This window comes from Dicentrarchus labrax, unplaced genomic scaffold, assembly GCF_905237075.1.
Source record: "Dicentrarchus labrax unplaced genomic scaffold, dlabrax2021, whole genome shotgun sequence".
In the NCBI taxonomy this organism is placed as follows: domain Eukaryota; kingdom Metazoa; phylum Chordata; class Actinopteri; family Moronidae; genus Dicentrarchus; species Dicentrarchus labrax.
In genome coordinates, this window is record NW_026136719.1 from 4,968,277 (window position 1) to 5,095,038 (window position 126,762).

The following is a 126,762-nucleotide window of genomic DNA, read 5'->3' on the forward strand; positions in this document are numbered from 1 at the left end:
GTCCCCTAAAGAATAAGGTTGGGAACCTCTGGGTTTAGGTTCCTACTTCAGTCTTACATTGGAGACTCTGAGGAGAAGGCGAGGGGTTAAAAGGGGATATATGTATTCTGTGTATAACAGACACTCTTTCAATATGAACTCCACCTATAGACAGTCAAACGATGGATCATATTTTATCAGCTCATTATAGGTTTTGTTTGTTAAATGTAGAGCTGTTATAGAAATGTAGTGGAGTAGAAGTATAAAGTATCATAAAATGGAAGTACAACCTCGTTAACAACAGTACTTTAAGCACTTCCATCATGTTATTCCTCAGAGTAAAGTATTTGTATTGAACGTTTAGAAATGGTACCCAGCCCTGTTATATACTGGAATAAATGAACTTGGTTATTTTCCACCGCTGAAGAAAAGGGAAACAAACACATCTGTTGTTCCTACTGTTCTCCACCCTGATCATGTGACTCGGGAGGTGATGTCATTGCAGCATCCATTCAGCAGCCTCTCACAGCGGGGATTGTCCTCCAGCGTCCGGCCGTCTCCTTCCTCCAACAACAGTATCAGCTTCACAAAGACCAAACAGTGTCTCCAACTGACAACAAAAACAGGGAGCTGATGCTGCACCACTCACTGCCGTCTCTGTTCAGCTTGCTTTGCATAACAAACAGCTCATATCAGCGCTGCGGGGCCTCGGCGCTTCCACCCTGCAGATGATTGGACTCTCAGACGGTTGAAAAAAAGGGTTTAACAGAGTCAGAACAAAGCCCACACTGTTCCTCTGTCTGGACCTCTCCGTGGGGTTCAACCCACACTGGATTACATCATCCTTACACTCTGAGGCAGTGAGGAAGGAAAACTGGTGGTTACAAGGCTAGATTATTGGTTCCCAACCTGCAGGTCGGGACACCAAAATGGGTCGGGAGTGAAATCAGAGGGTTGAACAAGACAGGAGGGTGATAGGAATTATTTCTGTTTCCAAAAACCTGTTTTATCTGCTTGTTTGTTGCCATTTTTTACACTGCAAAAACAGCCCTTTTAGAAACAAGCCAAATATTCTTAAATATAATGACATTTTCGGGGTAAGCCAAAACTAGAATTCTTAAAACTAGCATAAAAACCTGCCACTGAAAGAACGTAATGGGCCTTAAAACTAGAATAAATGCCTAAAATGTAAACAAGTTGTACTTATTACAAGCAATGACAACTCAGTTCTTTAAGATAGACTGTATTAGTGAGTATTTTGGTCACTTTATTGAGCTGAATTTAAGTATTTGTACCTTAATCTGAGATTGATAATTAATTGGTGAGTTTTTCTGCAACAGCACGATGAGATTGACATTTTGGCTTGTTAGTGAAACATGTCAATAGTTGTGTGATGGAATAACATGAAACTTGGTACGGACATTAAATCAGCCCAGAGGATGAATCCTAATGACTTTTCCTCTAGTGCAGGGGGGCCAGACTTTCCCCCGTGGAGAGCCAAGACTGAAACTTAATGGTGGGTCACAGGTCAAAAGCAAACACTTTTTACATTACAAACAATGCTCTGTATCTTATTGTTAAGATACAAAATGGTACTAGGATCCCAAGTTCCCAAGCTTTAAAAGCACAGGTGTAATCAATAGCATTAATGGTGACTGCAGCTCTACTAGGTAAGTTCACTCACTGACTTACTGGGACACTTAATGGACTGGAGCCATAATCATCATAATTTACACCTGGGTTGAGCTCTTCAGGCCTCTAAAAACCATAAAATAAGTCAAACTACACACAGACATGAGGAGGGTTTGCTAGCAGGCATTGCTTTGCTATAAAAGGTCACAAGCTAAAATGTTTGGGAACCAGTGAACTCAGAATTAAACCTTCCGATCAGTTAGATAAAAAAAAAAAAAAGCTCAAACTAATCATTTACATCAGTTTACAAAACAAAAACATTTTCAGTATGTGATGTGAAGATACTAAAGGAAAAGAAGAGGGAGACAATTTTCTTTCAGTAAATGATATTTTTATTGGTCTTCACCACACTTTTTCCCTTTTAACAATAAATCTGTTTTCTATTTTTACCTTTTAAGCATTTAAAGAGAGATAAAGAGAATATTGCACTTAAAACAAGAGATGAAAGTAGAACCATGAAGCGGAAAGGAAGGGGAAATAAAACGATCACGAGGCTTTCTTTACAGCACAGCCAGGTTACATGTGCCTCCTCAGTACCGGACAGCTTAGCTTCTTGAATATACATCTTTTAAAATAGCATTTCTATGTTAAGTCAGTTTTTTTCTTCAGCTATTACAATACAGGAGAACTCAAAAGGTACACATGCACGTACAAGCAGGGCTCACTGAAAACCAACAGTCTTTATGATGATTTGTTTCACGGCAGATGAGTCTGATGCCACAGATATTTTTTATTTAGTTTTTTTTTTTTGCACGATACGAAAATGCAGCGGTTATGTGTGTGTGTGTTTGTATATTAAGCTTTGTCTGGAAAAAGTGTGATTAATAGGAAATCCTCTATAGATAAAAATGTACTGACAAGAGTGAACTGAGTCCCTTGTGTCTGGCAGTCTGGGTTTTGAGTGTGAGTATTAGGTTTTGTTATGATAAGTCTTTACGGTGACGCAGTATTAAATAGGAATGCAGGTTACACTGTTATAACTGACTGGGCAGCACAGTGGGTTAACAGGAAAACACTTAAGTCACAGTTAACCCTGCTTCATCAAAGAAGCTGTTAATGGATCTTTTTAGTTCAGCAGAACATCAACTTCACTGTCTCCTCCAAGTGGCAGACACTGTCTCACGTTTATTACGCTGACAACATTTTAATCTGCACACAGAAATCTGAACTGTTTCCTGTTTAATCTGCACACAAAGTTTGTCTTCCCTGCGCAGTTGGGATGTATTGCAGGCTACAGTAAGGTTGTTAGTGCCAGTGTGACCGATGATTCAGATGTACCATATGATGCACAGTAACCAAGGCAACCAGGAGATCGAAGTCCTCCACGGAGAACGTAAAGGTAATCTGCATCGTCACATTCAACTGAGGTTTTGGGGCTTCGCTCCCTGCAGCCCTCGGGTTTTTAAAAAGCCATCGCCTTTATGAACATGCGTCTGTTGTACATGCATCAGTAGAAGAGTTGAGGGAATAAAATATCATACAGAGGAATATCTGGATTTTTTTTTTTTTTTACTGTGGATCATAAAATAGCAACCCTGGTGAGGCGTGTTGGTCCTGTCATTTGCTGGATAGTTGGTTTTGTTCCTGGTTAAAATCTATTAAATTACTCAAAACTTATCAAAATATAAAATCATCAATATCAAATTAAAACACATAATACACATAATATTAAGTTAATAAAGTGTTACTTAAAAACATCCACTGATTTACCACTGCAATGCTTGTTAAATGATACGATTTAAAATCATGAAGTTGAGATGATTGTGGCTAAAAACAATTCTGCAAACTGAAGACAAACTGCAATAATTAAAGGAAACAAATAACACAGGTTTCAGTGTAAATGCTGTAATTATACATTTTATGTTGCTAAATTTGAAAAAAGCAAAAACTGCTTTAAGTTTTGCACACTGGTTACTATTTGTGCTTCTTCGAGTGGCAGCTCCAGGAAATCTAAAACGCAGCGGCTCAAATACTGAGTTGGTGCTTTAAAAGTGCCGTTTTATGCTCAATATGTACAACTCGGACCTGTGTGTGCTCTCACCGACAAAAACTCACAACAACAGAGGAGACCAGCTCGCCGAAGCCTCTGCCACAGAGACATGGACGCACCGCACACTGAAATACCTTACATTTCTACCACGAAAACACATTTCATTTCCCTTCCAGCACAGCAGGACAGAAAGGCACATGTGGGTGACAGTCTAACCTCTACCATCAATCGAACCGGCCCACATCTTTGTTCACCAGGCAAACACAATCTCTCCTCGCAAACCACATGTTCCTATTGTTGTAATGGAATACATTCTACATTCTTTAACACAGCTTTTGTATAAAGACCTTTTAGACGCAGCAACTGATATGAGGTTTGTCTTCGTTCCTCGGATGAGCTTTGAACACAGATTGCCGTTCTGTATGTAAAGATATAAACAGGTAGAATCCAAAGATCAGGATAATGATTTCTATTTTTTTTTTTTTGTACTGGTATCACCGCCTCTGCCTTCAGTTGTCCTCATGATCCTCTGCAACGATATGTTAACTGGAAATACACTGAAAAAAATACATCAAAGACTACAGAAACAGTTATAGAGAGAAACTTATTTGTCAAACTCACTGTAAGAAAGAACAGCCACTAAGAAATTCTTACTGTAACGATTGATTTTCACCGTAGAAATATCATAATTCACTACAATACAGATTGTTGAATATGGTCTTCCCTATGCTACGGCAAATATACTCAAAAGACAGATTGAAAGGACCGTTGGGGTCTATTTTCTATCTCACTATGTCAGTAGGTAGGAGGTTCAACACCGGGACTGTCATTGTTTTAGAAGAAAGACAGAAAGGGAAAATACAGGAAGGGAACTGATCACAATTAGCCTGTAATGATGACTTTCTATCAGCAAATGTATTAAATTGGTCACCTGCATTGTGAATGTCTGGGATTCAGTGGAAGAAAATCTTTTTGTAGTTTGTTGCTGGCTTTAAGGTGCGCAAGCTTGTGCTTTGATTTAGGCCAATTAGAAGACAAGCAACCAAACAACCAAATTTTATATGGTTTCCTATATGACATGCTTCTTTTTTTTACAATACAATGGACATTTTGTCTTGGCCAATAAAGAACGACTCCATTGTCTCACAGGGTTTGGGAAAAAAACAAATTAAGGAACAGAAAATTCTCCCTTTCACAGGGCTGAGTAATAATAATGTAGTGGAGGACATAGTTGTCAGAAAACTACCTTTGTAATACAAATGGTGATAGCCACGACAAGCTTAGAAATGAATAAAAATCTAGAAAAAAATAGACAGTTAGTCAGATCTGTTTCTGCTTTTGGTTAAGGCGCCCAAAGCAGAGACAGATTTACATGTCAGACTACAGAGAAGAGCAATTAAAAACAGATATACACTGGGGAGAGGCCAGGAGGAGGGAGAGAGGAAACGAGGATCTTAAAACTCGATCTTGCAGGCGGGGAAAGACTCGTCCTGCATGACCACGGTGCTGCTGGAGGCCAGGACCATGATGTTGAGCTCTTGCTGCTTCTCATGTGTCTGCTGGTACCAGTCACGGGTCACCTCTGTGTCGTGCGTGGGGATCAGCGTCACCTGAGAGGGAGGCGAGAGAGCAGGAAATGTCACGACTGACACAGCTGAGAGGATAAGTGCAGGGAAGGGTGTGACATAGATAATAGAAGAAAACATTTTGTTTAACTTATCAAGAACTGGTAGAATCGAGTAAAATGTTAGTTTATAATCAAGATAATTAATGTTTTAGATTAGATTAAATGTTTTTGTCATTGCACAAGTGTAAGAAGGGAGACAATGACATGCAGTTTAATTTACAGAAGTAAAATTAACACCTGCATTAGTTCAGATACTTGCATGTAAATCTGCCAATGGAGAGATTTTTTGAGCCTTAATGGGAAAGAAAGAGTGCTCACTCACGCCTACCTCCATCCTCAGGGAAATTTAAAATATCAGGATTCGCCCACTTAGTTTTTACTTTGCTGTCAACGGGAGGGTCTCAGTCTCAATCTAATATCTCTTTCCACACAGGGCCCCCACTTATCTGACTGAAATACAGCATAACCCAGGGTTGTATCCAGCTGTTGATGTTATTATTATGCACAGCCGTCTGTTCAATTTTGTGAAATTTAAAAGCCATGGTGAGATGTGGTTGACAACTTTGGCTGTCACCAGCCTGTGATTAATTTAACAATTATATTCCACTACCTTAGCCAGCTAAATTCATACACTGTGTCCATGATTTACTTATGTTTAGTGTTAGTTTTGCTGCTAACTTCAAGAATGTTTATTTCTTCCTTTTACATGACTATCAACTTTACTAAGTAGAGTTGTAAATGTTACCTGCAGGTTCGATCCCCACTGAGATTTGCCATCCAACAGCGCATCAAGGACTCCTCGGCTTGGTTCCCCACTTGCTGCATCATTACCGCTCACCACATAGTACGCTGAGCGAATGCGTTTGAAAAACTCTTGGTCCACGTTCTTGGCACTGCAGTGGTTGGGAATGTAGGCCAAGTCCACATAAATAGGAAGGCCAGGAGCACCTGCAGAGCCAGACTTCTGAGAACCTGAATGGGACAACAAAACCAAACAATGTATGAAATCATTTGTCTTACAAAATCTGTGCGTGTGGAATTAAATATCATTTATGAGAATTATTTTTCATAAATTAATTTTGCTCACCTGAACTGCTCTTGACACCATTAGTCAGCCCCTTGCCAGGGTTGTAGCTCGACCTGGAGAGGTCATCGTCTTTGGAGCCCTGTCCGTCTGATAGACGAGACATACGTGAGCTCTTATCTGCCTCCTTCTTCTTCAGTGAGGCACTGCGAGGGGACGGCGTCTGTTTGACAGGCATGGGAGACCTCTTGCGCCTGGCTGGGGATGCTGTTTTGGTTTTCCCTGAAGTCTTCTTAATGCTCTTGGCTTTTGGCTCCTTCTTAACTGAGCCATTATTCTCAGACTCAGGATCCACCATGCAAACATCTGGGCGTGGGGGGTGAGGGTAGGGGTCCATGAGGGGAGCAGGAGGAGGGTCATGGCTCCTCCTAGAGGAATGATGGCTACCTCCTCCGGTGGCAGTTAATTTATCAACAGGCATATAGTCTGCATCCTCATCTGAGTCCATGTTGGCTTCACCAGTGGCTGAGGGGTATTCCTCTGTGCCTGGAGGCACATCAGAGTCTGACTGAGAGGCTAGAGATTCGCTGACAGACGTGGGTGGTGTGTCCTCTGTAGCCAGACCCAGTCCTGCCGACATGCCACCGGCTTGGTGCAGAGAGCTGCTGTCCCTGCTGTGAGACTGGGGATGATGGGGCTGTTTGTGAGCCCTTCTCTTGACTGACAGATCTTGCTCATCGCCCTGCGATTGGTCACTTCTGCGGCCTTGCTCCTCATCATCCTCATCGCTGGATAACTGCCGCATGCATGGGTTGATGAAGGAAGGTGAGAGGTCCTCTTTGCGCTGCCTGCACTCGGAGGAGGAATATCCAGGTGAGGTGCGGCTGGTATAAGAGGAGGTGGCCCCCATGGGCAGATTGCCAGCAAGATCCTGATCGCTGTCATCATCGTCATCATCGTGCCCTCCTCGGCTGCACTCTTCAGCATAGAACGGTGAGTGAAATGGCTTATCGGTTGAAGAAAGAGAAAGTGGGCGGGCAGGATGCTCTGGCTCCATCTCACACTCTTCTTCAAACTCATCGTCGTGACGGTAATGGGGAGGGGAGTCTCCGGGTACCATACCCATCTGAGGCTTTGACATCTCCCACTCATAAGAGCTCCTGTAACCTGTGGCTCCTTCTCTGGGCTCCACCTTGGCTGGGCCTGAAGATGCACCACTAGCTGCTGCTCCAGTAATGAGGGCAGAGCTTGAGCTGACCTCTGTGGGACCGTTGGTTTTGTCTGGCTTGCTGACCTGGAGCGGTGAGGGCATGTAAGAGCCAAGAACATCTGGGAGTGCTCCACTTGCCTTTTCACTGGCAGCTGGAGCAACAGGTTTGTCAGAAAATGAGAGGCTACCAGCCAGGCCACTGGAAGGTGACCTCCGAGTCACCTCACGCATGTAAGCCTCTTCATCCTCTTCGTCACTGCTGTCCGTCTCCTCAAAGTAATGCTTGCCTTCTATGTCTGGGCGTGGTGAGGAAGTGACACCAAACAGAGCAGCGCTGGCTGCCTCTTTGTCCTTGGAGAGCTCTGTAGACTGACAGAATGGTCCTGCTGAGGCGCCATATCCAACAGCTGAATCCAGCTTGGACCCCTTAGACCATTCAGGCTTATAGAAGCAGTCCGACTGAGGACCTTTGTCCGTAACCCCACCTAATGAAGTTGTATGCTCCTTCTTGTCTTCAGCAAAGGCAGAGGACGAGAGCGAGGGGAATGATTTGACCTCCTCGAATGGGCTGAGGGGTGAGAAGCGGGCTAAACTTGAGGTGGACTCAGCCATGGTTGTAGCGGTGATCTGTTTTTCAGACACTTCTAGATAGTCGTCTTTAGTGGCAGCGGAGCTGGAAAAGGGAGAATCCATGACCAGTGAATGTTCATCTTTAAAGGAGGAGTACTCAAAGAGGGGCTCGGCAGGCGTCTCCAGCTCCTCTCCGAACTGACGGCTGGTGGAAAGGGAGCCTGAGGTGGAGGAGGAGTAGCTGTAGGCTGACGAGGAGGAGTACGCAGGGGCAGCAGTGGTTGTATACTGAAAGCTTGTGTCCAGTGATCTTTTACTTAGAAGATCTGGTGTCTTCTGTTTCTCAAAATCAGAGTCAGCTCTGTCATCCTGGTAATAACTGTCCTCTGTTGATTTCAAAGTGAAATCCTCTTTACCTTTGTCTGTGGTCTGACTTGAGTCTTTCTCACTACTTCCGTATGAGTACTCAAACCCAGAGGAGTAGCCAGAGAAACCTGTAGCCCCTAAATCCATTGGCTTTCCACTGAAGGACACAGAGTCAGTCTTAGCCTTGTCTTCAGCCTTTGTGAGTGAGCTAGAACTGGTTTCTTTCATACTCGGCTTCCCCTGACTGTTGTAGCCGTATCCAGCCATAGAAACCATAAATTCAGGCCTATTTGAGCCAAACATTTCGCTGATTGGACTTTTTACTTCCTTCTCAGACTTCTCTTTGGCACCTTTCTCCATATCAGAATCAACAGCACCTTTGTCATCTTCCTCCTCCTCCTCCTCTTCATCTTCCTCCTCATCATCATCTTCATCGACAACTTCATCATCATCGTAGTCCTCCTCATCCCTTGCTGTTAGTTTTCTCATATCAATCTCCAAACAGGCTCCTTTGTCGCTGTAGCCTGTGGCAGCAGGTTTGTTGACATCAAATGCTGCCATTGAGGAGTATGTCTGGGGCTTTGTGCCGTCAGTCTGGCTTTTATAAGAGGAGTCTTTTTCTGATGATAAAGAAGTGGACGAGGCCTCGGGTCTGTCAGTCACCGAAGGGAAACGGCTACTTGTGCTGTATTCAAATGTCACCTTTTCTTTGTCCTGTTTTTCAAATGAAGGTGTAGAAGAAGTGCCCTTGGTGTCAAGCCACGATGAGGTGGAGGACTCTTTTTCATAAGAGACGGTAAATCCCTCCTTCTCTGACATCTTGTCTGTGGCTGTTACCGGAGACGAGGCCTCGTGTTTCTGCAAATCTCCTTCCCCCTTTGCAATGTCCTTCTCCGTCTTATCTAAGGACTCCTGACTATAAGAATCAGAGTCCACTGAGCTTGTTTTGCTGTCATAAACGTCACCGTAAGAGAACGTTTTACCGTGCACATAGGGTGTGTCTTGTCTTATATATATAGCCTTTTCTTTGCTCTCCTTCTCTGGAAAATCATATAGACCGAAATGAACACTTTTCTCAGGCTCTTTAAAAGCAACATCTGTTTTCTCCGTGTTTTCATTTTTAAAGTCTACTTTACTTTGATCTGTTGGTGAGGGCTTTGACCCTACCCCACCTGGGAAATCATCATCTTGCTCTTCTTCATCCTCATCTTCATCTGAGAACATCACTTGAGGTTTTGGTTTCTCCGCTGTGCTAATAGACACCTGTGTCTTGTCTGAGCCCTTGACTTCAGTTTCTATCTTTGCTGATTTTGACTCAAAAGTAAAGTCGTCATCCAAGAAGCATCCCTCTTTTGCCTCCATAAGCTTGGCCTTTACAGTAGGCTGTAGATCCTTTTTGGCGTAACAGTCATCTTCATCCTCATTGTCTTCAGTGGATTCTTCCGACTCTTCAAGCTCTGTCTTGTCACCTTGCAGACCGATAAAGGAGGTATTGTCTAAGATAGTGACTGATTTATCTGTTTTCTGGGAGTCAGCTTTGACATCGGCCACTTCCTCATCTTTGTCTTCTGTCTTAAAGGGTTTCTCTTCTGTCGGAGAGTAGCCACTGCTTGTGGGCACAGACTGTGTGGGTGAGGCCAGTCTCATAGTGCTGTCATCTGGACTTAGACATCTTTCCTCACTCTCCTGCCTGGAGTGGGACTCTAACCCTGGGGAGAAAGATGGAGGGGGTGAAACAGGCTTTATATCAGCAGCAGTCTTAAATCCCACTGTGCTAAAGAGAGCCTGGTTTTCTTTGACAGCCTGTGTGGGAGAGTACTGAGTGGTAGAGAAGGGAGGAGGAGAGAAAGTGGCAGAGGGAGATTTCTCCTTCTCCTGAAGCAACATGGAGGCTGCATGTTCATAGCCCTCTTGGAGTTTACCCAGAGGGATGTCAACGTTCGGAGTCTGGTCCTCGTCCTCGTCTTCCTCATCATCTTCTTCCTCGTGGTGGACTGATTTGATCTTTGCATCACCCTCCATCTCAGGAATGTTCGGCTGGTACTCATCAGAGGAAGGAGACTTAAAGCACTTGTCATCCTCCAGAGAGGAGGTGGGTGAGATGGTTCCTGCTGAGTGAAGATAGTCCTTCCCGTGGATGGCCTCAGCACGTGAGGGGATACTGTTGATGGTGTCAAGCAGGAGAGAGTTCCTCCCAGCTTCCTCGGTCTGAGGTGCTGTCACAGAGGCTATCGATTGGTCCTCAGCTACAGACGTGGCAAAGGATGACAGTTTGTCATATTCTGTGATGGATGTTGCTGAGGAGATGTGCTCCTCCTCTGCAAGAGGGGCAGCAATGATGGCAGGATAAGGTGCAAGCTCAGGCTCGTGACCTCCCATGAAGGCTTTGTGTTTGACATTTGCAACATCAGATACAGCGGAGCTCTTCATCTCCTTTATACCATGCATGGAGTCAAAGGTACCAGGGACGTCAGGGACAGAGATGTCGTAGGAGCCCACATCGTAGCGCAGCTGTGGGATTTTATCTTCTGTTTCCTCATGGATCTCCTCATCAGAGATGGTCTGTTCAGTCTCGGAGTAACCAGGGATGGTCTCGTCTTGGATGAAGGAGAACTGCTCTGAGGCACTGGCTGCTACTTGCCCAGACAGGGCTGTGGTTGATAAAGGTTTTTGCTCAGTTGGCTTGGTGTCCCACTCCTTTCCAGTTTTTTCCTTTTTCGCCTCCTCTGTTTTATATTTCAGGACCTCGTCATCTTCTGTTCCTTCAAACTCGGCTTTTTCAATTACATCACCCTCCTCCTCTGAGCTGTCACTCTTCTTTGATCTGTCTTTTATGTTGTCCTTTACAGGGTATTTGTCATATTTCTCCTCTTTATACTTCTTGTCAAAGCCATCACTTGCTTCCTTCTTTTCAGTGGTTGCAACCTGTTGTGATGTGCCCTTGTCTTTGTTGTCTTCTTCTTGTTTGACAGGGGATTTGGGTGAAGCAGATTTTATCTCAGTGACTGTCGATGTGACTTTCTCATCAGGGAAAACTAAGGAAGAAACTTTAGTATCTGGGTACAATGAATGCCCAAACATCACATCATTCTGGATAGGCACGGACTTAACTTTGGACAACTCTTCTTGCTTCAGAGCCTCAAAGTCCTCAGTGAGGTCCTCTGGGGAGGACACTATGGACCTGTCAGCCAGAGCTGCTGCTGCGACCTCTTCAGGGATGTTCTTTGGGACTGGCTTTTTCTCATTTGCTTCCTGTTTAACTGCTTTATTCTTGTCAGTCTTGGGCTTAGTCTGAGTCTTAGCCTTGTGCAGAGTTTTTCTCACTTCAGGGGTGAGCGGCGGTTTAGTGATTTTTCTCAGCTCTGGTTTACTTGCCTCCTTCTTTTTATCCTCCTTGGCTTTACTTTCTTTTTTCTCTTCTTTTCTTATATTTTCATCTTTCTTTACTTCACGTTTCTCTTTCTTAATTTCTTTTTTCTCTTTGTCTTTCTTTTCATCCATCTTGGATGCTTTCTCTTGCTTGGCAGTTTTTTCCTTGGATATTTTCTTTTTCTCTGACTTTTTCTCTGCCACAGGGGCCACCTCACTGTTCTTCTGCTGTTTGGTGGCTTTTAGACTTTCACTTTTGAGTTTCTTCTCCTCTTTCTTTTCTACTTTATTCTCTTTAGTCATGTCACTCTTCGACTCTTCCTCCTGTCCACTTGATTCTTTCTTTGTTTTAGAGTGTGGTTTGGGTGAAGATTTGAGACTCTCTTTGCTGTCAGTTCTTGATCTTATTTTTGTCTGTTTGATGATAGGAGGAGGAGCGCCAGATGATATGTCTTTTTGGGTAGCTACTGGGTATCGCAGGAAGTCCAGGTGTTTCAGTTTTTCAAGGCCCTCGAAGATTTTATTCTGCGGTGCATTTCCAGGGAAAAGCACCCTGACTATCTTTTCTGTTGGACGGTGAGGAATCCAAACAATGAGAGCGGTAACGGATGTCAAATATGGTACAGATATTTCTCCTTCTTTTCCATTGGGCATCGTAATGCCTGTCTTGGCTTTGCTGTTTCCAGCCCATTTCTGCATTAGAAACTGCATCTCTTTGCTCTCTTTTACAGGGTTTAAGACATACATGTCTAACTTTCCCACTCCCAGTTTGTGGAATAATGTGATAGGTTCAATAGTGTTGCTGACTACCCTGTGAAGAGGCTCTGGTGTGATACCAAGCTTGTTGAGGTACTGCAATGTAAGAGATGCTTCCTCAATGCTTCGCTTCACTTTCAGCGTGGACTCTGGCATCCGTAGTTTCTCTGGGACATTGAAAAACACAATCCCAAGCTCAGGAGAGATCAGGTTCTTTGTCCAGTCACCGTTGCTGTTGGAGCCAGATCCTTGGTTATGCTCCTCCTCTTGCTCTGCAATCTTCCTCTGGAACAACCCATTGATGCCAGGGAGGTTGTCTGCACCAATATGGGTGAGCAGAACAGAGTCGATGCGGTCCAGGTGGCGAACCAGCTTCCAGAAGCAAGACTTCCGATCAGATCCTCCATCCACAAGGATGTTGAATCCGTTGACAGCAAACAGAGCAGAGTCTCCCCTGCCTCCAGGGAAGATGTAGCAGCAGGGTTTGGACAGCTTCAGAAAACCTCCAGAGGTTGGGGGCTCCAGAAGGTCAAAGGACGATGGCACATCCACTGTCTCTGAGACATACTCGGTGAACTCTGTGACTCCGTCCATGTTGGGGAGGTGGGGTTCAGGGTTCAGGCGGTATTCCAGAAGATTTTGGAGTGACTGCTGCTCCTGGCTTTGGCCTAGGGAGCTCCAGCCCCTGTCTCCCTGACAGGAAACTGTAAGCCTTGACGGCTGCTCTGAAGTGGCCCTGGACAGGAGTTCAATCACCTGGGAACACAGTAACAGTGAAAAACAACCTAAATTATGTCAAAAATAATGTCTGTAGGCTTTATAATTGCAAATTGATCCGTACGTGTACACTGTAAAGACATATTTGAAGAGAAAGCACATTCAGCTTACTTGAGGGTTGGAAATGATGTCGGAGAAGTGTTGCCAAGTGAAGGCTCCACCTTGCAGTAGGATGTCACCACCCTGCTCAGAGCTCTGGCCGCTCAGTATCAGCAACTTATTCCCAGAAAGGTCAGTGATCAGAGAGCGAATCTGGGTAAAGTAAAGAATAACCATTATAAGAACCACTAAAATGAATGCTTTTAAAAATAAATCATTAAGCTCAAAACAAAAATGTTAATTGTTACTGTTCTGAAAAGATGAAAAATCCTTTTGGAGTGACCAAATGCAAATAATTTAGCTGGTTAATAGTATGATTCCCCAAAGAGCAAAGACATCATCTCGCATGCATCATTAAGTGATTTGAGTGCTATTGAGTTTGAGAGCTGCTCAATCTTTCCCCTAACTGATGTCATCCAGGCAGCACCGAGCCACTGAGTGATAATAACACTTGTGAGGGATGATTGGCAAGCTAAAGAAGACATATTTAAGGTATTCGAAGTAGATATTGCAACAATGAATGTGAGTGTGTCACAAAAGGTCAAACATGCATTTTGAGGAACCGCTCATATACCAAATATAAATGTAAAATTACTCCTAATTGTTGAAAAGTTGCAATCACTACCACTCCATACCAAGTAAGAGTGTTTGGAAAAGGCAAAGTTTCTTCTAATATCAGCCAACAAAAGGTGCAATAGAGTAGCCATTTATTTTAGACATACATTTTTGTGTCTCCCTGAGTAGCTGAAGTTGCTCCAGAAGAATAAAGGTTAAATACAGTACAGGTACAGGTTCAGGGATCAGGTGTATTACAGGTTCCATTACTTGCCTTTCCATCATAATACACTAGACAAAGATAACAATAAAAACTATGAGGTTAATTCACGTTTTACATTTCACCAGCAGTCAAAGGATAAGCTGACATCTATGGCATCTGAGTGGGTTTATTTATAGTCAAAGTAAAAAAAAAGTCAAAGTCAGCTTTATTGTCAAATATGCTATACATGCACGACAAACAGCACAGATAGGCAGTGCAAGAGTCTGTGTCTCACAGTTTGCGGCTATAGCTGAGAGTGACAGTGACTGAGAGTGTTTTCCTGTTAATCAACAAAGTAATGATGTCTAGCAGGACAGACATGGACCTCCCATTGGGGGTGAATTGTGAACAGTAGGTGCTGCTGTGTATATAAGTGAACCCAAGTTCAACCCAGACCTAAACTTATCAGTGTGATTTAAATAAAAAATGTTTTATACGTGTTGTCTGGGTGTGACTCACCTCTGAGGCAGCGGTCTCCTCTGATGGGTTCACCAACACCACTGTCTCGAGGACATCACTCTGATACTGGAGAATCCGCTGGCCTAAACAGAGAGTAAAAAACACACCTTAAGACTACAAAAATGACAAGAAAGGAATAATAAGTAAAACATCCCAGAGTTACAGAAGGCTTTGTCTAAAGAGGTGAATAGCTGCTGGTTGTTCCTAAGAGAAAATTCCCAACACTTAAACACTGTTAAGAGTCATTGGTTGGATACAATCACACAATCCCTAACCTACTGCTCACACAGCATGCATGAGCAGTGCGTGACGGTTGCCTCGCTGAACTCCTGCAGTTTGCACGGCTGTGGTGTCCAATACAGAGAGTTTGCCTCTGATAAATACAATAAAAGCCTTGTTAACAAATTAATGAATATTGTCCGCACAGAAACAGAGAGAACTTTTAATGTGAAACAGATACAGGAGGTAATATATATATATTTATATATATATATATATATATATATATATATATATTCTACAAATATAGACATTGAAACTGTAGTGAAGGGTGTATATGTTGCTGGTTTAATGTCAGTATGACATCTTTTTTCGCTGGGAATCACTCACGGCTCGTGAACTGGTTGTTGTGTGAACTGGGCTTAACAGCAGAGAAACACATTTTGAAGGAATAGTTTTTGGGAAATACACTTAATCTTCTTGATGAAAGTTAGAATGTTTACGTTCTCAGCTTAGCGTGTTAGAATGCTAACATTTGCTAATCAGCACTAACACAAAGTACAGCTGAGGCTGATGGAAAGATCGTTAGTTTTGCAGATATTGGATTATAAACCAATGTATTGGACAAATAGAGATTTTGACATAGATGAAAGGTTAAAATTCATCCTATGGTGAACAAGAATGTCTGCCTGTACTCAATTTCAAGGCAATCCATCCAATATTGGTGGAGACCCTGAATCAAAGTAGTGGACCCACCGATTGAACAACATTTAGATCCATTGCCACCACAATGGCTAAAAAGAGGAAATCCATATGTAATGAGGTTAAACACAACATTCTGCATTAAAAAAACACTAAAGGATGTCTGACAAACTCTAAAGCAGAATAGCTGTAAACAATGTCGGTAGGTTCAATTAGAAGAAAAACAATATTTCCCTGTATGAAAATACTGTATGACCAGGATTATTTGCTGTCTTCCAACATCTGCCAACACAATTACTCTGCACACATGTCTGTACGTAAGCAACCTCAACCCCGCCCCATCTCCTCTTTTGCTCACTTGCCATATTATTTCTCCACTGGCACCAACTAAAGCCCCCCGACGAGTTTAATCCCGGAAATACGCTCATTTTATCAACAACAATGCAAAAAAAAATAATCCGTCAGCCACGAGCCTCATTGGCTGTTGCTATGGGGACGCTTCTCTGGCTTTTCCTGCTAGCTAAGTTACACTGACCCAGTCTTGGCTGAGGGAGACGCATTGCAGCATTTCTGGGAGAGGGAGGGGAGGTACGTACTGCATGAGAGTATGCACGCAGCATCACATAGTACAGGAGGTGAAGGCGAGTGCCAAAGCAGCAGTAGCAGCAGCAGCAGCAGCATTACAGGCATGCAGGCGATTCATCAGGGGATCTATATTTAGAATGAAAGATGTTGCTGGCTCTTCCTCCACCTCAAAAATGTGAAGGAGCTGTCACAGGCTGTTTATCTCTCCTTGCCCTGCTGAAGGAGCAAGCCAAGGGCAATGGGGGGGGGGAGCACTTGGAGAGAAAATGACATACCTTAATAAGGGGTTATATGTTAGGTCGGAGAACCTTACATTCATAAACAAGCCACAGATACACGAGACACTGGCAACGGTGTCCCTGTGCAATGTTTTACCAGCATCAGTCTCAGCCGACGAGTCTGAATTACGAGCCAATTTGTGCAAACTAACAACCAACATCAGATCAGCAGCATGTTTAGTGAGTAAACACACTGTGGCCCAGTTTATAGACGCTGTTTACTGTCACATTCTCCTCTGAAATAAGTTCACAATCTGAATTTGCACAGCTGCCCAGGAGACTATTTGAGTGTAAAAATAACAACACCAGCACATCTATGCAGCATGAACATTGTACTTTGAATATATTAACTGGTGCTGGGAGAAGACCAATATTGACATTCAGGTTTTTTTATGTTCTTCTCAATATGTTAATGAAGGCTGGAAGCTCGTTAAATGCAATGAGGTTCTGGACTGTGCACATGCTTTATTGATGTAAATGAAAATGACCAGCAGTTGGTGCTTTCCTCTTGCCAACTACCAAAGATGTTTAACATTTAGCTCCACATTTTAGCGCTTTATTCTTGAATTTCATGTCCTCACTCCAATCAACAGAGATGTCCTAAAACCTAACCTGCCAGCTAATTGCCCTTTCCAAGCAACAATGGATAGAGCAATCATTTGGATAATTAAATAGCTGAGGGTGGTCCGCCTAAATTAAACAAATGGACGACTTAAATGTTGAACCCTTGTGATTAATTTGGACACAAAGTTTTCAGGGATTTATCACATAGTTGGACTTTCCAGGCCGTTCTGACTAACATGGGAACCAGATGAATGGGTTTTATTTTCTCTGGCAGACCCACAGATTTCCACCCATCCTGGATCTTAATATGGGGCGGGTTTTATACGGTGGCTGTACAGACGAACACAACCTTATTGGTCATCGAGGCATTTTCGTATATGGCTGCTGCTAATGTGGAACTTTTGAATCTGATATTGTGATTGAAGCTTTTGATGATAAGAAAGTTGTGTTTCAAGATTTGGTAAGCTACGTTACATCACAGTAACCGCTGGAGTTCTGGTGGGAGACATTCCTGCAAACCCCGAGAGAACACCAATTGTTCCGCGTTCTTCTTGTAGCAACACAAACATGGATGCCAACCATTTGTGCTCACCATTTCTCTTCTTTTGTTTATTTACCGGTATGTTTCCCTCAAGAGACAAGTTTAACAAATCTGTATGAGTAACTCGCAGCGACTGGATCTGAAGACTTTGCATTAATCTCTACATTTCAAACCCCATATGATTGTATCTGCTGACTGTCGACACCAACTGACCCAGACTGCATTAGACCTGGTCCAACTCACTCCCATCAGTCGTCACGCCCAAATAATGTGCATTATCTATTCTCTTAGTTGGGAACACTAATGGAAGGACCATTACATTTTCTAATAACATTTGGATATAAAAAGTAATCTCAGTGTCAGCTCAGGGAGGGCCAGATGATGTGTTTTACATTAACAGCATTTCAGCCTTTAGCTCTTATGGTATCACATTAATCTGAGCACTGACACCAGAGGAGTTATCTGAAGGACAACGTGCTGGAGAGAAGATATAACAGTCTCTACAACCTTGACATCGTACTGCGAGAACGGAGGAACACTTCCTCTCTGTTAGACTCACTGCTGACCACCAGAGACACAAAAGAAACAAATCATTTCATGAAGTATAAGTCATGAACGGAATGAAAGAGCTTGTTAGTGTCTTGTCTAAAACGCTCTGTACTTTTCTTTGTATTATAGTTCTGAAGTGTGGCTATTGTTCTTTTCTTACAGTCTTCTCTGCAAACAAAGCTGTCTCACACGACATAAAACATCTGCTGTTACCTGAGACAAACTGTGCAAGGAAGATTAAAACTATAGGCTCCGTTTTACCTGCTCTGGCTATTGTCTGACTAAAAACAACACTTTTTCCATACCTTAGTTTGAGTCAACGAGGCAGTGTTTCATAATATCTAAAGCCATTCACAACTTTATCTACATGTAGCACAGTCTACAATAGTTTTCTGTAACTAATTACTGTTACTTGTTAACACATGCTGTTTGCTGTAAACAATGTTTAGACTATAAAACTGCTATCACAACTTCCAAAAACCCTCATTAATCTTTTCAGACTACTTGTTTTGTCGTGTCAAAAGGTTTTGTTCAAAACCCAAAGATATATCATTTAAAGCATAGAGAAAGCAGTAAATCCTTACAGTTGGAGCTACGTAACGATTAGCATTGTTACTTGAAAAATGACTTGGCTGAAGCACCTGCAGCTGATTGTCTAATCGACGCCTCAGACCTGCAGCATTTAACCCCGGCTCCTTCCTCCTGACTCCCCGAGATCATTCAGTCTCCTCTGTGTTACGAGCGATATGGCGTATCAACGTTTCAGCCTGCCAGTAGTTTTTCTGTGCTTTGCCTTGCTTCGTGTTACTAACTCGGTTAAAAAACATCCCTCCCTGGCTCCTGGTCTCTGTTTGTTATAATGAAAGGATTATCAGAAATGCTTCCAATTAATTTTCTATTGCTCAACTAATTATTTAATGAACTGAAATTGTAGCGCTATTCCAGATTTGGGTCAGGCAACATCTGATCAAAGTAATCTAACTTCTTCTTAATGTCAGTTGTACTTTATACCTTTTTATAATTTTGTAATCGTGTTTTGTAACAAACTTGGAGTTTGATCTAATTTTGTCTTGATATTTATTTTATATTGATATTGTCTTGGTCAAGTTTTCTTGTGTAATTATGAACCCTCTGTTGTTGAGGACCTCCTTAAAAACGATATGGTACATTTAAGGGGGATATTCTTAATAAAGAATTTCCAATTAAAGTACAACGAAAGAAAAATCTGAAGAAAGAATTTGATACAAATTTTTTTTTAAGACACATATTTGTCAATATTCAAAAAGTATTGAAGCTCTTCAACTTCTGCTCTAGAAATAAACTGCTCTCCCTCCACAGCTTTTAAAGAGTCAGGGGCTTCAAGGGGGGCTTTTTGGTGCCTCCTCTGCTCGTGGCCTGCTGCTGCCCTGTGTTGTGACAAAACGCTGCCACTCCAACTAACGAATGTAAATGCGCTGCATGTCTGAGGAGCCTATTAACTGCCTCGCTCTCCCTCATTCCTATTTCAAGTTATTAACATGTCCAAGGACAATCTCCTGTAAAGCCACTTAGGAGCCCACACATCATTCAGACTGTTATCATGGAAACAAATGCTCGACAAATGTCGTCTGGGCCTCTGTGGCTCGTGCCTCTCATCGGGCTGAATACCACAGACTAATAATGGGAGAGTAACCGAGGGAGGATGGATGCTGCCGTAGTAGAACTGTGACCCTCTGTCAGCTGTTGGCCCTGAGGGATAAAGTGATTCCAGCACCATACATGAGATTACAGTGAGTGCATTAGACCAATCCTGTTCCTTTAAAAACAGTTTGACAAAATACTCCCGACTCAATGTCTACTTACTAAGCTTTCCCCAGAGCTTTCAGCTGCATTGTCATTATCAGCAGTTCTGTGCTAAGTTGTCATGGAGATAGATCTGACATGCAAGCTCAGTAGCTGTTAGGACTCGATGAAAAGACTTTAAAGGTCCAGTGTGTAACATTTAGGAGGCTCTATTGGCAGAAGTGGAATATAATATTCATAACACATTTCATTACATTAGAATGAGCCTTTTTATATGTGCAGACACTGCAGGTTTAATATAATATTAAGAGTTTAATCAAGTCTTCATCATCATAATGAAGAGCTTCAAAAGCCTTTGTAACTAATTCTGCAAATGCTGCATCTTAATGTTTTATGTGTTTAACCAGCATGAGCTACAAACTAATGTGATTTCTATGGAAGCATACTGGATTCAAAGAAAAAAAGACTTTGAAGGATTATGACTTCCATATCTCATAATTATAACTTAATATCTCATAATTATGACTTAATATCTCATATTTATGATACTTCTAAAGATCTCATCAAGATAACAGGTTTGACTAACTAAAAAGTTCTAGCAGCCAAGGGCTACTTTTGAATACATCTGTCAGCACCTTTCCACAAGACACTCACGGCAAGAGATGAGATGAGTGATTTGACAGTTCAGGCCGCGGTGCAAAAAAACTGATGTCAGATGAATCGTCTGATTCAGGACACACAGGAGAGGGGGTCAAATCAGAATCGATAATATTAGATTCTATGTGATTTATGTTGTGTACACTTTTCTTTTGAGTCACATACAAGCACAAAAATCTTGATTTGGGCCACTTGTGCCTGCAGTCTGAATGTAACCTTAGTGTCTAATACACAAACTCTCGGACGATGACATGCAGGCGTCTATTGCTTTATTTCACGTCAGTCAACATAGTAACCTCATCAGGACGCTTACTTACTCAAGGCACAGATTACCACACTAATAATACTATCCACATTAATTAGTCACTATACTATCTGCCACTGTATCAGACCAAGGAAAGTATAAAAGCCAGTTAAATCTTTTCTCAAATAGTGATAATTGATAACCATCTAACCTTTTCTCGTAATTATGAGATATGGAAGTCATAAATTAATTAATCTTTCTTTTCTTTGCTGAATGCAATGCATTTATGCAGGTTTTGCTATTCCGTGAATTATAATGTTTGTATCTCAATCAAAAGCTTCAGCTACTAAATGGGCCATGTGCTAAGATCTTATATTAGTGTATACACACACACACACACACACACACACACACACACACACACACACACACAGTCCTTACACCTTTTTGTTTCACTGAGCTTTACAAAATAAGATGGTGCAGAAGAAAAGCTTTCCCTCTACACTTCTAAGTGAGATGTCTAATAGTGAGTGGGTGTTCACAGCATTAAGGAATAAATCAAAAGCAGAGGGAGCCCACACACTCGTGCCTCTGGTGCATGATGGGATGCGGTTCGCAGCCGCTACTGTCCGAGCCGGCAGGGACACATTTTCTGCCCACTCATTAGAGGCCAAGAGGGATGTCAGCTGTGTGTTTATTTGTGAATCTCGTGGTAAAAGTAGACCATGTCCCATATATGTCACTCTGTGTGACTCCACGTGGCATGATTCTGCTACTGCTTCCCCACAGTGGTTAAAAATACAACAGGAAAATGTGGCCTGCGGTGTTTCAGCATTTCCACTGCTAAGACAATACTGACTCTCACACAACACTGCTCATTGTTTTGACCTTACACTCACTTTATACACATATTTGACAGTTTGTCCAGTGAGGCCTGCAGGGCGAAGTCTGCCTTCTAGGACTATTTCACTGCCACCCAGCTAAGATCAGTGGTCTGCCAATACAATCCAGACTATTCAGCCAAATAAAAAGATTTGGAAAGTCCAGTATGTAACATTTAGGACAATTTACTGGCAAAAATAGGATTTTAATATTCATAAGTATGTTTTCATGAGTGTATAATCATCTGGCAATAATAATCGTTCAGTGAAGGCTGCCATGTTGAACCGTCATGTTTCTACAGCAGCCCAGAACAAACACACCAAACACTGGCTCTAGGGCTGGAGATTCACATCTTTTTTCACAGCCACCATAGTTTCTGCTTCGCACTTGGAAAATAAGGGTGATGCAAGGGTGTTGCAATCTGCAACTATACCTCTAGATGCCACTAAATCCTATAAACTGGTCCTTTAATGCAGTTCAGTCTATATTAGGTAATTATCAACACCAGGACTCTTATCTGGATGAACCAAACCAGCGAGTGAAGGTTTAAAGCCTGCAAAAGATTTCACCTTGAGACACGTACAAGAATGTTGAAATGGGTGCCACACGATTCAGTGTTTAATCTGGTCTTGGTATGCGATGTAGGCAGTGGGCAATGGTCTAACAGCTTACTGCACGTGCATACAACCTTTTTGTTCTGCTGGAAGAACATAATATTTTGTGAATCTGAAAATATAGCAAATTTGGACATATATTTTCATTTTGAAGTTACAGTACAGGACTCGAAAACAACTTTTTCACCACCTTCCCTCGAGGGGAGCGCTAACGTTGTAACAAAAAAGCCATCCCACAGAGACAAGACAATAATTTGAACAATACATAAAATAAAAAATGTACCCTGATCTGTACTATTGTGTACCTACACCAACCCTTGTTCTTTTCATTCAACCTGTAAACACCAACAGAAAAGCAGACCTGCAGCAGCAAATGGAGTCGAGCTATCAAAGATCTTTTTGGCCACAGAAGCTCTTAAGAACAAACTAATTACATGTCACCTATTCTGTTTGGCAGCTTGCTGCTCATTAGCTTTCCAGCTGGCAGACGCTTTTGTTTATAACTTATAAGCTAGTTCATTTTGAGTGGCAGCGTGATAAATGATACCGTTCCTTAATAACAAAAGCAATAAGCTGCCCTCGTTATGACTGGTCAGAATCATTGAGAGGGTTATTAGTCATGGCAGGGAAAGCTTGATGTGAAGATAATGAGTGGAGTTATGGCACTCTTTGGCCATGCTGTAATTATTGCCACATAAAAGTGTTAATAATTGCTATTTGTCATAAGAATGCTCTGACACAGGGGTTAAGATAATTTATTCTGGACTAAAGTATGTTTGGTTGGGAGGTGACATGGGAGTTCACAGAGTTACAGATTTATAATGAGCTTGACTACAGAAGTTATTATTTTGTACCAAGTAGGTTTGCCAATGCTAGACGGTGTTTGAGCATACAGTGATTACTTGCCCTCTGCCCCCAACGTTGTTTTTCTTTGAGTATTATTTACTTGTACAGCAGCAGCATAGAGTAGCAGGAGTCAAACAGGAATTATATTTTCTGTGCCAGCTAGAGTCTGAGTGGCGTACATTTCGTCATCAGAGGTTGGCTTTGTGCGAACATCTGCATACCACCAATTTGTTGTCTCAGACTCTACCCGGAAGTCCACGTACGCGTCGATTTGGGAGTATATTCGAGCCTTCAGATTTCACTTATCACATGACGAGAGTAAGGAGAGTTGACCGACAAGACGAGGGCGGAGGATTCGTGGTCAAAGTGAAAAGCAAAAGCACCTATTTGAACCCAATGCTATTAGGGAACGTTAACTTAACTGAGTTCATCTGTAAATTTTAATGAAGGTGACAGCATCTGGAGACAACACCTCTAATCTACACACACCTTCAAACACACCACAAGAGTGAGGCAGCCAGAACGAGATCAAAGTATCAGCGTTGGTTTTTAGATGGACTACATTAATAAATGACTCTTGTTGGGAAGCTTTTATTGCACTTACAGTAACATAACATGTTGTCAACTCGAGTCCGCTCTGCTCAGTGTGTGTTTAGGTCAATAACTGGCATCCCAGGTACGATACAGATAGCGCTCTTTCTCCAACAATGCTAACTGAAGTAGAGGTGATGTTTCTCCCTTAAGGTGGACCATGATTGATTGGTACATTGGTAAATCCCTGTTCTGTCTTGATTCATCAATTAATTCCTCGTTCATCAGACCGCAGGCTGCAGAACACATAAACTAAACAGAACACATAAACGATCGCAGTGCACTGAAGCACTACTCGAACTGCGGGAAATGAAACATTAAAGTGACTCATGACTCAACAGGGACAGGGTTATATAAAAAAAAGAAGCATTCCAGTGTACATTTCCTCAGAGGGACGTAACTGTGACATGCAGGTGATTTGTACCTGCTGCTTTCACGTCACATGTATTAACACCGATGCAGCTTTCAGGTGAGTCTTGAGGGAAATAATGAAAGCGCTGAATGAGAGCCTGTGGTGTAGCAGCAGCCTTCACCATATTAGAAGCAACCTGACAGCGTGGATGCTGCAACTGGCTCACATAAAGCTCCATTATTGTAGCAAACACGCTGTGTATAATTATAATCTATGTAGATATAACCAAAGACATTGCTCAATCCTGATTTTTATTTGAGTGCCGTAACACATCGTTAATTCGAAGTTGTTTCATAACGCCAGTAAAAGGCATAAAGGCTAAACTGGTTCAGTAGGTAGAAGTCATATTCAGTTTGTCCATGACTGTCTATTGAAGCTTTTTTAACAATTTATTAGGTCTGGAACTTTCTTCTTTGTTTTAGTTTCACTGAAAAGAAATAAGTCATTGTGGTCGTAACCGCTCAAAAAATGAATTTGAATTTAGATTTTTAGTAGTAAATGAAATGTTAGTTCTGTTTGTGGATTTTAGTTAAAAAGAGGTAGTTTTATATCGTAATTCAGGTTATGATTAATAATGTGATAATGATTTATTGGATCAACTCTGCAATTTGAATCAATTCATTTCTGGATTTTGGATTCAGAACAGAATAGAGTTGCAGCGGTATACCGACACCACGGTATACTGTTGAAGCATTTCATATTGTGTACATTTGCTTAGCTATGACACAATGGTGTGTTAGTAAATAAATATTGAATTCTAACTGAAATAGCATCTTCTGTTTCCATTAATTTAATTGTACAAATGATAGTAAAATAATAATAATAATAATTGTGTAATATATGATATTAACCATGATACTTTCTGAGACGGTTATTGTACCCTGAAAATCTCAAACCATTGCAAACCTAATAAAGAAGTCCAGCTTCATGCAGAGGTCATTGATGTTCAACGTTGCTGTAATTTCTGTGCTGTTAGATATTCCAAACTCAACAAAGTATAACATTTTTTAACATAAAAAGGAAGTTTGAACATAACTAATGAACGGTGTTCTTAATCTGACATTCAGTTTAATCAGCAAAACAACCCCTGTTGCTCTGTGCTGTCTACTGTAGCATTCGGGCAAATTTTTCCCACTGTTTTACTCAATTTAACCAATTTAACTTTTAATTATTGTATCCATATCTGCACAACATCATAATTAAAAGAGCACTGTTCTCAACAAACATGCCTAATTAAATGAGCATTTAAGCTGTGCTCTGTTAAAAGGGTGCACTCACACATTTTAAAGGTGATCAATCAAAAGATGGTGCATGAGATGGGAACTTGGAAAGCTCCAGTGTGAACAGATGCAGGTAGAGTGTAATTACAGCTCACAGCAGGAGAAAGCACAAACTGAGCTGAGCTACCTTCACCCCAAAAATGGCAGCAAACATCCGGACCGGCCTGGATTCTAATAAATGTCATGAATATCTCAACCTTATCTTGAAACGTTGTGGTGTCACATCTCAAAATGTCTCACCATTTCACTTCTTCCATCTATCAGCTGCTGCAAAACAAACTTCCCTCAGGTAGAGACGGAGCTGGTTAGCAGCGGCAGAAACCAATCAGCACTGCCGACACTGAATCTTCAGTTAAGATGACACCATGTGTGGTTTACATTTACTGTTACTTATTGTGCTGGATGGATCAGCTTCAAGAGGCTGACCAAAGCAACAATGTGTTAGTCCGCCTCTCAGTACTTTCTGACTGCCATAACCTATGAGGTACACAGCCCGAAGTCCAATGGTTCCTAACAAAGGCACAAATCTTTAAAAACAGCTCATAAATAAAACGTTTCTTTCTTTAAAAGGGTTATAAAAGACAGCTGCTCAGTATAGTTTTTATCTAATGTTACTCAAGCAGGGGGAAACAGTCCATATGTTGGGGAGTATTTTCAGCGGTGGATTAATCCACATTTGCAACTCTAGGGAGTATTTTAGACAGCAGGGCGGTGTATGTGTGATTGAGTCAGAATAAACTACAGCATGTGTGTTCAACCCGTTCTCACTCCCAAGTCGTCAGTTACTGCAGGTTGGTCAGTGGCCCTCCGCTCCAAAATATGGCGCTGTAAGTATCCCTGCAGCGTTATTTCTGGACTCAGCCACTGTCAGAGTCAGGTGATGTAGTATAAAGAGCGAGAAAGGCCGCATGTGGAGGTGGTGGTATGGATGGATGGCTCACACAAACACAGGACTCGAAACCCAGGAGAGCGTTGATTGTGTCCCGTGTGAAACCAAACAGAAGTACATGAATAAAATGTAACGTACCTAACATAACACATGTACATCACTTCAAATTCTGTTTAAGTTACATCAGGTATGTAACGTAACTTATAAATTTTTTCTAATTCTAACGTAGTTGTTTTGTGCCTAAATGTATTAATTATTGCTAACTTAATGATGATACCAGAGGGTTACCTACAGCGTCACATGTTGAAGCTCACCAAGCAGCAGTATTAGTTATGTAGTTGGGAATGAGAACGTGTTGGTGTGTTCGTGGTAATGAAGGACGATGTCACTCAGTGCAACAGTCTGGCTCACTGATGAGTTTTTAATAGTTTATGGGCACAAATTGAGCTCTTTGGCACAGAGGAATAAGATATATCAGGCTTTGATACACACATTTGTTAGCAGATACATTCACTGTTGGTTTTGGCCTTTTCATTAGATTTGTTAACAATAATATCACCAGCTTTAAACATGGGACAGTCCTTCTAAATGTCAAAACAGCCCAGTTAAAGTTGACAGATTATTATCATTTTGGTATGAATTAATCTTTTGATTATTCTGAAGAATCAATTAAATTTATATTATAATAAATTATCAGGATACTTAAATTACAGCCGATAAATTGAAATTAAATCGGTTGAATTTATTTTGAATTCTTATGCAAAACGATTGATAGACTTTAACTTTACTATAAAAAAATGAATGCATTAATTTAAACATTTATAGAGTCAGAATCATTGTTGTTGTTGTTAACAACAGTGACGTCAGTTAGATTTAGTTAGAACAGAGCAATTAAATATAAAATCCTCCATCTCTGCTCACTACTTCTTACACATTCTTAACCTCAGGTGTGTAAAAACTACAGGTTATGTCCTTCTTTTTAAAATAAATGTGAAACTATCAATTTGTTTCAGTGGCCTCGGGTCTTTTCCTCTAAGAATCAGCAGTTCTGTGCTGATTTCCAGTATCACACTGGTGGAGTGAATGTAACACCAGTCGGTTGGGGGGCCACACCTCTGATGAACCAGAAAAAAAACCGACTATCCTTGTTGCTGGGCTTCCAGTCTCTCCACGCTCCACCCTGCCTGATCCCGCTGAGCTCAGCACTCTGCCTCACCCACCCTGAGGCATTATGGGAGTTCACAGAGCACACTACAGGGGGGTGTGGGGAGGGGGTTCTGAAGGGAAGCAGGCTTCATTGATGGGTTTGTCTCCAGGAGAATTTAATAATACAGAGGATACAAACTGATCTCGTTCACTCGGCTTTATTATGAAACAAGGTTCCTCGCAGAACCTAAAATATGATTACAGATGACCTGAGCTGCTCTGCTCCGTCCTCCTGCTCAGCCTGCACATTGAGAGGCTTCAGTCTGCGTGAAAGACGGCTCAAGGACATCTCATAGACAGCTTCCAGTTAGTAATAATAGAGCTCTGGTTGGTTAACTGATCTAGTTACAGCATAAATATAGCTGCAACTAACGATTCTTTCTATTTTTATCAATGGATTTGTTCCATAGATGAAAATTGCTTGTTCTGTCCAACGATTAAAGCTAAAAAGAGGATTAGCCAGGCAAAAATGTCCAACATTCTCTGATTCAGCTCCTCAAATGTGAAGATTCGCTGCTTTTTTTGTCTTATGTGAAAGTAAAAAGAGAACGACCGTTATATCGTTCAGCCGATATTGGAAATATATCGCAGAAATATCAGTATCGTATCGGTGTAGATGTCGTCCAGTATATAAAGCAAAAATTTAGTTTTTACAGTGCTGATGTTTAACATGTTAAAGAATATTTACGTGAATATATATTTTTTTAAATTTGTTTAAGAAAGCAGCCGTCTGAGTACGTCTGCATCGTCACATCGGTATTCACTGTATCAGCTGCCATATCGTTCTTCTGAAATCGGTTTCGGTCTCGAAAACCTCGTACTGGTCAGGCTCTAAAAGTAAACTAAATGTCTTTGGGTTTTCGCCTTTTGTTTTCAACTTGGGCCCAATTGTAATGACACAATAATTAACTGAGAAAATAATCATCAGATTATTTAATAATGAATATAAATGGTAGTCGTCAGCAGTCCAAATCTCAAAGATTCAGTTTACGATCAAATATTCACATTAGAGAAGCTGTTGCCTTAAAAACGATATTAAAGATTAATCGACTGTCAAAAGGTTTGCCGAATAACTTCTTTGTCAGGCAGCTGGTCGATTAATTGATTAATTGTTTTGGCTCTACTGGAGACATCACCATGGGTTTCTGAAACATTTTAATGAGCATTTTTTACTATTTAATGGACCAAAAGATCAATTCTGCAACCAAAGTCAAAAACCCCAAAATTATATACAGATAAACAGATAAATTACTTAAACGATAACTCTACAATCAAATGTGCATAGATTATTTTAATCTACAACAACAAATGTGTCAACCAGCAACATCTGCTTTACGTGTTTCCGGATTAAAGCAGCTGTCAGTTGCCTGTGTGTATCTCTCTATTTTTAGACATTTTTGTCTAGTCGGTTGCATAAATTTGAGGTTATTCGGAGAGTGAAGCCTAATCCACATCCCTACACAGTTTCCACACCATCAAATGAGCTGCTGCGGCCTCCCCACACCAGCGACTCGCCTTCACACTCACTGAGTCTCATCTGTTGCCTTCAGGTCAGAAGATGTTTTTTTTTTCTTCCCACCTTTAAAAAATCAGGTCACCTAAATTTACTCAGCTGATTTGAGAGCAGCTGACAAATGAGCATAAACTGTGGGTTAATATGTGAGCATGAGTCAGAGAGGCTGTTTACACTGCGCAGTAAACTGCATTATCATCCTATATGACAATCAGAGAAATAAACAATGGCTAAAAGGGTCATAACCTCAGTATTATTGTTGGTTTTATCAACCTGAGGAGGAGTTTATATTCTATAATTGTACATACATGGCATATGTAAGGTTTTTTTTGCCTGTTTTCAGGCCAAACAAATAACAATTTCTTATTTCTCCATGAGAATTACATCCCTGATATTGGGAAAAAGACTTTAAAACATAATTTAAACCTTCATATAGGGAGATAACATTTACAGAAAATACATTTTTACATTATAATCTCAAAAAAGGTCAAATTGCTGTGTCTTTCTGTGGTTGAGGTTGTGCTCATGCCCTCTGTAGGCCTGTTTCTAACATCTTGCCCTTTAGCCAAAAAGTCCATTCTGTGACTGAAATGCACCATATGCAGGAATATATGCTCCTACTGGAAAAATCCTAGCAGTGAATCAGATCGGATGGGCTCCTCGTTTTGCAGTAACAGTATATGTAAACAACTCTGCAGTGAAATGGATTATCATGAGCCATAATCTTACTCACATTCATTCTCGTCCACAGCCTCTGAAAACCCGGTGAACGCTCACATCTAGTTACTGTCAGTATGAATGTCCTTCATGCAGTCAGATTCCTTCAGTGACTGCGACCATCTGCATGCATCCACATTAACGATGCGGTGTTATAAAACAGGCAGCCTGATCAGACCACCGGTGCAGCCCGGTCTCCAGATCTCTCTGCGCCTGCTTTTACGCGTCTAGAACATCACAGCGGATATTGGCTGCAGAGAGCCCGAAAAGGAGCAGATATGCACCGGCTTGTCTGCAGCCTGTCAGCGGGTCTGAACCGAGAACAAACGGCGGGAGTCTTACCGTCCTTCAGCGGTGTGGATGGAGCCGAGGGAGGGGCGGTGATGCTGATGCTGCTGCTGCTGCTGCTGCTGGGCTGCGGATGAGGATGAAGGCAGGATCGGCCTGGTACAGCTCAACACCTACACCCTGCTATCTGCTGCCTCGTGCTGCGTTCAGGGACCCGTCGTACACTCCCGTTTCAGAGGGAGCGGAGTGGATCCAGCCGCATTCACGTGAATCAGAACAGACCGAATAAAAGGACGAGTCTCTGAGTGCAGCGAGGATCTTTAATCCAGGGCCGTAGATAAGATTTTACACATAGCCTACTAACTAATGAGTCCCCCAACACACCCTCACCACATGCTGACCAGAAACAATGGATCTTTTATATTTGATTTATGAAATGTGGATTAATGTGCATTTCCATCCGACCTAAGTCTATAGGCAGACATTTAATATTATATTCACAGGTATGTTTTCATTAGTGTATAAAATGCATATTAATATTAAATATTCCACCTCATAAAAACATGTCAGAAACTTCAAGGTTTGTTTTTGTTTTTTCTGTGTCTTTAGTTTCTGCTAATGTTTTTTTAATGTGCAAATTGAATTAGCTAATTTGAATTTAATACAGTTTTATTTTCAGCTTGGACTGAGATATTCACTGTTAAAGCTTGATTACAGTGATAATTAGTTGCAGGGTTTTTTTATCCCTAGGGGGCAGAATAACTATAAAACAACCTAAAAGATGGCGTCTATTCAACTCAATGAGAATTGCTCTAGTGGTGCATAGATATGTCAAAAAGGTTTTGTAGCTTCCAGGTTTACTTCCTGGGTACACGGTCCACTGAATATGCACAGTGGTATTTCTCCTACAGGTCCCGCCCATGAGTTCTCACTCTGCCCATAGACTTCACATTGTTATGATGTCGAAGATTTTTAAGGAAGGAAAGTTTTACAGACATAAAACCTTCATGGACCAAAAATGTATAATAGAAAGAATGATGATCAACAATGTCTGGAGTCTGGAGTTGTCTTATCTCTTTTAGAATAGTGGTCAATGGGAGAAATCCTTTTGGGAGTGTTGGGTAATTTATCACGAGTGGCCGCTTCTTATAACACTTTGGTCCTGATGCATTATCACTTAAGTTGCTATGGGTAACATGTTAGCAAACAACTGCTTGTATACGCCACCAGCAGACACAGAGCAACATTATCACCCCATTCAAGTTGTGTTTGTGTCCACCTGGTGAATGCAGTCCAATGTCTGTATTAACTTAGCTTTATTATTATAAAAAAAAGAGACACACTTGGTGACCACTTGACCTTTCCTCTAGCGCCACCATCAGGCCATTTTGTTTCCATTTTATTTTCTATTTCCACTTTTCCAGCTGCTCATTTTCTAATAAGGTAAAAAAAATGCTGATTTTATTTTTCTTGTTATTTGGTCATAGATTTATGTATTTTTATAGTATTTTTATTGAATACGTTAATGTATATTTAAGTGTTGCATGCAGCGTTACATTTTCACAGCTCACTGTCAGTAAGTATTGTACAGTAAGTATTGAACTACAAGAGTTAATTAATGTACTCGATTTGTATCTGGAGGAGTGTTTGCAGCAATTGTGCAAAGTTGGTTTAACACCTGTTTTTCCAAATCCGAAGTACAGTGGAGGTGGATGATGTGCAAATATAGTTTATGTGGGCCAATAAAGTTAGATATTATTATTACGTGGGAAGCAAGTGGATTTTCTGTTCTGGGAAGGGGATTTTTCCCACAGCTGTGACTCAACCAGCAGCTGCTGGGTGGGACACAGACAAACTAAAATAGACTGTTAACTGTGCCAACCGGACCCAATAGAAACCATGAATCATAGAATTTGACTAACCGACAGAGAGACTGATGTTTATCCACAGAGATGGATGTCATTGCCTCGGCTAGCTCCCCTATCAAAAGTAGTCTAGACATTTCCACTTTGTCCCTTAGATTACCTTTTTTGGATCACACAAAAAATATTTTCTTTGATACAGAAATAGCTCACAAACGTGGGCAGAAAAAACAACCTTCAGAGGCTTTATGGACTTTAAGAATTCTGTGCAGGAGAGAAAAGTTTCACCTTTGAGGGCCCCCTTTGATTATAAATTGGCAACAGCAATGCTGGCGGTTGCTATGGTATTACAAATGCCTCTGTAAAAAAGCCTCTTAGTGAAACTCAAGTGCATTATATCCACTCTGTTGAGGCAGCACTGATGCAGAATCATCTCAGATGACCGGCAGTCTCCTCTAAATGTCAGACAGCTGTTAGCCGTACAGCTCGGATGCCCGGCCTGCCGCGCCCTTCTCTCCAGACGTGCTGTTTTTCTCTCCCCTGAATGTCTCAGCTATTCCAGCCCTCCTCTCCTCCCTCCTCCATTACATCACTCTCAGTTCTCTCACACATGGAAGGACACACACACACACAGCAGCCGGTCAAGGTCACATGGTTTTTTCAGTATTTGTAGACTTATGTGTTTCGGAGTATTAGGACCGTGACTGGGTGCTTTCAATGTGTCTATTCTCTGTGACCTGAGCAGTTCATCTAAAAGGCAGAAGCACTTAGCCTGAGCTGTTAATATATATTTCTGAGCAAGTGTGGTATTGTAACCCAAGGTCAAACAAATCATGTAAATACAGTATGTCACACACATTTATAGTAAAGGCACTCAGTGACAAGAGGAACCATCCCTTGCAAGGGTCGTTAGTCAAGTCGGATTGATGCAAGCTAAACATCACTCCAACCAAAAACTGCACCAGCTGACGCTCAGATTTTCCACCACTTTGGTTCAGACTGACATATGTCAACATGTACTGAGTGGATTGTTCCCAGAGGATGACTCCCACTGACTATAGTAGTTATCCCCTGACTCTTGCTACCATGAAATTGACCTTTGTTGTTCTTCGTGAAAGGTCTCAACAATATTGGATGGATTCAGGATGATCAGGATGATCTGTAATTACTTCTTACCTTCTTTCTGACTTTATCGCACCAAAATTTCAATTTGTCAGATACTTTGGTTTATAACCAAATATCTGTAAAACAAACAACCATCAGCTTCAGCCTTGTTGTTTAGTAGAACTCAGCTAATGTTAACATGCTAACACGCTAAATTAAGATGATTACACATTATACCTCCTAAACATTAGGTTTGAATTTTAATTTTGAGCATTAATGCATTAGTTTTAGCATTTAGCTGAAAGTACAGCCTATGTACAGCCTCACAGAGCGGCTAGCGTACCTGTAGACCTGTAGTTCTGTATCGTCGTGAAACCAGGGACATGCACAATATGAACAAAGCGGGAAAACATCCATCGCGCCAATATAAATCACAGCATTGCATCCAAATCAATTAGTTGCAATCTCTTTAATTTCTACTACTCTCACCCTTTTTCTGTCCCTTCCTACTATGAAACAAATCCTCCACTCTAGCGTCAGAGAAGGCCTATTAAAATGCATGTGAAAATGTCAATGGTTTTCTTAAAGGTTAAAGGTACCCTGAGCTTCCTTCAGGCCAATTAGTGTAAGTTATTGTTTCCTCAGATTGATGGATTAAAGATCAAAGAAACTGCACACAAAAAGTAGTTCTGAAACAAAGAGTCAACTAATTGACAGAAAAGTAATGAACAGATGTTCTAATGATGAAGTAATCATTCAGTTATTTGTTAGCGTGTAGTGTTTGCAGCTTTTCTTTTATATATTATTGTCAATTCAATAATTCAATAGTTTGGTCTTTTTGTTGGACAAAACAAGCAATTTGAAGACATCACCTTGGGCAACTGTTTTATAACATTTTATAGAGCAATTGATTGATAATTTAGATAAAAAGTTGTTGCCACCCAGATGCAATGACACATATATCTATAGTTTACTCACCATCATGTTCTGTACAGTGTGTAAACAGTGTGAACAGAATCTTATACCTTTTAACATAATACAATCCAACAGAACGCTACAGCAACTACAAACTCAGAAAAACGCCTCTGTCAGCACATTTTTCGTCAACGTAAACTGAACATTATAAGCTTCTAAATGATACTTTTACTGCAGTGCTGCTGTACTGGAGTAGATTGGATAGATGTACCTAACGAACTGGTAACAGTGTATTTGTCCTCCACCCCAAAGACATTACAAACATCCCCCCAGACTCTCCTCTTTCACACTGCAGCTAACATTACAGTAATTTTACTGTATGTCGGATCTTTTACTCACACACGTGCACATGTGGGTGTGTGTTGACCAGATGAAAAGGACTCTCCCTGTTGATGTACAGCCCTGACTGCAGAGAAGCTGAGGGACAGATCAATAATGACTGCTGAATTATTAATCAGCACACGTTCTCTTGAACCGCGCCCCGAACAAATGCTGGAAATTTTTAAGGCATGCCGTTAAAATCTTTAACTACTCATTAGATAACCGACAAGGACACAGATTGTACGTCGTCCCCGCAGGTTATTCCCTCAACCATATCAATCAATTTCCTTCTCAAAGCACGTCTCTGTGATTTGTCGTATATTTTTGAGACATTCTCAGGCTGAAATCGATGGAGAAACAGATTACTGTAAGCCAAGCATGTGCAGTGTGGGAGAGAAACTCCTAACCAGCCCTTCTGTTGGTTCAGCATCGTTACTGAAATCCCCAAGCGAGGGGAAAAACTTTTAAAGAGAAAAAATGACATTACATGAGTTGTAAATGTCGTTAATAATGTAGTAATGCAGTTGTCCCACACAGGAACTACACTTGCTGACACTGCAACATTATATTACTGCCCACTCATGATGCATCTGCCTCCCTTACTGTGGATATTGTTTGCTCTGCCCTTTTTCCTTTTTGTCTCCCTGCCAGCATATCTGTTGTGTGTGTGTGTGTGTGTGTGTGTGTGTGTGTACATGAAGAGAATATAAGTGGTTAACATTATACCTGTGTGTGTCCAATGCATGTGTGTGAGTGTGAGTGTGTGAAGGGTCTTTAATATTGCTGCTCAGCTTCCTGACAGCCTCTTTTCTGTTGCAGCCATCACTCATCTCTGTCTGTGCCTGTCAGCTTCAGCCTGCTGTTACGTCCATCATGCTCTGTGAACACCCACCCAGCCTCTAGGTGTGTGTTTGTGGGGGATATCAAGTAGTTTGTCACACGCTCTGTGGACACTCCCTTTATTCATAAACTGCTGGAAGGCATAAATGCATTTTCTATGTGTTTTAGGGATGCTAGTGGCATGGATCTATAGATGTCAGTCTGTCTAATAGAGGCTGAAATATCTCAACAGTTATTGGGTGGATTGCCACGAAATGTGGTGCCTACCTGGGTCCAGACCTTTGAATCCGCCCACTCCACCATTGGGACATGAAGCAGTGGTTTCTGGGTTTAAGAAGTATTAAGCTAATCAGCGTCACTGGCAGGACCAACACTGTTGTCAAGCCGTGCGCCAGAACCAAGAAAGAGTGGTAACAGCAATGGCTGCTATAGACAAGATAGACTCCACTGTCGAGGCTATTGGCATGTCTTCACAGTATCATCTGAGATTGTAGTTTGTTTTCAATCCTGTTGGCATGGCTACGCATCAGTGTTCATATCAAGCAAATGTGGTGATATGCAAGAAAATAAATCTTAAAGCAACAAAAAGGAGCTTTTTTTTGTTGATTCTGGCATTGAGTCTGAACTATGTTGAAATAATCGAATTAAACTGGTGCTCAGGCTGATAAATAGTGTCTGACTTGAATGTATTACAGTCAACTCATTTTATCAGTTTAAATTAGAAATTGCTTGGAATCATTCATTTGAGTAAAAGTATTGTGTAAAGTGACAACATGATCATCTCATAATATGATTCCAGTGCAAGACAATAAACAATAATATTGAATTATTGCCTGAGCTCTACTGCCCACTATCGACTACATTTCCCCAGAGGGCTTTCTGATGTGGCCAGGTTTTTGTTTATCTGCTATCAGTCTCCAGCGTAGGTCCACTGAGTCTTTATTAATTGCACCGTGTGGGCGACAGCTGCATTCATGGAAACCATTACTGCCACCCTCCTCCTCCTCTCCTGGGACGAAACGTGATCTTTCATGTTGCCAGACTGTCCGTGCACCTCATCAGTCAATCAGAAAATGGTCTGCTGTGAGCAGGAGAGATGCTGAGGACTAAGACACTAATGGACATACAGTGATGGATGCATTGATTACCTATGTGTCATACTGTATCCATTTCATCATGACGCAACAGACACAAGAGTACGTCAACGTGCGCGGCTCCTCTGGGAATCTGCAAGCGTCTTAAGGGAGCTAAAAAGAGGCCACGGAGGGTTTTAAATTGATGAGGAAAGAGGTCGAGATTTTAGGTGATTCTTTCTCATTTAATTACTGAATTAATTAATTTTGTGACTATAAAGCAATTTTGATCAGCTACCAAATGACACATTTTAAAAATTGTTTCATTATATCCAGCCCAATTTCTAAGACCATTCATTCATATCTTGTTATAATATGAAACACATCAACATCAACAAACTTTTCATGTTATAACGTGATAGTGATCCATTTTTCTTTTTCTGGTGTGGCAGCAATACGCCTCCGTACTTTCTAATAAAATTAGTGAGTACCTACAGTACATTTCCCAGAAAGCCCTTCAACCTTACTCATTGAAGGGATGTAATGTACAATGGATAACGCCACTGTAGAAAGAGAGTTTTACTAGTTGAGAAACTAAGATGTCCAACATAGCTTGCGGCTGCATTTCAATCTGGTCTATTTCATGCTGATTTAACTTCGTCTCCCTGTATGATCGCTGAACAGGTTTAAAATGGCATCTTTAGAAATAAGCCTCTGAGCTTTGATTCTGAGGAAATAACACAGAAAATGGCCTTTATTGTTGAAACATTTTCTGCCACATTTACAGTACTGGGTGGGATTTTTCTTTAACTGCTCCCCTGTTCTCCTCACACTTCCCCACAGGCCTCAGTCAGACAACCCTGTCTCAACTCCTTAACCCCCCCGTCTAACATGCCTTGCCTAACTGTCTTGCCTCCGTTGGGTATCTTGCTATCTGTGCTGTGCCTGTGTGTTAAGGCAGATTAGTGTATGTATGTACACACTAGCTCCAGGGAGGTAGAGCAAGGCCTTCAGGAAGGCTGTGAGACTCGAGGGCACTGGCTGTCCTTCAGCACATATGCCACCCATCAGGGAGGTCACTCGCAGCCATTTTGGCTGCCTGAGCTCTTCCACTGGCATCAGAGGGCTCGAGTCTAGAAATTCTAGCATCGGATGGTGTTATTTTCCTGCAACACACTTTTTTTTTTTTTACTCTAGTGAGTTGTTGAATTCTCCTGTGGTTTAAAAAATAATTCCACTTGAATACAGTATGGCTGATCCAAGACAGCTTTCTCAGTATGACATAAAGACTCTGATCTGTGTTTCTCTCCCGATGAGCTGGATAACCTCAGCTATTTCTATTTTAAAACCTACATACAAATTTAAATTGATAATGTGAAAGCTAAGAAAATTGCAGTCAGAATATAAAAACAGCATCTATGTTAGAGTATTCCTAAACCATTTAGTAATGCTGATAAACCAACCTTTCATCTGATTACATTCTCCACTGTAAGTGGAAGCTGTTGGTCCTGTTTGATCACAAAAGCCACCCTGCCTTCTTGGCTATATGTGCTGCCTTCTTGGCTGTATGTGTGTTTTTTCTCTGTGTTCTGTGTCTGAGCCTGTCAGCCATGATGACTGTGCACTCCTCCACTGACTGCATATTAGTATTCAAGGCACAGACAAGGAGGAGCCACAGTATTACAGGCAGGCGAGCCAATCCTGCAGGACTGTGAGAGGTTTTCCTGAAAGGTAAATAGGAATCTGGAGTGATTCTCTAAACCCCCTCTGAGCATTACTGGTATGAAAAGAGCCACTGGAGGACGGCTCAAAAGGACTGACCTTCCATTTCAGGGTGCACCCACTTCTGAATGGACATTTTTACTGCCTGGATCTGATCAATTTTCCAATGTGACCTTTGCATGCCAGCAAACTACACAGAACACAGTTGTTTCATCCTCCAGCAGCTGAACTGTGAACTCCTGTTTCCTGTGGGCTCAGTCGAGATCCCGTCAGGCTTAATATGGAATTTTAAAACCAGTAAATAATAAAAACGTATTATTTCTTGGAAGAGTTGGAGGAAGCATCTTTTTATTGGCCTTATAGTATCTCACACATCCTCTAATGGCGCCTTCACGTCCACAATTTCTGAGCTTCTACCCTCTCCACATCCGACGCAGCTTCTCCCCCGCCTCCTGGCGCAAATGAAATTGATCACTTTCTCGGTTCACTCGTTTTCTTTCAAACCACTGACGTCAATAAAAGCCTGCTCAGTGTAATTCTGTAAACACAGCCCAAGGAAAGCAGCACTGCAAATCAATATATCGCCAAATTCTTGAAGATCCTTTATTTTCCTCTTACTTTAGAAGATAAAACTGGTGATGGTGTGTGTTTTGTGCTGGTGTTATGATAGATCTTTATGTGATGTAGCCTACTAACAAGTATTGTATGTGTATCACAAAGCCTGATGTATCCTCTTCCTCTGTGCCACAAAGCTCCATTATTGTCCAGAAACTATTAAACAACATCAGTGAGCCACACTGTTGCACTGGGTGACCGTCCTGCTGCCCCAAATACTCACTGGAGCTCCAAATGTGCATTAATCCGCTGCTGAAAATAGTTCCCAATAAATGCACTATTTCCTCCTGTGAATTCTGTTAAAAACAGCAGCTGCTACAGGAACATATTGAACCTTTTTTAAAAATGAAACTGTATATTTGTGAGCTGTTTTTAAAGATTTATGTCTTCAGAAGGAATAAATGGGCCTCAGACAGCGCCACAGAGAGGTGGTTAACACAGTTTTTGGTCTTTTCATAGGATTTAGTGACAATAAGATAAATATAGAAGAGCCTTGTCCTTTCAAATCAGAATCAGAAAACCAGACTTCAGTGAGAAGCCAGTTTGTCTGGGGCTGTTTCTTGATGTCAGTTAGCCTGTTTGAAGTCTGAGCCTCAGGCAACGAGGGCTTTTGAATCTGCTCATTGTCGGGGGTTCAGTGAATTGAGTGACAACCTGAAAGTTCATAACCGCATGTCACACACACTTCAGTGGCCCTTCTTCTGTGTATTTTATTTTTACATAAAGACATTTTTCTTGTTCCTGTGTGTGTGCTTGCTGCTGTCAAAGCATCCCTGTTTTTAGAGATAAAATAAGTAGACTGATTTATAAACCTGTGTTCACTCAGGGGAAATTGCACGCCAGTTTTTCAATCTTTGGCTCAAATTCATTCACAGCTGAGACTAGTAGATTAAACTGAAGTGTTACTTTACCTCTTGTGTGAACATGATTTGTACCAGTATCCCTAAAGGCACAAACAATCTTCTGTTACCACTAATGTAACTATGTATTATATTCTTGCCCTTTTAGCTATTCACAAGATCATTTTAGTCAAATAAAAAAATCAGGTGTAGTTGAGACAAGGTCAGCTCCAAAGAGGATTGAGAGCAGAGTAGAATAGGTCAGATTCAAGACTACTTTATGCAAGTATTAGTATGCTATTGGTGATCCCCTGACTTTTACTCTAATGCCGTGGTTCTCAAACTTTCTCTGGCATGCCCCCAGAAGAAAAGTTTAAAAAAAGTTCTTGCCCCTCCACCCAACATTTTTTAGCAATCATTAACAATAATAGTGAAAACAAAAAAGGATCCAAGTTGAATTTTTAGAGAAAGAAAGGTCAGTACAATAGCATCAGCAAACTTTTGTTTATTTTGCCTACAGAAATCATTTTAATTCAACTTTATTCCACTCCATATTTTCTCCCTCATCCACACCCCCCTGCAGTGGCTCTATACCCCAGCAATGGGGCCCGTCCCATAGAACCACTGCTCTATAGTGCCATCATCAGGCCAACATTTCAATGTGTCCAATACTTTGGTTTATAACTGAACACCTACAAAACCAGTGACTCATCCCCACTAGCATTGGCTGTACTTTGTGTTTAGTGCTAATAAGCAATGTTAACACGCTTAATTAAGATGGTGAACGATAGAAAGTAAAGGACGTGGACTCCTTTCCAGAGCTGGTAATAAAACACCACGTAGGCAGGAATTAGTTGAAGATAATTGTTATCATAACATGATAAGAATTCCTATGAAATAAATGAATGGGTGAATACCAGTGCAGAGTGGATTCCATAATGTGTTATAATGCCATTTTCTGGAACACTGCAATGCATGGATTAGCTCTTATATTATATTCAATTACTTAAATGGGAAAATCTGGTTGATATTCTCTCAGCTCTTCTGCAGCATCCACAGTGTCTAGACAAATCCTGCAAATTACTGAAAGACAATCCTGTAGCTGTGTGTGTGTGTATGTGTGTGTGTGTGTGTGTGTGTGTGTGTGTGTGTGTGTGTGTGTGTGTGTGTGTGTGTGTGTGTGTGTGTGTGTGTGTGTGTGTGTGTGTGTGTGTGTGTGTGTATTGCCTCAGCAGGCAGATGACTGCAGCAGTCTGTTGGTGATCCTGAGGGACATGCTGTATTTGCTTTAGGCTGCTTCACACATTTCTGTATGTTCATGTGATGCTTCCATCTCTGCTTACCCGTATAGTTTACTGCAGTGGGTTTCAGGACTGTAGCTGTATAAGATTTCAGTCTGTGTGAGCAGCGAGGCAGAGTGAACAGATTTCAACCAGCAATCAAAGACAATGAGAAAGGGAGCAATCAATAGCATCAATAGCTTCTGTGTGGTTTGACTGTGATCAAGCACCACATGGTCCATCTTGTACAAATTGCAGCTGTGCTGCAGAGTTTCTCACTTTCTGCAGATGAAAGAGTTTCATTTCTGACAAGTTTATTTCTGATTTATGATAATGCTGCCTGAAGCGGCTTAGAGTTTAGAAGTTTTTAGGTTTTAGGATCTTAGGCTCAAGTATTATAGTTTTCATTACTGTGCAAATGGGTCTGAATTTTACCAACAGCGTTATATACAGCTGTAAACTGTAAACTGGCCTATTTAGCTCATTTTGCATTGGATACAGAGACGTCCCATGAGTAAAGATTATTCTTCTCATTCTGCCACTCTGCTGTCACAGCGACACTTTTCTCTAATCTCTTTGTCATGCAAATGCATGCATGCAAAATTCTATTACCAACCCTGCTACCCCTGCTACCTGTTCCTGTCCATGAAATCCAGCCTGTCTGCAGAATCCAGGTTTCTCTTACAGTAATCTCTCACTCGCATTACAGATATCAGGCATATCATTTATATGCCATTAAATAATTTGTGTTACTGCAAAAAGCCAACAGTAATCAGATTACTTGAACATTTTGAATGTTATTTTTGTAGTAAGTAAAATAGAAAACAATTCCTTAGCTGCATAAGAACCTCCATAGCACATGCATCGTATAAATGAAAATATAATTAAATAAATTTTTTTTTTTGTCTTTGTCAGAGTCAGATTCTTGTGATGGCAAGATGAAAAACTTCATAACGGCCAATAATAATAATATAGCTTCTACATGTCTACATGAATATTGCTCTGGATTAAGGTACAAACAGGTGACTGTACCGCTAGAAATAAGATTTGTCCCGGCACTGGCAGAGTTAACTCCACCAACAGGAGAAATATTCTGCCTTTCAGCATGTCTGCTCAGGCTGGAGATGACGCTCTCTGTCAGTTATCTCTGAGTCTCTAGCAGCACTGAGCAGCACTCAGCCAGCCTCCTTCTGTGCTCCAGTAAAAATCACCACATCAGGAGGGAGAGAAATGGACCAGGACGAGGAGAGAGAAAGGGGGGGAGAAGAGGGAGTGCTGAGTGAGGGGGGGGTCAGACAGCAGAGAACAATGTGTGACAAAGGTGAGACGGAAGAAAAGAAAGAAAATGTTGGTGATAGTGTAAAGATGGTAAAAGGTGATAAAGCTGTTATATTGTGTATTCAAGCTGAAATATTCACACACAGAGAAAACATGTTGGCGTGTGGTGTTAACATAAATGTGAGATCCAGGGGAGGCTGTGAATTTGTGCATCCTGAGCGGATGTGTGATAGTGAGACAATGACGTAATGTGAAATTATGCAGAGCTGGGTCGATCTGAGAACCATCAAATAACTTGCAAACCATAAATATCAACAGTTTGACCTCTGACCAAACTTGAAAGGTTATAGTTCACATTCAAAAGTCATTATCCGAAGTCAGTTATGCTTAACTTATTATTCTAGTCCAAATACACATTCTGAATGACTATAGGCCCAGTTCGAAGGAGCAGTTCAACATTTTGAGAAATGTCTTTACATGATTTCATTATGAGAGATTATTATGAGACAACATGTGAATTACAGCATTCCTCATGTTTTTGTAGAGGCTAACTGTCTACCCACATTACCAGCCCCTTAAAAGTCTTATATTAATTAATAAGTTAGAGGTGCTGGCAGGCAGAGAGCCATGCTAGCTGTTTCCCCCTGCTACCAGTCTTTATGTTAAGCCAAGTAAATCACATCCCAGCAGCTTCATACTTGAATCTATTATAATGCATATTTCTATAATAAAAAGCTGTAAAGTCCCACTGTACACCACCTGCTCAGCAGCAAACAACAGACAGACAGTTAGAGACTCGCGGGTGAACATAGTGGAACATTTAACAGCTTAAGAGCCAGAAATTTCCCTCAGGAGACCAAAAACAGAGCGAATATTAAATTTACAGGTGCCAACTCCAAATGAACGATAAAGTTGCTCTATCAGCTGAATGTGTAAATAATTAACTGAATAAAAATGTCAAACTATTTCTTTACATTCTAAGTAGAATATTTTCAACACCGATATTGTTCACTCTTCATGTTTTCTCAGTAGACAGTCATTACTTTCATTAAAATCTTGTCTCCATCCAACCTTAATCACTCCAAAGGGGCACTCCACAGATTTTTTTCTATGCTTCAACCTCAGTTTACTCATCATGAGAACTACTCAGCCTGTGAGCAGCTGTACAATGTCCTCTATGGCTCTAGTGGGAGGCAGGGAGGGTGCAACAGAAGGATGCTATTGGTTGCATTATGGGAAATGTTGGCTCCGGTGTTTTTGGAGATTAACCCGTATTACAAATCAAGATATCTCAGTCTCAGTTACTTCAATTTTGACCATTCTTTGTTCAAACTGATCTCTTTATGGGATTGCCATACTAAATCACTGGAGGACACATTTAAGATGGATTTCTAGCAACAAGTGATTGAGTATTAAAATGATTAGTTTGTTTGTTTGTTTGTGATACTTGTACAAACATACTAGAAATTTACTTTAATTAAGTCAAACATCCTGGCATAGTTCACACAGAATAATCCAATACAGACTCAAAACAAGTCAAACTAGATTTTAAATCTAAATATAAGATTATGTCACTGGTTTTTACAGCAGTCAACAAACAGATGTGTATTTATTTATACTCTTTACATAACACCACCAGCCAGAACTGTGTGGGAGGAAAGTTGAGATCTACATCCTTGCACAGTGAACACTCAGTATGCATTTTCTCCTCTGAGCAGTTTGTTTGACCCCTCTAAGCTACAGTAAATGCTGAATAGTTATTATAAACGCGGGTGACACAAGGGTTTAATTGTAAATACTAGAGAGCAGTCACATTCACAGGTGTAAGATCCCAGCGAGGGCCACATTAACACAGGCTCCATTCACCACACAGGACCTGATCTTATATTCCCCCTGCAGATTGTGTTCACTCTCACATTCTGCACGTATTGATTCCCACTCTGACATCCAGTCTGCATATGAGAGCCTGATCAATACAGCCTGCATAGCCTCTAGATCCCCAGGAACAGTCTCATGCATGTGTGGAGACAGAGGGCAAACGAGATGCAGAAAAGAAAGGACGCTTTGTTGTCAATCTCAGACTGAACGCAGTCTGATCTGCTGTGTGTCTCTGTGCAGTCACAGCTGCAGAATGGCTGCATGGGAACAGGTGAAATGACTGACAAGTGGCAGCAACACGTTTAATCCCTCCAGCTAGACTCTGACACCGTCACAACGCTGGTAAATGTCTCCAAGCAACAAAAAGAGATAAACACACTCACGTGTCACACAAACAACTTGTACATGCTGCAGGATACAGTAACTGCTGCCGGACAAGTTTCTGCTCATACAACAAACTCAGACCGACCTTTGACCTCCGAAGAGAACTGAGCGGTGTGTCTGGCCTCGAACAGCTGCAGCTCCTTGTTCAGGTCACAAACAGTCAGATCAACGTTCCAGGAACGCAAACCTGTTAAAGGAAGATCAGCATGAATAATGTTCATCGATAATGGAACACACTGTTCATTGTGCACAACGTTACACTCAAGTATCTGACGGAACCTTTGTCTTCAGAGAATCACCTGACTGACAGCTACAGGCCTGAAAGTAAAGAGCCTTTATAACTAAATAAAGATTGTCCATTAATCACAGGAACCAAATGTGAGTGTGAGTAGCTTTCTCTTTGTCTTTTTGTTCGTCCTGATGAATATTCAGCTTTAATACTACTTCTCTTTAGTATAGAGTAAGAGAATGAATAAATTAATAATGACAGTACAGTCCAGATTAATCCGCTGCATGAGGACAGCTGAAGTTGTTAGTGTCATATTAAATTCCTGCCATATTTTGTAAGTATTGAATGACTCAATGTAGGCCTGTCCAAAAACTGTAAACAAATGTATGTACACATATAAAAGGTATTCATTTCTTTTCACTCAAATACTGTGTTGAAGTACACATTTGAGGTACTTGCACTTTACTGCACTTTCCACTGCATTTCAGAGGCACATATTGTGCTTTTAACTCAACTACACTTATGGTTACTTTTCAGATTACATGCAAAATATACAATGAGCCTTAAAGTACCTACATAGACAAACGAGACATTTAAATTTGCTAACATGTATCAGCAATAATAAATAATTATATGATTTCATATGAAACCATTCTGCATAATGAGTACTTTTACTTTTGATACCAGGATGAGAATACTTAATACAACAATATGAGACAATATGCGACCAATTATATCCTTCACATTTTACAAATATTGAGTGACTAAGTGCCCTTAAATGAAAACGTACAGATATCTAAAGACAGTTTGAAGAATTTAATGTGAACACACAAGAAAACAGTTCCAGCTTTGAAACAGATGTAAGTTGAATTTAACAACAGAACATCAGGATGTTTTCTGCTGCAGTGTTTTCGAGGCTCACACCCAGACACCCCTTCACTTTGGCCAGTTATCCCTGCAGCACCAGGTCCTCTGACCACTCCTCTCTTGGCTTACCTTGCGTAATCTGTTTCCTGGCAGTGTCAAGCTGATGGCTGGTGGAAATCTCTCCGATCACAATCAGCATGCGATAGCTTCTGTGCTGGAACGCAGCTCCGGCGCGGTGCTGTCCATGGTGCTGAACACACTCCTCCGGCTCTGCTCGCTCCACTGAGACAGCTGCTGAGATAGGGATTTCCATGGTAACAGTGCCACTAGTGGACGCTGAGCCCTTTTCCATCTCCATGACAACTGCATCCGGAGCAAGCACCATGACAGTGCAGTATGGACTGGGCGGATTGGTGGGTGTGGCTTTTTGGAAAGTGAATATTTGATTGGATCGCAGGTTATGTGGCTATTTGATGTCACAGGATGTCATTGGACGAGAGGAAAAGAGGGATTTGAGAATTTATGTTGATCATATTTTTTCATTATGACACTGCTGAAGCTCACTGTCACTGTTATTAATGATGAGGAAGACAGTGAAGATGAAGCTATTACTTCCTATAATCTGTCGACAATTATATTGTGAAAATATTTTCCAAAGGCAAAAGTTGAAACCCAGAGGTCAAGAATAAATATCCATGCTCAAATGTTTGAAAACATTTATAACATGATTGCTTACAGTGAATAATTTAAACACACTCATTTGGGTTATTGAGTGCAATCAATGCAAGAACAGTACAGTATCCCCTGTTTTGTTCTTTTTTTGTTCAACTCTGCCAGACAAAAGGACTGAAAGTAAGACATCTGTGGCACACAAAGCTTCTATTTATATCAGTGTCACTGCAAGTACCAGGCAATGTGCTTTGGTTACTAAACTGACACCTCTTTGTTCCCATCATGAGCAAAACAAGGCTTCAACTGTGCAGAGAGAAACATTGACAACAAAGACTCACCGTCAGAAGAGAAAAAAAACGCTATTTTAAGCTTCATAAGACATTTGAATAAGTTCACTCTGTAACACAAACGTTGCAGGTTAGTATTATATTGACAACACTTGTGTGGTGCAAGTCTAATCACTAAAACTCACTGGGTTAAAAACTAACCCAGCGTGGGTCAATGTAGCACCGACTTAATACTGGGTAAACTTTACCAAGAACAAATGGGCTGTTTTGACCCAGTGTTGGTGTTATTTTTACATTACTGTTGGGCTTCTGGATCCAAACCATCAGTTTTTGTCTCACAAGTACACCGTAACACTGACACTGGATCAAAACACCAGAGGTAAATGGACCTGTACTTGTACAGCACCTTTCTAGTCTTCTGACCACTCAAAGCGCTTTTTACACTACATGCTGTTTCCCTTTCACGGCAAAGTCCATCAAACAGAAACTAATCGTTCATGCAGATTCACACACTGATGACACAGCATCAGGAGCAATTTGGGGTTCAGTATCTTGCTCAAGGATAATTTAACATGCAGCTGGGTATCTGTTACTTCCCCAGTTGTGGGGTCCAGGGGAAAAGAGGCATAACAATAAATAATTACCCGGGCGTTTAAAGAAGGGCAGGAAACAGAAATATTTGTACTTTTAAACTATTTATTCCAACGTAAAAAAAGGTCCAAAACGTAAACACAAAACAACTTCCTAAAAAGGAAGGAAGTGAAAACACACTTAATTAAACAAAACACGCATACAATAAATAAATGACGCTATCCCTCCACTGAGGGAATAACGGTAACACACGAGCACCACACAGCTCTGCGTCACACCCCGACAGCCAACCAACAACCTTCCGATTAGTGGACGACTGGCTCTACCTCTGAGCCACAGTCGCCTCAAGGTGTGAACTCGAGTCACATAACTTGGACTTAAGTCACATTATTTGATGACTTGACAAAATCAAAAAAGACTCAACTTGAACTTTCACACCAGTAACTCTTGACTTCACTTGGATAATACTGAGAATATCAGCTACCGTCCCCCGAGTCCAAATATTAGAAAGTATTTTAAAAGCTTAACACTAATTACTTTCCCTTTATTTCCTAAAACAACTAACATTAACATTATTCATTCCCTGCAAGTTAAGAACCATGTAGAACTTATGTCACGTTAAAATGAACCAAAGATAATTTTGTTTTGTTTGTTCTGTTGTTAAAATGAGATTACATTTGATGAAGAGTGCATTATGACTTGTTTAGAACTCAATACTCAAAGTTTAGGACTTGGGACTTGTCAGTCTTGACCTGGGATTTGAGCGCAAAGACTAGAGACTTTCTTTTTGTAACAAAGACTTGGTCCCACCTCTGCAAAACACCCCATTGGTAAAGTTAACCCAGTGTTGTCAGTGCCATATTGACCCAAAAACCCAAATCAGCAATAAACTGATGCACATAATCAGTCCAGCCATTATCCGTGTATCAAAGCCTCGTTGTTGTATCGCTCCATTGTTGTCCAAAAACTATTAAAAACACATCCGTGTGACATATTACCATGTAAATCCTCCCATTCATGGAGGTTGTAATGCTCAGTTTGTGTTGAAACTCACTGATTCGGGGTACATGGGGTGGACAAAAACACTTAAAACCTTCATGAAGGGAGGATTTATTGCAGGACTGTTGTATTAGACTGCATTCGTTTTAGAAAGGTGTACCTAATAAACTGGCAACTAAATGTATTTGTGATTAGTTAAAACTGGTAGTTTTCATTCTGGGTCTAAACTTGTCTTTGACCCTCACTGTTTCTGTCAGCACTGGTATGTTCCAGAAGATACTGTGCTGTTGGTGGTGCTGTGGCTGGTAGTCAGTGACATTTCCTCCGGTGGTGATGGATCACCATGGGCTTTAATTTGGCTCTAGTGTGTAAATCTCTCCTCAGGAAGATGTGTGTTACTGGGAGTGAGTCAGCAGTCCAGTCTCCGACCACTCCAGAGTGTCTGCTGGCCTCTGCTGGGAGGAAAGGCAGCTACAGGAGCACATTCTTGTTCCCTAATAAATTCCCAGCATTTACCACCCAAGAACGGAATTACAAGATACATAATTAAAACAATCTGACTGCAAATGAAAAGAACTATTAGAAATGCAAGGGGGCTTGGGAGTTGGACAGTGGGTGGGCTGGGGGAAGAAAATGTTAGTGTTCATTACATTTATTGTATGTGTACCTTTGTCATGGAAAAACCCAATATAAAGATGTAATTATTATTATTTTAAATGCTGAAGAAATATTGTTGTATCATAAAGATGAAAGAGTTTTGTGATAACTGTTGTTGTAAAATTCTATTGAGGGTGAAGATTATGAATAGAAAGATGATGTTTCACAGTTGTGCCTGAACTTTTAACTTCTGTTACTGAGTATTGAGTAAAGTCTGATAAAAACTAATTTTACAAGCCATCTGCCACTTTCTAAGCCTTAAGTTTGTTGGAGTCTGAGCAAAAATGAATATAAATTACTTTTTTTCATTCAGTCTGTCTTGATTCACCTTCCTTTACCTCCCACTGTTACATATTCTAATACAGTACAGGTTGGGTTTGAATTATGTCTGAACTATTGCATCTGCAAAGGCTTCCAGTTGCATTAAACTACAGAATAAATGCCTTTAAAACTGCACAATCTATTGCAAACGCACCAACCGATTTCTGTTCAATTTCTTCTATTCTATCACATTTAACCACTGAAAGCACATTAGATTGCCCTTTATCGTCTTTATTTTAAAAGTTATTTTGAAGTAGGTTGTATCCCAAAAACAAAACAAAAGAAAAATAAATAAAATAAATAAAGTTCCAATTTTTCCGTTTTTTAAATGAAAGTAATTCCGATCACTGTCTATGTGCAGCAGCTGTGGGTGACTTCAGTGGAAATGAGCATGGTATCTACATTTATAAAATGCCTTTGCATCTTTACGTGCCATGCGTGTGTATTCCACACCCTGACTCTCAGCAAAACAGAGGCAAGGGAGGACTGAGCGATGTTGGACGCGTTATTATTGCAACCAACGGCACAGTGAAACAAATTGGAAACCCCCCAGAGCTGACATATTGATTTCTAAGGTAAAGCTCTTTATGTTTCTTTTTGCATTGCGGTGAAATGACAGTAGATGGTGATGGGATGGAGGACGCGTCGCGGGCATATGTTTCCAGTGCGTGTTTCAGTGTCTGTCAGCTCCAGCAGAGGTGGCTAAGATTAGACATTTTGGGTAGTGGCTGCGCATTTCTTAATGTGGGTGTCAGCCCGACCTGCAGAAATGACGACGTAACGCTGAACTTTGCGGTGCCAGCCGGTCAGGTTGGCTGCAGGAGGCGGATGCCCACCTGCATTCAACTGGGGCTTAACATTTTTATTTCCTTATCTTTTGTTGTCATGAATAAAAAAAACCACTGCGAGCTGCATATGTGCTCGTTTAGCAGAATCAGGTGTTCATTATTGCATTGTTCCCAGCCAGGATGTCTCAACCTCAGAGCTCTCATATTGAAATGCTGCTCAGTAAGATCCCAGCTGCTGCTGCTTTCCTGTAAATCAGAGCTGTGACCAGGCCCATGGCTGCTGTCTGCCAGGATATACCTTCAGCTGACTTGGAGCAGAAAAAGACCCAGAGGCTTGAAACAGGCTGCACAGAGATCAGTCTCTGAAATCATTTACATTTGGATTGTGCAGAAAACTGAAGAAAATAGTAACTCCCCCTCTGAAAAATCTCTATGATGTTGATTAATGAAGTTATAATCTGTTTGTAGTGAATGCAAATGACCATACTGTGTCTCACATGATATCATGTGATACATAAAGCATCCTTCTAAAGCCCTTTGTGCGTAGTTAGGTCTTTACTGGCAAGTTAAAAGCATTTGTGGTTGTGATGACTCCTATTCAGGATCTTCTTGACTCTTGAAGGAGATGGTTGGACAGTCCAACATGTGATTTTCTTTTCCCACAGAGTGTCAGAGAGTGACTTCCTTCAACCAGGCTTCTGCTTCTTTCTGTAGCAACTCACTTTCTTAGCAGCCAAAATCCATCAGTCAAATGATTTCTGCTTTATACTTTCTCTGCCCGTTTCTCTGTGATCTCTGGGCTATTTGCATAGACTGCGGTGTTACAGGAAATGTGGTGTCTCCATGGAAACTGAGGCTGTCAAATGATGACAAAGTGATGTTAATATTTGAAAGGCCACCTATTAATCTTCCAAACCTGCGAGCGTCACTCCATTAAAAGCTCATTACAGAAGGCATCTAATCTAACCCTGTGCTTGTTTGCAATTATAATCTCTAAAAATATCCCCAGTCACACTCACAGGTCCTGATAGAGATTAATATGTGTTATGGATTCAACACAGATCTCCCACTTCCTAGAAGAGAAGAAAGGGTTATTCTACAGTGCTTAAACTGTGAAGGATGAACAGAAACAGATCTGCTCTAAACCGGTAATTGTGTTCCTCAAAATGTCATATCAAGAATGGCCCAGATACACATTCACTGCACCTTGAACCCCCCATGCAGTCAGACTGTGTTCCAAGTCCCCCCTTCTGTAAAGAGCTTTATTTAAACTCTTATGATTAAGATATGAGATCAGATAACGGGAGGAGTGAAGGTAACAGCAAGGAGAAAGAAATGATTGTGAAAGATAACCTACATGTTATTTTCTCTAAAGCCCCTCAAGGACCTCTGAAGGTCTCTGAGATCCCACTGTGGGACACGATGGCCTAGATATCTCTCTTTCACATGATTTATTATTACAGTATAAAACTGTAGTACAACATGTAAAACCTTGAGGCATCTTTATAATTGAGCATATAAGAAAATACACAATAGTCAATAGAGTATTGATACTGTAGATGCAAAAGCACGATACTAGGATAAAAATAGGATTGTATGACATATTATTTGATGATCAATTTGTTGAGTTTAATTTATTTAAAATTACAAGAGTTGCTTTAGGAAAGTATCAGGAGGCACACAGAGAATAAAACGATAATATACTTAAATGTAATTAAATTAAATAAAGCAAAAATATTATGAAATACAAGACAAAGTACAAAAAGATTTTTATGGGTCAACAAACATCATAGAAAGAGCATTCATAATTTATAATGATATAAAACATATGAATAATTAATAAAACATTCACATTTAGAACTAAAAATTTCCCAAATCAGAAAATTAAAAAAAAAAAAAAAAAAAAAACCTGCAACCATAAAACTAATCAGAATTCTCACGTGACGTCAACGCGCCGACTGGACCAATGAGATCGCTTCCTGCGAGTTTTGCCGCGAGGAGCTGAAGTGTGTGTGTGTATATGTGTGTGTGTGTGTGTGTGTGTGTGTGTGTGTGTGTGTTATCCGAAGAAAAGAGCGAGCAGACAAATAAACGTATGAATGAGTAACTTTAAGAATAAATAACGCGGTAACGTTGTCCGTTGAGGTGACGTTACACGGTTCCGGCTGTGTGCGGGAGGTTTCTTCGGCGCACGCACACTCCTCGCTGGGACCTCACGCGCTGTTAGCCGTTAGCCTTTAACTTTAGCTCGGTCCGGCTCACAACGGCTCACATGTTTACCGCCGCTCTGGCCAGCTAACCGCAGCCCGTCTCCTGTCCTCGGCCCGACCCCATGGATCCCGGCGGAAGTGAACTGGACTCCAGCCTGCCGCAGCCCGAGAACCCGTGTCTGATCGTGGAGGACTCCCAGCCGGACAGTGTCGCTCTGGAGGACGATCCCGAGAGCAGCTACCGAGCCCTGCTGGCCCGCCGCCTGTCCAGCCTGCAGCCCACCGCCCGCAGCCCGGTTCTGGTGAGCTGCATCTGATTTCACTAACATCCCAAAGCCGGTTTTTAAGTGTCTGTTGCAGCCATGATGAGATCTGCTGTATGTAGGGCGCATAACAAGACAAACAAGTGTACTGAGCAGGAGTGGTGGAGGAAGTGATCAGATCGGTTCTAGAAGTAGAAGGATCGATACACCAGTACAAGTTAAAAGCATGCAGGCAAGTGAAAGTACAGAAATATTATCATCAAAATGTTCGAAAGTAAAAGTAACTTACTCATCAGGCAGAGCAAAATAGTCCCTGTTATTGTTGTTGTTGTTGTTATTATTATGTTATTGTTACACAATGAGGTTATCAGTGCTGATGCATCATTATATAAGCAACATTTACTTTTTATAAGATGGAGATCATTTTAACTTTTATTTCACTTTTACACATTTCTTAAGATAAGTGAAATTTGTGTGAACGTTTTTATTCTGAAAACATAACAAATAATTATAGCTGTCAAATAAATGATAGTAGAAGTGTAACCTAACATAACCCTAAATACTAAAGTAAAAGTACTTAGTTACATATCACGACTGCTGGTCAGCCCGCTTGTTGACTCTTTCCCACAAATATATTTTGGGTTTTCCAACAACATCCTGTAACAACATCTGTCCACCCATCCATCCATCCTCCATCCATCCTCCATCCATCCATCCTGGGTACACTGTGGACAAGTTGCAGTACATCTTCTTGATGATTTATTGTGGTTGACAGGTCGTCTAACACATATCTGTCATCAGAATTTAAATTTAAACCTCTTCCCTCCATGCTCGTGTAAAAGCGAGCCTTTCCAAACAGAGTTTAATCTTTTTATTTTGTTTTAAGTTTTAGGTTTGATCTTATTTTTCTGTCAACCTGATAAATTACAGTGTAGTGACTGAGACAAAGCAACCAGACACCCCTTAAATCAGTGTGAATAACTGTCCTTCATTATTAGCTGTACGGCTTTAATGAGACAGGCATACTTCACTGATCACCATCCATCCTTAAATCTGAGCCTTTCCTTTTTTGCCTTACCAGTGCGACAGAGGGAACCTCACTAATGACAACATATTTTCTATTCCCCCTTATTATTTCTAAAAGTTAGAATCGGTGTTATATATAGTTTGTTGCTTTGTGAAACTAGTGAAGGTTTTTCCATTTCCAGGAACTGATATCCTCCCCACTTGGAAGCAGATGCTCTCAGACTGACAGCCAATCAGAGAGCTCCCAGAGTAACAACCAGCCTGAACCCGGTCAGTGCTCTTCTAATACCATGGATACAGCAGGTACATAGATATCACTTATCCTGTATAAAAATAACAAAAAGAAAAATGCTGTTTTCTGTTTTTTAGGCATTCTCATGGCGGCCAATCCCAGTTCAGCTTTCCAGGAGGAGAGTCAAGTTCTGAACATTTGCCCTCCTCCCAACAAGAACAAGTATGTGGGGACATTTTCTGTTGATTGGTGCTTCAGGTTAGGTAGTGAAACAGTGCTTTTACTCTTGTTTTCTGTTCGTTCAGGTGTGAGGACACTGATATGGAGTCTGGAGCTGATTCTACCACACACTGCATTCAGTCTGAAGGTAGGAGCTCTATATAACATCCTCGTCCATTTATGAAATATCACCCCGTGTGTTATTAAGTGTAGTGACATCTCTGTGTCTGTGTTTCAGAGGGAACATCTCAGTTTGGTTTTCTGGAGCTTTCTCAGAGTCAGGATCTGCGCGGTGAAGCTGTGAACAGTCGCGAGGAAGAAGAAAACAGCGTACGTCAGCCAGACAGCGAGAGACGCACCAAATCAGGTATTAAGGCTTTTATTTATAGGTGCTTTTTGTATTTCATTGTTATTTAGGCCTTTTAATGTCCTTTGACTCAGTACGGAGAACATGACCTGCACATCTCCAATTTCCACATCTAAAAGGCTGCAGACTCTAACCGGGTAATTTAGGAAATTCAATTTGAATCTGACCGATAAAAGAAAGATCCTGAATCGTGAATATCCTGAATAAATGAGTGAAGAAACATAACAAATGCAGATGATTCCATACAGGACCCTACAGGTCACTGAATGGTTTAATGAGAATAGAAATAATGTGTATATATTATATATGTATGGTTGCCAAAGTCACCAGAACTCATCCCAACTGAACAACTTAGAGTTCATATCTTGTAATATTTTTAAATGCAGAAACATACACGACATACATTCAGTGGAGCACATCTATCATCCACATGACATGGAGAAAATAAAAACCAAATTAAAAAATACAGGTTGTTGTTACACATATTACAGAGATTATCAGTCAGTTAAATCATAGTTTTAGTATTTCTCGCAGGGAATTTCAAGTAAATGTAGTCAAACAATGGCTGCCAGATAAAATGCTTTGGTGAATCCCCTGGTTGAGTACTTCAGCTTCTCAGTCTTTACACCAACCCTGAGTCTGTGTGTAGGATGGGTGGAATATCTTTTAGAAGAATGGTGTTCATCCCTCTAGTAGAGTTCACTTGGGGAAACTATGACATGGATGACATTTGTCCCTGGCTCCAGTGCATCTTATTTACATTTAGACCTTGTTTTTTAGCCTTGTGGTAACTATTCAATCAGCTCAAGATGCAGGGATCAAGTATAAACCTGCTCTAGACAAACCACTCAGGCATACATTGTACTAACGATGCTGCTGGTACATACAGTGTGTGGGTTAGAGCAGAAATACAATCCTAATCTCATTGGACGCAGCGTGACAGAGTGTAATAGTTCATTATTAAGTACCTGATCAGAGCATTCATTCTGACATCAAATGGCTGAAACAGTCAGTCTAACTTATGCTTTCTTTTTATCACCAGCAGAGCAGAACATCAGCCCCAGGACTTCAGAGAGTCGGGACAACAAAGCAGTGAGGTACAGCTGCATGTGGTCTCTAACTCCTGCATTCATTAGAGTCCTCATACTGGTCTGATCAGGTATGATGGCTGTTTTTTTCTTTCCTCCCCCCAGATCGGAGGTGAGCTCCAGCAGCTCGTTGGAGTCTCCGGGTCAGTCGGGCAGGAAGCTGAGTGTCCAGGCTCTGCTGCACTCACAGGGCCTGCAGGCCTCTGGTGAGCAGAACAAGCAGGACTGTGAGATCCTATCCTCCCAGGAGGACATGTTTGATGCTGACAAGACAGGTAAATACTTGGCCCACATGGGCACTTTAAAAAGAGAAACTGCCGTGTCATCCTGCGACCTTGTCTGTTACCATCCTTGATCAATTTCTTTCGTCCTCGGGCTGATTGTTACTGTCACATTTGTTTTTTACTATTATATTTTCAACTGCCGTTACATATTTAGTATTTAAGGCCATGTTAAAACATGTAACTGAGAAATACAACTGCATTTTTGAGCATTTTAGTCCTTTTCAATAGTTTTTATTACTATTTGACTCTAACTGGTGTGCTGTCTTGGCCAGGTCTCCCTTGGAAAAGAGATTTCAATCTCAAGGGACTTGCTGGTTAAATAAAGGTGAAATAAGAAAGATAAAAATAACCAAACTTTGACTAAAATAAAGCATGGTGCAAGTCTCTGCAAGTACATTTTCATATTAAACCGAATAATGGGAACCAGTGGTTTCTGGGTTACAGAAAAGCACATTCAGCAATATAAAACAAACCCCGCACTGTCCAATGAAAACCCCACACAGGTTATCAGTTCTGTCTGTTTTACAGCCAGGTACAGTCGTGTCAGTAAGATAGGAGATGGTTAATACAAGTTGAACATTGGATTGCTGTGTTTTCTTTGTCTCATATGTCACCTTTGTGCTGCTCAGGTGCCGCAGTAGACAGCACGGTGTCTGAGCCGGAGCAGCAGGGTCACCCCACCCCGACACCGGCCAGCACCCTGCGACTGCTGCACCTGTCAGGACAGGGAACACTGGTGCAGGAGAGTCTCTCCCAGTAAGTCATGAGTGCTCTCATATGGAGTTATCCTATCCACACACACAAGCACAACCTAGAAACTGACCTGATATTCTGCTCTCTTTGCCCTTTTTTTCTTCCTAGGAGCTCTGTTGACTATGTTGCCCCCACCCCAGACAACTTCACCCACACCCCTTTAATTGTTCCCAGCTCACCAACTGAACCAGAGAATGAACACGGTAAATGACTTAACCATCGTCAGTGATTTTAAATTGAAAGAGGAGGTCAGCTGGTAAATGGAGCTGAAATGAATGTGCTTTGTCAGGTGCTGATGAACCGATGGATACTTCACTGCCCCCTGAAGAAAGAGCAGGGGGAAAGGAAGAGCCAATGGAAACAGAAGCTGCCTCAAAGCCACACCCATCTGCCTCTACGCCGGTATCCCAGAATTCACCTGGTTTCGTGTTAGAGCGAACTCTCTCTTTACCGTCCCAGCCAGAGTTCTCTCATGTATGTACTTTATTTTTTTCCTTTTAATCAGTTGGCCTGTTTATTTACTTTTTAGTTTTTTTAGAGCTGCAACACACAGTTTCTATCATGATGGATTTCATTATCGCTGAATTATAAATCAATCAATTCATTGTTACGTAAAATTTCCCATCACAGTTTCCAAGAACCCAAGCTGACATCCACTGATGTTTTGTTTTGTCCAACCAACAGTTCACATTTCCTTCTTAGCAGAAGTGTATCTCCAAAACTCAGCATCTCACCCCAAAACAATCTAGATAGAAAAAAAGCACTACAGCTAAGAGGGAAAGTATGTATTTTTGATTCTGGGGTGAACTGCCCCTTTAATCAACTTATTATTTCAGCACTACTTTGTTTATTTGTGACTTGCCTCATGTTAACAATTTTGAAACTTTTCTGCTTCTGTCTGATTTATATCAGTGTAAGTTGCAATATGATGCATATATGATTCTGGACAAGGTATTTAAAGACGTCACTTTGGCTCCTCAAGTTGCAGCCTTAGTTCCTGATATTCCATGTGTTTGTTTTTTCTGTTTTCTCAGGACGTGTTTGTCCCAACGCAAAGTCAGGAGGCACCACAACAGTCAGATAAGAAGACGACATCATTGCCTCGCGAGACACAGTCTCAATGTCTGGAGTCGGCTCCTTTCACTTTGCCTTTGCAGCTCTCTGTGAACACGGAGAGCAGTAGCCAAGCTAAGCAGGCCTCACAACACGCTGAGGAGGACAGCCAGGCCACGCAGATAGAGGAACTGGAAGAGCCGCCCGGCGTCGACACCAGCGACTCTGTGAATTCACGCTGCGATCAGAAGAGCGAGAGCAACGGCGTCCCTTCAGGGTCACAAACTGCCCTCAGTTCCAAAGCTTCCACCTCCACTGGCTCGCCAAAGCATCACAGCGAATGTGCCAAGAACGAGCAGCCCAAGTCCAGTCTGGCGCAAAAGTCTGATATGCACAATAAAACAGCAACTTCTTTGAATGTACAAAGTGTGAATGTAAAAAACAGTAAGAGTGACAGCAAAGAGGCGAGCTCTGCTGACGTTGTGTCCTGCTCTCAACCAAAGTTTGATTCCTCTGATCTGACTGTTAACAGCTGTGTGCAGGAGACTCCCTCGGACACTACACCCTGCAGTTTGCCCTCACAGTCTATGATCTCTCAGACATCTGCTGTGGATGTGGTGAAGGGTTCAGTAGATGTGAGAGGAGGAGGAGCTGCAAAGAGTCAGTCCGTACAATCATCATCATCATCATCATCATCATCATCACAGAAGTGTGGAACTGTTTGTAACAAAACAGTCAAAGGTACGACGGATGGACGTGAGCAGGGTGAAGCAGAGGAGGATGTGATGGAGGAGGGGGACAGCACAGTGGGAGGCGGGGCCTCAGGAATGGCTCTGTTTCTCTCCCAGAGCCAGCTGTTGTCTCCTGAGCCAATGGAGGAGGAGAGTGAAGACAGAGGAGAGGACAGTGTCATCGTTGTTACAGACAGCGACAGAGACTCTCAGATCCTTCAGAAAGATGTGACGCCGCAGTCAAAGACCAACAGTTCCCAGGCAATCAGAGGCAAGGTGTCCATCTCCACCAACGGCCATGAGTCCCAGGCTCAGGCCAAAAAGGTGCACTTGGCTCCTGATAGGCTGTCCCAGACTGAGAGGACGGGACCTGAACCAGAGGGGCTCAAAGACAAGAGCCTGAGTGATAGCTCAGGAGGTGAGCTGGACACAGATATACTCTACAGGGGGTCCTGAGATAATACAAATTTTGATAAACAAAATTATGTTTATTTTTCTGTTTTTCTCCACTATTTGCTTCTTTAATGTGAAATACTCTACAAAATATTTTAGTTAAGACATTTGGGAGCTCTTTGAATGAATTGCTCATTATTTACACACATGATGAGGGGTCGCAAAGAGATATTGCTTTCGTATTTAAAAAAAAGGTTAGGAACCACTGGTTTAGAGTAGAGGTTTTCAAAGTGGGCCTCCCCAGAGGGAAGTGACAATGAATGGAAGTGAAATCAAAACTACATTAGTTATTACAATATCAGAAGGAGATTTCATATAATAGCCTAAATGAGTGTGATTTGGCCACTGTTCCAGTTTTAGAAACTAATAAATCCCTTAGGATTTCTTTTAGGGCTAGTGAGATAGGCCAGTGTTGAGATTTTTCCATTTATTGTTCTCTCTTCTGAATATGTTTTTTCTTTTTTAAAGTATTTTTGGGGGCTTTTATTGCCTTTATGATAGAGACAGCTGAAGACAGACAGGAAAGGGGGCCAGAGAGAGGGGATGACACACAGCAAAAGGCCGCAGGTCGGATTCAAACCCTGGGCCACTGCAGCAAGGACTCAGCCTCGGTACATGGGTCGCCAGCTCTACCCACTGAGCTAACCGGGCACCCTCTTCTGAATATGTGTGGTGATCCAGTGGATTTGTTTAAAATTAACTAAATTTACTTCAATAGAAATGATGCCGAAACTACAAAAAGTTGTAATAAACCAGAATTAATCTTTAAAGCATATATGCTACTGTAGCAGCATCATTCCACCCTCAAAGCAGGGTGTGAAGAAAATATGTTTATAATACTGTTTAAAAAAAAATGTTTAGCACCTTCATATACAGAAATCCTAAAGTGTTAAACTTGTTAACCTGTAAAAAGGTTATCGTGGTGGTCTGTGCATTTCTGGAGCTATTTGTCTTACTAGCATAGCAGGTTAGAGTCTCCCTTGAATGCGATGTATTACAGGGATTGCTTTAAAACTCTGGTGCTTCTCGACATTACATCTAAACCACTGAAATGTTCTGTAACCGTCAGTCTGCACAGTTCCCATCAGAGGTGTAGGTGAGAGGTGGCAGCTGAGTCAGAGGAGGTAGAGACACATTGTGACTCTAGGATATTTGGCTTTAACAGGAAACATGCACTGAAATAGATCTCATCTGACTCCAATTATGCTTTTCTACTACAGAAATTTCCTTCCACTTCACACTTCCTAAAGAAGGGGAGCTGATTGGGCCTGTTGTCGGTGCCACGCCCCCTCTAATCAACCAGCTGAAGCAGACGCTGAGACACAGCACTCCCATTGGTTGGTTCTTGTTCTGAACTAACCGAAGGAGCACATTAACTTGTCTATTGAATGTCAAGTAGCGGTAAATGATCTGATACCGAGCTTCTTCAATGTTTTTCTTTATTCTCCAGAGATCACTTCCTTTTCTGAGAAGTCAGGCGTGGTGGGTGATGTCTCTGCAGATGTGGCAATGGCAGCCAGCGACATTGTGTCGGGGGACAGCGGGGAGGACACGGCGGAAAAGGGAGACGGGAAGCTGAGTTTGAGGATGAAGCTGGTGACTCCCGTCGAAGAGGGCAGCTCGGAGCGCTTCAGCCTGCAGAGTAAGAGCCGTTGCTTCCTCCCTCACACGTTCATGCTCAACCCTGAGCGCACGCATCTTCTAGGGAGTGACAAGATGGTATCCATGGAGACGCAGCATGCCCTCATCACCCTCTCAGTAATTCATTTCTTTCCTCAGAGCCAGCACTATCAGAGGAGGATGGATCAGTGGTAAAGACTTCCTCTGTTGCCAAGGCTGTAACCAGGTAACGTGGACTCTCTCTTTATGCACTTTAACTGCGTTCTTTCATAAGTGTGGCACTGCCTTTCACTCAGCCTCTTGAGAATGAAAAGGAGCTTAAGGACATCCTTCAGTGGCTGTTCTTCCACCTCTCCAGTATTGCTTCACACACAATTACACAGATGTGTTGGGATATTTACAGGTGTCTTTGACTTCAGCAGGCAGAGTTATGGGTAATAGTTTAAGGTCCAGCTGCTGGAAAGGGCACTTCTGCTCACAGGCCATAGTCTGACAGAGGGAGGCAGGGTTTTTCTTTCATAAATCTATCAGAGCCCAACTGATGTATCAGCATGGCAGATATTTCCAGCCAACTTATCAGAGATATATCAGTATCAGTGTGTATGATGGCTGATGAGTAATAAGAAATTACAGACAGTTACAGAAAGATATGTTTGAGGTTGAGCTGTCCTGAGTTGATCTTAAGGATCTGTATTGGGCCAGTCAGGCATATTTTAATGGATTGTCTCTACAGTGTAATATTGATTGAGCTCTAAAACCTATAAATCTACATTTTGACACATTTTGCCTTGATGACAGCAAGTACATTCATTTTGTTATTTAAAAGCTACTACTAATCTACGTTTGCAGGGAAAGACTCTTAACTCAGTTTGTAACTCACGTACTAGTGATTTTGATCAAACGTGGGAGTGACGGCATATTTTATCATTTGATTCGGCTACTGACAATTCTGGACTCACTAACGAATAATTCTGTAACCACTTCAGAAGAAATTTGAGTGCTGGTTGTAAAAATAAAATAAAAATTGGAGGTAACTCTGGTGTTTCATTTCCCAGCAGCCCGTCAGTGTTCAGTCGTGTCAGGCAAGTGCACAGACAGCAAGATGCAGAGGAGGACAGCCAGGTCGGAGGCAACACCACACCTGTCAGGTAAGCACACTCACTAGTGTAATGCCATATGTTATGTAAGGAGCCAGTTCAGATTCTTTTACTGTGACGACCATAAACCTGCAGAAAACTTGACAATCAAACTGTGGTTGTGAAAATGAAATGTCACTGGTGAATCCCCACTGTCGAGCTGCCAATCTCGCCCACACTTTTTAATGCTGCCTTAACAATGCATTGTAGAGTTTTCAGCACATTTTAGTCATATGTTGTTCCCAGATGTACAGGATATGTGTGTGTATATATACCCCTGGTCCTGCGGGGCTGAATACAATATATAACAGACACTAAGGTACCAGGGGGTAAAAAAAGCAGCCATATGCTCATTACAGTGTTGTTCCACTTTTGTTACACTGTCTGACCTGCAGGAGCTTCACATGTCCGTTTTTGACCTGGGGAAGTATGAATAGCTTTCCCCTGTTGTAATGTATTTTAGTAGACAGAAATAGGCCTACTTTGGGTACCACTCTCTGTGTGTGTGTGTGTGTGTGTGTGTGTGTGTGTGTGTGTGTGTGTGTGTGTGTGTGTGTGTGTGTGTGTGTGTGTGTGTGTGTGTGTGTGTGTGTGTGTGTGTGTGTGTGTGTGTGTGTGATAGAAAGACCTACTTTTTTTTATTCTGGTAGTGGGATGGATAGTTATTTTTTGCATACTCTCAAGGGACATGCTGAGGTGTAGTTTTGTCCTCCCGCTTTGACAAAGTGAGGTCGTTTTACAAAATGTCTTCTGCAGTTGAATTCTCTGTTTTATCCACTTGTTTCCAAATAGTTTGGAGAACTGCGCTCTTTGCATGTCAATATAAATAAAGGCCCTGACACACCAAACCCAAGTCCAAGTAGTAGTTACATCCTAATATTGGTTCCATATTTTTGTTGGCTGTCTGCTGGATGTCCCTCATCATCACATTTGTACCTTTTTAACATCTTTTCAGAGGGGAGCTGTTCGCCTCACCACAGAGGAGTTCCCAGGCGTCTTCCCTGGGGTGCAACAGCCTTCCTAACAGCCAATCAGAGCCTTCGCAACAGGAGGTGTTGGCAGCACCGCAGGAGACCCCGAAGGATCCTCCCGGCCCTGCACAGCAGTCCGAGAATAGGCAAGGACCACCTGGAGCTCCAGAGCCGCCCACACCTATCAGAACAGACGCCAGACAGAGAGTCTCCCAGCCGCCCTTTGACAGCATCATCACCTCCAGTCCGTCCAATAAGGTTAGTCAGATATTGTACACATCTGATGCTCACCACAGCACAAAGGATTTACAGTGCCGATCTAGAGGATGGATTTAAATTGAGCTAGTTAGTCATATTCACACCAAATGGTTACTGAACCTGGTTATTATTGTGTGTTATATTATGTTATTTGGCACAGTGCTGTCTTTATTTTAACAGCAATACATTGAATGTCACCGTCCCAACTTGGTGAAAGAGTTGAACGCAGGAAACAACACTAAAATTCTAGCTAGATAAAGATAAAGATAAATTAAATGAAGGTTCAGTTTAAATATCATTTATATTGCACCGGAAGTTTCTATTGAGCTTGATAAAGTTGCACATGATTTTAGTTTAGTAATTGTCATTGTTAACAAATTAAAATGTAAAGCAGTTTATAGCAACTCTTAGCAAAATGCATCTGCTAAATAATTTTATATTTGAATTGAATTAAAACTGTAGTTCTAAATATCTTTAGTTGATTTTATGTTTTAAATAGTTCAGCGTTAAAATGGCCTTAAAAATCAGACTGGTTTTTACTAAAGCCATGTTCAATGCTTAATACTAGTGTTTGCTTTTTGGACCTAAGTAAGTGCTAGCATTGGGGTCGAGGTGCCTGAAGACATGTCCAGGTGGTGTTGATCACTCTGTCTTGTGTGCCTCAGCTCCGTCAGCGGACAGTGTCCCAGCAGACCAGCTTCGATGCACCGGGGCTGCGCTCCCCAGCTGGCAGGGTACGGAGATTGGGGTGTATATGGAGAAGGATAATTGTGCTCATGTCTTATGTCTATGAATGATGACCGGTTCACACTTTTCGCATTCTGTCTCAAAGGGTGAACGAGACTCTCCGTCCTTTAGAAGAACCACAGGCCCCTCCCACCGCAGACACGTTCGCACCATCCAGGAAGTGCGGACCACCATCACGCGGATCATCACAGACGTGTATTATGAGGACGGCAAAGAGGTGGAACGCAAAGTCTCAGAGGTACCAAACAGATGTTTCAGTTCTCTGGTTTCTGTGCAGTTTGAATGAAGTTAGGATGTTACGGTGATCTGCGAGGTAAAGTTACTGCTTTTGTCAATTCAGTCTGGTGGCGAGCGATATTATGGATGTTTCTGTATAAACAAAGCCCTTAATCTTTAACAAAGAGGTATATCTCTGCAGGGATCCTTTCCATAATGTTGACACACATTAGATTACACATAGACAGTCACTCTTAGTTGATGTACTTTGATTACTGATTACGTTGCTGCCTGTTTATATATATAGATAGATAGATAGATAGATATCCTAACAACAATTCATTTTATGGCATTTATTGTCAAATGGATGGATGATATAATATGCATCTTTGGTAGCAAGCTGTAAATCTACATATTCTATCTTTTTACTTTACAGTGAGTGTCGCTGCTCTTTGTTTGTTTCCACCAGGAGAATGAGGAGCCAGTGGTGGACTGCCAGGTGATGGACAGCGATATCTCCCCGTGCCGCACAGGCAGCAGCTCCGTGACCTCTGGTGACCTCGGTGACATCAGCTCTCTGTCGTCCAAGGCCTCCAGCCTGCAGCACAGCTCCGGAGGAACCAGCAGCAGCATCGGCTTCAGCAGGCCGGACTTCATCATGCCACCCAGCAGAGGGGCCAGATCCATCAGGTACTGCCTCCACCTCCACGCTGCCGATTCTCACGTTCTCTTCAGCCCTGTCAATAAAGACTCTCTGCTTTATCTGTCTATACTAGTTGCATGCTGGTTCCTATATCACTCCTTCACCTTCTTTGACTTTCTAACACCCTAACTTGTCAGTGATTCACTGATCCCTGCCTGCTTCAGGTTCAGGTTGCTCACAGGCATCAATCTGGGGTCACTAGGCACCCCTCAGCCAATGGGATGCTTTTGATTTTGAGAGTGGCCTCAGATCAGTGCCTGTGCAACCTGACTGGCTCCATTCGTCCCCTCTGTGTGTCTGCAGTCCCAGGAGGGGAGGTGGGCATCAACAGAGGGGTCACAGGGGTCACAGGGCAGGGTCAGTGCTCAGAATGGACAGAGGCTACGGCACCCCTGGGTCCCGGGGCTTCGTCCCACTGAGCCCCAGAGGAAGGGCTAGAAGGGGGCGACCCCCGTCCCGCTCCTTCCTGTCCAGGTGAGTCCTCTCTGAGGCTCGCCCTGCACTTAAAGAAACCGCGGACCAGCCAGCAAAAACAGGCAAACTGCATGAACGCACACTACCTACACTATCTCTAATAACACTTTACTTTTCCTCTTTTCACTAACGATCTTCTAGCGAGTCTTCTAACTCAGAACTGCAACTAATGATTCATGTCAGCACTGATTAATTCATTTGTTAGCCAACCTGTTGCTTGATTAAAGTTCAATCTTGAAATGTTTTTGTACATCATTCAGCGCTTTCTTGTCCACATATCACAAAGGAATATCACTGAATACAATGGGACCGAATATTATTTCTACATGGTAGATTCAGTGGTTATACAATCAGCTATGTAATCTTGTACCAATTTCAAAATATCAAATCATTTCAAACATATTTTCTTCTAGCCCTACTGTGATGTTAAATTCATATTGTTTAGTTAAATAATGTTTATTGAATAAACTGGAACACAAACAATGCACTGACTGCCAACCCCTAACTCTATTGGGGTAAACCTGTGGAGTGGTATACATGATTGCATGTCTTATTGGTTTTTTATATTTATTTATTGAAGTGAAGTTATATGTGATATATGAGGTACTTATCCATAATCAGTGTATTACCTACAGTATGGCTGTTGGCACGCCCCCCAGTTTAGACAGCAAAATTTATTTCAGTCATCCAAAAAAGGTACACCTACAAAAATCTATATTGGTTTAAGTGTACGATATATTTAGAATATTTTCACTGCTTGACCTTACTTTTCTTTTTTCCAACGGGAAACTGAAGCCTTATAACGCTCTCTCTATAAAACCACCAGACTCCCTTCACAAAAACGTACCTTTGGTTAAGATCCAAACACCAGAGTCACGCAGTAACACTGGAGGCTTTGAAGAGAGCATAGATCAATATGGATGCTTCAGTTTCCTGTCGAAGAGCTGTCTCACAGCAAGGTAAAGCGGGGAAAATATTTTAAATATAGCGTACACTGATGGATTTTTTTTTTAATTTCTTTTTTAGGTGAGCCTTTTTTTAGGTGGCTAAAGTACGATTTGTTGTTGCCCCCGGCCACGGCAGTACATTGCTTAGCATCTGTACCGGGACCTGTGTCTGCCTCTCCAAACTGCGGGCATGCTGTCTACTGTAGGTAATACACTGACTGGATGAATACCTCAGTCTCACTTTATTATGTCCAATCTAAACCTTTAAGCAATTATGAAGTAAAGTCAGGCCATCAAGACCCATTCCAGTTATGATACATTGCCTGGGATTTAACCAGTATATATCAACAGAAACCTTTCAGATCAAATGAATGTTGCCTGAACAGACTCTGTTTCTCTCTCTAAGGGGAGGTGGCATTGGCTCACTGCAAAGGCTCGGTGCTTACGGCCAGCCACAGTCCTCCTCAGAGGACGAGCCCTACACCCGCATGCTCCCCCCGCGCATTCCCATCAGCCCCACAGACGCTGAGCTCCCCAGCCACTCCGACTCCCTCAGGTCATCGCCAGAGGAGGCGAGCTCGACCGGAAGCAGCTTTGTCGGCCTGCGGGTGGTTGCCAAGTGGTCGTCCAATGGCTACTTCTACTCGGGCCGCATCATCAAAGACGCCGGGGAGGGGAGGTTCCGCCTGCGGTTTGATGACGGCTACGAGTGTGAGGTGGCGGGGAAGGATATCCTGCTGTGTGATCCCATCCCCCTGGAGACGGAGGTCACGGCTCTGCTGGAGGACGAGTACTTCAGCATAGGTGAGGGAGAAGAGTTGGAGGATGTAGGAAGCAGGTTCAGGGGTTCTGTGGTCTCATTGATAACAGATAGTTTTGTCTTGATGCTGCTGATAGTGTGCTCTAATATTTTCAATTTGACGGGTTTTTGGTCAGCAATAAATACAAATATCAAAACGCAAACATTGAGTCTCAAACCCAAAGTGTTGATAGCGTTCTGTCTCTCGTGTGTGTGTGTCTGCAGGCATCGTGAGGGGCCATAAAACAGAGGGGCAGGATCTGTTCTACAGTATTGAGAAGGACGGCCAGAGGCAGTGGTACAACAGGACCGCCGTCATCCTGTCTATGGAGCAGGGGAACAAGCTGAGGGAGCAGCACAGCCTCGGGCCCTACGAGCCCTCCACTCCCCTGACCAAGGCCTCCGACATCAGCCTGGGTAAGACCACCGCAGCTGGACACAGACAGATGGTCTGTTGTAAAGATTTTTGGAATAATTTGTTTTCCCAGAACTCACTGCAGCAGACCCTGTGTGTTCAGAGTGGCGTTTAGAAGATCATTAATCAGTTCTCTCTTCTACATCTGGGTCTTTATTAAACAGAGGTGTAAATATTCTCTTTAGATAACCTGGTGGAGGGGAAGAGGAGGCGCAGAGGAGCCCCCGGGGGTGAGAACACTCCCAACCGCAGCTCCTCCAGCAGCCCCCGAACCCCCGGCCCCTCCGGCAAGAGGAAGCTGATGACCTCCGAGGACGATAGGATGCCGGCCAAGAGAGGCCGCAGGGGGCCAGGCGCCAGAGCCGGTACGGAGACTCGCTCAACAAAGCCATGACTGCATCTGAACGGAGGGAGGGGATGGGGGTGTGGGGGGTTTCAGGGGTTCATGGTTTATTTCTTTCCCATGTTTTTAACATAAGGAATTCAGGACTTTATCTCAAAATGTTTTTATTTACTTTTTTTTTTTTTAAAACCTGACTTCATACATTATAATTGAGTTAAGATTTTTAAACATAATGTATTATTCTGGTGTGAATGAACATATTTAAGGTTTTAATTCGTTTTCAGTGTCTGTATAAGTAAACACGTTGCAGGTGTAATAGCACTTTTTAAATCTTTTTAGAAGCTGTTTACATCTGAAGTTTTTTTTTTTTTTTTTATATAAAGTTCTTAATTCACTTACAAGAATTTTACAGCCGATTTGATGAAGTGATCGTTGTCAGATTTCAGATGATGTTCTTGTGTGATATGGAGTCAGTAATGTGTGATTTTTATACTGAGCACAACTTCGTGTGGTCTGTGTCCATCCTCTGCTGTCGTGTGCCGGCTGCTGCCGAGGCTGACTTGGTAACTAATCTCATACACCAGTATTACCCCGGTGTTGGTCCACTGGTGGAGGGAAGGCAGTGTGTATTTCTCTAAAGTCATGGGTGTATTTGCTTTGAAAATTATTTTAATAGAGCCAGTATTTGATGCTCAAAAGGTTGGTTCAGCTAAATTAAAGGGAACACATTTTCTCACTTTCCTCTTGTTTTAAGGTTATATTTGTCCCGATTTTCAGCAACAACAGCAACATCTTTTTCCAGAATCGGTGTCCCTGTTAGTCAGGATCATCCACAGAACACACAGTCAGCAGCTTTAATAGGAACTATTTCTAGAAATCTCAAAACACCAGCAGATAAAACAGTCTGCAGGGCCAGATGTCTCTAGAGATGAGAGAGAAGATATTTTGTAATTTGGTTGAACAGACCTTTTTAAATTACCAACCGTCTTTTCACCTGATTCCTTCGCTCGCTGCCTTTTCTACTTCTAACACGTGTATTTCTGTCCTCAGCTCAGCGGGTCGGTGTGTGTAACACGTCTGGCAGCGGCACAGATCTCCCCGGGCAGTCTTGTGACGTGGCAGACACTCACGGTCCGCTGCCCCACAACGCGTCCCTCTTCATGGGCTTCGCCTTCATGCTGACCGCCTCGTCTGAGATCGACCGGCTCACCAACAAGCTCACCAGCGACGAAGAGGAGGGTGAGGCAGATGATGACGAAATGAGTATGATAATGCGCCAGCAGGTTCCCTTCCTGCTTCTGTTTAATTTAATTTAATTAATTGTTTAATTGTTGTTTAATTGATCGATAATCATTGTCAATTATTCTCTCAACAGATTACGTGCAGACAGGTCCATATAACAAAGCATACACAGAGTCCCAGCTGCAGGCAGGTGGAGGCTTCATCCTGCCAGACTTTAATGAAGAACAGGTTAGTCCTCTGAAAACACCAGAAAAGAAAAAAATAAATAAAAAAAGTTAGGATTAACGCCTCCAGTATTTTACAACACTTAATTTTTCTGGGTCATTTTAACTTTTGCTACCTATATTGTAGAACTTGCAACTTCAGTTTCAAGTCATTTCCTCTGCTGTCAATCTGTAGTTTTGCTCTCAGATGAACCAATAGAGACATTGTGCACTACTGGAACACTATATTGTTCAGTATTTTCCACAACGTAATAAAGAGCTGATTTGTCAGTCAATATAGAAGTCAACCATTATAGTTATATTACTCAAATTGTTATTGGGGGCGGCACTTTGTTTTCACTTTCATACAGCCCTCACTAGTTATTGTTGTGGTCATTTTTAATGTTCCTGTCGGTTGTGGTAATTAACATATAAAAACACATCTTGAGCTACAGTTTATGAATAAAGCAGGTTTGTACTCCTATCAATGCTTTCCTCTCTGTTCCCCCTTCAGTGTAAGGCAGCTTACCAGAGCCTGCTCATCGCAGACCAGCACTGTCGTACGAGAAAGTACTTGCTGTGTTTGGCCAGCGGTGTGCCGTGTGTGTCGCACATCTGGGTGCGCGACTGCTGCAAAGACAACAAGCTGCTCAACTACAGGAACTACCTGCTGCCTGCTGGCGTGGGGCCAGATGAGGCCATAGTAGAATGGTAAGATGAAGCTCCGCCTCGTGTTTCTTTTCATTCTTTAGGTTTTGAGTATCGAGGGGTTGTGTTAGCATTCCTGTCACAGAGCTAAGCATTTGTTTTTTCTGAAACGTAAATCCCTGTTAATCTGGAAAAACACTCCAAATGTACTCTCTCTGTTACACTTGAACAAGGATTATTAACCAGTTTCCCACAACTTCATCTCTTAATCCAAAACAGATGGTAGCCAGAATTGACTTGTTTCCTGGTTTTTTTTTATTTGTGGCAAGAAATATGTAAATGTTAGTTTGTATAAAAATGTTACACATCCCTTAAGGTTGATGTATACAGACACCCATACTGGATCAGTAGGAGTGCCACAGGGGGTCAGATTCCCCAAGATCATATCCTCTTTCATATCAATGTCATTTTGAGGGGAACTATAGAGAGCACAAAATCAGGTCACTTAAAAAAAATGGTGGACAGTGTGTGAACTATAAAGTAAACTGGAAGTGAGTTTGGACACAGCAAGTGTGTCAGGAGCAGCCCTCCTCAGGCCAACAGTGGGCAGTTGTGGATGTTAGAGACCACAACCTGAGCGTGGGTACAAAGTCAAGCAGAGGAGAACCCCCCCCCCTCTGGAAAGGTTATTCAATGTTGCCGTTTTAATAGACTTTACATGATTTTTTCTCTCCGATCAGGCATCCTCGCTGCAGCCCGTTCAAGGCTCTGCGGGTCCTTCTGGTGTTTGAGAAGCCGGTGGAGCTTTGGGCACAGCTGATCACCATGGGTGGAGGTTCCTCTGTCCGACAGTTCCAGGCCGACAAGGACAGTTCAGGTACAGACAGAATCCACCACGACGTCCAACTGAAGTGTGAACTGTGAAAAACGTTGTTACTGATCGTCTCATCTTCCCTCCATCCGCAGACATTCCTGCTGGCAAGTACGATGTTGTGGTGACAGACCATGCCTGTCCACCACTGGTAGAGAAAAATGTGACATCACAGGAAGTCCCGCTGGTGTCTCCCGAGTGGCTCATCCAGAGCGTCATCTGCGGCGAGCGCCTGGGTTTCCATAGCAAGCCTCAGTATCGCCACGACTACTCCTCCTCATAATCTGACTCCACATGTGCAAAATGCCTTCGACCATGTTAAATGTTCAGCATTAGTTCTGTTGCATGCCTCTGCTGTATATACCTTTATCCTGTCTGTTTTTATGGGATAATAAATTGTGACCCTTGTTTCATTTTAACTGATTTAAGTTTATTTCCTCTACAGTAAATGGTACATGCAAGGTTTTTAATATTTACAGTTTATACAAGAACAGTGCGCTACAGCCAAAGAGTCAGATCACCCAAAAATTCCCCGCTCAGTTCTAGTGGTCTTCCATCTAGCAGATAATGCTAAGCCGTTTAGATCTGTCTGAGATTTCTGCTTCCAGAGCTTCACAGTGGAAGAGAATTCATTTAAAATCTTTACAGCAGCTTGGTCAATTTTCTTATTTGCAGAGTTAGCTGAGAAGATTAGTTCACCTCTCATGTCTATATGCTAAATATGTAGCTACAGCTAGCCTGGCTGGCTAAATCCAAAGGCGTTTATGCTAAGCTAAGCCAGTAGTCTCCTGGCTGGGGATGATGATGGTCTCAAGCGTTGACATTAGTTGCTGGAGTTTTGACCTCTGTAGCTTCTTATTTAACAGACGATGAGTGGAGTCAATCTTTACATCTTATTCTCAGTATTAAATAAGCACATTTCCCAAAATGTTGAACTACTCCTTTAAATCAAATATATAAACAGCTCTTAAACCAAGCTTAAATTAGTCTCTTTACTTTATTTTGAAGCTGCTTAAGCATGATTCTGTTTGTAAAGCTCAGTCGAGCTAGGCTTTTTACAGGAAGATTCACTTTAGCTTCGTCTGGTTATTGTTGACAATCTCACTGGAACTACTTTCTACCAGAGAAATAGTCCCACTGAAATCTGTCAGTTGCTGAAAGCGCCACAAGCAATCCTGCAGGCGTGATACCACTAGAGGTAAGTGAGGAAAATGGTTGTGTTATTTGGGTGAACGAACTCTTTAAACATCATTTTAACAGGCATGCCACAGGGAAAGGACAGGACTGATGATCTTCTGTTCAGTGTGAGAGGTTAGCAGAGGAGGACATGTCTCCAAATCTTAATCCTTTGCACTCTTCTTAAACACTGAAAAAGAAACGTAAAGGTTTTGGATTAACCGTAGCACGCTGACTCCTGTTTGATTAGTGTGTTCTAATAATTGTCTCTAGAGAGTTTTATACACAGAAGATAATAGTTGATGGTTGTAGTCTGCGTCCTACCTGCCCAGCGTGCCTCCAGCCTGCGTGTAATATTTGTTGTAGTCCAGTCGCAGTAACAGCTGAGCCAGATCAGAGTTTATCTGATGGTTCCTCACGCTCGAAAGGATTTTAAACAGTAAGGAGGACTGACGTCTGAAGCCCTGAAATTTGAATGTGGCAGTATTACAAAATCTATCTTTACATTTTCCAACATTAAACAAATGAGCAGATGAGCGACTCTACCTTGACCAGGATATCGAGCTGAGCAGTTCCCCTCTCGTCCAGCGACACCACACTCTGACTCACCAGTGAGCAGAAGTTGTGGCACAGCTCGAGGATCTCGTTCAGACAGTGAAATACCTGAGGACAGAAGCATCTACGGAGTTAGCAAACAGTCTCTGTCTGGAAAAAAGGTAAACGTTAGCAGCTAATTAAGTTCCAACATCATTTGGAATGAGTGACTGGTACCGGCTTCAGGAGGATGAAGGACTGGGCGAGCAGGTTGCTGAGGAAGTGGTCGTGGGCCAGTCGGATGCTCTCGAAGTCTCTGGTGGAGTTGATCTGCTGAAGCAGCTGAGAGAACTGAGACTCCAGCACATCCACCTAGAGACAAACAACAGGAAAACAACTCAGCTGACGCAAGGAGACAATCATAGGGTCTGTAAAAGTTCATCCAGCATACGTATATGCATATGCACTCTTTTTAAGAGATTTATAAACCTATGCATACACATGCATGGCTTTATATTATTATATTAATAAATCAAGAATTGTGAATCTTCTACACTCACATGTAGCCATAAGTGGATGTAGGCACTGAAACACGTACCCGGTACAGATAATGTGCTTTTTTAAATGGATTTTTCCAGTAAATTGTTCACTTACTCTTGATCAAAAATGTCCCTTAGAAGCTCAATTCTGAGGCTGTTCAGTAGATATTTTTATACAAAATATAAAAACTTTAATTCAAATGAACAACTACTGATTAGCCCCACCCACTTTTATGGGGTTTATTCCCTGCTTGATTTGTAGAGTGCAAACCAAAAGTTAAAAAGTTTTATTATAGGTTATCTATAATTATTTTCCAGTATTTTATATTTTCCTTCATTAAATAACAGATTTATCTTTTTAGGAACTAAATCAAAAATCTCCAGAAATACATTTAAATCTGGAATATATTTACTTAAAAGACATGTATTGCATGAATTAAGGATCAAGTGGGATTTGAATGTTAATGAATGTAATGATGATATATTTTAAGAGGCACAGACTGCTAGGATTGCTCTTAGAAAGCCTGTATACTCACGGTGTTCAGTAGAGCCCGACTGATAAATTGGTCTTAAAAAAATCCCTTATCGGTCGGGCTCTACTTTAAAGTATGTACGAAATGAATTAGGTTTAATTAATTAGGTTTGGGGCTGTATTATTTACCTGTAAGTAATACTGCAGGTTGTCGATCAAGAACGCCATGTGGTTGCGCAGTCTCCACTTGACAGCGTCGGTCTGGCTGGACTTGAGGTGTTTCCTCTGCATCTGTAGAGCCCAGCAGTGCTGCAGCTGCGACTGCACCCGCCGCACACTCAGCAGGTACCTGAACACAACGTTGTACCTGACCACAGAGAGGAGGAACAAACAGGAGGAGAGGATGCTCACCAGCTGCACTAAACACACATCAATCAATTCTACCATAGGGAGCCAAACGAGTACACACTTCTCTAAGACAGCAGGAGTGAAGAGGATGTGCAGCGGCCACTGGACCTTGTAGGTGAGACCGAGAGCTGCCCAACCCGTGGGAGGGACCTCACGAGGGGAGGTGTCTTGTGGAGGAGTGGCTCCATCTCTGGGGCCTGTCGCCTCTGAGAAAACAGACACATTAACAGTTAACGAAAACTGAATCAGTCAAAATGACAGTGTAATAATACATAAATAGGACTGCATTTCTTGGAAATCAAATATTTTTTTGTAGTTTTTATGCAGTTTGCTCATCAAAAATAGATATAGTGGATGGCATAGTCGTCATATTCATTCATCAAGGGTATGTATTATGCAGCACTCTCTCTCCTTAAATATGGTTGTAAGCAACCATATTTAAGCACAAAAACTACAAAAAAATTCCAAGAAATGCAATCCTATTTATGTATTATTACATTATCGGCTGCAGTTATTACATTTCAAAGGATTTTTTTAATGCTGTGCCAATAAGGTAATAACATTTTGCCAATAATGTAATAAGTTATTACGTTATTGGCAATTATTACATTATTGGCAATTATTACATTATCGGTTGCTACAGACCTGAAGCATGTTTTAATACAAACTGATCTCAAATTGAGCACATAAGCTGCAACGTAGTGTGCATTATGTTTGAAATAGGGCTGCAAATGATTATTTCCATTATCAATGTAGATTATTTTTTAAAAGGTAACTCATACATAGTCCATAAAATGCCCATCACTGTTTCTCTGAGCCAATGTGTTTTGTCTGACCAACAGCCCAAAACAATAAACAAAACAAAAGATATTTGATTTTATAATGATATCGATCAGAGGAAAGAAGCAAATTTGAGAAGGAACAGAGAATACTCTGCATTTTTGCTTAATAAATTAGTTCTTAATCAAAATTGTTCAAATAATTGTTCCAACAGAAGTTGGAAGACTTGGCGTGAGGTCAGAATGTTTTCAAGCAGCAGTTTAGTTAAAAAGAAGATGGATACTCTGACACCTCGTTGTGAGATTGGGTTACTGTGTAGATAAGAGCTGCTCTTTTAACCGTTTAACTGTTCACATAAAACCACTGGATGGCGCTAAACACCAAATAAAAGGAGAGCATCATCTCAAAGTAAAAAGGTTTCTGTTTGTATTCGTATCATCCAGATGGTTTTCTCCTCTACTTTCCTGAATACCATGAACTTACAGTATGCGGTGGTCAGCAGCTCACCTTTGCCGTCTTTGCCCTGGTAGTCTACAGTGAGGTGCAGCAGAGGAAGGAGGTTGTCGTCGTCCAACAGCACCTTATGAGCCGCCTGCTGAAAGGCCACATTTACATCTGTGGAGGAGTAAACAAATATCTGTAACTACTGAGCAATACAGGGTGTGTGTGTGTGTGTGTGTGTGTGTGGGGGGGGGGGGTTTGCATATTGAAATTTACCGTGCTCAGTGACAGCAGTCGGAGGAGTCTTGAGCATGTGCTGCGCAAGGTCAATAAAAACCTGGTAGAGCTCGCCACGACCCAGTAAATAAAAGTCTTTAATGATCTGGAAGAAAATAGAAACGTCAACACTGTTCCTAGGTTATTATAGTTAACTAAAACCAAACTAAAAACTAAAACTGGGTGTGAAAAAACATGTTAGGTAATGGAAATAAAAATAAAAATAAATGTCTTTTTCTTGTTATTTGGTCCAGTTTTTGTCGACACAAGCATGAGGAGGCATTGGTGCATATATTTATTGAGACTAGGATGTCTACATGGCTGGAACATTTTAAACAACAAATACTAAAGTGAAACGAGCCAACTCCTTTTGGAAACTAATTGAAACTGAATTGGAAACAAAATCAAAATAAAAACGAATAAAAAATACAAAACTATAATAACTATGCACTTCTCATTTTGCACCCATTTATGATCCAGAACCGAGTGTCATTAATACAAACCTTGAGCTGTTCGAGCAGATCTGACTCCTCCACCATCAACGTCCAGAGATGCTGGAGGTCAGGAAGACATTTTGATTCAGTCACAATGAGTGTAGTAGCTTACGTTGAATTTCTTATTTAGTTGAGAGAAGACAATAATGCGAGTAGTAAATGAGCTCACCTCTGCCACTGTGCTCCTGATGCGATCAATCAAATTTTCAAAATCCACCAGGCTGAACAGAGGTTGCTGTTTGAGTCTGTGCAGGTCTGCAGCAAACAGGTCCTCCTGGTGCTTCAGGATGGAGCCTGAAAACAACAATAATGGGTTTTATTCTCTTAGAGATATGAAGACAACAATCAGAGAATGCCAGTACACAGCTTAAATCATAGCAGGATAGACTACCAGCTCTGGATGGGCTGTGGTTGTGATTTTCAAACATCTGGACAGATTCTCCAACAAAGAGGATCTTCTCAGCCACTCTGATGGGAATGTAAGAGGGAAGCATCTCGGTTCGCAGGGAGAACTGCTGCAGGGACGGAGCCAACATGTTCTCCTCCTCGATGAGCCTCTGCACCACAACACAGACATAATCAAGACTCAAACATACACACTGGCCTCTTGTTGTTGGGTGGGGCCTGTTTGTCTGACTGTAGTTCTCACCAGGTCCTGGAGTTCTCTGAGCTGTTTCCCGCTCAAACCTCCTAACCCCAGGTCCTCCTCATCCTCCTCCTGGTTGGCCGCAGCTCCTCCTGCACTGGGCCCCTGCTTCACGAAGAACTCCTCACTTTGGTCCAGCAGCAGTCCGTGCAGCATCCAAGCTGCTAGCTGCTTGTACATCACGCCGTGGCACACAGCAAGAATCCTGCAGAATGCACACACACACAGACACACACACACACACACACAGACACACACACATATTTTTTATAGCAAATCATAAGAAAAGATGACATTTTCTAAAACATAGGAATCAGTCATCACTATATTTAAGAGTTGCCCAGTGGGTGACTGTTGGAACAGTGGAAAGAATAACATATAAAGATATCAAACAAAATAAAGATTTTGGTGAGTTTTATTTTGTTTTTTTTACAGTTTAAGGTTCTTTATGATTATCAAGTAAAATGACTGGTTTTGTCAATGGAGTCTGGTCGGCCGTAGCGACCACTGCTTTGGTCTGAGATGCTGGTGCTCTAGTGCAACATCTAGTAATTATTGTACATATAACCTTTAAAGAATCTGCAGTGAAAGAGAGACACATCTATACCTCACGGCAACTCTACTAAAACAGAGTTTCTTGCAGGTTTCATCAGGCTAAGCGTAAGACTTACTGACTGAATTACAACAAAAAAACTGTAAATTATTATTTAAAATCCATTATCAAAACATGTATTTAAACAGGGTTACTCTGTGTTTCTATATTACGCATCACAACAGCACTGCAATACTGCTATATGGAGTACATATTCCACCCCACCAGTGTAAACACAGCGGTGAAACTTGGATTAAGGTCTTTCCCAAAGAGAGCTGACTTACTTCTCTAAGGCCATGCGTACAGGAGGAAGCCCCCCACAACTGTGCTTGTACACCGTCTCCAGGATCTGACAGCCATGGATCTAAAGCAGCACACAACAACACAACATGTACACAGCCGTCAGTTCAGTTCCTCTGGATTAGTAGATCTAGTCTTTGAGTCATTATCTTCAAGGAGCTCCCACAGTGCAAACTCAGCTTTTATCCCATCATCAGCTGACACACCGTGGCATGTCATGCTTTCTGCTTATGAAGAAATTTGAGTTTTCTCTTAATTCTTTAAGAAAGGACTTTGGTGTCTTGATCCACATACATGTTGGTGTCGGGTGATATGGTGTTAAAGGAGTGGGAGCATGCAACAAGGGCTCTGGTTGACACTTCAGTATTGCAGTTACATACACTGATGACATCTTTCCCTCAACTTATTCTTTATTTATTGGGGCTTTCTCATGAAATGTTCTTTTTCAACTGAACAATTTCTCTCTTTCTATTCATGTGCAGCATGGGCATCACTGTCCTCCACCCTGAATTTACATTTCCTGGTGAACTACTCCATAAACAATCCTTACCTTCTGTGATTTAATCGTCTCTACCACCACCATCACAGAAGGAAACAGCAACTGGAACTTAAAGAAAAAGAACAGTGTTAGACAAACAGATATGTTTAACTCTATAAAGACTTTCCACTGTGAGTGTCTTTGGTATATTTTCACCAGAAGTTTCATTAACGCTTTACCTGATCGAGCTTATAATTCACATGAGATATTGTCAGATGTGGATCTCCAAGGAACTGAAACGTACACACACAAGTTAAATGAGCATCCTGTCACACCCTTCACCATTTATTGTTGTTGGCAGCGTCATCATTTTACCTCTTGTTCGAGGTCCAGCAGGGCCTGTCTGTACGGCTGCAGAATAGAGTCCAGACCTGTGCAGAAGGCCCGCAAGTAAATTCCATGAAGTCCCGTCTGGCTGGGCTGGTTCGTGTGATGTTCCTAAAGAACAAATTATTGAAATAAATGCATACATTTTTATAATTGGGAGACCCTGTCTTAGGGAAAGGTAGGGTAGTCTTTAACAAACTGAACATCTGTACAACTTGTAGCCAAATATAAACAGTAAAAAAAACAGCTTTTTTTTATTACATTGACCGAACAGTTAGAAATCCTATTGTCATTTTACAACAGAAATGTTTACAGGCTAAAATCTAAAATGTTGTTATATGACATCTTCTCTCACTTGTTGGTGCACATGGCCGGTGTGTTGTTCTATGAACTCTGTAAAGCGGATGTAATCGGAGCCCAGTTTAGACAGCCGGTTGAGGACACTGGTCTCACTGGGGTGAAGGAAGGGCAGGTCCTGGGACACCTGCAGATGAAACAAAGCGGTTCATGTTCAAAAAGAAACACTGTGTGCCTCTGATATACACAAAGGTTACTGTGGCTGATGTCAGTATTATGCACATTAATTATTACTAAATATGCATAAAATCAATAACTGTACCTCGCTGTGAATCAACAAATCAACAGTTCTGTTTCCTGCAAAGGAAAATCTTCTATTTTGTAAGGTTGTAAGCAACCCTTGAATGTTGTTTTGGTGGTGTCTGGTGGAAGAGGTTATAAAAATGTTCCTTTAATAGTTGTCTATGTTATAACTATTATTATCTGTACTTGTGAGGCTGTTAGGTGAGCTACACTGCTTATATCTGAACTACATTGTTTACATGTGTGAATGGACTGAAGCCTGACTCATATAATATCATATATGTTGTATAGAACTTAATTCTTGAATGCAACAATCACATTTATATCCCTGGTTAATCTAAATGAGATAATAAGAAATACACATACTTCTGAGAGTGCAGTGGAGCCTGGGGCTGCTATTATGTGCATAATAAATGTGTAACTATACGGTCAACAGAGACAATAACATCATTTTAACGCCTGTAAACAAAAATAAACAGATAAAAACAGCGTGGTTTCAGTTTCACCTGCAGCCCTGTCCGTTTGTTCCATGTGAAGATGGTCCCCGGGTATCCACTCAACGCCAGCAACAGCTCGTGAATCATATTAATTAACTTTTAATTGATTAAAAGTGATAATAACGCGAGGAGGAGCTCCGCGGTCATCAACAACAACAACAACAAACAAACCGCCGCCCGGGGTGTCGCAGGCTGCTGACGCTCCGACGCACAGCATCACGGGACATTTGACTGGCGGTTGCTAGCCAGCAGTTAGCTTAAGCTGCGTTCCGTCGTTTTCTTTTATCATTTAACGGATTTTAAAATGTCACAAAAGTAAAAGTGGGGGGTTTCTGTAGTGTTAATAAACGATAATAAACCAAACCCCCTCGTTGCTTAATAACTTAAACGAGCTCCCGCGAAGGTACGTAAACAAAACAAGAAAAGAGAAAAAAGCAAGCGGAAGTTATTAGCACGGTAACCTGTAGCTGGCGAGGTGCATTCTGGGAAATGTAGTCCCTTCCGCGGGAAAAAAAAAAAAAAAAAAAAAACAACACTCGGCCATGTAGCTAGCTAGCAACACCTTACAACAGAGAGACAGGTAGACAGAGAGACAGACAGGTAGAGAGAGAGACAGGCAGGCAGACAGACAGGTAGAGAGAGCTTATGTCGTAGTTAGCGGTTGGTGTTAGAGCGGTTGTTCGGAGGGACTCTGGCGGTGTTTCGGAGCTCGATGGCGGGATGTAACTGATCAGCGGACCGGGAGAGGCACCGGGACTCGGCCGGTCGTTTAACTGAACTTAACGTTAGTTGTTAAAAGTCGGTTTTTGAGGGAACAGTAACTGGTTAGCTTCACGAGGCTACCACCAGGCGAGTTAGCGACAGAAACACGAGTTGTAGTCTTTATTTGGGTTTCTGTTAGCCTGGGTTCAGATAGCTGCACGGAGGAAATGATCGAGTGTGCCTTCAGTGCTTCTCACACGTACAGTGTTTGTGCTGTTTGCAGGGATGGCGGGGGAGAGGAGCGGAGAGGACATAGTTTCAGAATACCTGGGCCAGAACCCGCAGCTGGCCCACTGGGTCGAGAGTCTGAGGGGCTACTGTGAGACCAACAAACAGTGGGTTGCTCGGAGAGAGTTCATCCTGAGGAACATGGAGGCGTTCCCCACAGTGGATCCAGGAGTCCCCAGCAGCAGCCTGGACAGACTGCTCTCCCTGTCCATGGTGTGGGCCAATCACGTTTTCCTGGGCTGCAGGTGAGACCCACTGACACAGCAGAATCACGAATCCACACCAGAGCAAAGGTCAGTGCGTGCAGATGATGAAGTCCCTCTGCTCTCTGTGTCCCTCAGCTACCCACAGGCCGTAATGGACAAGATCAAGGAGATGGGTGAGGGGGTAGTTGTCGAAGATGCACCGGTTCACAGAACCACGATAGGCGGACTGGCCAAAGCAAAGCGGAGTGCCACAGCTGGTAATACAGCTCACTTACTGTGTTCTCTCCACAGCTGGTGTGTGTGTGTGTGTGTGTGTGTGTGTGTGTGTGATGTGGAGGAAATCAGTTCAGGTGGACACAAGATGACAATCTGACACACAGTGTTATTATTTTATCACTTTACCTCGTTGGGAGATTCACTGGATACTAGAGGAAAATGACAGCGGTGGATTTGTATTGGATTGCACTATGTTAAAACTTATATTTTGTTTCTCCTGTTACATTTGGGTAGACAAAATATTAGAAACACTTTTTAATGCCGTCCACCTACGAGGTCTCCAAATGACAAGAGGATCTCTTTTGTCTCAACAAAATCTAAAATGGAGATATTGTTGATGTTATTGTTTGTTATATATATAAATATAAGTCTATTTGTAGAGCGTACAATGAGTAACAACATACAGTACATGGTAATAACATTATTGATAGCTGTATTTTGTAATGTTTAAACGTTTGTCCTGTGACAAGTTTACCTGTTGAATCGATTTTTTTACATTGAATGTACATTTTAATTTAATTTAATTCCTCAGAGTAAAAACATGCTGTTTTGCCGCTTTAATTCAAAATCGGGCCTTCATAAGCAATGTGAGTACTTTCAAGCTATGAATAAGTTAGACTCAGTCTCTGTAGCTTGTTATGGACCACCGACATGTTCCAGTGTTATTTTCTATTACAGCAGGGTTTCAGTGTAATTCCCTACACGCAGATTCTTCTTTTCTTTTTTCTTTACACACCCACACCTGAGACTCTGTTTCCTCATTAAATGCTGTTTCTCTGTGCACTCATCACTGTCCTGCCTGTTGTGTCATCACTTGCAGAGAGCGATGCTGACAGCTGTGCGAAAAGAGCCAAATGTGGGCCTAATGAGCTCGACGGTCGACCTGCTGGGAGGACGGCTGCGTGGCCCGGGGGTCAGAAATCAGGACCTCCTCCACAGGCTCCAGCAGAGCACCAGCCCTTCTTCAACCGCCTCTACAAGGCGGTGGCTTGGAAGCTGGTGTCGGCGGGGGGCTTCGGTCCCAACCTGGACCATTTTGAAATACTTCGTAGCTGCGTGGAGTCGTGTAAAGAGACCCTGGCCTGTGTGTTCGTGCCACTGAAGGACATTGCAGGCCTCCCCGCAGGACGCACACAGAAGGAAGGCCACGTGTGTGAGATCCGCTGTCAGAGCGTATACATGGGGACAGGCTACGGCCGCGACGAGGGCGCCGCCAAAGCCATGGCTTCCAAAGAGGCCCTAAAAGTCTTTCAGGGGCGAAAAGTGACAGTAAAGATCTGCAGACGGAGGTTCAAAGGGAGAGACGTGGAGGATTTGGTGTTGTTGGACGAACAGCCTCGGAGTCAGGGCTTCCCTCCTGCGCTCAGCTACCCATTTCAGGATGAGCAGCTGGAAGATGGTTCTTCATAGAGCCGGCGGTTTGTGACACCCCCCCCAATGGACAAGTGACATTTACTTGATAGAGCTACTGAAGACATTCACGACCACGTCGGGCCAAACTGTTATTCAGTTGAACATCATAACTAGACTTTGGAATCATTGAGTAACTTTAACTATATCACGATACGATTCCCACAATGCTTTGGTGTCATAAAACAGGGTGACTCATTGTTAGACAGACAGATATCTGGGATTCATCACAGAGACAACAACAATTCATCTTATGCTGTATTGACTCCATTTTCAACTGCTTTCAGTTTTACAGAGTTTTATAGACAGCCGGTGTAACGAGGTGTGTGGAGTCGGAGCATGTGCCATCATTTAAAAATCAAACAGTCATAAACTCCAACAAGGCGAAACAGTTAAAATTCCACTTTTACTATTAATGTGATTATTCGTCCCAGCAAAATGAAAAAACTGTGTTAACCTCATAACTCATATTAGGAGTAGTTTGTATATATTTTCCCTTTTTGTTCATTCCTGATTCTGGTGATTCCCCTCGTGCACTCACGCCTACAGTTTGCTTTATTTTGTCCAAACCATAGTTGATAACCTTACTTTGGGTTATTGGTTTGTTTAGATTCACACTGCTCATCACAGTGGGAACAAAAGTCACATGAACAAACCAGTAACATGTTACTTTTTGATTTCCTGTCACTCAGCAGGGTGCAATCACAACTAATACAGTCACTGTAACAAGGTCTGAATAAGACGTATAAATCCAGACTTTATTTTGATATTTCAGTTTTTTTTCAACCACAAGTGACTTTCGGATGTCAGATATCAACATTTGTGTTTCTACTTGTACCCGTTAATATTTGCATTTTATGATCCGCTCTTCAGTTGTCCTAGAACAGGACTGGACCTCGCTGAAGATGTTTGGCAGCACCGATGTTTAATTCTCATTTTTCTTACTTATCCAGAAAAATGTAACTTGACTAGTAAATGTTCTAAAGTTCACATAAACGGCTCCGAACATTGTTCGTATGATGATGGGGATCTAAGGTGTTTAACAAGAGCTTCTTAAAACTGGAAAGAGTTCAGCTGTAATCTGCTAAACAATGACTACACACTGAGTTTCAAATTAAAGTAATGCTGCAGAGAATTGACTGAGTTGTGGAGGTTGATGTGTACTTTACAATTTTTGACTTTCGTGTTCTTCTCAAACACTTGGCCAACTACCGTACCAGTACTGTACACAGAAAGGCTACTGCTTTTATTTTATTTCATTATTTAATCTCACTGAATAAATAACAACCACTGAGACCCACACTATGTTGAAAGTGTTGGGGTGTCATAATTAATAAAATTCCTTTGAACACAGTTTGATACGGTGTGTACAGTTGTGATGTGTGTGGGGGTAAAGTGCTGCTGTGATGTGTGATTTCTGTTTCTTTTTTCCAGTCTGGGTTGAGGGTGAACAGGGTTGCATTGAAGTGTGAGTATCCACACTGTTCCGTGTTACTGTACGTTTACACCAGTGGTCCTGTTTCTATATATTTTTAAAATAAACATAATTTAACCGAGTAAAGTTTATTTGCTTTTCTACGTGCCGGGGAAAAAAAAAACCACCCAGCATCTCCATAACAGCGTGGTGCTTCTGTGTGTTGGAGCCTTTTGAAAACAGACCTAATAATAGTTTCTACGACTAACTTAATGATCTCATTTCACATGGGGACATTCAGACACCTACTGAAAAGATATCTGGAATGTGAATCCATACATTGATCTATGTCACACACTGCATCTCATTAGTGGTAATTGGCCAGTTCAGACTGATCGGGATGACTCAGTTCCTCATTAGAGATGGTTAAATAGATGCTAGCGGTGCAGATCCAGTAATTATAAACTCAGCGATTTGATTGACATTCATGCTCGACCTCCCACGACAGTTGAAACTGAGCTATTGTTCATGTCAGTGGGATGCCCTCGGCCACGTCAACGCAGTTGACCGGGTTATATTCACATGACTGCACAGTGATATTTTTCCACTTCATCAGACAATGTGAACTCCAGTGATCTCTATCACTGATATGATCTCTGATGTAGTCGATGCTCAAAATAAGCTGCCCCATGAGCTGAGGTGCCGGGGGGACATCGCGGTGTGTTCAAGTGCTCGTGCTTATTTCAACGTCCTTTATAAACATGACATTTGGGAATTGTACAATTGTACCGCTACGCAGTGGGGAGAAGAGTAAAAGTACCAATACCACAGTGTAAAAATGCTCCCCAGCCTCTATTCAAAATTAATTTAAAATAATAAAAACATATTATCAAAATATACTTAAAGTACCAACAGTAAAAGTACATCCGCTGATTTCAGGATATATCATTGGATTATAATTATGTGTTTATCACTGATGATACAGCTGGTGAAGGTGGTTTAGTAATTATTATTACTTTACATACTATCACTTAACCTAAAATAATAAATCATAATTTATTAGTTGATTTATTTTTTGTTTTGATAATCCAAATATGCAAAGTAACTAAAGCTGTCAAATCGATGTGATGGAGTAAGATGTACAACAAAGTAGAATAAAAGGGAAATATTTAAGTAGAGTACCCCAGTACCTACACTTTTTCTGTAGTTAGGCTCGGGTGTTGCCACTAGAGGGCAGCAGTGCTTATAGGTGATTTTCAACTTTAGAAATGGACTGCCTGTGTGTGTGTGTGTGTGTGTGTGTGAGAGAGAGAGAGAGAGAGAGAGAGAGAAGAGACACTGTAAATGTGTCTGTTGGAACATTGGCTGTAAACACTGTAAACACATCTGAAGGGTCACTGCATCGTCCTCAGTGATTACTTTAACTTTAACCTTCCAGTCTGAGTCTGACACCGTGACACAATAAGAACTATTTTGTAAGTTCCAACAGAGAACCACACAAAAGCATAAAAGTACAACAACGCAAATATGTTGTATCACACCGTGAAACAAATATTTAAAGAGTGATATGACACAAAATGTGAAAGGTATCACAATCAGTCCCAAAGAACTACACAACCAGCCACGTACTGCAACTACTGTAACTATAATAACACACTTCCTGGATTTATACAGTATGCATGTTAACCACTGGGCCAGACTCACTTCTATTTAAACATCAGTGTCATGAGCAGTGATAGAAACAGTCACCATATTACACAGCGCTTGTATTTGTATATGTATGAATGTATGTACTGACACCCAGCAGGTAGAGCTCTGTGTGCATGTGTTCACATATTAGTGTTCAGATGTTATAAATCAGCTTCACTGCCTTAAGCATTGTCTGGCGCTGACGTATTGAGCGGTTTACACCCAACAATGCCATTCTCTGAGAGCAATCTCTATTTCAGACTGTATCATTTGTCACCTGCTCTGTATCTCCATCCATCACACTCTCAACCATCCTCTGCCTCTTTCAGTTTCTCAGTGTCTCCGTCACCATCCGTCATTCTTTACGTCTCTGTCAAATTATCACACACAAACAAACATTTCTCCCGATGGGCTATTGCTGCAGGTTTGAACTGTCTCAGTGTGTGAAAGAAGCCCTTATCCACACACGCAATCTCTATCGGGATTGGAAGGTAATTCCCCGAGGAATCAATAACAAATCCTCGCTGTCTGGAGAAAGTATTGCTGTTCAGGAACTAAGATAAACAGTCTTGTTGTCAGCCTGACCACCATGAATGTTTCTGATTGTACAATGGGTTTTTTATAATGTTTCATTTGTGATAAAGTGATGGGATTACATCTCAAAATATCTACAGTGTGTGCATTCCATCCCTCTGATAAAACATACAAAAATCACCAACATTGGAGTCAATAACTCTTCGGTCACTTAAATTAGTAAAAATGTATCATTGATTTCCCCCTATATGGGGTGGCTGTGTGAATCTGCAGCAACGGTGACCATGAAAAAAAGCATCTGGGCAGAACTTGTTTTGGTGGAACACACAGTTGCACGAGGGAAGCCCTGAAATGGCTAATTTCATGCAAAAGAAAAGGTAACAGCTATACGCTTGTTTCCTTTGGTATTGTTTGCAACCATGTTAGGGTAGCTTGCCATTTTCAGGGTGTGGGTTGCTGGCTCGGAGGTTGCAGACAGTGGACGGGGAGGAAAAATGCTGCGTTAAATATGGCAGGCTTATATCAACATTCGGTGAGTCAGTGGTGAGTGAATGTTTGACCTGCTGGTGGAGCTAGAAGAAAAGTCACCAACAGTTAGTTCATCCTCTGGGGACCATGAGTGTTTGTACAGAATTTCATAGCAATCCACGATAGCTGTTGAGATATTTCAGTCTGGACTGAAGTGGGAGAACAATCGACTGGTGGGCCGACATTGCCATCCATGGAGACGCTGCACTAGTGGCTAAAACACCTTAAATCAACTCCAACATGCTCAAAACTAGTTTGACCAAAAATTCAAACAAAGGGAACATCCTCTGTGAAGCATGAATGTACGTAATCTCATCACACAGTTGTATGATGCCATAATGATTTGACATAATTTCTGACATAATATGTAAATATGCAATAATGTTTGCTGAAGATATTGTGTTTTTTGTTCCTACAGATGCTGTTTACATGTTTTATAAATTAAAAAAACACCAAAATATTATGTTATTTTTCAAAGGGGGCCGAAACCTTTTGCATACAACTGTAGCTACCAGGCTGTTACATTAAGCAATATCCTCCTTTGGTGTAATGGCAAAGGAAAAGCCACAGGGTCACTAAAAACCAATATGATTCCTCCTTTGGGGACCATTTGGCAATATGGCCATTACACGTAGTTATCTTATGTATGAAGCTGATTACATGGCAAAAGGGCGGCACTAGAGGACAGTTCAAGTAATGGACAGAAATCCCTTGACAAGCATGAACGAGTTCTGCAAATGTGACTGAATTCTGCCCATATAATTAAGGAGCAGACAGAGGTCAAGAGGAGAGGTCAAAGGGTCGAATGACTATTCTGAAATTTCCATGAGAGCTCTTATGTACAAAGCTGACAGTTAAAACCACAAAGAAGATCACAGTGTCCAGAATTTAAGGGCTTCATCTTCTGTGGGGCATGAATGTGTTCAGTAAAATGTATGTCAATCTGTTGATGAGATGTTAATGTGTCTTGTGTAGAAGGGCACCAAAATTACATCTGGGGGCCAAGAAGGTCCAGTATTTGGTGACCAAATGTTGAACCAGTGGGAATCACCATCCTAGCAGGACAAAAATCTTTTCTCTTTTGTTTAAATGAGTAAAACTATTAATTATGAAGAAAAATTATACAATTGTGGTTCACAATTTTATATACGACGGCTTGAGATAATATTAGGTTCTGTAATAAGTAATTTCCTATGAGTGATCTTAGAGAGAAGCCTGTGTGATATAGAGTTTCTGTCCTTCATGTCTTAAACCCTGAGAGTCTCCGGCTTAATCTGTCAGTGAAATATTAACGATAATAACAGCTTTTCCAGGAAATAACAGGACAAACACGTAAAACCCTGTGGTCAGTTTGATCCACAGCACAATCTACAGTCTGCCTTTAGGTCCGTGTTGACGTCCCAAATGGTTACACACACACATCCCAAGTGTATACATACACACACACACACACAGCTGAGCAAAGATAGAATAAGTCAACATTTTGTCCTTCTGCATTATTAATAACTACTGACAGGTAGCAGAGACGAAGGGTGGCTACGAGTTAATGTGGAATATGATGCTGCTGCCCAGGATGATATAGGTTATAATTTCAATCAGCAAATGATTCGTGATGCTGATGAAATGTTTTTATTACTTGAATACAACTGATTAACTTAATTCCAGTTTCACTTGTGAAGGGGTTATAGAGTCAGTGCCCATGTGCCACAAATGATTTTAGTCTATGACAAGAAGTAAACAGCTCAATGAAATGTGAGGACAGAGTTTGGAAGTGATGGAAGAAGTATTCAGATCCTTTACTTAAACGAACTACAAGCTGTTTTTAACTGGTTATGCAACAGTTGGAATTTAATACTGATGCCTCTGTATGTCCTATATAAACAAATAAGACCATCAGCAAGAAGACTGGCAATTTCTAGTTATTCACAGGGTCAGATTCGGTCGGATTCCCCTTGAAATCAATGAAATAAAGCAGTAGAAACACTACCGCTACTGTGTTGTCCACGGGGGCCACTGAAATCAACACAAAAAGGGATTAAATGAATAAAAGTACAACAATATAAAAAAACTCAATTAGTAAAAGTCCCTTCTTCAAAATTGCAATTACTTGAGTAAAAATAAAAAACAGCCCCTTTCAGAATGTTATATTATTATATATTATTGGATTATGATTGATGCATTAATGTGAAAGCAGCCGTTTAATGTTGTTGTTGATCAAAGTGGAGCTAATTAAACTCCTTTATACACTAATTTAAAATAATAATTTATAAACTGATCATATGTTATGTCTTAATCTGCTGAGTAACTGCAGCTATCACATAAATGAGTACAGAGGAGCAGAAACTGGAAATACCCTAATGAAGTACAACACCTAAATAAAAGCACTTATATTTACTTTCCACCACTTATATACAGTAATATACACATACTGTATATCATATATACTGTTAGCGACAATAATTCATGTTTATTTCTTCAAATGTTGGTCTATTATAATAAAATGTTTTGTCATTGCTTTCATTTTGAGCAGAAATACCCCATTAATTCACCCAGCATAGAGTGTGTGCCACCCTGTGTTGTCTGAAAAGATGCACGTCATCATCATACGGTTCACTGTGAAGGTGACGCATTTAAGTTTAAACTGACAAACACACCTCAGGTATGTTTTAAGATATTTAATATCATTTCCAGCCTAAAAATATCTTATTATTTGAGCATTTAATTCATTCATTGGACAGCTGGCAGTAGAGATATGATAGAAAATAAGGGGAGAAAGAGATGAGGAATGAAATGCCGAAAAGAAAAGGTCCCCATCATGAAGCGGGGACAATGTGTTTCATGGTCGGCATTGCACCTTAAACCTGAGGCCACCAGGGCACTCCAGATCATACACTCAGTCTGTTTGCAAGGTGGAGGCTTGAGTTTCTTCATCACGCTCGTGTTCATTACATATTGAACCACGACTGACATAATCATGCTTGTGCGTATATCTTTTAGATTTAAGATAGCTCTTAGATGAACTCTTCAGCAGATGAATATGAAAAACTTTCTTTTTGGTCAAACTCTGCAGAGTGAAGCTCAAACATCCGAGTTAAGTAACAAGAAGCAGAACACATGTAAGGAGTTTTAATTAAAGCTTAAATATGCGGTTACCTGTATGTGTGCCATGAATCAAAATATAGATTGTTTTTGTCTTCAGTACTGGGTCAGCCCAAATCTGAAATCATATTTCATGCACATGAAGCTGCTGTATTGGCAGTGAATGGGGGGTGGGGGGGGCTCAGTGCTGGCACGGTGACAGCCTCTCTCTGGTACTTCATAAGCACTTCCTCTGCAGCTGGATTAGGTTGCATTTTAAAGCCCCCCCACTGCTCCCCGCCCCCTCCAACACGCCTGTTGTTGTCAATGGAGCCGCCTGGCAGCCTCCCGGGAGCTGTGACGTCACAGGCCGCGGTCACATCCACGTCATTGCTCAATTAATTGAGACCGAGCTCCTTAATCTTCATATTTAAAACACATGAGGACATGTAAGCGTTATGTAAGTCCAGCCTTAGTGAGCTGGCCTGTGTGTGTGTGTGTGTGTGTGTGTGGTGGAGCCTGCAGCCGTTTGTAAAGAATAAGCAGCCACTGCTTTACAAAACAACATGATCCACAGTTTATTATTACTCTATTAGTCATACACAAACATTCATCTGAAACAAAATAGTTCAAGTTCAAAAGACAGGTTTTGGATTTGCCCAGATGAAGAATCACTATTATATTGCTGTTAAGACTTTACAGCGTGTGTGTGGTCCTCGGGTGAGTTTATTGTGCATTATGGGTTATTTCTTAGCTCCTATTACATCACTACAATGATCCTGGGGGTTTCCTACAGACATGAAGTGGTTTCTGAATATTTACAGTAACTTTATGGTTCATTCTCATTTCCTGTACATCACTATAACATCCTATCCTTACAGAGACTTATAGTTTTTCTGTGATATATAATATACTTTTAAAATATATACTTATCATAGAACTACTACAGTTCTTTTCCTCAAGGGTTGGGCAGTCACCGCACCTGCTCCTCAGCTGTATCATAAAAAATATGACAGTAATTACAAAGGAATCGAGTGACAGTTTCGTTTTTCTCCCCATCTCAAAGCTACATTCAGATCCCGACGAGGCTCATAAGCACTTCAACAGGAAAAAGTTGCAGAAAGCTCCCCGGGGACAGTCGCACATCTTCCCGATCCGAGCGCCTTTCCTCACGGCGCACTGCTCCCCGACATCACACTGAGGGAGAACAACAGCAGAGCTTTGAGTCACTTCTGCACTGCTGCGACACGCATCAGTGCAGCAGCAACCAATGCAACAGCAATCAATACAACAGCAACCAATGCAACAGCAATCAATACAACAGCAACCAATGCAACAGCAATCAATACAACAGCAATCAATACAACAGCAATCAATACAACAGCAATCAATAGAAGTAGAGTTTATGGACAATACCGTTGGGACTTGGCCAAATTTCTTTTCCCATAAAGGCAGTCGTTTAGCCTGCAGCTTTTCAAGAACTTCTTGGAGAGCTCCAAGCTGTCAGGAAACATTAAAAAATAACAGAGTGAATGAATGAATGAATGAATGAGTCTGTTATTTTTAGTAACAGGCATACAAATAGGAAATAATGTCATACGAGTAGAAAATTAACGAGAATACAAAGGATTATAGAAATAAATTAACGTTTGTAATGCTTTATAATGTGTAATATCGTTATTTATAACAGTTGCATAGTTTGTTTAAAAGGAGACAAACTGCTGAGATAAATTGTCAGATATGTAATAAATGCACAGGATAAAGTTATACAGGGGTACATCTTAAATGAATGCATTTCTGAATTGAGTTCGGTTTATTTTAAATTTGGTCACAGACTGAACTGGACTTTTAATTCAACTCAGCATAACTAAAATGTAAAAGTAACAGATAAAAATAACAGTTTGATTGGATGAAATAATAAAACGCATTATTTTATTTTTTTTGGTTTTGCGAAAATAATTAAAGTTGTAAGATTTTCTCTTTTTTTTTTAACGCAGCCGCGCAGGAGAAGTGAAGATGTAAAGCTTACCAGCTGCTTCTCGCTGGTCAGGTTCGGACCTTTTGGATAGAAGTCCCGCAAGGCTCTGGGGCTCAGCTCCTCTTCGGACTCGGTGTCCAACACTTCGGCTCCGGCGACGCTGGAGAGCAGCAGCAGTGCGCAGAGGAGCGCCCCGCTGAGCAGCTTGGAGCTCTGCATGGTCCCAGTTCTCGGCATCATGTGGCCCTTTCCCCGTCTCAAATAGTCGCTCCCCCGCGCCAAACACCTTTTTATCTGACTCCTGCCATCTGCTCGCTCCACCTTATCCTTTGATTTTTTCTTTTTGTCATGCGTAACAGCTGCCTTGGGTGAGTCATCCCGTAAAAGTTGCTGGGCAAAATATGCTTCAAAAAGTCAACAACAACAACAACAGCAGCCCTGCAGGGGGTCGTCACTGAGAGAGTAATAGATTACTCGTTACTTGGATGGAGATTGGAGGGTTTACAACAGATGAGGTCATTTCTGTGAAGCTTGATAAGCATTAAGACAATTAGCTGATTTCATTTTGTAACTGTTGTCATTATAAGATCATCATTTTCAGTCCTAACGAGCGCTTGATTGCAAATCTTTGTTGGATTGCAGCCTCAAGGAATCAGTTTAACCTTAAATAACATCAATGATGTGCTTCAGTCACCCAGAGAGTCTGAGAACATTGCTTTATTTGGTATTCTATGTAGATCAGCAGTAACTTGCAATATATTACCTTCCCATTATTACCTCAGAATGGCATTTGCAGCCTCTCCTGCATGTAAACTTGGTGACTCAGTCAGTTCTTTCTGCTGTAAATGATCAAGAAAACCAAACAGCACTGGCTTGTTATTCTTTCTTCAGTAAATTCAAAGCAGCAATGGACCTCCCACATTCATGAAAGTCAGGTTTTTTAACTTTGAAAGTTGTTTTAACTTTCAGAATTCATATTTTATCTGATGCACAGGGACCCAGTAGATCAATTATTTACCGGCTGTAATCAAGTTATTATTAAGAGGGAAATGTTCTCATTAGTAACAAACACTAGTAAGCAAAGTCACAGTTTTACAAATTTTTAAACAAATAGGCAAAAACAGCTCATTATACAGTGTTGTTTCAGTTAGAATGTGCATATACTAATGTTACATAATATAAAGCATTATGCTGAATTAAAAAAAAAATCTAATTGTGTCTGTCTAATAAAACTCTAAGAACATCATAATTAACCTGCAAATTAAAGTAATAATTACTCTACTTCAGGGATAAATTAAGCTGGTGATGCAGTAAATAGAAGCAGATGGAAATGAGAAAACACAAAGAAAAAAAAACCCTCCAAAGCAACATGTAACTCATAACACTTCAAATATTCAAACATCAGAGTTTACTGTAAAATAAAAATGTGACCAGCTGCACAAAACGCACTTCCATTTCCACGATATAATAGCCTATCATTTTACCTCTTATGCAACCACGAGCCCCCCTGTAACAATGCAGTGGATGAATGTTTACACACAATATGGACTGCTGTTGTTGCACATGTTGTATTTTAAATCCTGTGTTTGAGTTATCCGGGTGCACGGCATTGATCGCTTGTTTCAGAGCCGCCTGTTTTTGGGTCCATCAGCAGAGACGGAGATGGAGGAGCAGGAAGCTTTGATTGTGCTCGAGGCTGCATGACTCATGTCTCTCTCTTTCTCCCCACTTTTAATGACTGGGACGCCAATTTAACATTTCATTCACAACAACCAGACGATTTCATTCACAACCACGAGTTCATTAGTTTTTGTGCCATATCCCTGATAGTCATCTGCCAAAGGCTCACAGTTCAGCTGGAAACACTCCCGCTGGTTTGATTTGTTTCTCGGGGGGTTTTTGTGTAACATTGAGGACATTAGGTCATTTGATTCTGTCTGCCCTCGGATTGTGTACTGTCGAGCATGAATAACAACGGGTTTAACAGAACACATTATATTTAGAGTTGGCTGAGTCAACACTTAAATAAATGTTAAGTAGAATATACGCCATGGTCTTCTTGTAAACATCACAGAAGCCTCAGAACAACAAAATGGTTGGACAGACGATCAGAACGAGACCATAAAATAGTTTTAAAAACATGCAGTTACTGATTGTTTGTCCACTAGGGGGCAGTGCAACAAGCCGTAGCACTGACATATTATCTCCTTATTAAGGTTGTTATGGCAAATGTGTTAACAAACAGTTCCATATTTACACATCCGACAAACACGGTGTAACATATATGTCACGTTTCTGTGGACCAGTCCACTATTCTTTCCTTTTTGTTCCATTTTGGTCTCCTAAGAAAAATATCTGGCTCTTAAAGTAAAAAATATCAAATTTTCAACCAGCTTTGTATCATTACAATGAGGCAGTGTATGCAAAATGTCCAATTTCCCTCTGTGTTGCCTGTAACTACAGCTCTGCATTCATTTTCCGGCAAAACTTTTGCCTCTCTCGATCAGACTGCTTGTGACTCCAGGGCTGATTGTTTGAAGCACATTTTTTGTATGTCAACCTCCGTGGACAGTTGGATCAAAAGAGGCAGAAGCCTGATGACGCAAAACTTTGGCTGGAAAATGAGCGAGGAGCTCTGGGTGCAGGAAAACATGGAGGGAAGTTAAATAGTTCATTGCAACCCATTTCACAAAACACATAAATGTTTCCATTGTTAATAGAAAACTATTAATCAGTGCAGCTTCAAAAGAAGAACATAAATAGAAGTAATAGATTTGGAACTTGCTGGATTGTTACAGCTCTGGTTTTTAGTTTACCATGATGTGTCTTTTCTTCTATTTTTAGCAAAACAATTTGTTAGAGGTTGCCCCTCCGGCAGTGGAACCCAAACATGTTCCATAAAGTGTACAGCTTTATCCCTCCAATAGTTCACTGTGCAAGAGTTTATTGATCAGTTGATCTATTCCAATTTAAAATCAAGCGAGGATAATTATCAGAACAATCCCCAGAGACTCAGTTCTTTATGAGACATAATTGGCCAGCGCTGTCCAAATATAGGACATTGAGTCTTACTGGCTCTACATCCTGAGGGAAAATGATTCATTCAAATCTTATTAACATTCAGAAAGACCTACAGAGGAAAAAGAGCCCACTTTTACACCTGTTCAGAGTTTACAATTTTCTAACTGAATAAAAATGATAATGATATTCACATTTACACCTACAGGCAATTTTGGAGTTATAGTCTATTTAACTGGAGGGAAAAAAGTATGCATGTTCCAAAAACTTTTTATGCTGGACCAAGCAGGAGATATCTTGGTAAAAAGTACAAAGTTCCAGTCTGCGTATCACTGGACTGTGGGAGGGAACCTGAGAACCTAGAATAAACCCAGGCAAACTCAACACAGAAAGATCAGTGGATTCAATCCCAGGGGATTCTTAACTGAGATGTTGAAGTCACTTTTAATGACTTACAACTTGTCAGAACAGAAAATAAATGACTTGAGACGAAACTTGGAAGTGAAAGACCCATGACTAGACTTCACTTAAGACATGGTGACTCAGATTATTTGTCTGTGTTCATTTTATTATTTCAGTTTAAATATTAAAATTAAATATAAAATATAAAAAATGTTCTACGTTGTCAACATTGACACCACAAGTGTAACTGTCTGTGTTACTCGCTATGCTGGGAGTGGCATTGTCATAATTGGATGTAATTTGTGAAACTGTACCATGGCTTTAGGTAGATTATTGATTGATTGACCAATAATCCAGTAAGAATAAAATAGCCAGTAGTTTAGTGACGTATGGTTGAATGTTTTGCTCAGTGGACTGCCCTGTCAGTCAAGCTCCTCGCAACGTCATTTTTGAACAGGTTAGATAAGTTGGCTAATATTATCATTATTAGACAGGTACTAAGACCTTGTCTTTTCTGTTTTTGAAGACCGCAAGATCTCGGGAGGAATTGACTTGACTTAACTCATTTGACATAACCTGTGACGTGACTTGACTTACCAAAGAGAAAATGACTTGAGACTTGCTGAAGAGTTGGACCAAATGACTTGAGTGCTTCTTATTGTGAAGCGCTAACCATTGTCTATATGTGAGACTAAGATTAATGGTGACCTTGACTGCCATGAATTATGCCCTCAATGAGAGAAACCCAGAGACAGCAGAGTATCTGCCTCAAACCCAGTTATAAATGCATCCATGCGGGTGGAGCAGAATAACTGAAATAAACTTAGCAAATTCTGTATTTACCAGTTGAAGCAAGCCTGCTGATCCACTAATTTTGAGATACAAACCAAAAAGATAATCCACGTGTGGAACTACTGTGATCTGGCCAATTTGCATTTAGTTGGCGAACATGAGAAAGAGTCGAAATAATGAAGCCCAAATGTCCACAAGAGATAAAACGTCCAGCTACGTGGTTGACAGCAAGTAGCTAAAACAAATATTAATTTCATAAACCCCGATAGCTGAATAGATATTTGTTGGGTTTGGATATTCACTGTGTGTCTGTGAAGAACCAGATTCAGTTATCTCCTGTCAGCAGGTACAGCCCACCTGTTGCTATGGTGACGTGGAGAATTTACTGTTGACAGCAAACAGTGGGAACCAAAAAGAGCAATAACAGATATGTTGGGAAGGGACATGCCATTGAGTTGAGAGGTGCCTTCACAACAAAGTTGTGTACATCAATCGAAGACATTCACTTTAAGTCAGTCACTCATACTTTTGATGACAACTGCTCAACATCCTGCCAGATCCTGACATATTCATTATATACTGTTTCCTTTTCTGCATATAGTTTAATTTTACTATTGTTTATTTTATTTTGTTTACCTTGCACATAAATATTAAAGATAAAGTGTACTTGACTCATGAAAACAAAAAGTCAGCTACATACATCCCTTAATATTCTATCTCTGTGTTTTCTTACAGATCGGGATCCAGTCACAGAGATTCATTTTTCTAAATATTCACTGTTATTAAAATAACAGGTTTCGACAGTTATGTGCTCTCGCGGTGCTTTCGAGTCTTAAAGGACCATCTATTGGCTTTATCTACAGACGCTGTAAAACACAGGTCGCCTTCCATGAAGCTCCAGCAGAAGAGGCGTGGCATATGATCTTTGCCTACAACCTCCTCTCTGATGAGCAGTAGACCCTGATTGGAGCTGCACCCAGTATGGCTCTCCAGTTCAGTGAACGCAACCTGAGATTAAAACTATTAAAGCCTGAAAAAAACTGATTATTACATACACACATAATGAGCAGAGACACTAGATTAGTGGTCCTGTTTTTGTTGTTTTTGGTTTTGGTAAGTGAAAGTAGACAGTGAGGCTTTTATTTAAATGTTTCTTTATTTTAGATGGTAAGTTTTAAGTTCTTAGAGTCCTCTTTTGGTTATATTAATTTCTTTGATTCAAACAGCACACACTAGTCCTTTGTGAGTTTTTGCCTCACACTTTTTGGTCTGCAAAGAAATCTAATTTCCTTTTAATAAATAACTTTGATTTAACCTCTGAACATCTGGTTTTATGTTGCTTCCCTATTCCCTTTATGAGCTGGATCGTAACACCTACACACCTACCGGTACTTTAAAGTCCCATGGCAAGGTATCAAACCGCCTCACAAGAAATAAACAAATAATCAGTTCGGTTATGTCAGATGCGTACGGGAGACAAATTAAAATCAAATCCAACAGAAAGTGTGATGTAAGCCTCCAGAACAGTCTCAATGCACTTTGAAGTGTCTGAACTTCTTCCAAAATATTTCTAAATATAAGCTTCTTGATTTGCTACGTTTCTCTTCTCATTTATTCCGTTTTTTTTCTCCTTTAATCTTTGGGAAAGTAGACCTTGTGGTTTCCTCATCTGGTTAATCAGTTCAAATGCTGCTGTGTGTGCATCTGCCTGTAAATGTATTATACCTGGTAAATGAATTGACACCAGTTCTAATGAGATCTCTTTTTCTCCAACAGCTATTAGAGTGTATTAGTTATACGCATGCTTTGGCCATGTTGAATATATACTGCTGTGCTCTCATAACCCCTTCTTCCGTCTTTTAAAATTTAGGATATTTCAGGTCTGGTCACTGATGGCATCCCACCCATTTCTTTGGTATCAGATAAAAAAGCTTGTATCGTGGTCTCATATCTCCAAAATGTCAACTTTTTCAGGATCTAAAAATAGTCCGCTTGTCCGCTGTGCTTTTCTCTGCACGGCCACAAATCCAAAAGAAGGATGGTGGTATTTTCTGAACACATGTCCAATCATGCCAGTGTCTCAAATGAAGAAAAAACAAGTACACTGCAGTGGGTTTTTCAGGTAGAGGTGATAGAATGACTTGAAGGGCTTTTCAAGGATTACAGTCCAGCTTGAGTACTTATTTTAGTCCTTATGAGTAAATGATTATATAATATCTCTTACTCTGTTATGTTGCAGCAGCACATCCCAGAGGCATAATTACTGCCCTGTCTGCCTCTGTTTTTGTTCCTTAAAAGCAGTTTGAGATCTTGTTTTGGGTAAATTGGGAGTTTTATGTCAAGGGAAGGGCAGAGATTGAAGGAGAAAAGAAAAGAGAGGGCAGACTGACAGAGGAGGGAATCTCCATTCAGAGAGGCATTTATGTGCAGAGCCCAGCCTTAATTACACACACCAATACGACTGCCGCTGAGCTGTCTTATTAGCAAAGAGCATCTCCTTTTCCGGAAAACACCTCAAATGGAGACTTGAGGAGGAGAGAAGGAAGGAAAGACGGAAGGTGACATAAGAGGATCACATCAGAGCTATTCTGTATCTCTCCCTCACACACACACACACACACACACACACACACACACACACACACACACACCAGTCTTCTCAGGGCTGGTTTTTGATTGGTCATCAGACGGTGTACCAGCCGGCTCTTGCAGAGAAGAGACATCAGGGTCGGGTGTTAATTCCAGTGGTGACTCATCACTAATTGCTGTATCTCGAGTCTCACAAGTCATCGACGTGAAATAAGGCCATGATTAATGAGCATCATTACTGTCCTGGTTTCAAGCAAATGGGATATAAAGTTTAAAATATGAAGCAGCTCCATGAGTTTGACTCCACCGGTGGCTGTCACATCTAATTTCATGACTGAGTGAGTCATCAATGTAACTGTCGTCTCTGTGGGCGCTTTTATGGGATCTTCCTATCTCTCAACCCGAACAACATGTAGATTAGGTCACATTATATCAATTAATTGATTTTTAACTTCAGAACTGCTCCCAGTGGATGGCTCTATTAGTTGGACATTTAAGGTGCGTGCATATTGGAACACAAACACTTCATGACAAATTGCTTTGTAACTTAGATCAATTTAGGTTGCATGTTAATGTGTCAAGGCTATGCTGTATGTGTCAGTTTATACCTGCTGGTTAGTGACGTCACTTTGTTGCAGTTTGGCTTTTGTTGCTGTGACACTTTTCCTGTGTGGATCAATAAAGTTTCAATTTCTAATAAGACAAAAAAGGACTTGGTATACGTGGTGTACACGTTTATGGATCTGTATCATATCATGTATCATCTGTATCATCATATCATAATAAAAATAATATCTGTCAAAGATCCAGTCTGCAATCTTGTGCATACTGTCCATATTGTTGACAAATACAAATACAACACCACCTTGGATAGTAGTGTTTAGATTAGATTCAGATGTATTTATTTGCACAATATTACACAACAGAATCACAAATAAAAGAAAAAAAGCAAGTTGTGCAGGTGATATCTAAAAAATTTTTTGTGTTGGGCCACAATAAGCAGATGTTTTCAGAAACAAATATTTAACAATTTAACTGTACGCTACCTATAGAACCAAAGTTAGCTGCTAAACGTAGCTGAAGAGCCAGATATTTCACTCAGGAGTTGGTGGAGACCAAAACAGAGCTAAAAGAGAGCGAATACTGGAGTCCAAATGAGGGTTGTGGCATTGCCGTGTCTGCTGGATGTGAAATTAGTTAGTTATAAGGCGTATTGTGAAGTGTTGTGTGTATAACTTGTTTCCACTGCTCGCAGTAGCTAAGAACTCAAGTGCTGAAGGTTTAAAAACATTCCTGAAGTCATTATGGCTTTACTTTACCATCTAATGAAATGTCCCACAGTTAGAACAAAGATTTAACAAACACAGCACATTAATAGAAGATTAGTTCAGTATAAAGTAATACGCCTTGCAGTCAGATATAAGCAGGTTTCTGTATTGATTGCAGGCGTCATATGTTGGTCTGAGAGACCCTGTGCTGCCTGTGAGGTTGATGATGATTGCAGATAAATCAGTGCATCCTACAGATGCCTCCAAGAGTCAATCAGCAGTGCGTCCAGGTGTGCCAAGGTGTGTTTAACGCAGCAGGAGGCAGCTTCTCTGTTCACACCATGGTCATAATTATATGACTGATTTACTGACTGACAGCCTGCGAGGAGCAGCTTCTGGATTTTCTGTATCAATGACCTTGAACAGTAACAACACCCGCCCTATTAGACCCGACTGAAAGATCACGTCAGACTTCCAATGTCCTAGTTCAAGAAGTCAGGGTCATCCTAAAATGAAATCTTAATTTTAGATTCCACAACATGCCCAAACAAATTTTCTCACCTCTTTTTTTCCTCACTCTTTTTTCATTTGCTCTTAAACAGCTCTGCAGAACCCTTCCAGCACAATTTATGCGCCCAAGCAGCTGCTGATTGCCTCCTGTCACAATGAATCCCTTCACTTGATCTGTCACATGTATTCGTTTTCTTTTTATACCCTCTATTTAAAAATCTCCTGGTTTATTTGACACAATCTGCATCATTAATACGTAAGGGGGAAAAGGATCTGTTTCAAACCTGTGTGGGTGGATGTGATGATTAATGCAAAAACCTGTCAGTCCCTACCATTAAATCATAATGCTAAGCCCTTAAAGGCTGCCCGGTACACCGAAGACACAAGATGTTTCAAGCGTGGGTTGCCGAAGTCCGCTCTAAACTGTCTGTCATGTTGCAGAACATTTCAAGCGTGTTAAAGGGATGATGAAGCAGCTTTGATCTTCCCTCACTGGGATTAATTTTCAACTTTTATGAACTGAAAGAAAAGAATATTAAAGAGCAGAATATCAAAGAGGAGAAATAATAATGACATTGCGCTGAATAATAAACTATTCATGAGGAAAAGTACCTTACTCCGCCCTTTCCTTTTGAACCCTCAGGACAGCTCTGAGTTCACTGGATCGGTAAATAACATACACTTGGACAAGTTCACTCTGTCAGCCCAGCATCCTTCAGAGGCGCTCTTGTGCGTCACTGTGAGGTAATTAAGGGTTGTGGGTTCGGGACCTTTTCTGCTTCTGTCTGCCTACACGGCTTACATTTGTCCTTAAATAATGCACACTGTTCTCCGTTCTGTAATTGCAGTGTAGGGAAACAGTTCGGTGACAGTTTTTGCAGCAATGATAAGAATTTCCCTCATCTCTCCTGCTTCTCTGCACATGTGTGTGCGCGTCTGTGTGTGTGTCTGTGTTTCACAAATGCCAAGACACGTGCAGAAACACATGCAGTCTTATGCACAAATACACAACAACACACAAACAAAAACACATAAATAATCTATTCTCTGATGGACACGCGCTGGCATAAGAAAGTTTTTGTGTTTATCTTAAAGGTTGCTATAGAGCACCAGCAGCTCAGACAACAACAATGGGACAAAAATGAAATAAAACTCTCAAAAAAACATCTTTGTTAGTCTTTCCACAGACTTTCCATCAATCACCAAATGCTGGCTTGGACAAATTAAACCCTTAATTCACTGAGTTAGATGTGAAGATTTGTGAAAGTGACTGCAATGACATAAGCTAACAGTAATACTTGGGGACAAATTCATCAAAGTACATCCACTAAAAGTTCTAATTTTTCACACTGACAGGCTCAGATTGTTATTCTCAGTGTCTGACAGCATTATGGAAAGGATCCCTACAGAGAAAGACCTTTTGTTTAACCAGAAACAGCCATAATATTGCTATCCATAGACAAAAAGGTCATTTCCCCCTGCATCGCATTGTAACATCATAACTTCATTCAGAGTGCACACAAACTAAATAAAACTCACCAGAACAGTCTTTGTTACTCTTTCCACTGTTCCAACAATCACCAACTCTGGTTTGGTTGAAATAAATCCTTAGTTCACCAACGTCTATGAGAAAAACAGCCGTTTCAGTCGTCATTCTCTGCTCCGGACGCCATGGCTCCACTATTTCTTCACAGAGCAAAAAGCTGTTTGCTGCTACATTAATGTTTTAAATCTCATACAGGTTTTATCCTGAAAGCTTTAAATAATGTACTATTAATAAATCTATATGGTTTGTGTGGTTGCATGTCTCCTTAAGCTGTAACACAACTGAATAATTTGAATCTCACCAAAAGTTCCTCTCAGCTGTCCTCAATTGTTTGGTCAAAGTCAAGATTCAGCTTCATTCTTTTTATCCAGAAACCAGAATAAGAGTAGCTCCATGAGGCTGTATTTAAACTCAACAGTTTAGCAGGTATGATGTTTACCTTTCCCGCCATCTTAGCCACTTAGCATGCTAACAGTTGCTGATAAGCATTGAACACAAAGTACAGCTGAGGGTGATGGGATTGTGATAAGTTTAAGTTTTAGTTTTGGAAAGATTACAGTTTTGACTTAATAATGGTGCTGGATGATGAGGGACCCCCAAAGTTATTACATTGTTAATATCTGTTGAAATTTCATGCCAATTCATCCAAAAGTATTTAAGATATTTCAGTAAAAGCCAAAAATGTCAACCTGTTTGTGATGCTATGAAAAGTCAGCAGGTCCCCAACGTCTGTAGGATGCATCCTCTGGGGACAAAGACTGTCTGAACAAAATTTCATTGCAATCTATCTGATAGTTGTTGAGATAATCAATCTGGACCAAAGTGATGTATAAACTACCAGAGTGACCGTTCTGCCATAAAGCCAAGCTGCTAGCATGGTTAAAAGTTTCTGTTTTATATCTTTCAAGTTGCATATGTTTGAGTTTTGAACTGTTGGTTTAAAGAACATTTTGGTTCTCTGTGAACTTGTGACAAACAGAAAATTGATTACACTGATTAATTGATAATTCTGACAATCACTATCGCTATTATTTAGCGCTATTACTGATATTAGAGTTTACAGTTGGAAATATCCACTGTGGCCAATCACAGTGTTGGCAGACGTCAGCACCCCAATCTGATTCAGGATCCGTTTGTAAAGGATGTCTTCCTGCACAAATGACTTTTAGATAACATGCAGAATTAATGTCACACAACAAACAGATGAATCATTAAATCTTTATAGCATTAAATGTACCTGAGCTCTACTAAGACTTAAATCAATTCCAATCTGAAGTTTCTGTCATTGTCAGAGGTAGATACAGAGTCATTGCATGCCACTCAGAATGGGGGGGGAGGGAATCAATAATGTCTGAACTATTCCAGGCTTTTCACTGCCATAACGTGGCAACTCGAAGTGACAAGGGAGGTCACATGGAAGAAAAGATCCAAACAGGCTGGAAAAAGTTGTACAGACTAAATCTCTCCATTTTTATGATGTTTAACATGGAGAAGCATAAAGATCTAATGGGTATGAAAACATTTATGATTAAAAAGGAAGATCTTTGTACATTTCTAAAAACTTCTGAGCACATTTTATATATTGGAACCCCAACCCTGACACTACAGTAATTGGACCACATGTCGAAAGAAAATGGATCAATTCTGGCAGCTGGAGTTCTATGATGCATCTGCTGCATCAAATGGCTAATGTTTGGTCTGACACCTTGTACCAACTTGGGGGTCAGGACTCCTCCAAGGTCACACAGTGTATCTGAGGTTGGTTAAAGAAAACCCATACACAAAAAGTTGTATTTTCTGCCATGAAATATTGGATCATTTTACCTCTGAAAGGGTCAAATCACTCCTACAACAGGCTTAAAAGACGGTGATAAGGGACAGACAGACGAGGATATTTGAAGTGCAAACAAGAAGAAATACCACAAGTTTACATGAGGTTTGAGTTTTAAGTCTTAGAAGGGCAAGATCAATGGGGAGACAGAGGGATGTGGGGAGGAGGTGAGGGATGTGTCATAAGAGGACAGGAGCCAAAAACCAGCAGTTTCTGGGGATAATCTGGATGTTAGTTTCCAGTACACAAACCTCCAGAGGACATATGTCTGCAGCTGGCCTCAGAAAATGAGTTTGATGTCTTAAGATGCAAAAATACACACGACTACAAACAGGAAGTCATTTGTTAAACGTCTACCCATGGTGCCAAGTTTGTGTCACTCGAAATCTTTGTTTCCTCTCGAGGTGTGTGTCGATGTTTGGCTCCTGAAAGGGAAGTGATTGTGGTAGAAAAGACACTTAATAAATGACAAAAAGACTAATATGCAGCCTGACAACATCACTCCTGAATCAATAGAGGCAATCAGTGGCGCATAATGAGATAGCTCGGTTGTGTACGTTCGAACGAAAAGCGTTTAAAAAAAAAAAATCATTTTGTTTTACAGACCGGCAGGAAAATGAAGGCAATTCACTGACACTGAAATTAGATATTTTGTTTTGTGCTATGGAATTTCCCAGGGGAAACATGTTTTTTAAAGCTAACAAATTTCTGTGCGTTAAAATCATTTCCTTTCTTTTATCAAATCGTTATAGATACAACACTTCACAGTACACCATATCACCATTAAGTTGATCCCTATCATTTGGAGTTGTCCACTATTCCCTCTCTTATCTCTCTTTACATACATACATTTTAACTATTTTTCCACTTAACCTCCCTGAATGTAAATGTTAACATTTACACATGAAACATGTGAAAATGTGGCACCCAATTTGTGCCATATAATCCACTGCTGACGACACTCTGCATCACTACTTGTAATTTGAATTTCAGATTCTGTGTTCATTTCACAGTTTTTAAGACTCTGTTGGAGTTTTAGGGAGCAAAACACCCAGTTCTACATTAGAGCTCCGGGCATGTCAGGTCAGACAGGCTGGGGAGAGAGATGGTTAACAACAATCACTGTAAGTTTATTGCAGTAACTTTAATTTCATAAGGAAATCCAGAATGAAGAGATACAAGAAACAACAGGGACAGTGTGGATTAAAACAACAGATTTTATATTTACATGAGTGACCAAAAGATCTTCTGTCTAAAGAGCAACTGCTGTCTTCGATGCCCAATAAATATAAATGTTTATGGCCAAATGACAAAGACCACCAGCAGTCGTAGGAATCATGAATCCTGTTTGTTGGGAGCAAAGAGCCACAAACTCCACAGATACTTTAACACAGGCGATCAGTTTCCTACCAACAGTGAAACATGGATTCTTTTACCATGAACATGATTATTCACTAACTTAAATAAAGTAATTCAACGTTATATATACAAAATTCACAGCACCAGCATCTCAGACCAAAACAATGGGCGCTACAGCCGACCAGACTCAATTGACAAAATCAGTCATTTGTACCTCGCAGATAATCGTAACACACACTTCAAACTGGAGTGAAACAAAATAAGACATTGTTAGTCTTTCTTCGGTTTTTACGACAATCAACAACACTGGTTTGGTTGAAATAAGCCCTTAATTGACAGAATTAGGTGAATATATAGCTGTTAAAAGGGCTGCTATGGCTGCTTTGTAACATTAGCTGATCTTTTCATAAAAAAGTTCTTGTTTTTGACACTCAGATTGTCATTCTGTGTGTCTAAAAAAAAAGGATCCCTACAGAGATAGACCTTCTTTTTAACCAGAAACAGCCGTAACACTATCAGACTCCAGGTAATTTTACCTCGTGTATCATCACAACTTCACTCAAAGGGGACGGACGTAAAAATAAAACTCCAACAGTCACCAACTCGGCTTTGGTTGAAATCAATTTTTAATTCACAGACGTAGATGGAGTCTCCTCAGAGAGGCTGGGGAGTGCGACGTCATTCTCTGCTCTGGATTTGAGTGGTTTTGGAAGACAAATGATGCTGTCCTGCTGATAAAGGACTAAAATTAGAAAATCCTATGTGTCATTCTAGATCCCATGGACAAATGACATTTTGCAGTTTAATTTGGAGGACTATGATTAGTATCTTACTTACACACAGTAAACTACTTCCTGCTTTGCCATTGAATGTTGGTATTAGACTGAAATCAGATACTGGGCTGGGTCCTTGAAGGATATTCATAAACATACATTTTTTAAAAAAGCAGTAGCTGATTTTCAGCATCTACAGCATCTTTCATATGTAACACATTTAATACTGGCAGTAGCCGGAAGCAGGGATTCGAGCAGACTGTAATATACTTACAGTGTAGAAATAAAGGCAAGCCACAGGTTTACCTAATCCATTATGTCCAGAATTATGAGCAGCAGAGGTTTCCATGTAGAGAATAATTACCAAAATGTCAAATGTGTCTTTTACAGAATCTTGCAGTCAGCATTTTCCCCTACAGTTGTTAACTGATGAGAAAAGTAGAGTCTCCTGAGCATAGAGCCCAAGTTATATTTCAACTGAAGTTTTTTTTATATGACAAAAGTGCCCCTCTTCAAACTGTAATCTCAGCTCAGGAAACATGCAAAAATGTGCTGACGCTCACTTGTGAATTCTAATAATGGAAACACTTCACCAGACTTAGAAAGAAGTTCACTTTTCCACTTATGCTTTTAGCTTGTTCCTCCTTTTAAATGGCTCTCTGAAAGGTGTTTCTGCGTACAATGATCCTGAGAGGTTTATTCGCTGGAGGAAAACTGCTAACACAGATTCATCATCATGTTACCTCAGAGGAGGGCAAGGTGGGGGAGCAGGTTTAGAGGTCAGGAGGAGAGCCTGCGGATCAGTGCTCCAGAAAACTCTTCACATTGCCTCCTCTCATGTCTGGGTGGCTGGACAAGATCTATAAGGCACCACTTTTAGCCCAAATACACAGATCAATTTCTTGGTGCCAGGACTGAACCAAAGCTCACCTAATTATAAGCAGAGGCAGTGGCGGAGGGGCAGGGGTGAAAGAAATATAAAGGGCACCGTCGCAGAGAAAATTGTGATGCATTTACAGTGAAACATCTTAGGAGTAACACTCTGGAGGGCATTGTATCATGTTTTATCTACCATAAGGGCATCCAGGAGGGCAGTTTTGCTGTGTTTCTTTGAAAATGGGGGCACCGGGAGGGCAATCCCCACTGTGTCCATAGGACAGCATAGTCATTCAGCAGAAAACGAACATATGATGGGGTTCAACAATCAGATGACCTTTGTTTATTTTGTTTTCTTTCTCTATATGTGAGCATCCATATTCATGTTTTTTGTTTTATTACATTCTGTAAATGTTGAATGAAAAACAAAACTGGTCCGGTGTCAGCTCACATTTGGTCCTCCACATCCAAGAGTGTCGACCATCAGCCACAATCAGACAAACTCAGCTGGCTGTCACCCAAACATTCACACTGCCGTACTGTTTTTCTTGCAAGAAACCTTTTCAAAGTGGGGCAGGTAGGAGTAATCATAGTCATGGTGAGCACTTCTGAACATAAAATCACTGATAAAAGTTTAAGACACAGTGTTATTGCTACAGTCACCTCAAAAAAGAGGCATATTTTATAGTTAGGACACTGGCTGCTAGGCTGCACATCATTTCCAAAACCTCATATACTATATGGCCAAAAGTTTGTCCATATACTGTTGTGTACTTTTTGTCTGTGGCTGTTTGAAGTAGATGAACCATCTGTCTATTATTGGTCAGTTGGGTGAAGAGCGAAAACTTTCACCTTCAGTGGCGTTCTTTGCTCTTCTTTCAATAAAGAAATTATACTTTTTTAAGGGAACAGTCACTTCCCATCACACACACTAGCATTAAACCACACCTTTAGCTCACAAGCGTATAGCTGCAGCCTGGCAAGATGGATTCTTGCAAGATTTTGTGAGGATTTTGAGGTTAAGCAAACCCTGCAGCCAGGTTCCAAAGAGTGGAGGCTGATATAGCAGCAGATTAATGCCTATGGTTTTGGAGTAAGATGTTCATGAATCATATATGGGTGTGCTTTTTAGGTGTCCACATACTTTTGGCCATGTAGCGTGTATGAACATACAGTATATTAGCTAGCTAAATGTAGTGCAGCAGGCAGGTGTTTTCAGTTCATCATGTGATCTGACATAAGCGGTGACGTTTTATATTTTCCTCCCACTGTTTGCATTGACACATAAAAGCAGAAAAAGCTGCTGTCAAACAAGCATCCAAAACTAATTAGAGTTCCTAAATAATTAATCCTGGAGAACAGCTCTTATTAGAGTTGTTGTAATGACTCACATTAGTCACTGAGGTTTTCTCTCTTTGCTGGTGGACCAACGTAATGTATTTCTGTTTGACAGTCAAACTAGAGTAATGTCTCAGTTAGGAAATTACTTCAGGCCCAAAAGGTCAATAGTGACCAGCTTTAATTTGTCCACTGATAAAACATCACTCATTTCAGACTGTTCCACCTGGAACGACATGAAAGCTTCATGAGAAGAAACACAGAACGAAGCAAAAGATAAAGCACGCGCACAAAAAAACAAAATAATATAAAAGTTGTTTATATTCAGTGACACGTTAATAGTGAAAAATACTGCATGACTTCAGACTGCATGAGGTGATGATCAGCGCTGCTTTTTGTTTGAGAAATTGCTTTTATAAAATGTCAAGGTGCCAACTGCAATTTCTTTATTTCTGGAGACAGTTTTGTCACTTTACTTTTCTTTTTATATAACGGCTGCTGTCACAATCACTCACACACCATGTGACATTAAAGAGAAGCTTAACTTTGGCATTTAAAATCCAAGTTGTACATTTTGAAAATCTCTCTTTTCTCATCCGTCTTACACTACGTAGTCTTGTTCAGCTCGTTCAAACTGTTGATGTCCAAAGTCCGTTCTTGACCTTGGAACCGGAAAACAATCTCACTGCTATGTCCATTTTAGTAGCTGTGCTGGAGCTTTCCATCATATCACATGGCCTTTATCTGCAGAGGTCATTCAGCTGTAGATGCTCAAGTTTCCATTTTTATCTGATCATTTAACATGAAGTCTTTAAAGTGCTCAGAAAAAATGCAAACATCTGCAATTTCAATGACAACTTGACCAACTGTGCTGATGAAGATCATGTACAATATGATAGAATGCTCCAGAACAGCTACTCAGTGGACCCTGTTGTGGGATTCTTTTCTTTATTATTTATTAATTGTTGCCTTCTTCCTTAACTAGTTTATATCATCAGAAATAGTCAAACAGCCACTATCATCATACTATATAGAATCAGTGCCATCATGCAGAAATGGCCATTAATATTTGTGTAGATAAAAGTTAGAATCTAAACTGTGAGAAAAATCAAACATCTCTCCTCATGTCATCAATAACTGTTAAAAGTCTAGTTGTGTTCCAAACTATAGCAAGAAACTTATTTTTTAAATCCTGTTATGGCGAGAAAATTAGCTTTGTCATCCTGCTATAACGAGATAATCAACCAAGAAGGTTGTGTTCTCTTAATACTTATAATGTTTATCAGACGTCCGGAGTGCCGGGCCAGCATGAATAGATGGCGTGTTATCGATGTACATCATACCATCATAAATTCCTTTTTTTAATACTGACCAAAATGATCCAGCAGCCAGGAAAAGGTGCATGAAATGAACATTGCAGGGATCTTTGAGCTCATTTAATGAATCTCAATCTACTCCTGGTGTATATTAACAGTATTGCATCACATTGCCAGAAAATTAATAGTTTAAATCAGATATACATTCTGGGAACAACTCTGTTTAATTTAAATCTCCCCCAACAGTCATGACAGTGATTTTAAAGGCTGAATGATAGCAACATAAATTAACTTGTGGTCTTGAGATAACCCCATTAAAATATTATTGCAAGTGTGGCCATTCTTGGCTTCCGTAAGTGGGCTTTTTACAGTCTGACATTAGTTTTATCATACAAGCCAATACTCTTTTTGTTTCTTGTTTGCCCTTAAAGCAAAATATAAGTAAATTAGAAATTAGATGCTAATTATAAAAGAAAACTTATGACGTCAAACCCCAGACCAGCTTCTGAATGAATTTCAAATAGCTTGTTCCTCAAGTAGTTAATTAATATTATCAGAAATAGTAAAACAGGCAGTGTTACCTTGCACAATAAAGTCATGAAAGTCATGAACCTTACATTGATTTTCTTTTTATATTGTATCAGGTCAAGTCAAATTTAATTCTAAAGCACATTTGAAAACAACCTAGGTTGACCAAAGGGACGGACAGACCTGCATAGCTAAAATGTTGCTCACTGCTTTGAGCCCGGCTGGATTTATAAGAGTCAATGGAGGGGGCAGATCTGATAGGAAGAGGGATGCTGTTTAACAGTAGGGGATGCAACAGCAAAGGGACAGTCACCCTAGAGCTATATATCAAACTTTGTATCTGGTACTTTAAGAAAATTCTTTCAGATTTCCTTCCTATAATTTTAGTTATACTGACAGAAAGGTCTCCATACACTACATCACTGTAAAACAAAGCCAGTCTTGGCAGTACAACTGGCAAATTCTACTTTAGGGACTGACGTATGATTCAAATACCACAGCAAATTGTGAGTGCCACTCACTGATCATCTCATTTCACTGAGAGGAGGAACTAATCAGTGAAATCACCTGCTGTGGTGTCTGCTGGTGCGCGATGGTTTCAGTCCTGCCGTCCAGATTCTTACTGGATTTCTGTCCTGCGTCACATTCACCTGATACACCAGGTGATAGTCAACTGCCGATTAGATGATTTGAGGGAAAAACAGCTGGACCAGAGCCACCTCACAGAAAGAGCAAACACAGGTTTCAATGAACATTTGTGAAGAAACAGCACCATCTTCTGGTAGCAACCACAGTGGCACAGCGTGGAGTGGTTGAGTGGGATTCTTGTTGAAGCCTGGTTCCTACATCAGTTTTCTTTTTAATTTACATTTAATTTGGTTTCTACTTTGTCGGACTGAATTAAGAAAGCTATTGAAGGGGAGGAGTTGAACTCATGTGGCACAATAGATAAACAGTTAATTAACATGTTTGCAGATAAGCCAGGAGATCAGTTTGCACATACAGCAGTAGTACAGGAAGATGTCGTGCTTAAAAATCAGCAGACTGAATCAGTGGCTTCTCAAAGTCACCAAATTCTAAGATCTGGTCTCTTTCATCAGAATCTGGTACCTTAAAAAGCCACAAGAAATGTGCCTACATCAAATATTCAATGAAATCTGAGAGTACCCTTTAATCCAGAGAACCAATGAGATGACTGTAGCAGAAGAAGTAGTAGAGAGAAAAGTGTCAGGTCATTTTAGAGGAATGATTGAAAAAGGAAAGGAAAAAACTGCATTTGGACATTGCGACAAAAGACAAAAGAGACGTAAAGGAAAAGCCAGGCAGTTTATTGTGTGTGTTACATAAAATAAGACTGATTTGCAAAGACAATAAGGATGAATATAAACAGAAAGGTTCTGAAGTTGAGCTTCAACAAGTGCAGAAAATGGCAGTAGTGCAACCGTGTAGTTGTTCAATCATTTGCTTGGAAACAGCTAAAAATAATTTGTCGTATGAGTGAAAGAGAGAACATTAGGTGCCATGCACTGACTGTCCAAGGGGCAGGGAGAGTGGCCTTAAAAAGGTCAGGTTGTTCCAGGCTGGAGAAGGATATTGTTTTTTTAATACTTGCTTTACAGACTCAACACAGCCTGGATTCACCCACACAGATGATTTCACTTCATTGTCTCAGGACTGTGTGTGCATGTGCAAACTGGGCTTTATTGACATCTCAACCACACTCATGTCAGTCCAGTTGCAACAGTACAAGTGTGTTAAAGGTGCATTTTCCAAAGCGAATGCAATTATTTCTATCAGTATGTGGACTTTGGTGACCCCATTTTAATTCTGTCCAGCTTCAGCCTGAGAAGGGGGATAAGTCAGAACTGGTGAAAACACTTGTGTTGGTGTGTGCATGACCTATAAATTCCTCATTTGTACTCCACCTATTCAGTCTTTTTTGCACGGGAACTTGTGTTTTTGAAGGAGTGGCATGACTCTGTGGATCTGTGGATCAATGTCGGTCTGTCTGTTGGCTGGTCTACCATGTTGGTCGAAACTGAAATATCTCAACAACTGATGGATTACATTTTGTACAGACACTTATGGTCCCCTGATGATCAATCCTACTGACTTTATATATACTGTATATATATATAATATTATTAGGTGCACTGTCAAGTCATTCAATTTGGTACAGACATTCATATCCCATTAGTATTTATTGTAATAATTACATATGATATATAAAATAAATCAGCTGACTAAAATAACTCTCTTTTTGTGTAGCGCCATCACAGTCAGAATTAAAATTTGACTTCTGTTTATGACCAAATATCTATCTATCAATTATGATATTTCCATCAGCCTCAGCTGTGCTTTGTGTTTAGGGCTAATTAGAAAATGTTAGCATGCTAACTGTTGGGTCTCTGTTAATAATGTTATGAGGAGTTCAGTCTAGAACTGCTCTGTCCTGAGATAACTTATGTTATGAATTGGCGCTATACAAATAAAATTGAATTGAAATTGAATTGAATACATATATTTAAAAAAGGAATTTTGATCTCTCTCTGCAAACAACCTCTCTATAACCTTTCCAGAGGATTCTGGGAGTTATCCTGGGACATTGTTTCTGGAGAGACATGATACATTATTGAAATGTTGTTTTCAGTCACATCAGCAGCACAAAACAAAACATCAGCATGTCTGGATACTGGTAGTGGGTAAATGGAAATAGGTGTCTTTTTGTAATTTGGGTGAACTGACCCTTTAAATCTGAACTTTTGACTCCACCATCCCTCTGCAGTGAGTCCAGACAGCCATTTCTATTCTGTCTGTTGATCTAGTAATCTAGTGTGGAGACTCTCATCAACATCAGGCCCATACAGCGATGCTGTCGGTGGCTGACAGAGATTCTGTTTTCCTTCCCTGCAGCTTTTTGGCATCCTGATAAAATGATTTGCAATCTGAGCAGTGCACTTGGGAACTTGTGATAATTGCCTCTCTATTCTTGTTCACGGCTCTGATGTAGTGTGTGTCCATCCCTAAAACACACGCAGCCAAAAAAGTGTTGGTAACAGATGTAAAAAATGAAAATGAAGGTTAGATGCCTTGAGTTATATTTGAATTACATCTGAGCCTAATGGATTTCCATTTATGCCACTGTGTTAGCTCAATACTCCAAGCATTCATATTGAAAATACAGAACCCAATTACATATCTTGCCCAGAGACATGTATGATGGATCCTTCTCATAAGCTTTATGGCCTCGCAGAATCTGAATGGAACCGCTGCTTTTCAGAATGTGTGGAGCATTGATATGATTCATAAACACAGGAAGTCGACATTTTACAAATTTGTAGGTTCAGTGTTTATGGACCTGTTTTGCAGATACACTGAAAAGCAAACAAAAAATTACACTCCATATATGAGCGGAAACACATTACGGCATTTAGAGCATCATATATGAAACCGAGGTTGTGATTTCCACCCGGGATGGGAGGCACATGGGGCTGTTGGATTTACCCACTAACATCTCTCTTCCCTTATATTCCTCTTCCAACATATGACAGAATCTTTACATTGATAAAAATGTTGGGACCCTTTTAGTTATTATCATTATAACAATGTCCTCACATTAGTAAGCTTTATGAGCAGCAGTTCCATTCCTCTTTTACTACTTTTATAAAAGATTCTTTTCAAACTTGAATCCTCTACAGTCTTTATTTTATCTTATATTACAGTTAACAGTTTCTTTTTTGTGTGAAGCACTTTGTAACATCAGTTTAGTGCTTAAAAATTAAAAGTATTCTTATTACTTACTACTTACTTATTACTTATACTTCAAATTCATGGTAGAAAAAAAACACTTTCCGGTTCATTATAAAGTGTTTGGCAATAAAAGCAATAAAAACAGATAATACCAATAGTGTTGTCATTACATGTAAACATTCATTACTATCTGTCTGTATGATTCATACTCCACCATCAAACAAGATCCATAGTATTGAACAAATCCTTTCACTGGGGAGAAATTGACCAATATGCTGTCTCTCTCAGTGTTGTGATAGAAATGTAAATTAGTTTGTTGTACAGTGGCACTGGTGTGTCACTAATCCTTACAGGATATTACAAAAGGAGAACCTTATCACAGTGTTTGTTAATTGGTACCTCAGTGTAATTAAATCATTCCCTGCACTGAACATTATAAGGGATCCTACACAGAATGCCACCAAACACTTTAATCATAGTCTGCAGTTCAGCTTCAGACAAATGTTACAGTCACATGTAAAAATCAGCTGAAGTTAGTTTATTAGTCAGTTAGTTGATTTCTATGTCATGACAAACAGTTGGCCCACCCTATGGGTTCATTGTCGAACATCAATACATCAGAGCCAAAAGAAACGTTTTTAATACTTATAATTCAAGTAACAAACATCATGTTTATGTACCTTCTTTTTTATCAGGATAAATGCCTTTTATTCTCCTCATCTCTGAAAGTTTCTACAAGTAACTTCAGCAAATTTAGCTCAATCTTTTTATTTTTTATAATGTGAGAGGGGTAACACATTACATACATTACATTCATCGAGTGGGCACTCAGAATGAACGCTAATGTTGGTCCGTGTCTTCTGGATTTTAAGGTCAGTGTTTAAGGCTTGGCCCGCTGCCCCCCAAGTGGTCAAAAACAAAATGTATTAAAGCTGCATTCAGTTATTCTTATGTAACAGCCAACAGTCTTTGTGTATTGTCCATGTTTGTTTTCCTGTTCCCAGTGAAAGGGACAATACAGGAACCCATTTAATATCATAGCTAATATTGACAAATCCACTCTTCTTCTTCCAGACTAACATATGATCCAATTTCAACATTAAGTGTTAAAACAGATCTCAGTTAAACACAAAGATGTACACTTGTTAGGTCAGTTACAGTGAATGTGATTCTTCATGCCGTGTTCATATTTATACTGACTGCGGAGATGTTCTTTTATTTTGAACCAATATTTGTACAGCTCATTGTTTATCCCTCATGCACCATCGTGGCTTTATGCTGTTAATATGAGTGTACAGCTCATTTAGGGGTTTATAATAAATAATAAGAGTAATACAGTCAGACTGAAGCGCAACAGCAAGGAGCATCAACTCCATCTCATCACAGGGTTAAAGGTTAACAGCTGACCCTTTAAACATTACCTCTGGACAGTCACTAAATGGCACTCTCTATAACTGTCTGTCCCTGTTGGCCCTCACATTAGAGAGCAAAACACAGTAATGTGAGGTCTGTAGCAGTAATTGCTCCATATATCTCTACCTCTCTGGGGAAACATAAATACTGTATGTGCTGTCTGACTGGAGCAGTGACAAAGGGAAACCTCCAATGATCAATATTCATCTAGAAAGTGATCAGAAAAAAAGGCTTAACATTGTTTAAATAATATTATTATCCACCCATTCTGTATTAAGTTTCATTATTTACCTTTCCTCATGTTAGATGGAGATGTTTCACACCCTTGCAGTGATGGACAGAGGTGGCACACACATTCTTTACTCAAGTAGAAGTACAGATACTTGATTCAACGTCTTTACTCAAGTAAAAGTGAAAAAGTACAGGCTCTGAAATGTACTGTAAAAGTATAAAGTACGCTTTCTACCAGCTATTTCTGTCCAAAGCTAACTGAATCTTTAAATAGGGCCAGATCTTTCTTGACTGTTTCGACATTGTTTGTTGGTTGTTTTCGTTTTCATCACATTATGTCTTTCATGTATGATATGCACGGGTCTTGATGCTGGGAAGGCATGCAATGATGCAAAAATAATGATAATGATAATCAATAATTCAAAGGCATTAAAACTTAAGTAACAAGTCTGTTTTGAAAATGTAAAGAGTAGAAAGTACAGATATTTGTGTAAAAATGTAGAGTAAAAGTAAAAAATTAAATAAATAAAGTACACATACCTGAAAAAACTACCTAAGTACAGTTAATTAATAACTTCCTACCTGAAGAAGTACTAGTCATTCAGGCTATATAATAGAACTTCTGCAATGTTCAGGATAACATCCACAGGTTTAATTAATACATTCAAATGTTAGACATTTATGGTCCAATTCTAATAAAACATGCAGGAATGTGTGACTATATCAGTCTGATTCTTGCCGTTTTCCTTTCCCAGCCTGTTCATTTAACTGCTCTCTCCTGTCTTTTCAGATCCTGCCACTCCCTCCTGACCTGCTATAACCCCTGTTCCCGGCATTCCCCATCACCTGACTGCCCCACCCCACTGCTCACCTGTCTCCACTTCCCTTAACGGGGGTCATGTCATGTCCCGTCTGCTTTTGGACTCTGAGTATAGATGATATTTTATCCCAATCTATCTGGTTTGGTACATCCTTGCAGATAGATAACATTACCAGGGGGTGTACCCAGGAAACAACAGGCTGTTTGAGCAGCCTAAACAGAGCTCTCTGCTCTGTGTGACAGTGGTTTGCACAAACACAGAAGCTCTTTGTGGATTTCAGCAGGTTGGCACTAACCAAAGCAGGGAGCTCAGGTGAGTCACTGTGTGTGCATGTGGAGTCAGAAGATAAACAGACATTTTTATTTGGTTTGACAGATTTAGACTCTGTAAGGCTTTGGTCAAAACTACATTAAATATGTTAAATAAAATACTGTAGATGGAAACAATAAAGTGAGCAGTGTTGAAGGTAGGTTGTGACATGATGTACAGCAGCTTGGTCTGGTATGACTGGTAGCTTACGGTGGCTAATGTGAGCAAACGTTGGATAGAAATTGTGTAACTGTGTAACTGACATTACTGAGTCAGTTTCCTGGCTTCATCACTCATCTCTACTTGTGCGACTGTTACACAACGCTTTAGCAATACGCTGTAATTGTCACTTGAACTAAAGTTACATAGTCTCACTTTAATGAAATTAAAGTTATACTGAAAGTCACAAACATTGTAGATTATTTAACTTAGAAACCAGTTGTTTAAAGAGAACTCAACGATTTTACACATCAAAGTGTGTTTACAGGTCTTGGGTGAGCATCACTGCATATGTGAAAAAAATAGTATAAAGCTTTTTGTGGCTGCACTAAATCTAATATATTGCCTCAGGTGTACACTTCTTGGAAACCATGAGGAAGCCGCAAGGAAGTCAACCACAACCAAATACCTCCAGAGAGTAAGGCAGGTCCTGAAAAGTCAGCTGAATGGCAGGAACAAGATCCAAGCCATCAACATGTACGCACTACCAGTCATCAGATACCCTGCTGGGATCATAAGCTGGCCAAAGGAGGAGATAGAAGCCACAGATATCAAGACAAGAAAGCTCCTCACCATGCACGGAGGGTTTCACCCCAAACCCTGAGACTGTACGCTAAGCGGAAAGAGGGAGGCCGAGGACTAGTGAGCATCAAGGCCACTATCCAGGATGAAACATCAAAAATCCAAGAGTATATCAGAAAAATGGCCACAAAGGATGAACTGCTAAGGGAATGTCTCAGGCAACAGAAACCCGATAAGAGTGCAGAGGAAGAGGAGTAGACAGCCTGGAGGGACAAGCCCCTACATGGCATGTACCACCGCCAAATTGAAGAAGTGGCTGATATCGAGAAGACCTACCAATGGCTGGAAAAGGCTGGACTCAGAGACAGCACAGAGGCATAGATCATGGCAGCACAAGAACAGGCCCAAGGTACAAGAGCCATAGAGGCCAAGATCTACAAGAGTAGGACTAACCCAAGGTAACTTGCAAAGATGCCCTGAGACAGTCCAGCACATAGTAGCAGGGTGTAAGATGCAGCTGGTTCAGGACATGGAGAACACAACCAAGTGGCTGGAATAGTGTTCAGGAACATTTGTACCCAGTATGGAATAGAAGAACCCAAATCCCAATGGGCCGCACCCAGAAGGTGACTGAGAACAACAGGGCCAAGGTGCTGGGACTTCAGCTTCCAGACTGACAAACAGATCCTGGCCAACCAACCAGACATAGTGTGGTAGACAAGGACAGAAGAATGGTAAATGTAAATGGACCGTACTTGTATAGCGACCACCAAAGCGCTTTACACTACGGGCACATTCACCCTTTCACACACATTCACACAGTGATGGCAAAGTCCATCGAACAGAAACTAACATTCATACACACCGATGCACGGCATCGGGAGCAATTTGGGGTTTAGTATCTTGCTCAAGGATACTTCGACATGCGGCACCAGGAGCGGGGGATCGAACCCACAACCTTCCGATTGAGGAACGACCTGCTCTGCCTCTGAGCCACAGCCGCCGCAGAAGGTGGTGGTGATAGATGTGGCCATACCAGCGGACGCCAACATCAGAAAGAAGGAACACGAAAAGGTTGAAAAGTACCAAGGGTTCAATTCAATTCAATTCAATTCAATTTTATTTGTATAGCGCCAATTCATAACAGAAGTTATCTCAGGACACTTTTCAAATAGAGCAGGTCTAGACCGAACTCTTTAATATTAATTGAAAGAACAGATGGAGCAGATGTGGAAGGTCAAGGCGAGTGTGGTCCCCGTGGTAGTAGGAGCACTTGGGGCAGTGACCCCCAAACTGGGGGAGTGGCTCCAACAGATCCCAGGAACAACATCAGAAGCCTCAGTCCAGAAGAGCGCAGTCCTAGGAACAGCTAAGATACTGCGCAGAACCCTCAAACTCCCAGGCCTCTGGTAGAGGACCCGAGCTTGAGGATGACACAGATACCACCCCAAGAGGGTGAGAGGGAAGTTTTTTTTGTGATAAATAGGTAAACATAGGTAGAGCCAACATTTTTTCAACAAATTAAAATACACCTGTGTGCACCTGTAGTATATACATGTACATACCCAGGGGTTTTAGCCAATTATAGACCGATTTCTAACCTCCCCTTCCTCTCTAAGATTCTGGAGAAAGTAGTCGTCAAAGAGTTGTGTGACTTTACATAACAATAGTTTATTTGAGGATTTTCAGTCAGGATTTAGAGTTAATCACAGCATAGAGACAGCTCTGGTTAAGTTAATAATGACCTTTTGATTGCTTCAGACAACGGACTTGTCTCTGTACTTGTATTATTAGATCTTAGTGCTGCATTTGACACCATTGACCACAATATTCTTTTACAGAGACTTGAGCATCAAATTGGCATTAAAGAAACTGGCATTAAGCTGGTTTAAGTCATACTTATCAGATCGTTCTCAGTTTGTACATGTTAACGATGAATCTTCAATAAATACTACAGTTAGTCATGGAGTTCCACAAGGTTCTGTACTTGGACCAGTACTATTTACTTTATATATGCTCCCTTTAGGCAACATTATTAGGAATCACTCCATTAACTTTCACTGTTATGCAGATGATACGCAGTTATATCTCTCGATCAAGCCCGATGAAATTAATCAATTATTCAATTATCTAAATTACAAACATGTCTTAAGGACATAAAATCTTGGATGAGCTGCAATTTTCTGATGTTAAACTCAGAAAAAAAATAAATTCTTGTACTTGGCCCCAAAAACCTTAGAGACTCACTGTCTAAAGATATATAGTTACTCTAGATGGCATTACCTTGGCCTCTAGCACCACTGTCAGGAATCTTGGAGTTATCTTTGATCAGGATTTGTCATTTAATTCCCACATAAAGCAGACCTCTAGGACTGCCTTCTTTCATTTACGTAATATTACAAAAATTAGACACATCCTATCACAGACAGATGCAGAAAAACTAATCCATGCATTTGTTACTTCTAGGCTGGATAACTGCAACTCTTTATTATCAGGTTGCCCCAATAAGTCCATTAAAACGCTCCAATTAATTCAGAACGCTGCAGTATGAGTACTGACAGGAACTAGAAAAAGAGGTCACATCTCTCCTGTACTAGCTTCTCTGCACTGGCTCCCTGTAAAATTTAGAATAGAATTTAAAAACCTCCTCCTCACCTATAAAGCTCTTGATGGTCAGGCCCCTTCATATCTTAAAGAGCTCATAGTACCCTATTGAATGAAATGAAATATAACAATAATTTATTTATGTAATGCATTAAAATGAGTCTCATACTGTAATGATTAAGAACAGGAAGATATAGTCATATACGTAGAAATTGCTCTGCAGTGCATGGAATATGATGACTTATTGAATATGATACCACACTGCCTTCTATTCTGCAACGGGCCAAAACAAAAAAAGCTTGAGCCCAGCAGAATTCAACAATGAAAACACTTTTCATTCACTATTGACTTGTTTTTATTACAGGCTAAATTGCTTCAGGCGTTGAACGAAGGAAACGTTACACTGCTGTTTGTCTCCTATCTTTTCCCCAGCGCCAAAAGGAGCCAAAGGACCTTTAAATGAGCTCTTCAGTCTTTTATGGTTCTGCGGATTAGGACTCCTGGGACGAATAAAAGCATGTATCTGCTGGCTGCAGGCCACTTGCGCCCGTGAGCCGGATCTGCTGAGCTTTTCAGCGTTTTTTTATTATTCGGAGCGTGGCTTTTGTCACAGCTGGATGCTTTGCTTTCAATTGTCACAGTTTGCTGTGAAGTACAGCAAAAACACTGTGAATGAATGAACTATATTCATTACAAGCTGTGGTTGAATGTGTGCAGCAGTGGGGAGCACAGACTCTGACAGAGGTAGGGGTAAAACTTTAAGAATAGTCAGTTACTAAAAGAGTTTCTTTCTATTTCAGCTCAAGTGCAAAACATCTTTATGCAACATTGTGGATTCGAATACACCTCCAGAAATGTGTAGCTCTCATGCTGGCTAGAGTGTTTTTTTTGTTTGTATGTTTTACCTTTTTTAAAGGTAAATTCATGCTGTGCTATATTGGACTCTATAAGCATGTTTCACTTGGCTCCACCCCAACAGTGATGACCCAGCAGGTGTTTTCCATCGGCTATCTAAAGTAGAATATCTGCTGTGACATCAGTTTGGTGCAGCAGCAGTTTTCTGGCCTTAGGAAGAATATTAAAGTGTGTATTTGAAAAGAACTCAGACAAAACTCACTGCAGGTGGTTGTGTGACGTACATATAAATGTTTTTCTCCCTTTTCATTGGTTAAAATAGCTTCAAGCTTTAATTTCTGATCCCCCACTGAGATAAATATGTAATCAAACCTGACAACTCCAGATCTCAAATAAACTGGACTGTGACAACAATTTTAATATAAAGGCTACTTTTCCTATCAATAATGAATATATATGTCATATGAAAGGAGCTTCTTTTAGCTCATTGTTTTGGTTTTACAACACATTTACTGTTTGGTTCAGTCTCAGTGTTCTCATCGAACCAGTTTCCAGCTGCGACTGGCAGCTGTTTTCAGCAAACAAGCTCTGATGAACACATTGTACAACATACAATATGCAGCTAGTCCTAGAAACAAAGAGACTAGAAACCATGTTAGAGACTAGCTGGTGAACATAATGGAACATCTAGCAGCTAAAGAATCTTGATTTGATGGAGACCAAGACAGAGTCTTTATTGGAGAGAGTGATTATTGGACTTATCAGGTGGACAGAAACACAACTCCAAATGAACGAAAATGTCGCTCTGTAACTGCTGGATGTGTAAATAAGCAACTATATGCTAACATGTATAATAATATAGTATATCAGTGCATTATACTTTCCTGGCTGCCTGTAATAACATTTGACCGTTTAGAAACTCTGACTTCCTATCAGAAATGATCATTCATGTCCCCATAAAACATAAAAGAATAAAACTGAATGAATTAATCATGTAATTGATAGCAGTAGATGGTCTTTATTGGCCTAACAGTCATCTGAAACCACACCAGCTGACCTTGTATGAAGAGCAAAATTATTTATTTCTGTATGTGCAGGAGCAGCGACAAACTCCAGTGGCTCTGAAAAGCTCTCATTTGCACAGTACTGTCCTTCCAGCTGAGTACACCTCATGTACACCAGGATGGGCGCTGGATAAACAAAAATTATACAAACAACCTCGTTTGCATAAGAAGTCACATGTGAAAGTGGATGATGTCAACACGCGGATGCAGTCGCGCCCCATTTACAATGTAAACATGTTATTTATTTAATATTGTGTGTTTAAATGTGGAAATTCATCTTTACAAGTGAATTATTGTTGGTAGCAGGTGAAAATGTTGAATGTGGAGTATAAACAAATGTTCTTATCTTGAAAAACTGCCTGATGACATGATGTTTGCATACAAACTGTTGTCAGTTTGAAACCAACTATGAGAAATCTTTGTACAAATCAAATAACCAAAGGATATTTTGATTAATGTGTTTATTGAACATGAAACATTTACATGCTACAGGAGATAACCAGGAATGTCAGCAATACAAAATCCATGCTTATCCTCAGGCAACAGCCGCCGAATCAATAATAATTCATAATGTAAATATAAATGAAGATATTACAGATGTAGTATCAGGGGTTTGTGGAAGCTGTGAAGCCTGCTGAGCTCGTAAAGGATGTTTGGTCCTGCAGAAGTGATGCTGTTTGTGTAAAAAGAAAAAGGAAATGCAGATTCAGATGCACTTAAGCAGGTAGGAGTTGCAGGTGGATCCTCTGCTGCAGTCACAGAGCTTCCCGATGCGAGACCCGTACTTCATGGCACACCGGTCCCCCATCCCACACTGACGGGAGGAGGGAGATAGAGGTCATTTACAAACATTCAGATACTTGAGATTGTACAAATTCCAGAAATTACACTGATGTTTGGGACCTTCATCACTGGCAGCATTAATTTATATTTAAAAATGTGTAAAAAAAAAAATATACTAGCAAATGCTACACAGGCCTTCCCATTAATTAATTTGTTTTGATTAATTGTTTTCATCATTAATTCCTCTGATTTAATTGATACAAGAGAATGAGGCTCAGACTTTAATCATTCCAGCATTTTCATTAAATCCTGTTCATTAGCTGATTCTGTCTTATTTCTCAGTGATTTATTTCCACTGAGGGGGCAGAGGGATTGAAAGGTTTTTGTAGATTTCCAGCTAATTGGAGTTGGGCAGCAATCTTGATTAGGCTGTAATTGCACTGAGTAAAAGGCTCTTGTTGGCATTTTCTTGTTATCTTTTAATTACTGGCAGGTTTCTTATGCTAACTGGTTTAATTAAACAGCAATGGAGTGATGTACAGAATACACAGGAACGACGGAGCCTCATCAAACTAATCCCTAAATTACTTTTAATTACAGGGCAGTGGTGGAATGTAAGTACATTTAGTTACTTTATACATTTTTCACCACTACAATTATTTGATACATTTAGTTACTAGTTACTTTACAGATTCTGATTATTTATACAAAATATGATCAGCAAATAAATTATAATGTATTTTTATAGATTAAGCTGCCCTGAAGTATATTAAGTATTTAAATTAGCTCCATTAACATCATAGGTACATTACTCTATCAAATATAATATAATATGATTATTATAATAATATATTATTAATATGATGGGCCATTCTGCATGAGCAGTTTTACCTTTTGTACTTTAAGTATATTTTGATGCTAATACTTTTGTACTTTCTTTTGTATGTAAAACTTTCAATGCGTGGCTTTTACTTCTGGTATTAGTACTTTTAATGAAGTAAATAATCTAAATACTTCCCTCTATTACTGGGAATAAGATAAAGGTTGATTAAGCAGAAGTACAGTGAACAAAGTTACCATTGGGATGCTTCCTCTTTTCTCAGTGGAGGAAATGCGGTTATGCATCCTGCCCAGCAGAGCCTCCAGGGCTTCAATCTGCTCGCCAAAGATTGGATCACAAAAACAAGAGTCATTAGGCCTGAGGGGAAAATCACAGTTGTCCGAGCATGCTAACCTCAGAAATTCTTAAATATCCCCTTATGTTCTCAGTTCAGGTCAAAAAATCTTATACTTTCAAACCCAAGATGCCACATAATCAAATCAAATTGAAAATATTCCAGATGTCTGGTAATATTAATTTTATTCTCCCACATTTTCACCAAATATATATACATATATATATATATATTCTGAAATTTCTCCACTAGAAGTTCAAATAATGTTCGTAAAGTAATGTTCTGTGTGTCTGAACATGGACTGGTTGCCAGGCATCAGGGGTTGGCGGAGCTGAGGAGGTTAATCAGTTGATAGGTGAGGTGAAGAAACTCACACACTTACACTTACAAACTGCAATAAAGATTATTTTAAGAAAAAGTCCACATATATTATTATTGTTTATTATCTCTTAAAATGGTGTAATATAAAATGAATTATTTGAAATGTTTTCTGCAAGTTCTTTGTGTTTCCTGTTAAGTTAAACTAAAGAAATTCGAAATGTCACACACACACACACACACACACACACAACAAACTTAAACTTAACACTTAAAATGTGAACTAACATGTTGCCTAACAGATCATTACCGGTACTGAGAGCTGAATGCTACACACTGGTGGTTGGTCAGTAACATGACCTTACAGCATCATGGATCTGAATGACTTTGACATTCCTCCATAAACTAACGTGGAGCTCTTCAGATACTGACCATGTCTTTGTCTAGGTTCTCGGTTTTGTCCTCTCCAACGTCCTCTACGGAGACTTCCTGGGGCGTCTGGCCGTGACACATGACGGTCAGCAGGCCGACAAACAGCAGTCCGCGGAGCATCCTGGAGCTATCCATGGTACTGGTCCCGGTGGAGGAGGAGGAGGAGGAGGAGTGCGAAGGTCCCGGCAGGAGGCAGCAGATCAGGACTGGAGGAGCAGAGGGGTCGCAGCAGGTCCACAGGAGATTCTCCCTCAACCCACCGGACCTTCTCGTCTTATATTGACTCATAAAGCCCCGCCCGAAAGGCCACTGCGGGATTAGCATGCAGGGGTGTGGGCAGGGATGTCAGGGGAGGATGTTTGGAGGATAAATAACATCCCCATTTGTAAATGATGTCAAGCAGTCAGAGTATATGAATACATCCAAGAGTTGTTACTTACAAAATCTTAATATAAATATTAAAATTGCATGGGACACATCGATCCAGGAAACATATGAAGGTCCCATCAGGACTCAATAAGTCCACATCAAACACAGGAACTACCTGATCACGTGACATTCTGTCAGGTAAAGGATGGCTTTAATTCCATTTTGTGAATTTTAAGAGGTTTTTACTCCCCATAAAAAACCCTTAAACCGTGCATAAAAGTGAAGGGTTGAGTTTCATAGTGAAATGTGTGAAGCTGTCTTTTCTCATCACATCAGGAAACATTTAACCTTTATCAACCCACGTCAAATGTACACTCTCAGTACAAGCGGGTGGACAGATCATGCTGTCAGGTAACAAGGCATTCCAGGTTTAAAGCTTTTCTGTCAATAAAAACACTGATAAACACACACTTACTGTGGATTTTCTTCAGATTATTTTAAAATACAGATGGCATCTCCTCATAAAGAGCGAAGAAAATAGATCCAGGTCTCTGTGATGTGCCTCAGTGTGGCTTCAGATTCTAACTCACAGCGGTGACTTTGCTGTGTTGAGTCACACTGTTTTCAAATGATGTCGTGTGAGAGCAAACAAACTAATAAACGCCTCTCTAGAAGAGAAATTGATTTTGTTGGATTGTGTTTTCGCCTTTGGGTGCAGTGACTTTTATATCTTCACTTCACACTCGATTTTGTACCAAACAACAAGTCATACTCCAACCTCCATGATAATTACTAGCATCAGTCTTTACAATAAATGTAGCCCATCACAATGCACCAATATAGCAGCAAAACAAGAGGGATTGTGATATGACCATCAAAACAAGGGAAGTACTATCAAATAGGGAAGTACTATCAAATACTGAACCAAGTAACATTTGATATGCTACAACTACAGCACATTTATCTGTTTATTTGTAGTTAATAGTTACTGCAGGCACAGACTTGACTGTACGTCCCACATTAAATCAGATCATAACCTACAAAACAACCCCAGCATTAATGTTCAACTCAACAGCCTCGTTTCAGCTACTGACACAATGAATGTGATATCTCTACAGCAGCATGTGATCTCTCAGCTCATCTGAAAGCATGAAAATGCACAAAACCAGAGATACAAGGTGACTTGATGACTTATTGCTGAACACTGTCCCACATATTGGTTTGGCCCAGTGACGGTACACACATCGCATTTACACTAATAAAGCAATGAATTTATGGGCCACAGGTGATCCAGATCCAAATCTCATCATCTGTATGACTAATGCTGGCCCTATTCTGGCCCTATGTTGGATCACACAAATAGTTGTATGAGGAAATTAAATCACCAAAAATCAACAAAAACCTAAGGGCCAGCGATGTTCATAGAGCTGGGTGAGATATGGATATGTCATAGGCCATATGTGGCCAGAACAGTTTTGCTATGTGGGGTCATGACCTGGACCAAGACCATCATATTAAAATACTTTACAGGTTATAACATAACAACCTTAAAGGAACTGAGTATATTTATTTTTGCAGGATTTTCACTGTTTTCCTCCATTGGTGCTTTCTAAATATTTCCATTACTTACTTAATCCATTGGACTTAATTAAAGGTCCAATATGTCACATTTATAAGGATCTATTGTCAGAAATGGAATAAATTATCCATAGGTATGTTTTCATTTGTTCTCATTACCAGGTCATCAAATACAGACACAAGCGGTGTTCAGTGAGTTACAATCTGAAACTTCACCACTAGATGCCACTAAATCCTACACACTGGTCCTTTAAGTCTTAAAATGCTCTGTAATAAAACTAAAGTGCAGGTCTGCAGATGAAGGTTGCTGATTATCTAACTAACTCTAATGAGAACTTTGTTTCTAAATTCAGTATTTTCTGCTTCCTGGTGGAGCTGTAACACTCTGTTAACTATTAATATGGTTAATAAAGCTGTTGTCTCACAGGACACAGAGATCTGTCCCTGTGGAGAGAAAGTCAACACTCATCTGTTTTCTGCCTCCAACATAACGATTTACATCACAGCTCAGATGTGTGTGTGTGAGGGGGAGGAGAGGGATGCTCCTGTGTGTTTAAATGGGGAAGAGGAACATTTTGCTGTTTCAAAACAACACGATACATTATTCATCTTTTTAATGTATTTGTCATGACCAAAATTGGCAAAACTGTTCCAGTGTGCTTATATTGTGCATGCTGTTGTTGGTTACACCTGTGTTTCAGTCAGAAAGTCAAAATGTCTGCTGTATAAAAGATTTATTTGATGAACCGACAGTCCCAGAAAGGAAAGAAAGCATCAAGATAAAAAGTCTTTTCCCTTCTCTTCATGTGATCCTGGTCCTATAAGGAAAATAGTGGACAATGAACAACATAGACTGGTTCATAATAGACTGTGTGGTCTGCAGCACTGAGAAGCAACGATATATTAAAGAGGCACTCCAAAGATTTTACACATAAATGTTTTTCTCGACCTGTTTATCAAGTCTGTGAAAATAACCCTGTTGATGTCACGGTGATGTCATCAGGCTCATATTGGATGGAAGTTTCCTTTACAAAAACTGCAGGTTTTTCTAGTTTGAAACTCCACTCCAACAAAAAGATGACATTGGTTGCGTTATGGTAACTGTAGGACTTAGTGTTTTTGGAGTTTGACCCATAAAAGGGACAAACCATCAGATTATCTCTGCCTCTGCAACCGGGGTCTCAAACTCCAGTTGGCTTAAGACCATTGGTGGTATTGTCATCCAATGGGAGGGCCGCTGTAGCTTTCAAGTACTACAAGAAAACAAAAAACTGTTTGCAGCCAAGTAACAGTGAAAGCCCCAAAATCTTCTTATCAGCTGTCTGCACTCTTTATCATTATTTTGTGCCAAATGAAATACATTTTTAAAAATAGAATTGTGGTTTTATTTAACTTCAATTAAATAAGTTAAGGGGTTGTTGAAACAACAAGAAGAAAATCAAAAATAATAATAATAATAATTAATTTATTTAAATTCATCTCAGGGGCCGGAGGGAGGGGGA

General features: G+C 40.8%; 6 protein-coding genes and 1 long non-coding RNA gene across 18 annotated transcripts; 3 read left to right on the top strand and 4 right to left on the bottom strand.

Annotated features, from left to right (window-relative positions):
• Window positions 1-1,980: 1,980 nt before the first annotated feature.
• On the bottom strand, window positions 1,981-45,724 carry map1aa (microtubule-associated protein 1Aa). 2 transcript variants are annotated; one of them, XM_051380611.1, is made up of 7 exons: window positions 45,491-45,724; window positions 44,351-44,452; window positions 14,736-14,818; window positions 13,472-13,612; window positions 6,376-13,339; window positions 6,034-6,260; window positions 1,981-5,271 (listed from the first exon to the last, which is right to left on the bottom strand). In XM_051380611.1, exons 1-7 carry the CDS (start codon window positions 45,717-45,719, stop codon window positions 5,116-5,118), a joined length of 7,902 nt encoding a protein of 2,633 aa, XP_051236571.1. In that variant the 5' UTR covers window positions 45,720-45,724; the 3' UTR covers window positions 1,981-5,115. The 2 variants fall into 2 exon arrangements, with proteins under 2 accessions (XP_051236571.1, XP_051236572.1); XM_051380612.1 differs by lacking the exons at window positions 44,351-44,452; window positions 45,491-45,724 and adding an exon at window positions 30,149-30,246.
• Window positions 45,725-49,330: 3,606 nt separating this feature from the next.
• Window positions 49,331-70,367, top strand: tp53bp1 (tumor protein p53 binding protein, 1). Of its 9 annotated transcripts, none has more exons than XM_051378671.1 (29): window positions 49,331-49,463; window positions 51,972-52,188; window positions 53,358-53,445; window positions 53,545-53,629; window positions 53,713-53,774; window positions 53,865-53,993; window positions 55,036-55,090; window positions 55,187-55,356; window positions 55,995-56,121; window positions 56,227-56,321; window positions 56,408-56,592; window positions 57,153-58,320; window positions 59,576-59,692; window positions 59,806-59,997; window positions 60,135-60,201; window positions 61,031-61,123; window positions 62,067-62,340; window positions 63,006-63,074; window positions 63,173-63,325; window positions 63,773-63,993; window positions 64,310-64,480; window positions 65,834-66,231; window positions 66,452-66,643; window positions 66,827-67,006; window positions 68,035-68,247; window positions 68,360-68,454; window positions 68,944-69,140; window positions 69,818-69,954; window positions 70,044-70,367. In XM_051378671.1, exons 2-29 carry the CDS (start codon window positions 52,009-52,011, stop codon window positions 70,229-70,231), a joined length of 5,301 nt encoding a protein of 1,766 aa, XP_051234631.1. In that variant the 5' UTR covers window positions 49,331-49,463; window positions 51,972-52,008; the 3' UTR covers window positions 70,232-70,367. The 9 variants fall into 9 exon arrangements, with proteins under 9 accessions (XP_051234631.1, XP_051234632.1, XP_051234637.1 ...); XM_051378672.1 differs by having other exon boundaries at window positions 51,982-52,188; XM_051378670.1 differs by lacking the exon at window positions 49,331-49,463 and having other exon boundaries at window positions 51,497-52,188.
• Window positions 70,354-78,796, bottom strand: tubgcp4 (tubulin, gamma complex associated protein 4). The gene is made up of 18 exons (XM_051378679.1): window positions 78,578-78,796; window positions 77,827-77,955; window positions 77,460-77,582; window positions 77,324-77,377; window positions 77,157-77,213; window positions 76,591-76,670; window positions 75,718-75,919; window positions 75,460-75,625; window positions 75,238-75,362; window positions 75,078-75,128; window positions 74,575-74,680; window positions 74,365-74,472; window positions 73,139-73,283; window positions 72,859-73,036; window positions 71,896-72,030; window positions 71,671-71,787; window positions 71,449-71,588; window positions 70,354-71,314 (listed from the first exon to the last, which is right to left on the bottom strand). The coding sequence occupies exons 1-18, from the start codon at window positions 78,653-78,655 to the stop codon at window positions 71,308-71,310; spliced, it is 2,001 nt and encodes a 666-aa protein (XP_051234639.1). The 5' UTR covers window positions 78,656-78,796; the 3' UTR covers window positions 70,354-71,307.
• An 18-nt stretch (window positions 78,797-78,814) lies between these two features.
• Window positions 78,815-83,011, top strand: cdkn2aip (CDKN2A interacting protein). 3 transcript variants are annotated; one of them, XM_051378683.1, is made up of 4 exons: window positions 78,815-78,971; window positions 79,554-79,803; window positions 79,900-80,021; window positions 80,861-83,011. In XM_051378683.1, exons 2-4 carry the CDS (start codon window positions 79,556-79,558, stop codon window positions 81,448-81,450), a joined length of 960 nt encoding a protein of 319 aa, XP_051234643.1. In that variant the 5' UTR covers window positions 78,815-78,971; window positions 79,554-79,555; the 3' UTR covers window positions 81,451-83,011. The 3 variants fall into 3 exon arrangements, with proteins under 3 accessions (XP_051234643.1, XP_051234641.1, XP_051234642.1); XM_051378681.1 differs by lacking the exon at window positions 78,815-78,971 and adding an exon at window positions 79,031-79,417; XM_051378682.1 differs by lacking the exon at window positions 78,815-78,971 and adding an exon at window positions 79,031-79,352.
• Window positions 83,012-89,246: 6,235 nt separating this feature from the next.
• On the bottom strand, window positions 89,247-90,984 carry cart3 (cocaine- and amphetamine-regulated transcript 3). The gene is made up of 3 exons (XM_051379217.1): window positions 90,723-90,984; window positions 90,110-90,193; window positions 89,247-89,890 (listed from the first exon to the last, which is right to left on the bottom strand). The coding sequence occupies exons 1-3, from the start codon at window positions 90,909-90,911 to the stop codon at window positions 89,783-89,785; spliced, it is 381 nt and encodes a 126-aa protein (XP_051235177.1). The 5' UTR covers window positions 90,912-90,984; the 3' UTR covers window positions 89,247-89,782.
• Window positions 90,985-116,907: 25,923 nt separating this feature from the next.
• On the top strand, window positions 116,908-121,304 carry LOC127352207 (uncharacterized). Its single transcript, XR_007881057.1, has 2 exons — window positions 116,908-117,537; window positions 119,051-121,304. It is a non-coding gene; the product is annotated as an uncharacterized LOC127352207 (long non-coding RNA).
• On the bottom strand, window positions 121,052-123,579 carry cartl (cocaine- and amphetamine-regulated transcript-like). The gene is made up of 3 exons (XM_051380400.1): window positions 123,314-123,579; window positions 122,466-122,543; window positions 121,052-121,419 (listed from the first exon to the last, which is right to left on the bottom strand). The coding sequence occupies exons 1-3, from the start codon at window positions 123,446-123,448 to the stop codon at window positions 121,312-121,314; spliced, it is 321 nt and encodes a 106-aa protein (XP_051236360.1). The 5' UTR covers window positions 123,449-123,579; the 3' UTR covers window positions 121,052-121,311.
• Window positions 123,580-126,762: the final 3,183 nt, after the last annotated feature.

Coding starts and splice junctions, on each gene's coding strand:
- cdkn2aip (XM_051378683.1), top strand. CDS start 79,556: ATGGCGGGGGAGAGGAGCGGAGAGGACATAGTTTCAGAATACCTGGGC. Junction 79,804..79,899: donor CACGTTTTCCTGGGCTGCAG/GTGAGACCCACT, acceptor TGTGTCCCTCAG/CTACCCACAGGCCGTAATGG. Junction 80,022..80,860: donor AAAGCGGAGTGCCACAGCTG/GTAATACAGCTC, acceptor CATCACTTGCAG/AGAGCGATGCTGACAGCTGT.
- tp53bp1 (XM_051378671.1), top strand. CDS start 52,009: ATGGATCCCGGCGGAAGTGAACTGGACTCCAGCCTGCCGCAGCCCGAG. Junction 56,122..56,226: donor GTGCAGGAGAGTCTCTCCCA/GTAAGTCATGAG, acceptor TTTTCTTCCTAG/GAGCTCTGTTGACTATGTTG. Junction 69,955..70,043: donor GGCCGACAAGGACAGTTCAG/GTACAGACAGAA, acceptor CTCCATCCGCAG/ACATTCCTGCTGGCAAGTAC.
- map1aa (XM_051380611.1), bottom strand. CDS start 45,719: ATGGAGATGGAAAAGGGCTCAGCGTCCACTAGTGGCACTGTTACCATG. Junction 14,819..44,350: donor GTTCTCTTCGGAGGTCAAAG/GTCGGTCTGAGT, acceptor CTCTCTGTTTAG/GCCAGCGGATTCTCCAGTAT. Junction 13,613..14,735: donor AGGAGACCGCTGCCTCAGAG/GTGAGTCACACC, acceptor TACTTTACCCAG/ATTCGCTCTCTGATCACTGA.
- cart3 (XM_051379217.1), bottom strand. CDS start 90,911: ATGATGCCGAGAACTGGGACCATGCAGAGCTCCAAGCTGCTCAGCGGG. Junction 90,194..90,722: donor TGACCAGCGAGAAGCAGCTG/GTAAGCTTTACA, acceptor GTTTCCTGACAG/CTTGGAGCTCTCCAAGAAGT. Junction 89,891..90,109: donor AATTTGGCCAAGTCCCAACG/GTATTGTCCATA, acceptor GTTCTCCCTCAG/TGTGATGTCGGGGAGCAGTG.
- tubgcp4 (XM_051378679.1), bottom strand. CDS start 78,655: ATGATTCACGAGCTGTTGCTGGCGTTGAGTGGATACCCGGGGACCATC. Junction 77,214..77,323: donor TGAATTATAAGCTCGATCAG/GTAAAGCGTTAA, acceptor TTTTTCTTTAAG/TTCCAGTTGCTGTTTCCTTC. Junction 74,473..74,574: donor GACTGCTGTCACTGAGCACG/GTAAATTTCAAT, acceptor ACTCCTCCACAG/ATGTAAATGTGGCCTTTCAG.
- cartl (XM_051380400.1), bottom strand. CDS start 123,448: ATGGATAGCTCCAGGATGCTCCGCGGACTGCTGTTTGTCGGCCTGCTG. Junction 122,544..123,313: donor AGAACCTAGACAAAGACATG/GTCAGTATCTGA, acceptor TTTGGCGAGCAG/ATTGAAGCCCTGGAGGCTCT. Junction 121,420..122,465: donor AAAGAGGAAGCATCCCAATG/GTAACTTTGTTC, acceptor TCCTCCCGTCAG/TGTGGGATGGGGGACCGGTG.